Below are 138,106 nucleotides of genomic sequence, written 5' to 3' on the forward strand. Positions count from 1 at the left end.
GCGCGGCTTCCCCTTGCGGGTATGCTCGGCCTCGGGCTTCTCGCAGGGTCTCCATTAGGTGTTCCACGGGGCGGCTTCCCTCCTCCGGCTGGGGGGAAGGAACGCCGAATAGCAGATCTGCGGGTAAATGAGACTCACGGCCGAACATCATTAAAAACGGGGTTTGTCCCGTCGACGTGTGTACGGTGGTGGCGTAGGCGAAAAGGGCGTAGGGGAGGTGTTCGTCCCAATCCCGTTGATTTGCGGCCGCCATACGTTTGAGTTTCCCCTCTAGGGTCTGATTCATGCGCTCTACCATACCGTTCGCTTGGGGGTGGTACGCTGTGGTTCGGTCCTTCTGGATTCCGAATTCTCGGCACAGTGCCTGGAACAGCTCGGCCTCGAACTCGCTACCCTGGTCGGTGAGAACTCGTTCTGGGATCCCGTGCTTAAGTACATAATGCTCCACGAATGCCCGGGCCACCACCAGGGCCGTTTTATCAGGGATGGCCACTGCCACGGGGTAGCGGGTGAAATACTCTACTGCGACTAGGATATACCGGTTGCCTCGATGGGACTGCGGGAATGGCCCTTGTAGGTCGATCCCGACCAGCTGGTTCGTGCGGCTGACGCGGAACGGCCTTAGGGGTACCTGATATCGTGCCGGCTTCGGCCCGCACTGCTGACAGGCGCGGCAGCCCTGTACCCAGGCGGCCACGTCTTGTGCCAGTTTGGGCCAGAGATACTGGCGACGCAGGGTCTCTCGAGTGCGTCGTTCCCCATTGTGGCCCCCGAGTGGGTGGTCATGCACCAGCCGTAGCAGCTGGGGTCGCACCTGGGCAGGGACACAGATGCACCCCGGCTGGCCGGCCTCGGTTAACTCCCGTACCACCCCGTTCTGCACACACAACCGGCCATACAAACCGCTCCAGGGTCCTGGTAGGGCGTTCTTTTTCTCCCGTAGTGCCACCTCCACCGCCGCCAGATCCGGATCCCGCTGCTGGGTCTGTCTCAGCTGCTCGTTGTTCAGGCCCGGGAAGGCGCAGCCGACGTCCTCCTGGATCCGTCCGATCGGGGCGGGGTGATCCACCGGGTCCCGAGCCGTGGGTCCCGCGCTTGCCGGGCGGTCGACGGGATCCTCGGTGCCACCTGTGAGGGTCTCTGTGGCGCACACTGCACTCTCTGTCGCTGGGGGGGGGTCAGTGGCCGCGGCCTCTCGGGGGTCCGTTGCCTGCCGGCAGCGTCCCCCCGTGAAACACGGGCAGGCCTCCTCCGCCCTTGTCTCGGCGTACACCGTGGACCGCCTCGACAAGGCGTCCGCGTTTGCATGTGTCCAGCCAGCCCGATACTCGATTTGCAGGTTGTACTCCTGCAACTGCGCCAACCACCGGGCCATCTGCCCCCGCGGCTCCTTGAATGTAAGAAGAAACTGCAGAGCATAATGGTCAGTGCGTACGCGAAATTTCCTGCCGTACAAATACGGCCGGAACTGCTTACATGCGAAAATCACGGCGTATAACTCTTGGCGGGTCATGCAATAATTCAGTTCGGCCCCACTCAAGGTCCGGCTGGCGTACGCGATGACTCGTTCCGTCCCATCCTGTACCTGTGACAACACCGTGCCCAGCCCGCTGCTGCAGGCGTCGGTGTCCAAAATAAAATCAGTGGTAAAATCGGGGAAAGCGAGGGTGGGGGCGTGGGTGAGGTGGTCTTTGAGAGTAGTGAAGGCCATCTGGCAGGCCCCCGTCCACTGATGGGGGTGCTTAGGGGAGGTGAGTTGGGTGAGGGGGCGTGCAATCTCGCTGAATCCCTTTACAAATCGACAATAATAGGTGGCGAGCCCCAAAAATGATCTGATCTCCATCAGATTTCTTGGCCACGGCCACTCCACTACGGCGCGTACCTTCTCCGGATCGGTGTGCACGCCTGCCTCGCTGACGCGATGCCCGAGGTACCCCACTTCGCGTTGTGCGATGTAATACTTACGTGGATTGAGCTTGAGATTAGCCGCTCGCAGTCGCTGGAATACCTCTCGTAACCTGGACCAATGCTCAGGCAAAGATCTACTGAACACTATCACATCGTCCAAGTAAATCAGGCACTGTTCCCATTGCAAGCCCCGCATCACCAACTCCATCAGCCGCTGGAACGTCGCGGGCGCATTGGTGAGTCCGAACGGGAGTACTCGAAACTCGAATAGTCCCATCGGGGTGGTGAATGCGGTTTTTGGCCGATCCTCCTCCGCCATCTCCACCTGCCAGTACCCAGACGCAAGATCGAGGGTGGAAAAATATCGCGCTCCGGCGAGGCTGTCAAAAGTGTCGTCGATGGGGAAGGCGTCGCCGAGCGTGACTGCGTTCAGTTTACGGTAATCGACGCAGAACCGGGTTGACCCATCCTTTTTCGTTACTAGTACCACCGGGGCTGACCATGGGCTCGCCGAGGGCTGAATTATGTTATCGCAAAGCATGTCCCCAACCGCCTCTTTGATCTGGGTGCGTTCGGGTGCGCCCACTCAGTATGCAGGGAGTTTGATGGGTCGGGCTGCACCGGTGTCAATTTGGTGCTTAACAAGGTCGGTCCGACCCACGTCCAAGTCGTGTTCACTGAACACGTCGGCATACTCCTGCAGTAACTCGCGCAGCCGATCGGCCTCTCCCTTAGGTAAATCCGCCCATGGTACATGTAACGTGTCGAGCAGGGGGACGACCTCGGTTCGGGGAGTCGGGACGACTCGCCAGGCCAGGTCCTGGTCCCCCTCAGAACGACCGGGGTCCTCAGCCCAGAGTGCGAACACCGATTCGTCAGAGTGGCGTGCGTGCAGGGGGTGTACGGTGGCGATCGGGGTGCGCCGTCGCAGTATCGCTGGGGTACTGTGAGGGTTAAACATCCGCATAAACAATCAGTCCCCATCTGCGTTTACCAACGTGGCGGATCCCACGACCCCATACCGTTTTGCCAACTCCGGGTGAGGAGTTAGCATTACCTCCCCTGATGGTCGGAGCGCGGGGTCGGTGGGGGATGTTGCTACCGGCACCAGCATCTCGGTGAGCGGCCCGATGGTGACTGCCATCGCCAGGATAGCGGCCACAGGTGTGAAGCGGGGGCGCGTCGGTTCTCGTCCCAGGAACGGTATCCGCTCGCCGTTGCTCTCCATGGTGGCGCATCGCTGGCGGGGTTACACGTTGAGTCCCAGCTGTTCTAGGAGGTCGGTACCTGCGATACACTCGTGACACAACGCACTCGACACGTAGAACTCCTGGGTGCACACCTGACTGCCTATGCGGACCTCTAGGGTGGCTCTCCCCAGCAACCCCATTCCGGCTCCGCTCACCATGTGCAGCGCGCGGTCCGGTGCCTGCAGGTGACGCACGTCGACCCCGATCGCACTGCAGTGCACTGCGCTCACGAGCGAGTCCACCGCCCCCGTGTCCAGCAGGATTCGGGTACGCATTCCGTTTTCCTCCCCTTCCACCAGCGACGTGGCCCCCGTGATCCCCGCCACCAGCTGCCACAGCCAGTCGCCAGGAGCCACCGTTTCCGTGGGTGTTGTTGCTGGAACCTGTGTGGAGATCACTCGCTCGCCATTATTCTCATTATCGTCTATTTGTATTGGGACCGCGTCGATTGCACCCCTAGTTGGTCCGCTCTTTAGGGGGCGTTGGAGTTTAACCCCCGCGTCTGCCTAGCTCGGGTGAGTTCAGGACAGTCCTTCACTAGATGCCCTCGGCGATTGCACATATAACATGTCCAGGGAGGGGGGGCGGCTCCGTAGTGGGCCCCTTGCCCGCTCCCTTTCCCAGTTTGTCGCTGCCTGGACTCCACCTCTAGTTGGGTTACCCTTCCCGTTAGCCCTCCCACCTTGGAGCGCAGCTCCCCGATCTCGGACTGGATTCGCTTCCTCGAGTATATCTCCTATGCCAGTCTGTAGCCCGGCTACCCACCCCGGGGTTGTCTCGCTGGGTTTCTGGGGCTCCCTTGTCCGTCCCTTTACTGCAATGGCGAGCTCCTCCTCCTCGTCGGAGAGTAGGCTCGCTATGGCGCACTCCCGTCCCCTACCTCGAGGCTGCGCGCGCTTACCCGGGAGTTTCTCGCATTTGCGTGCGCTCGACGAGGGTGTTAAAGGAGAGGCATGCACCGTCTACATTTGGCTGCCACCATGGGGTGCGTGCCAAATATCGCTGGATTTTACCGACGGCGAGGCTCTCAATTATCTTTGCCTCGTACTCCGGGTACACGAGCTGGGTCAGCGTGCGTACGTCTTCGGCGTAATCTCGCAGATCCTCACCAGGTTGGCGGCGGCGTGCCTCTAAGGCTGCCTGCGCCTCCTCTTCGTCATTGGTGTCGAAGCGCCGTTCGAGTTGGCACATTAATTCTTCCCACTGAGTTTGTGCGCTTGCGTGCAAAGCTTCCACAAAGTCAGCTGCCCGCCCATCTAAATGTAGCTCTAACTGTTGCAACGCCTCCTCATCTGACCACCCATTAACCTTTTTAGCCCCCCTGATGCTGCGGGCAAACGATTTCCATGATGGAATTCCTTTGCCCGTAAATGTGCATTTGATTTTAATCTGGGTTGGGGGGCCTCTTTCCCTTGGGGGTGCGGGGGATCGTCCCGTTTCTGACACCACTTTGTCGGGGTTGCTGGCCCCCGAGATCCCTCCCTCAATAATGCTAACGGCCGGGCTAACATCATCACTCGCCCCCCCGCTGCTAGGCGAACCGCTGCTGGGTTCCTCGCCCATGGTGTGGGAGCCGTCGCTCGAGGATTCCCCTCCACTGCGGGTCCGCGTAGTAGGCATGGTTAGTTACCGAGTAGTATTATGCCCCCCTTCACGCTACCACGATACCTCCCTTTCCTATTCGCGCACCTGTAACCCACACACAGCTCCACACGCGACACCCTCTCCACACCCACACACAGCTCCACACACGACACACCTCTCAACGAGATCACACGAGGCCACGATCAGCTATGAATGATTTATTGTTTGCTACCTGGGAATTGATGTTAAATCAGTATGAATCGACAAGGCTGGCCTATTCTACTACCCCTGGACCTATTCCCTATTTATCGGCTATGATCCTAATTCACCTTCTTACTCACTGTTAGGTGCCCACGGCGGTCCGTTGATCCCGTGCTCGCAGCATACCTCGATGCGTCTCACGTACGTCCGGGTCGCTGGGCTGGAGAGCGTCTTGTCGCCTGGTGCTGGATTAAGAGACAGATCTCTCCTTTGCGCCCCCTTTTTATCCTTCCCACATCAAAGGGATGCGGCTCCGAGCGTGGTGGTGGCCCCCTTCCAGTTTTTCTTTAACAATGGGCGCGCGCCCGTCAGCGCGAGTGCGGCGGTTCCGGGCGCCCTTGCTATGCTAATCAGATGCGCTGCGTGTGTGGCCTTAATTCTAATTAATCCCTTTCTCATGCATGGCGCCTTGGTCATGCACATTATGCAGCGGCGTCCATCACAACGGCCTGCTGGGGAAGTTAAGCGCGGAGCCTCCACATGTCTCCACCACCTGCCCCATCAATTGCGCATTGTGTGCCTGAGTTGCCTCTCTGATTATTTGCAATTCCAGCCCTATCCTTTAACTTCCCTAACAATGGCACCTACACACTCGAGCCCGCTTTGGCACGCTAAACTATGCCGCCCCATCCCTCCTCTGCCTGTCTCGTCGACCCATGGGGGTGTGTGTGGAAGGATGCGTTTCAACCGCGGTGGCCGAATGCCCTTCGCCGCGACCATACCATCTTAAGGCCGGTCGCAGCGCCGCGGTGCAAAGTAGCGTCGGGGGAGGTCGTCCAATTCCCTGGTCGCCGGAAACCGTGAAAGTTAATCCCGATAAGGGCTTCTCGGATAAAAACCGGTCGGCCAGGTGACCTCCCCTCGGAGCTCTATGGGGGGGGGGGGAAATGCGTGCGGGTGTGTTCATGTGAGGTGAGGTGAGGGGGACGCGGGGTCGGCTCCGTCGCTTGGTGGTGGCGAGGTTGTAGATGGGTTGCCTGCTGAACGGCTTCATGGCGGCGGCATCACAGAATGCATGCTATTGGTCTCCGCTCGTCACGTGAACATTTGCTCGTTTTGTGAACAAATTGGTTTAAATTGATATTGCTCGTAATAGCGAATTTTCGTAGAAAAGATGCGCGTTAAGTGGGACACACCTGGAGTCACAATTAAAGGTCGTGATTCAACTCAAGTGATAGTTTTGTCTTGTTTGCACTCTCTCATATATTATTTTTTTAATTTTACCGCGTGTATTGTCTTTGGAGTTTAGCCCATTGCACTATGATCTCCATTGACCCCGGTGCAACCATGGGAAACACCAGAATGAGATCGGTGGCTTAACTGACTTTGGCTCACCTGGCTAAAACGGAGTACAGGTGTGGTAGGGCTGCACACATCATCATTGTCAATTTTGCCTGAATTGGTCCTGAAGATCTCCTTGGTCGACTCATCCTTACATGAGTATGTATGGTGCATTGTGTGAAATCAATACTGGGAAAAAGAAAGATAGTCAGGTGTCGGGCTGGTCAAACTTCTCATCCTTCTTGCCACACTAGCTTTAACAAATGCTCAGAGTTAAGATTTGTTCCAGCAGTTGCTAAGCCAACAGGGGGAATATTGTCTATACAGGTGAAGTGTTGAACGGAGACACACACTTCTTCTTGGAGGCAACACGTTTATTACAACACCCCAATAGGGTAACTTCATAAACGTCACAACAGGTTCCACATCTAGGCGATAACTACACGATTAACTAGACCACAACGGGGTAACTACATAACCGGGTCAGTAACACACTGCCTGACCCACGATGCCGAGCGTAACATCGAAGACCGAAGACTGAAGAGACGTAGCACTGACGGGTTCCATTCCAACAGAGATCCTCGATCGCTCTCGGGACTTCCCTTTTATGCACCCGAGCGTGGCCTCGCTCCGCCCTCGGCCACGCCGCCTTCTAGATCCTACGAGAAGGCTCTGGGCCATATTACGTGTCCCTCGAGCCCCCTTTTGGGCCACTTTGCTACCCTGCCCCGGCCACGTGCCCTCTCAGGTTCACACAGAGTATCACATCCTCACTTGCTCTCTCTCCGACCCTCACCAGAACTATGCCCCCTAGTGCCCGCTTCCATGCCATATCCACTCTGGTGCCAGAGAGAGACTCAAGACGTACAGTTCCACGCTTGTGACAGTAGCTGACGCTAACCACCATAGTGACTCAATATAAGTCGCTACACAGGTTATCTTATTCCGTGCATAACTATACTGTAGTACATGAACACAGTGCATATTTAGTAATGCCAGGGCAGTGTGTTTGTAAACTAAGAAGGGACTCAAATGTTCGGCCAAAGTACAGCAGTCACTTGGGTTTTTACTGAAACTTTAGTTCAAATGAGTTATTATTTATGCAAGGCCAACATTTCATGGGGAGATAATCGTCCAGCAGTGGATAGACCAACGGTTGTAAGTTGAGAACTGTAATTATTATGTTTTGCTTGCCATAGATACATTTCAAAAACCTTAATTATACAGTGCAAATGGTCATGACCCTGTTGAACATTATTACGATGCTGGCCCAAGCATGCTGAGGTCAACACGTGGCTGGATACCAGATGTTTCATCACACGTACTATGCTGAATCTGTCATTCCAGGGCTATCTTATCACTGCATTAGCTAACATTTCAACTGTAAACTAGCCCAAAAATGATTGCGGCTCCCACTTGCCAACACCAGTGGCAAATTTCCAGAGATATACATTACAGGTGCAAACAGTCTGAGATTTGACTGGTTGGCACAATGGTCAGGGATTCACAATTGGAAGGTCGTGAGCTCACATTATTGTTGTTAAGACGACTGATTCACGTGGGTGAATCAAATTGCTAAGATATGCTATGGGTTCAGTTATTTGGCAATACTCAGTTGGAAGCAGTGCCACAAGCATAAATTATCCCTACCCGAAAACCCCAACACGTGCGTCAACAACATTGTGGCCTTGAAACGAACCCGTATATAATGGGAAACGTTTCGGGCAATGACCCTTCTTCACATCGCATGGGTCAGAGAGGCAGAACAAAGGCCCATTGCCCAAAACGTTGCCTATTTGATACTTTTTAAGGCAATGGGCGCCATATTGGAGAGATGTTAACTACCTCGCCTGGTGTACATGAGGTTGTGGGTTTATTTGGAGTTTGCATTTTCTCCCTATGTTCGCATGGATTTTTCTCCAGGACCTCCGGTTTTTCCCTCCACATTTATAATAATGCGTTTAGAATATTCGGTGGCTAAAAATTTCCACGTGATAAGCCACTTCGTTGACCTCTAGTATGTGGCCAGGTCGCTTCTGAAAAAGAGCTACATAGCTCTGTGGACCTTACCTGGTTAAAAAAAAAAGTTCGAGAGTAAATAGTTCAATAGTTATTGAGGAATGTGTTATTTATGTTTCCAGTGTATTTTATAGATTATTAAACAGCCACGTTTATGCGAGTTAGGCTGATTCCATTGTGCCCATTGCTCTTGTGGACGGGTGAATGTGTCGCTACAATGTGTAACGAAAACCTAGTTTGAGATAGACTGTCAACTGGACACAAAAAAACTTTATTGTGCCAGAAGTTGTGTAAAAAAAAGTTTCACTTATATCTCTATGAACATCTGAGGAATACACAAATGCAGTACTATAATTACGGATGGTCCTTGACTTACGAACATAATTCGTTCCTGAGACCCGTCCGTAAGTAGGGACATTCCCTATTTAAATGCCCATACAGTTAGCGTTATGAAATGTGATATGGATCAACAAAAGGGAAGCATTGTTACACTCATAAATAATAATAAATTCTGTAATAAATGCTGTATAGAAAGTAAAAACATACAATAAAGTAACAAAAATAGAAAAAAATCAGTTTTATTTCCAATTACCTCGAGTTCTGACGCTGGCTTGTTTGTCTGAAGGGGCGCAATGAGTCACCATAGTTGTACACACAAGCACGTGCACACACACGACACACACTGGGCACGCGCGCCGGCACACGTCAATGACAACGATCCCCTGTATAGCCTAAACAGACTGTTGGGACAAGTGCTGTTAGCGAGAAGTGCCTATGAAGCCGGCACAACACACGAGGAGGTGGGTGGGCAGGACCACGCCCGATCGCCTTTGCCCAGTGGTGATGTTTTACACACTGGGTACTCATTTGAGCCTGAGTCGACCTCGGGGAGGCCCATGACCAGTTCAGAGCATCGTCACTGGTGTTGGTCGTGAGCTAGAATCGAACTCTGGTCGGCATCCTTGCAGCGCCTCACGGCTTTCCGAACCTCTGAGCGAAGGCTGCGGTAAGCCTCATTCTTTGACATGGGATGCTGTAGACGATGAGAGTGGGCCTGTCGCTTTTTCTCAGCCAGCCTGAACATCTCCTCTGTCAGCTAGGGTCTCTGGGGGAGGTCTGGAACGTGTACCCAATGCCACCATTGCAGCTGCATGAGCCACAGTCCTAAACCTCGCCCATTTCCCCTCGAGATCAGGAGGAGTGGGGGACGATGTCAACCCCAGCCGCAAGCGATGATGAAATAGTCGCTTGCAACATTTATCAGCTAGCTGAGACCAGGCTACTATGCGTTTGAATGGGGTCCTGGGTGTAAACCCACCACCGGAGTGGAAGAATGGCAGACGCATCTTACAAATGACATGTCGATGGTCAATGGGCAGATCAGTGCCACGGATGGTCCTGGTGTCAAGGACATGGGCCCGCATACGCTGTTTCGTCACTATGTAGTCCAGCAGATGTTCTTGCTTGGACCCGGCATGCATCCATGATGTTGTGTGGATGCGCTGATGCCGGAACGGCGTGTTGGTAATTACAAGCCCATGGGCTGCACAAAAATCTAGCATCCTCCTACCGTTGTTATTGGGCTGATCTGGCCCAGGTGCCAGCATCATGACCAACTTGGGCATTAACGTCACTCAACATAATGACTCTATCCCGTGGGGCCACTTTAGCTAGCACCTGTGACAGGAGGTCATTGAAGGCATCTGACTCATCGGCCTTGCCTGCATCCCTCTACAGATGTTCGTCTTCGGTGGGGGCATAAGTAACCACGACCACCACTCCTCGCCTCTGGTTGATGGCAAGGCGAGCCCAAAGTAGTCTGCTTCCCACACCTCATTGCCACGCTCCCACACCCCCTTCATTATTTTGTTCAGAAGAAGAGTCACTCCCTGTTGTTTGGTAGTCTCCTGCCCCGAGTAGAGGACTGTCCACCCCTCATGGTGGCTGGAGCCAGAGCCGCTCCACCGGACTTCCTGAATAACACAGAGATCCAGGCGGTACCGGTCCAGCTCCCGACAGAGGAATGGCGGCATCTCCTCCGCAGTAAGCATTCTAACATTTCACGTGGCCACCCGCAGTGGTTTTTTGCTGTTTTTGGAGGAACCCAAGGGTAAGGATTCAATCTCCTGGCTCCGCCAAATGGGGTTTGGCTTTAACACACACACACACATTCTCACGTACACACGTGTGCATGTGCGCATGTATGCAGAAACACTCCTAGTGCGAGGCTGACTCATTACATCTCACGAAGGATCGCTGCACAGAACAAATTAGTTCCGCAGTTCAGTCTGCAAGTGTGAGTTCACGTTTTAAGTCGATGTAAAAAAAACGATTTCATGGAAGCTTGTTCGTACGTGCGGGTGTTCATAAGTCTGGTGTTCGTAAGTCGAGGATTGTCGTGTATTTGCATACTTCATGGAATTGAAATAAAAATAAGAGCGTACAATTATGTTGTCGGAGGAGTGGTGGCGCACTAGTTAGCAAATTGCGCTACAATCCCCGGCGACGTGAGCTGAATTCCTGAAAAATAGTCCTAAGACTCGACGAAGCATTCCTGGTTAAACACTCTTATAATAATCATGATATATTAATGAAATTAATACAAACTGTATTTCGTAGTATTTAGTAGAGCGTTTAAAGATAAAAAAATATATATATCGCTTGTTCAAACCAACCTTGATCAAATACACCGCATTTATTTGAACAAAACAGATCTCCTTCCATATGGCTTTTGATGCAGATGCAAAGCAACAACTACAATTTCACATTCAAGTGGTTAAGATGACCAGAACCCAGTAACCATCTTTAGTTTTCAATATAGTTGTGTTGTGCATTGACAAAGCAAGCGGTATTTAAAGCAGTATTCAAATACAGCTTTCTGCCACTAAAAAACTGAATCTGTTCTTTTTGTTCTAATGGTGTTTACTGCTGTGTTTTTGTGGACATAGTTAAGTAGTAACACTGGTCCAAGGTCATTCTGAAACAGGAACTCGCATTTTAGTAATTCCTACCAACAGCGCAGAGACAAAGCAATTATCATTTGCTTTACTGGCAAATGAGGTTCCAATGGTGTAAATGCTTACCCCGAGCTCTCATACTCTGATGGTGCATTGTCTTTGAGTTGTGCGCCTTTTGGCGTCATCTGGTCCAACATCATGTGAGACTAGGCTCTAAGTAAAGCTGTCTCGGGTGTGAACCAATCAATTTCAAGGACAGTGCATACATTATCAGAGTTATGTTTTTTGTTTGCATTCCGACTGCAGGTATTGTGGTCAATGCAAACATGACTCCTTGTAAAAAAGGTGTCAGTTTTGTTGCCATATAAAAGGGTAAAAAAACAATTATCTGTTTTTTAGTTACTATGGTGGATTGATTTTGTTTTTCAAATATGTTATAAAAATGTAAATATGTTCCCTGATTTTTTAAATTTAGTTTGTTGTCTTTGGCTGCTGTTGTGGAGTGACTCATGCAGCCAGCGATGGCTGCAGGGTTTGGTGGTACATGTTGTTTATGTCGTTAATTGTGAAAATTCGGTCACAGTTCCTATGATCACTGTTACATTGCTTTTATGGCTTTATTTTCGTGATTTAGAAAAAAAAAAATTGGTTCGGCCATGTTTGCTTGTTGTAGTACGGAGTTAGAATGATGGCCTTAATCTAAGTTGTCTTGTGGTTGTTGTTTGACTTGCATCCCACTGGGAGTTTTTGCACACAGCGTTGGTGTACGGTGCTTTTTCTGCAATATTTTGCTGTCTTTTCCTGGATTTTCAGTTTGCACATAGTCACATTGTCACTTTAAGATGTTTTCTTGTTCATGTTTTTGTTTTTTGTTTGTTGCAGTTGCACCTGATCCAAGAGCCGAATGGCTCACAGGGCTATACCAAATAAATGAAACTGGAAAACTGGAAACTGGATTAGCACGGTTGGCTACGTACGGTGTGAAAGAAGTTCAACATTCATACAATTAACTGGCGATTGTTATTGTGTTAACCAATTTAGGGTGATATGATCATGGTCACCTTAATATGAATGGTAGGATGTTCATGTTTTTCCCATAATCCTCTGCAACCAAATAGTTTACGTGCAACTGCTGGATGAAAACCTGTTCCTGCCATGTTTGTGATGCAATTATTACAATACACTTCACCACACTCACTCATCAGTGCTAAATAGTGAAGGGAGAGCCAGAAGTGGTTAAGATATCGCTCGCCATTGATGTTCGCCATGGCCCGGACTCGAACCAGTATCCGATTTCGTAGTGTGCTAACTGCTGCACCACCGCTATACGTAAACATTTTTCTTGGCCATATGCTTTTTTAAAGCTACAATGCGTCTCGTTCGCATACAAGGATGGTTGTGTAATATCTACAGCAAGAGATAATCACGGTTTACTTTCCTAGATAAGGACACTCATTTACCTCGATTGCATATCACATCTGTTTTTACAATACTGTTTATGTTTGTCTTGCCAATAAGCCCCATAGTCACTCTAGAACACCTATAGTCACGTTTATGTTCATATCATCTTGTAAAACCAATGGTTCGTATTTTTGCATGCCCTGTAATGTGATGGTACACGATGTGACAGGACCTTGGGAAGAACCTGGATTCTCAAATTGAGTTGCAGGGAATACATTTAGGGTCCGATTAGACTGGATTGGAGTTCTGCAGGTCTTGTGATAGGTGTAACGGCATCTATTAGTCCACCTCACATGACAAGATTCGAATGCCTGCAGGAATTACCAGACAATGATTGCAGATGAAACATCAAACTACCTCGCTCGGAAGCTCATGTGGCATCCGCGAACCATCCCAATTTAGAACATGTGCCGCACTTTATACAAAACAACACTCGCTTCGTGTCTTCAGCGAAATTATCCAAATGCATATTACAGATGTGCCTTTGGGGACATTCAAATAATTGGGTGCGAATATCCTCAACTTCGACGGAGTTAGGGGTTTTTACGACGCAGACCTCAACGTGAAGCACGCCCAGCTCACGCCTGGTGACGCACGGCCGTTCGAACAGCGCCCGATTAACGGCCAATGCGACCGAAAGCAGTAAAGTAATCTCGTTGCCACGGCGAGGCACACACCCACCCTAACGGGTTGAATGATTTGACAACGCCGAGTGGTCACTCCCACGTCCTGCCCTCCACGAGCGACGATTCCATTGGGTCAGCTCGGGAGGCCGAGCCCTCCGAAATCGCCAGGGCACAAAACCTGCTGATGTAGTCGCGAAGCCCCCACGTGTACCTCTCACGGTCGGACTTCCCTTATCACCATCGCGCCCTCTCACATTGTGCTGCGTGCGCACGTTCAAAGAGCAGCGAGGCGAACGTCTGCAAGGAGAGGGCACGCAGTCGACGCAAACAAGTGAAAAACAAGCCCCAAATACGGCAATTTTTTCTACAAGTCAAACAGGCCTCTTTTTATCTGGACACAGATACGGGTGCGTCGTCCACTGTAAACTTGCACACTCGGTGCCTGTTTTTCAACCGTTTGGTCTCAACTGTGTGTGACCTGTGCATTGTTTTTCATGAAGTGTTTTCATGCAGTCGCGAGAGACAAGAAAAATACGTCAACAAAACCTGCAGCTCACTGCACAAAGGCCACACGATGCAGAGCCCCTGTTTAACCTCTCGCCACGGCGGCGAGATGTTAACTACCTCCCGTTGAATACAGGAGATCGTGGGTTCGATCCCGACCCTGAAGCCTGTATATTTGGACGTTGTGTGTTTTCTCCCTGATTCCTCCGGTTTTTCCCTCCACATTTATAATCAATTTGCGTTTAGAGTATGTGGCTGAGAAATATTTGCACATAAACCACGTAATTGAGCCATCAGTTGTGGTCAGGTCGCTTTTAAAAGCTGTATAGCTCAGTTGGCCTGACCTAGTAAAATAAAAGTGTTCATTATACTCTTTGGTTCTTTCGGTAAAGTCACGTAGAAAGAAAATAAATAATAGAATACGGCGTTTCGATTGCAACACAAGCAACCGTCGTCAGGTGTGAATGAATGCAGATGCATTGGATTTGTGGGGATTGACATGGTGTGTGTAATGATTTCATATAAAAAAAATCGGATTTTACTTAGAAGCATGTCATTATGTTGAACTTCTTTCTCACCGTACGTATCCAACCGTGCTAATCCGAGGTGTGGGGGAAGGACACAAACAAAACTAAGCATTCTTAGAACATCTGCCTAACATAGGGAAACAACGTAGTTTAATTCCAATTGACTCGTTTATGTACAAGTTTGTAACTTGCAAGCTACTGCTCCTGTAAAAATGAGATGTCTCCTTGGAACCAAACGGATTATCAGGTTATAGAGCAGTGAATTCAGACTTTAAAATAATATAATTTCATGTAAGAAGGCATTGATTTAACAGTTTTTAAATATTATAACAGAGCTCTTCAAACTCCATTATGTTGCAGGTTTATCTCCATTACATGATTCACTTTTGGGTTTATTGCTACAGCACATGCTTTCCATTTCATATGATTTCTTGTGAGCTTATTACAACGTTTTTAGATGTCACTAAGGTGAGCTTGTGTTAACGCCTGATTATCCTGGATGTAATCTCCACGAAAAACGTCGTGCAACAAATGTCAACATTTTGCTAATTTTTTAAATTCCTCCTCCGTCCTTTGCTGAAAAAAAAAATAAGCCGGCACATTCTCCCCAACGTGACAACTTGATTTCACTGCCTCTGTCCGGTGGCGAGGGTTATAGTTCAACATTGGCAAGAAACCTACCTAAGGTTCGATAGCAGTTGAAGGATATATTCCGATATGTGAAACAATGACCTACATTGCATACGACTTACTACTATATCTAACCCATGCTCTTTTCAACGTATCATGCTCATTATTTATTTTACAGGTCATCACAATTTTACTCTGATGTGTTGCTATGGACTGCCAAATAGCCAAATAACAAATGGATCTCTGAATAATGTTTCGTCACCCAGTCCTAAAAGTTAAATATTGATCACAGGGCAACTACATTGGAATTCGAAGTCAACTGATTTCTTGAACCATTAGACACAATATATAAACTCAGATCGCGCGTCTATATTTGATATCCTACTCACAAAAAATCACCCTGTATATTTTCAAAAGTGGAAGTCTTAGGTAACCATCTCAAAAACGATGCCATTATCTTTTGCATTCGTAATACGAAAATAACTAAAACACCTCATAATATAATTTGAAAATGATCATTTAAAATGTTGGCATTCAAGCGTTTATAGATGACACTATATATGGTGAGCAAAGTTAAACTTTTTGAAAGTGCTTGGAAATATTTAAAAATCCTTGACAAACATGCCGCCTTAAAAAATGTAGAATAAAGGGTGATCATCCACCCTGGTTTGATCTGAACATTTCTGAATGAATGAAAAATAGACATGTCGCCTGGAATAATGCTAAATCATCAAACAACCTTCCTTATTGGATTACCAGTAGAACACTAAGAAATAGATGTCCTTGCCTAGTAAGAAACGCACATTTTTCATACTGTTCTCAAACTTTTGTGTGTGTAGGGGTGTTACGGAGGGGCTGTATACATAGGATCACACGGGAAACAAACACAGTGGGCGGGGCTTCGTGAGTGCACGGGGAGGTGCTCTCAACGACGTCCGCACCGGGCAGCCTGGGGGGCTGGCCCGGAGTTGTGATCCACCGGGGCCCCACCCCTCAGCGGGGGGTTTTGGTATAAAAGGGGATGAGACGGAGAGCTCGGGGAACAATGTTAAAGCTAAACCAGTGAAGACCGAAGATCGTCTAGCTAGAGCCCTGGACTCCCCTGGGTCGCCGCCCTTGTCAGGGCCGCGCAGGACCGAGCCAGCGGCGTGGTCCTGAGAACCAGAGCTAGTGCTCTGGGACTCCGGGTACCGTAGCCCGACTTACCAGTGTCGGGCCAGACAGCCTCCCCTAGCCCGTTAGTGGAGGACTAGGAGGTAGGTCAGAGATAGCTAGCAGTGTATTCCCAGCTAGCTGGGTGAGGGGGCCGATACCCCCTCCAGTGTTGTATGTCCGCGGTTGTGACAACTGTTGCGGAATAAATACGTCTGCCTCAACCCCGGCGTCCAAGAGTCCTCAACGATATTACATCTGGTGACAGAAGTGAACGACCACGAACATGGACACGCGCCGGACAGCTCGAGCCGGGGTACCGGAGGCGGAGGACACCGCTGAAATTGTGGAGCCCGAGATGGCTGAAGAAGGCATCGAGCAGCCGGGGCCGGACGCATCCTTACCGCAGCATCGGGATGAAGGGGAGCCGTCAACAGAAGGACTGAGGCTGGCTCACGCGAGACTGGCGGAGCTGCTGTATGCTGCTGCCGCCACGCTCGAACACATCACACGGCTGGGGGCTGGTGGACCGCCACGGGGCGAGGACAGCCGACGACCGGTGCGCCTTCCCGCCATTTCAACGGAGCCCAACTTTGAATCTCCCGCCATCGCCGCAGCAGCTGCTGAGGGCGTGGCCGGCCTGAACCTCGGGTCCGACATCGGCCTCACAGGGGCTGCCGCGTCATCACCAGCGGACAGAGCGTCACCACTGGTGCGACCAGCGATGCCATCCGTCGTTCGCGCCGAAGCCCAGCCAAGTAACGGGGACAGCAGAGTGCGAGCTTCCACGGCGGCCGCTGCGCTGCACCAACGGCTACCTCCACTCAAAGAGTTTGTGGGCGAGGAGGGTGACTGGGGCGGCTTCCAGCGGCGCTTCCTCGCGCACCAGGAAATGGCGCAGTGGTCGGATGCCGAGGCTCTGCGCGCTGCCAGCGCTCCTCGACAGCGACGCCCTCGCCGCTCTTACATCGGCGCCGAAGGACAAACGCTCCACGCTACAGATGGCGCTGCAGTTGCTGGCTGCGGTCTACGGACCATCGTCGGAATGCAGGCAGCTCTTTCATGATCGCCAGAGGGGTGCAAAGAAGTCGCCCCTGGCGTACCGTACGAGTCTCCTGGCGCTGGCGAAGACGGCCTTCCCACGAATGGACGACGAAGGCGCGATGGTAACGGAAAAGATCCTCCTGCTGGCGGACGACCTGGACATCGCCGTCGTTGCACAGGATGACACAGAAATGGGTTCCCTCCAGGCAACGCGGCTCCTCCACGCCAACCTACTGTCGCAGCGACAGAAGGCCAGCAGGGCAGCGGCCGGGCGTACTGTGGCTGCAGCCACCCTCCAGGCGGAAGAAGTTTGCGCCATCGACCATCGACTGCAGCAGAGGGCGGGAGTACGGGCGGGCCGGGACGGATCGAGCTGCTCCGACCATCCGTCATCGCCGCCTGCGCTCCCGCGCTGTTACAACTGCGGCATCCGGGGCCATGTCGCCTCGGGGTGCCGCTCTCCTCGGCAGCGCGGGACGACGCCTCGACAGGACGCCGGCCCTCCTCCCAAGCTCCATCAACATAACCCGGCGAGTCGCGGCACCCCTCATGTTTGGCCCACGCACACACCCGTCACACACTCGCACACCACAACAGACGGGGGGCCGACATTGCGCACTGTCGCGCCAACACGCACCACTATGGGGACTCAGATCGAACCCAGGCAGTGGTCCGTGTTGGCCCATCGCGTTGTGGCTGCATCGTCGGGGTCGTCAGCCGTGGTGGGGCACATTGACGGGGTTGAGGTGCGCATCCTGGTCGATACAGGAGCATCGGCGACCATCATTTCGGAACTAATTTACAATATTCTCCCTGTCCAGAGCCGTCCTTTACTTCCGGTTAACGTCCCATTCTATGCTGCTAACGGGGGCTCACTTGGCATCATTGGACAGATTCGAGCACAAATTTGTATCGGTAATATCAAATTGTCCGGCCCGATTTTTGTTTCCTCCTCGCTGGCGGTTCCGTGCCTGCTGGGGACGGACTTCTTGGGCAAAATGCCGATTCGTATTTTAATAGACCAGGGCTGCATTGAGCTCCCGTCGGGACGACGCATGGCGTTTCTGCCGTCCCCCACTGCGGCTCGGACGGCGTTCGCGACGGTACCGGCGTTTGTCGTTAAAACGGTTCGCGTACCGCCGGGGGCACAAATGTTGGTGCCTCTCAAACTTCGTCGGCCCTTCGCTAAAGGCATTGGGGACCAGGGAATTCTGCTGGGGCCATCTAGGGCCGGGGTTAGCGGACCTCATTTAATTCCGGCCCAGACCATCGTCAAAGGGGACGGGGACCCTTTCATCGCGGTCCTCAATGTGGGGTCGCAGACACTGGTGGTTCCTCAAGGGACCGTGCTTGCTCACGCAACGCCGGTGCCCTGTGAGGAACCTGTCGCGAATCACGTAGGCACTGTCCCTCTGCCGCATCCACATTCGGACACCGATGAAGGGTGGCTCGAGGCGCTTTGTGCGGGATCGACGGACCTGTCGGATTTAGAGCGTCAAAAGCTTAGGACACTGCTGCGTGAATTTTCCGACGTTTTCAGTCAGAACAAATTCGATTTGGGCTGTACCCATCTGCTGCGTCACCATATTGATACAGGTGACAGCGCGCCAATACGCCAAAATCCTTTTCGGTTAAGTCCCGCCGAAAAGGACCATGTCAAATGGGCTGTTGATGACATGTTAGCCGCCGACATCATTTCTCCCTCTACCAGCCCGTGGGGAGCGCCGATCGTCCTGGTTAAGAAACAGGATGGCTCGTTTGCGGTTTTGCGTCGATTTTCGCCGCCTCAACAAAATTTCTGTTGCCGACGCATACCCGCTTCCCACGGATTGACGAATCGCTGGACGCCTTGGCGGGAGCGCGATTCTTCTCCACATTGGATTTGCTTTCGGGATTCTGGCAGCTTCCTCTGGACGATGATTCTAAGCCTAAAACTGCATTCCGTACACCGCACGGCCTCTTCCAATTCAACCGGTTGCTGATGGGACTCCACTCGGCGCCGGCGACTTTCCAGCGATTGATGGAATTGGTTTTGGCTGGATTGCAATGGGACTCGTGCTTAATTTATTTGGATGACGTTATCGTCTTTAGCAGAACATTTGACGAGCATCTCCAGAGGTTGCGGGCGGTTTTCCTCAAAATGCGGGCTGTTAATTTGAAATTTAAACCCCAAAAATGTCATCTGTTACGCGAATCTGTGTGTTATTTGGGACACATCGTTGGACGCTCAGGTATTGCTACCGATCCCGCCAAAACGCAGTGCGTCAGCTCCTGGCCGACTCCCACCTCTGTGGGAGAGGTCATGAGTTTCATTGGATTCGCGTCGTATTACCGACGCTTTGTCGCGGATTTTGCGATAATTGCAAAGCCCCTACACGCTTTGACGTCAAAGGGGGTCCGCTTTCATTGGGGACAGGAGGAGGAGGCTGCTTTCCGCTCCCTTCGGGACGCTCTGGTTAAAGCTCCTCCCTTGGTTTACCCCGATTTTTCTAAACCCTTTGTGCTCGACACCGATGCGAGCAACACAGGTATTGGGGGCGTGCTTTCCCAGGTGGTTGACGGCGTAGAACGGGTAGTCGCGTACGGTAGTCGGGTGTTGTCTCCAGCGGAGCAAAGATATTGTGTCACCCGTCGGGAACTGTTGGCAATTGTCTATTTCATCCAACAGTACCGCCCATATCTGTACGGTCAGCGTTTCACCGTCCGTACAGATCATGCGGCACTACAGTACGCCCTGCGAGTTCAACAACCATCGGGACAATTGTCTCGATGGTTGGAGGTTCTCCAGGACTTTGATTTTGAAACCACGTACCGTAAGGGCGTTCGCCACACCAATGCGGACGCTCTGTCGCGCATGCCAACCACCCCCGAATGCGCATGCCTCCTGGGGTCGGGTCGTTGCAGGCATCCGGGTGAAATATCTGTTCCGGTCTTGGCGGCCGCCGACGACGCAGCGTCAATGACGAATTCGATCGCACAACAGGGATCAGATTCCCTGTTGGGGTTGCCTGTCACTGAATGGGGGCGCCTACAGATGGAGGATACCTCCCTCCTCGCGTTGCGTCGTCGCGTCGGGGATGCTGGGTGGGGGAGGGGTGATGCCGACGCATGGGAAATGGTCACGGGTCTGCTGATGCATTGGGACGGGAAATCCTATCGACACCGGCTGGTGGTCCCTTCTGGGTTACGGGGTAAGGTGGTGTGGGCCGCTCATGAGCGCCTCCTCCACCTGGGGACCCAAAAGACCCTCGCCTTGCTCCAGCTTGATTTTTTTTGGCCGGGCATGACAAGGGATGTCGCAGATCTGTTGGGGTCATGCCCTCGGTGTGCGCAACGGAAACCACCAGCACGAGAGTCTAACCCACCTTTGCAGTCTATCAGAGTCTCCAGAGTCAACGAACTTGTCGCGCTGGATATTCTGGGCCCATTCCCCACCACCCCCAGGGGCAATAGATATTTGTTTACCAGGTTGGAGTACTTTACGCGCTGGCCTATGGCCTGGCCCCTGGCCAACCAGTCGGCAGCAGCCATCGTGGAGGCCTTTGTCCAGGGATACGTCCTGGACAAAGGTGCTCCGCAGCGGCTGCTGACCGACCAGGGCAAACATTTTTCCGCAAACTGCTCCAACAAGTCTGTGAGCTCCTGGGCACGAAAAAAATTCATACCTCTCCCTATCACCCGCAAACTGACGGGATGGTCGAGCGTCTGCACCGAACCATCACGTCCATGTTGTCACAGCAGGTTTCGGACTCACAGACCAATTGGGACCTGCAAATTCAAGGGGTCCTGGCAGCATACAGATTGGCCCCCCATGCGGCAACGGGATTTTCCCCCTTCTTCCTCATGTATGGCCGCGAACCTGACCCACCTGTTCGGGCCCAGCTGCAGATCCCCGCGCCGCAGGGTAAAACTAAATTGGCCGACCATGTTAAATTTAACCTTGCGAAATTAACAGAGGCACGGGATGCTGCCATGCAAAATTCCGACCTACGTCAGAAAGCTAATGAGCGGCTCAGACTGGGTCGCGCGCACGTGCTACAGTGGAAGCCGGGGGACAAGGCATGGCTGCACTGTCCCCAGGTACCACTCGCGACCTCCTCTAAACTGGTGCGGCCGTGGCGGGGCCCTGTCGAGGTGGTTGAAGTTTTGCGGCCTCAGTGCGTACGCATCAAATGGCGGAAGCGCCGGTGATTTGTGCACCCCTCCAGATTGAAACCCTTCGTTGCGGTGCGAAGTCCCACTCCACACACGCGTGGCCAAACATGTGGGGGGTCGACCGACTCAAAGGGTCCGTCTCCGCTGCTCTCGCCTGACGTGTTGCCGGCTGTCCCGCCCCCAGGTGCACCAGGAATGACGGGCTCACGCCCGACAACCCCTACGGGGGATGTCGAGGGTCTCGCGACATCGAGAGGAGACTCACTCGGCAATGGACAGTTGCCACCCGACGGCCCGCCATCCGGGGTTGCCCCGTGTGACGGGCCTGCTGCAAGGACGCGCGCAAGAATGCGCAGACTCTTGTGATGCACAAAAAGAAAAAAAAAAATATTTTTCACATGTTATGTTCACTGTGTGCTGCATCGGTGGTGTGTTCCTGGCACATTGGATTGTACGTATGTTGTGTTCACTGTGTGTTGTGTGTGTCCTGGGGTTCCCTGCAAATTGTATATACGTTGGTTTTACGGAATTCGTATTTATTCGGGGGGGGGGGGGTGCGTCGGGTATTTTACCTTCTTGCTTTTCTGGTTCTTGTTGTTGTTCTCGTTCGCGTTATGGTTGAAAAAAATTGTGAGGCACACGCGGGATCGAGGGGTAAATAAACTTGTATTGTCGTTTGTTGCAGCCGGGACGGCTGCGAGCTGTACAGGGAGGGGTGATGTAGGGGTGTTACGGAGGGGCTGTATACATAGGATCACACGGGAAACAAACACAGTGGGCGGGGCTTCGTGAGTGCACGGGGAGGTGCTCTCAACGACGTCCGCACCGGGCAGCCTGGGGGGCTGGCCCGGAGTTGTGATCCCCCGGGGCCCCACCCCTCAGCGGGGGGTTTTGGTATAAAAGAGGATGAGCCGGAAAGCTCGGGGAACAATGTTAAAGCTAAACCAGTGAAGATCGAAGATCGTCTAGCTAGAGCCCTGGACTCCCCTGGGTCGCCAGTCTGGTCCCGAGAACCAGAGCTAGTGCTCTGGGACTCCGGGTACCGTAGCCCGACTTACCAGTGTCGGGCCAGACAGCCTCCCCTAGCCCGTTAGTGGAGGACTAGGAGGTAGGTCAGAGATAGCTAGCAGTGTATTCCCAGCTAGTCGGGTGAGGGGGCCGATACCCCCTCCAGTGTTGTATGTCCGCGGTTGTGACAACTGTTGCGGAATAAATACGTGTGCCTCAACCCCGGCGTCCAAGAGTCCTCAACGATATTACATGTGTATGAACATTATGGGATTTTTTGTGACTTTCCCCCGTATCCAGATAATACGATGATAATTGTGCACAGTCATGTGCATTCCCTACAGATGACACTTTCATTTTGGTGACACGTGCGTTTTTTGTCATATCATGTTTTTAATATTTATTTTAGACTTTTATTAAAATCACACGTCACAGTTTGTATATATGCTTTCGCATCGTATGTACCCGACCATGTTAATCAGAGGTGCGAGGGAAGGACAACACACTAAACACAAAAAGCAGTTATAAAGAAATTAGTTTTCAATTTAGATTATTTAAAAGTGCATAGCTCCAGTGGCTTCCTAGTTTCGGAAGAAAGAGCGTTCCAGACGGCCGCAGAAGTACATTCGAAAGGGCGCGATCAAGTGGCCACCTTTGTTCGATGGCGAGCCAAAAGCCGCTGTGAGGATGACCGGAGGGCGCGTGATGGTTTATGCTCCTTGATGAGATCAGCAAGGATGGGTGGTGGAATGGGGATGTGAGTACAGGCTGAGAGTGCTTTAGAGAAAAACATCCTCATTCCCCTCCCGTTAGTGGCTGGGTTTACGCATTCTCGGTGCAGGACCACGCTTCCTTGATGTGCTGGATAACTGATCACTCAGTGTGCAATTGCTTTAGAAGAAGTCACGTACGGTTATCATTGTAATCGCTAAAGTTTGCTGAGTCGCAGTCGGCACAATCGTGTGTGTAATGCCACGTAAGAATGTGTTCTTGTTGATAATTATTTCCCACGTACTCTTGTTGTTACGGGCTATAACATGCGCTTGGCGATTTTAAACAGAGTGAAACACGAGTTGTGCTTAGGTGCAATGTTGTTTGTCCAGTTAACACAAATCGACTCTGACGGAGTCACTATTCCCCCTACATAGAAATGTGGAATTCCCATTTAGCAATCTATGCTGAACATGGGAGGTGAGTACACCTCTCCTCCACGGTGACTTTGTATCGAGTCGTCAACTCGCAATTGGAATTGCTTACGTACAAATCCTCAGTTGCGTCGATACATTCACGACTGCTTTGTGGGAAGCCAATCGTGGCGGCGCTACGGAGAGAGGAGCGCTCGCAATGAGGACACTTCGGCGCTTGCTCGGAGCCACCGGTGGCGTTGGGCTCCAGCACGTCGCGCATTTAAGCGGCGGGGACACTGATCATTTCATTTTAAATTATTGGCCAGTGGTTGACTCAGTCTCCTCCATGGTCAATAAAATGAGGACCACTTGGTGGAAAAGGCCAAGATTGGTTGTCCTAAATACGATTTGATTTCTGAGTCGACCTCCGACCAGAATTGAACTCGTATCCTTGAGCCATCCAGCGCTCCACAGCATCACCTGGCCAGTGAGTATTATAATCCAGATAATACGATGAACGTGACCCTCGTGTTTATGTTGTACGCATTGTGGAGTCATAACGGCTGATGTTCTTTCAGGATTGGGTGTTTCATCGTCCCCGGGCACGAGTGCCCTTGGGAGCTTCACCTTTCTTGGGAGCTTCGCTGTCATGGTGTGGGGAGGCCTTCATTCAGCAGCGGCTTGACCATCGCTAGTCACCAGACGTCTATTTGTGATGGGTAGAACTTAGAATAATGATGCCATGGCAATGCAGGAATTAAATCATTAAGACAGGATCAATAAGTAAACACCCGCGTATTAAGCAATCATGTTCTAAGTGTAATCAAGAATGCAAAACTTAAGCTGGCGACAAACATATACATTTTAAGATGAATAAAAATCCATGGCAACGCCCCGTTTCCTCTGTTGTTATGGAAATAGCAACAGTAACAAGGGTGGATCCAGTTTTGATATCCAGTCATGACCATTTTCTGATGCAGAATTCACTATTGTCCAGGACTTTCTAAAAGGGTTGCAACGCACTCGAGTGCGCATCACTATTTGTGAACGCATGTAGATTGTGCATCCTTGCATGGTCGACTGAAGTCAATCGTGCCCGTTGATGAGAGTGAACTTTGCTATTCATGAACTGAGAATGTGCCAACTGATAAGGGGAGAAGCCATTGCGTAAAAGTCCTGAAACCGTAATGGTGTTAACCCCTTACGGAAACTTGTGCTCTGTTGAAAGAAAGTTTTCTGGAATCACACCACCATTAATTTGAATGAACACGAGTGAAGTGTGTCATGGCCTTAAACGTGGCAAATGAATGGCCTTGACAAGGAAAATGTGTCCTTTGGGAAAGTCCTAAATCCCTTTTCGTCATCGGCCTTTGCACAATGCTGTCATCCAGCGGTGCCACACACACACACACACGCGAGAGTGCAGGGGACAGGGCAAAGGGCAGAGTTTATGCTGCTCTACCCACGTGGTAACCGGGCGACGTCTGGGACGGTGTGGTCTCGGCTTCGAGTAGAGAGAGGGAAAGTGAACTCGTGTTAGATGGCCTATCATTCCATCGGGGTTGATACGCTATCACCTGGGAAAACATCCATAGTGGTCGTCATGTGGATATTCTGCCCCCGCCATGGGAATGTGGAATGTTCACCACTGGCTCAGGGCCGTCAATGGAGTTAATCGCTATTTCACATTTGCGCAGGGGCACTTTAACTGTAGATCAAATTATATTAGTGTATAGACAAAACATGAAATTAAGAATGAGTTGGGAGTTTGTCCATAATAAAAAAAAAGTTGGAAATGTTGTTGCTCGATTTTAACCGGTGATAAAGCAATGTCTAGTTCATACCTCGTAAATCTAAATCGTGTCCAAGAGACATTCTGAATCATCTGTGTAAGTAAACTGACCCCTAGATCCAAAGGTAAAACCTCTCATTGGTCACAAGATTTCCATTAGATTAGCACGGTTGGCTTTGTACGGTGCGAAATACGTTCAAATTACATACCAGGAAAATCAGACTCTGCAGTAGTTCTACATTGGAAATACCATTTCCTCTTCAGCGTGCCCCCCAAAGCACGATGAAAACACAATCCTACTCAGAGTGATTCGCTGCTCAAATGAGCATTAAGGCGGTGCTCATCTCCTATTCGCAGCACTGAGACAGATGTTGAAATTCCACATTCCTATGGCTCGGTTGATCAGACTGTGTCGTCTCATCGTCAGTGGTGTGTTCAACAAACACAGAGCAAGTCACAACGACACACTCACCCGCTTACCATACTGCAGGTGACAACCACACACTCCCCCACTCACCACACTGCAGGTGACTACAACACACTCACCCACTCACCACACTGCAGGTGACAACCACACACTCACCCACTCACCATACTGCAGGTCACACCAACACACTCACCCACTCACCACACTGCAGGTGACAACCACACACTCACCCACTTACCATACTGCAGGTCACACCAACACACTCACCCACTCACCACACTGCAGGTGACAACCACACACTCACCCACTCACCACACTGCAGGTGACAACCACACACCCACCCACACTCACCACACTGCAGGTGACAACCACGCACTCATCCACTCACCACACTGCAGGTGACAACCACACACTCACCCACTCACCACACTGCAGATGACAACCACACACTCACCCACTCACCACACTGCAGGTGACAACCACACACTCATCCACTCACCACACTGCAGGTGACAACCACACACTCACCCACTCACCACACTGCAGGTGACAACCACACACCCACCCACACTCACCACACTGCAGGTGACAACCACGCACTCATCCACTCACCACACTGCAGGTGACAACCACACACTCATCCACTCACCACACTGCAGGTGACAACCACACACCCACCCACACTCACCACACTGCAGGTCACAACAACACACTCACCCACTCACCACACTGCAGGTCACAACCACACACTCACCCACTCACCACATTGCAGATGACAACCACACACTCACCCACTTACCACACTGCAGGTGAGAATCACACACTCACCCACTCACCACACTGCATGTGACAACCACACACTCACCCACTCACCACACTGCAGGTCACACCAACACACTCACCCACTCCCATCTCAGCAGGTGACAACCACACACTCACCACACTGCAGGTGTCAACACCACACTCACCCCCTCACCACACTGCAGGTGACAACCACCCACTCACCACACTGCAGGTGACAACAACACACTCACCCACTCACCACACTGCAGGTGACAACAACACAACTCACCCACACACTCACCACACTGCAGGTGACAACCACACACTCACCCACTTACCACACTGCAGGTGACAACCACCCACTCACCCACTCACCACACTGCAGGTGACAACCACCCACTCACCCACTCACCACACTGCAGGTGACAAGCACACACTCACCCACTTACCACACTGCAGGTGACAACCACCCACTCACCCACTCACTACACCAAAGGTGACAACAACACACTCACCCCCTCACCACACTGCAGGTCACACCAACACACTCACTCACTCACCACACTGCAGGTGACAACCACCCACTCACCCACTCACCACACTGCAGGTGACAACCACCCACTCACCCACTCACCACACTGCAGGCCACAACAACTCACCCACAACACTTCTCTTAGATTTGAGTTTTTTGCAGCCTTGCTTAACATTTTCTGTTGTTTTACTGCCTTGCCCAATGCTTGGTATATTTGGTGTGCTTATGCAATGTGAACTCATGTACTTGATCTATTTTACGTATTTATTTTGTGATTTGCTTACCGTTCCTATACTTTACACTCCGGTCGTTGTTTGTGTTTTGCATTTTTCTAACTTTCTGACCCAGTGCCCCTACTGGAGATTTGTAAAAAAAAAAGAAGAATAATAGAGCTTCACAGCTCATCGGATTCCTCCAGGATAAATAAACATTCTGATGACTTAAAAACAACTCTCTCGACTGCTCCACTTTGGAATTCCCTCTCGCCATCGTCGTCCCGTATCGCTTCCTCCCGAAGCCCCCGATGGAATGAAGAGGGTCGCCCACTTGGAGGAGGCGCGTTTTTGCTGTCCACTCTCGCGTCGTATTCGTCTGCTGGCCGCTTGACGCTCAGGCCCAGCGGTGCTGAGCCAACTGCGTTTTAGTAAAGAAAGCGAAGGATACAATAAAATAACCCCCACCTCGAATAATCGCGTCGGCGGTGCAAACCGCACGTGGCGTGTCCCCTCGCCTGACCCAAGCGCCAGTGAAGCAACGCAGCTGATTGGCCTCTGTGCGCTTTAAAACGGGCTGGGGGAGGCGACGGGGAAGCCACCACCACCAACACCACCACCACCACGGCCACCACGACGAACTTCACTCACACCAGCAGCGAGCAGCAGCAGTCGTAGTGAGTGGCCGTGTCAGCGAGCGGCGCGCCCTCTACCGCCAGCGTGAGCGGCTGTCACCGAGAGCCACCGCCTCTCAGCGCTGAGATTCCTCAACAGCTGAGCGCAGCAGCAGCAGCGGTAGCGGCAGGTGAGTGGAGTTGAGTGTGTGGGTCTTGTTGGCGGAGGGGGGGGGGGATCTCGTCTCAGTCGGTCAACCCCACGGCTGCACCCGGCGGGGTCGGTCCCGTGACCTCCTGGCTGCGAGCCTTCAACACTTCGCGTGGCCTCGAAGCGCACGTGGCCTGGTACAAGAGCCGCGGTGACGTCACTGCCACTTGGCGATTGTTGGTGTGTGAGCGTGAGATGCGCGCGTGTGCGTGAGTGATGGCGATGTGAGTGGTCAGTGAGTTATGATGTGTCTGTGTGAGTGTACGATCGTGTGTGTGCGTGAGTGATCATATGTACGTGTGTGTGAGTTATGATGTGTCCGTGTGAGTGTGTGATCACGTGTATGTGTGTGAGTTATGATGTATGAGTGACCATATGTTAGTGTGCGAGTTATGGTGTGTGATATATAGTGTGCATGTATGAGTGATGATGTGAATGTATACGTGATCATATGCACGTGTGTGTGAGTTTTGATGTGTACGTTATCGTATCTGTGTGGTGGGTAAATTGAGTGGTCATGTTGTTCTATGTGACTGGTCTTTTCTTTGTGTTGCCATGTGTATGGTCTTGTGTAGATGTGATCATGTGTATGTGTAATCATGTGGTTATATAATAGAAATCGTGTATGTGTGGACTCTATATTTATGTACGCATCCATGATTATGTAATTGTGTTAAGTCGTGTATATGTTCGTTTATGATGTATACGTGTGCGTGATCATGAATGCAGTTGTGTATGTATGATTGTGGGCATATGTGTGTGTACAGCACTTGCCCTAACAGTGGCAAAGGCTATATGGGTGATCTTTGTCGTTGCGTGTATGTATGATGTTTCCCCAAGATGCCGTGGCAATATGTGTATGACTATGTAACGTGTATGTCTCTGGATATTAATAGCCGGGTTCGTGGTGTCTGTGACTGCATGTGTACGAATTATGATATGCGCGCGTGACATCTCTACTATATATTTGACCGTGTGGTCATGTGCGGCGAGGCAGCGTAGTGTTTAGCGCACCGTGCTTCGGAATCCGCCAACCCGAGTTCGATTCCCGCTCACGACCATTAACAACGGCAAATATCTGAACCGGCGTTCCCCCTACCCCATAGGTAGACTTAGCCTTAAATGAGTACCTGGTGGGGTATGTATAACATCAGCACTTGGGAGACAAAGGCGACCAGGGCGTGATGTTATGCATGCATGTTGTTGAACTTATTTCTGAACTGGCCACCCACCTCTTCGCCTTGCGGGCCTTAATAGGTGCTCGCAGACAACACTTGCCCCAGCAGTCTAATAAAGGCTACATGTGGAATTTTTGTCTTTTGCCTTGTGACCATATGTCCGAGTGTGTGTGTCCCTGTGTATGCACGTGATGGTATGTGTGTGACTTTCCCATATCCAGATAATACAATGATAATTTTGCACAATCACGTACATTTCTTTCATTTTGGTGACACGTGCGTTTTTTTTTTGTCACGACAAGTGGCTTTTTGAAACATAAATTTTATTAGACTTTTATTAACATCAAACATCACGGGATGGGTGGTGGAATGGGGATGTGAGTACAGGCTGAGAGTGCTTTAGAGAAAAACATCCTCATTCCCCTCCCGTCAGCGGCTGCGTTTACGCATTCTCGGTGCAGGACCACTCTTCCTTGATGTGCTGGATAACTGATCACTCAGTGTGTAATTGAAGTTGGAAGCAGTCACGTACGGTTCTCATTACAATCGTTAAAAGTTCGCTGAGTAGCAACAGGCACAGTCGTGTGTTTAATACCACGTAAGAATGTGTTCTTGTTGATAATTATCTCCCACGTACTCTTGGCGATTTGAAACAGAGTGAAACATGAGTTGTGCTTATAGGTGCAATGTTTGTCCAGTTACTACAAATCTGCTCCGACGTAGTCACTATTCCCCCTCCATACAAATGTGGAATCCCCATTTAGCAATCAATGCTGAATATGGGAGGTGAGCACACCTCTCCCACATGATGACTTTGTATCGAGTCGTCCACTCACAATTGGAATTGCTTACGTACAAATCCTCAGTTGCGTCGATACATTCACGACTACTTTGTGGGAAGCCAATCGTGGCGGCGCTCCGGAGAGAGGAGCGCTCGCAATGAGGAAACTTCGGCGCTTGCTCGGAGCCACCGGTGGCGTTGGGCACCAGCATGTCGCGCATTTAAGCGGCGGGGACACTGACCATTTAATAAAAAAAATTACTGGCCAAGGGTTGACTCAGTTTCCTCCATGGGCAGTAAAATGAGTACCACTTGGTGAAAAAAACATCAAGATTGCTTGTTCTAAATACGAAGCTATTGACCCGAACGATTTGATTTTCTGAGTCGACCTCCGACCAGAATTTGAACTCGCATCCTGTAGCCGCCCGGCGCTCCACAGCATCACCTGGCTAGCTGATGCACCGTATTCTCCAGATCATAAGGTGCTCCGGAAACCAAACTTGTGTGGTCACGTGCAAAACACACACCTGCCCAAGTATAAGACGCACCCCAAATGTTTACTTTAAAATACAAGGGAAGGAAGTGAGTTTTATAATCCAGGCAATAAGATGAACATGGCCCTCGTGTTAATGTTGTACGCTCTGTGGAGTCTTGACCATTGATGTTTTGCCATCGTCCTCAGGAACGAGTGTCCTTGGGAGCTTCGCTGTTCTTGGAATCTTCGCCGATCACTCTGCCAGTCTCAAGATGGTTGGATTCAAGCCGACCGATGTGCAACCCACCCTGGGTGTCAAGTTCCTGAGTGCTGGCACGGCAGCGTGCGTGGCGGACATGATCACCTTCCCTCTGGACACAGCCAAAGTTCGCCTCCAGGTAAGGGCTACATCTGGGACGTGAACGTGTTCTCCATTTACGCGAAAACACAGTGAATAAATCAGAACTCCGTTCTGTCTCGACACATCTCCATATATATAAAAGGCAAAGTTGTGATTGTGTGTGTGTGGTCAAAATGTTTAGCGTACTTCCCAACATGCAACAAACTTGAAATTTGCCATGTGGGTACTTTCCAGACTGTACACCATGTAATAAAAAAACACTTTTTTGGGGGTGGGGGAGCTCAATAATGCATTTATTTTTAGCACGGCAATTGAGCTGTGACGTCAAATCTGTCACGTGACCCGCGCATGTGGAAGCGTAACTCATTGTAGTGTAATGGTTAGCGCGCTGCGCTACGAGCCCGGCGACCCGAGTTCGATTCCCGCTCACGGCCACCACCGGTGACGATTATTTTAACCGGTCCTGGGCCTCCCCGAGGTCGACTCAGCCTCACTGGGGAGACAAAGGCGGCCGGGCATGGTGAATCCAAGTCCCCCGGGCAAAGCCGGGTAGTAAAGCTAGTCAATAATAAATCGGCTATTAGTTCAATCGCCCAATGGCTTTCCAGGCCAACATTATCGAGCAGCACCCGTCTAGGCGACCAAACTCTGGACCGGTATCGGCCATCCGGGTCTCATCAGCTGTCCGGTTTGTGAAACAAACACTGCTGGATCACCAGATGCCATTGGCGAGAGAATGTGGGAGCCCGTTTAACGCAAATAAAGCAGTTTCCGTACACAAAGTCGTTGTGCGTCTCACATGCTTTCTGCACACATGGGCGTGGAGCTTCCCTCTCGAGCCTCGTTTACACTTGCGTCACATGCACTCCGCAACTCAAATATTAACTCTTCCCACAAAGTGCAGCTGTTGTTCCACAAGTGTTGTTAAATGTCCAGTGTGAGAGATGGACCAACATCAATACCTTTTTTTGGTAGTTTTTAATCATTTGGAGCTTTTGTGGCAAACAGTTTCTCGAATAATCATACTACATGTACTATTAAAATAATCTATGCCTCGAGTTTCCTGGCTGGCTGCTTGCTGGGCTTCTCTCCACCCCCACGGTAACTCTGTTGGTAGTGGCTACTGCGGGCTATTGCCACCGAAAGTAGTTGGGTAACTGGCTAAACAAGATTTTCCATGTGGCAAATAAACATTGAGTTCATATTCTTTGGGTCACGTAGATAGGTTCAAAGAAAATTACAGAAAATAACAAAAAACTACGTTTCCATCGCAACACCAGCGTTCGTCATCAGGAACGTCGTAGTTTTTTCTTTGAACCTATCTACGTGACTTTACCGAAAGACCCAAAGTATAGGAATTCCTGCAGTCACGAAAGCTTTTAGTCAACATTTAAACACTGAGTTACATTGAAACGGCTGAATAAGTTTGGCGAAAACAAAAAAGCTCTTTTTTAATTTTGTGCTCCTATTTATGTAATTCTTTCGCCAGAATATTCTTTACATTCTAGAGAATATAAAAAAAAACATCACAATACAGTACATATTATCCTGGCATTTTTTACAGTACTTAAAATAATATTAATTTCAGTGCTCTGACTACAGGAATGTGAGTTTTAATTTTCTGTTGCAGACCAACGGGTTCTCCACCAATGTGATGCAAATTTAATAAAAATAATAATAACATTTTAATATTGTTTTCGTTTCATCGATGAGTTGATTTCCTGGTTTGGCTTGGCACTGAAAACAGCATCGTCTTGACGAGCTATTTACAGCTCGTCCGATGTTTACCATCTCGTGTGATTCACATGTCAGACGTGGCAGGAGTAATACAACGATGCACGCACAATGTTGTATGTGAGCAGGAAGGTAAGAGGTGTTTTGCTTCAGTGGTGAAGTGTAATAAACTGGGTACGGCCAACAATATTGTTCCAGGAAGTTTTTGAGGCAGGAAGAAAGAGTCTACGTTAGAAGTGAGTGAAATCTTACCGAGCTGCAGTCGTTTGAGTGTAAGAAAACTACAAAAGGATGTGGAGTTATTTCTTGCGCAGAATAGGGTAAACAACTTGCAAGTTGGAGCGGAAGAGTGGCTGTAAAGTTCTGTTGGCTGAATAAGAACGAGGAGGTTGTGTTGGGTGCAGAATGGAGGAGGCTAGGTCATTGGCACTCCAGGGTGAGAATCGGATTGTCAAGGCCACGTTGTGTGAAATTGTGCGATGCTGTTCATAGTGAACCTTGGGATCTCAATGGGGCTTTCCCATAAACAAGTGTGATTTTTCGATTGAGTTTCAAGATCTGATGGAATCTAGGAAAGAGTGGAGAGCAGTTGTGGCATGAAACGTTATATTTGTTTGAGAGCAAGACATACATTATATATAATAAACCAATAATTGTAACGATATGATTTATTTGCCCAGTTAAGCCTCGCCGGGTTTTCAGGACTCAATTTCAGGAGAGTCCCATACTGCGACAGTTGGCCAATTCCTTTAATGAATGTTTTGCAAATGTGGGAGAAAACCGGAATGCCCGGAGACAACCCGCCACACAATGAGGAAACTATGCTGAATGGTCCGCACAGACCGCTTAACTGCTCATTTCCATGTGCTGCCATATCCTCGCCACTGCACAGCCTAGTCGGTTTGAGAGTTTCACGCAAATAGGGGCGTGATCCACCAACCCCTGCTTCCAAAAAGTTCCGAATCTGTGGCGTGCAGCACCATGCCTGGCTAGGTACTGCGCAGAGCTCAGGAGTGGCTTTGGCGCACATGCACTGTACCGCGAGCTTTCAGATGCGCTTCTGCAGCCCGTCTGGAATGCTCTTTCTTCCGATATTCGGAAGCGACCGGAGCTGTCCACTTTCAAATCATCATCTAGATTGAAAATAATTTCTCTATCACTGCTTTTGTGTGTGTTTAATTTCTTGTCCTTCACCCGCACCTCCGATGAGTGTGGTTGGCTACACACGGTGCGAAATTAAGTGACGTGCAAAAGACCGCCCGTGTGTCGTTACCCCCCCGCACCCCGATAGATCCAGGGGGAGACGCCCTGTGGCAGTGCGTTGGCGCCGGGAGTCGTGCGGCAGAGGGGCCTGGTGGGCACCATCGCCTCCATGGTGCGCACGGAGGGCCCCCGCAGCCTCTACAATGGGCTGGTGGCTGGCCTGCAGCGCCAGATGTGCTTCGCGTCCATCCGCATCGGCCTCTACGACACCGTCAAGGACTTCTACACCAGGGGGGGAGAACGTGAGCGGGCACAGCGCACACACTCACAAAGACAAAGATCCTCCGTGTAGCCTTAACAGACTGTTGGGGCAAGTTCTGTTAGCAAGCACTTATGGCACACGAGGGGGTGGGTGGCCAGCACCACGCCCGGCCGCCTTTGTATCCCTAGTGCCAATGTTTACATACTGTACCAGGTACTCATTTGAGGCTGAGTTGACCTAGGGGAGGCCCAGGACCGGTTCAGCTAATCGTCACTGGTGTTGGGCGTTAGCGGGAATCGAATCCGGGTTGCCAGGTTCGTAGCGCAGCGCCACTTGGGGCAGGCACCATTAGCGAGTGCCTATTAAGGTCAGCATGGCGCACGAAGAGGGAGTTGTGGCGAGCACCATACCTGGCCGTCTTTGTTTCCCGGTCATCTTCAAGCCCTCGTACACCACATTTGACCTACCTCTTCTCGAGCCTGTGGCGCACCCATTTATTCTCCTCTCCAGTCAATCTCGGAGTTTGCGGTGCCTGGGAATATTGCTCCATCACTCAGCCAATTTACCAGTCACTTGTCATTACAGGATATGGCAGAATGAAGGCGAGGCACAATGGCATCATTGAGACTGGCTGCAATGACCTCTTGACCTTGATCTCGAGTCGTAACGAAGGCTGTCCCCGTGTGCTGCAGAGGCGGGCATGATGACCAAGATCCTGGCCGGTTGCACAACAGGCGCCTTGGCCGTAGCCATCGCGCAGCCCACGGACGTGGTCAAGGTTCGCTTCCAGGCCCAGCGGAGCGAGCTCGGCATGCCGCGCCGCTACACGAGCGCCTTCACCGCCTACCGCACCATCGGCCGAGAGGAAGGCGTCCGGGGCCTGTGGAAAGGTGCGTGCGTGGCTGCTGCTGCTGCTGTTGCAGGGTGCTGTTGTCACGTGGGGCCCAGCTCACAATGAGAATGTATTTACACTGGAAGAATCCTATGAGCTATAAAGCTCTTTTTCACAGATGTCCAATAAAAAAACTAAACTATTTATTTTTTACCAGGTAAGGCCCACTGAGCTATGTAGCTCTTTTTCAGAAGTGATCTGGCCACAAATGATAGCTCAACGAAAGTGGCTAATCACGTGAAAATTTGTAGCAGCCAAATACTCTAAACGAATGTTTGTAAATGTGGAGGGAAAAATCTGAGAATACAGAGAAAAATCCACACGACCACGGGGAGAACATGCAAACTACAAATATACAGGAGTCAGGGTAGGGATTGAATCCACAGCCTCTTGTATACCAGGTGAGGTAGTAGGGGCGGTCAGAACGTTACAACAAACAGTAGAAAAACACATAGGGGTGTAAAGTATGTGAAAGCGAAATAATTTGCTTAAAAATAATATACAATTTTTTTTATCTTACCAGGTAAAGCCCACTGAGCTAGTAGCTGCTTTTTCAGAAGCAACCAGTGGTGACCAGTGGGGGCTCGTCATTCCCGGGGCCCTTGTGCCGCCAACACTCACTCGTGTCAAGTCAAATAACAATACCGACCTTCTCATTGTGAAGTTTGTGCACTGAATTGTCGATGTGAAGGAAACTACACTATTCTCATGTCAAACAAAATGAGGAAAGATTTTTGTTTCAGTTCACTCTCGGAAAAAAACTAATGTTTCTGCTTGAGTAATTAGCGGGATGTCGTTGGTCAAAGTTCTAAATATGTGGATGACATCGATACCCAACAGTCTACTCATGCAAGCAATGTCACGAGGTTCTTAAAACAATGTTTTAAGCAGATGACACGGATAAGATGTTCCCCTACTACTTCCCGTCCCCGTCCTTAAAACCTTAATCACGCTCTCAGTTCACCATCCTAACCTCGCTCCTCCCTTTCCCTATCATCACCCTTCCTTGCCTTCCCTTCCCCTCTCCAACACTCAAATCCAATTTCCCCATCAGCCTATAACTAATGGACCATTTATAATTCTTGTAAAGCGCTTTTACAAAAGCTTCATATAAATCCCGGATAAGATAATGCACCCACAGCATTTCCTAATTGTGTGGGAATTAAATGGTCCCTGTGTGCGCACAGAAATAAAGCCTTGACTATTAAAAGGTTATACTATTAAAACTTACAAATAAAAAATTCAGGGAAATCAATTAACCTGGATGTAGCCTTGTAGGCAGGAACGAGGTGGGGAATTGAGGGATGAGGTGGTCAGTTGACGCAAGCCATGGCCCTGTGCACAGCGACGAACTCCCGCTAAGGGGCCGTCCATAAATGACGTCACGCACCTGGGGGGGGGGGGGGGTCAGACATTTGTGATGATGTGTGACGATGGGGGGGGGTTGAGAAATGTGACGTCACATCAAAATGCGCAACTTTAAATAAATCTAGACAACACGTTCTACTTAATAAATGTTTTCTCCTACAACATTAAAGTGCAGCGCCACATTAAATACGCGATTTGAAGCATGTTTTTTTTTGGGGGGGGGGTAGAGCTTTGTGACGTCATATTTGAGGGGGGGTCTGACTTTTTGTGACGCCGTGTGACGAAAGGGGGGGGATCAAAAATCGTCCAAAATCGTGTGACGTCATTTATGGACGGCCCCTAATGTACTTGTGACTGCTGTGACAGGCACCCTGCCGAACATCACGCGGAACGCCATCGTGAACTGCGGCGAGCTGGTGACGTACGACATCATCAAGGAGACCCTCCTCAAGCACAATCTGCTGACGGGTAGGTAACACGTGGGGTAACGCCCGCCCGCGGGGATATATTCACGTGGGCGGTTTGTGATATGAGAAATAAGATGGTGAGGTGTGGTCTATGCCCGACACAGATTGAGGGGAGCCTTCATCCAGCATTGGATTGACCAAGGGCCACGAACGATCAATATGTAATATACATTGCTCTCTATAATACTTGGATGGTATATGTGCAAAAAATGTCGCGAGCTTATTTGGCGAATTCATTAATTAAACATACTCTAGCTCGTTTGCATCCATGTCGAGCTTCTTTCGCACCGTACGTATCCAGCCGTGCTAATCGGCGGTGCGTGGGAAGGACAAAAGAGCTGCCCTAAAGAGATTAGTTTTCAATTTCGAAGTCTATGATGGATAATCAAAAATGTAACGTTTGTTTTAAATTAGGTCCGGTCCCAGTTGATTCAAATCACTGAGAGCTTCGTGAATTGATTTATGCAGTACCCTCGAGCCAATGGGTATGGGAACCCGACGAGCCAGATTTTAGGGTTTACTGTACGAAGAGACAAGTGTTGCCGTCCCACCCAAATAAAATAACCAATTTAGATCATAACCACAGGATATACTTGTGTATTATGAATAGCAAGTCGCGTGCCAAAACGTGTTGCTGAATATTGATGTGAAATAGCAGTAACATACATCCTATATTTCAAAAAATGTGTTTGAAGCTGCATTAATGTCGTACTTTTAAAATGTAACTTTTCTATCAGCCACTTTTACGAGATTCGTGTACATCGCTTGCGAAAACATCACGAGTCTTCGTACGATGCCACTCTTAAAATCAAACATATTTTGACCAAAACAAGTGTGCCTTTAGGTCAATTTTTCTCTCTCTCTCTCGATATCACCGAATCGAGGTTTTAGCTGCCGTCTGAGGGTGCTTTACTTGGAAATTCTCCAAGCAGTTAAAATCAACCCTCCCCCCCCCCTCAAAATCGGAATGCCAAAACTTGTGCCTTGCAGACAACCTGCCGTGCCACCTCGTCGCGGCGTTCGGCGCTGGCTTCTGCGCCACCGTGGTGGCGTCGCCCGTGGACGTGGTGAAGACGCGCTACATGAACTCCAAGCCCGGGCAGTACCGCAGCGCCATGAACTGCGCGCTGTGCCTCATCTCCATGGAGGGGCCCACGGCCTTCTACAAAGGGTAGGTGATTATGTAGGGGTACATGACATTCGACTAAGGGTAGGTGATTATGTAGGGGTACATGGCATTCTACTAAGAGTAGGTGATTATGTCGGGCTACATGACATTCTACTAAGGGTAGGTGATTATGTAGGGGTACATGGTATTCTACTAAGGGTAGGTGATTATGGAGGGCTACATGACATTATAATTAGGGTGGGTTTTTATGTAGGGGTACATGGCATTCTACTAAGGGTAGGTGATGATTTAGGGGAATGTGACCTTATAATTAGGGTAGGTGATTTTTTGGGGTACATAGCGAAAGTCTCTGTGTCTTCATGCGCAAGCAAGCAATGTGGCCGTGCTAAACTCCTTAGCCAGCCCTGAGACAGTGGCTGTAAATTCCTCCTTCCCATGACTGAGGCCAATCACTGCACAGGATGGCCACTGTTGACGTTTAAAAATTGGTTCTTACATTCTCAACACCTATAGATGCTCGGCTCAATCCACTCATGACCAGTACTTCAACTCGCATATTTAAGAACGAAACAGGAGGACTTCTTCACAACTCTGGTTGTCGCCTGATGAGGCTGGTTGCTGTAATCACCAGCGGAACGTCGCACTTGAATTGTAAATGTTGTGGGTTTACTCTCAACACACCGGTGCGCTGAAGTAATACCAAATTGGCACGTTTTGTTTACGTGACAAACCTTACTGATTGGCTGTGTCGGGTGGTGGTGGGTTTAACAACGCATTTATATTTACGCAATCTAACCCAAAAACACCTTTATTATGGATATTGGCTGTGAAATCTTACGTGTTAAAAACTATATTTCTCATTGCGAGTCACGCTCTTTGGCGACAGCTCTGCCCAATCAGATACTATAACACGTGTACGAAACACAGGATGCAATCCAGATGTAGTCGGCTCAGTCTCCACGCATGGCAGTTGAAAAAATGGTGCAGGCTTATTGAATTCCCCACAATGCCTCTGTCCACCCAGCAGTGTTAATTGGTGCACCAGTTAGTCGATTGGCAGCTCACGTGTGGTAGGGCAAATTGTATGTACTCCCACCTCTTCGAAGATGTCTGGCCAGCGTGGAAGAGTAGGCCAAAACACCCTTTAGACGGGCTCTCTAGAGCCAGCAGTAACGTGAGCGAGCGATTTTAGGGCGGCACCTTTATCTTCATGGTGTTCTGTCCCAGTGCCACACCGATGTGTGCGCACTATATTTGATAAAAGTGTGACGACGTGTGTTTGATTAATTGCTCTGTACATGCAAATATAATATCCAGTCAGTTTAGTCAGGCGTGGTGTAAATGCATCTTTCAGTAGCGTGCCTGACATTGTGGTAAACGCCAGTGTTACGGCTGATCAGAAAAACAAATATTCATGGAATGCACCTGTGAGCGCCTTCAGGGTTGGGGGGGGGGTGAGCAGTGTCGAGTCATGCAGCTGATTTTTTTTATATTGAACGATATTAATAGCGTCAGAATGACGCTATTAATTCAGTACACGTACTGTATAAGTAATCGATAACTTTGTTAGAAGCAAGTGGTCAATTCACCTTCAACTAGAAGTCACTAATCCAGTTGGCATCGTTAATGTTTCATTGACCAGTGCTGCCCAACGATTTCGGCATCGGATTAGGCGAGACGGATTTTGTGCTAACAGCTGAGCATTAAAGACCGTGAGTAAAATTCCACATTTGAAATTACCCACGATTAAAACGGATTTTGTCTGAACCTAAAACATTTTTAATGGATCACTTCTAAAAGCAATTTCAGCTGGCTCTCGCAGGTTCATAAAGTTGGTCTCATTAGTGTGAACCAAAGTGTCTGTCTCCAGGTGCCTACGAGTGTTGAGCGATGCTCATCTTCACTAGTGGCTCAACACCCGTGGAAAAAATTGCACATTTCGGTAGTGAAGGCCCATGAATCAATAATACAACCACAAAGTGGCACCAAACTAAAACTAAACTGAGACTACACCATTTTTAATTTACCAGGTAAGCCCCCCTGAGCTATGTAGCTTTTTTCAGAAGTGACCTGGCCACAACTGATAGCTCAATTTAGTGGCTTATCACGTGGAAATGTATAGCAGCCAAATACTCTAAACGCGTGATGTTGATTCTAAATGTGTAGAGAAAAACCAGAGGACCCGGATAAAAATCCACGTGACCACAGGGAGAGAAAGAGAACATGAAAACTCCAAACATGCAGTTGCCAGGGTCGGGATCGAGTCCACAACCTCCTGTATACCAGGCGAGGTAGTTAACATCTCGCCACCGTGGCACGCATATTTTTATTGACCCCAAAGATATCTTTAGTTGAGACAATCTCTGAAAGACCTTTGAATGCGCAACTTTGGGATCATTAGTGGCCCGTTCTGCCATGACAGGACTGTAGCCCAGGCTGAAGCTGCATAATGTGTACGTATGTACTTTGAACTTCTTTCGCACGGTATGCAGCCAACCGTATGCTAACCGGAGTCGTGCTCGCTCTGCCCTCCCCGCAGCTTCATCCCCTCGTTCCTGCGCCTCGGCTCCTGGAACATCGTGATGTTCGTGACGTTCGAGCAACTCAAGCGGGGGATGATGCTCGCCAAGCAGTCGTGGGAGAACCCCATGTACAGCAGCGCCGACTAGCCGACTCAGCGGCGAGCCCCTCCCGCCCGCCCCGAGCCCGCCACCCCCCGTACGGATTGTTTTGGCTCGTCGGGGCCGTCGCACGCAACACCCGAGCGGCCCACCGAGCGGCCCACCGATGCTCCGCTTCCCACCACCGATGCTCCGCTTCCCGTCCCGTCTGCGAAATTCCAGCATGACGCGGTGAAATCTGCGAAGCTAACAACCGAGCGCTGCCGCGAGCGCGCGGCCCTCTGTGGAGTTTATTAGAAGTATAAACGCAGCGTGTTTGCGAAAAGCACTGCAGATGAACGAAACGGACAGAACCGCTCGCCCTGCAAACGAGGACAATTAAGTAGCACCCCCCATGTGTTCTTAGGACCATGTGGGATGGTGAAGTGGATTGTGCAAATGTACACATTCCTGAATCCTATTTTAATTGGCTCCTTGGTATACTCGTCGATGCCCTTGATGGCCACGTGCTGTGGTGTTACTAACACCCCACCCGCGGGGAAGTTGACATCATCCTTGCGATGCTCTCCACCCCACGCTCCACGCACTGCACGAAGAAACACAAGCCCTTAATGACCAATTGCACACTGTAGTCATTAAAGCCCGAAAGCTACGGAGGGGGGGGGGGGTCATCTGTCAGCAACAAAGATGGTGTTCATTGTGGTAGCACAGACTGTCGGAGATTGTCAGGCAAAGGAGCCAAAGGTGCCTTCCTGCGTGTCGCGCATCATACGGGGTTGACGTGTGGAACTTCTGATCACAGGAGGGATCCACAGTGGAACATTGCTTATTCTGGGACCTTTGTGCTGATAGCGACAATTGGGATGGTACAATGTTGAGGATTTTTTTATGAGAATACTGCAATTGATTAACATGTGACATATAGCAATATGTTGTGGTTCGATCAACGAACCAGCAATTTAAATCTAGTCGTCTTACAGTTTGAGCCATACGCGTGAATGTACGCCTCTTGATTTGAGATGTATATAATTTTGGAGAGCATATCCAAAGGGAAGAGACTCCTATGTTTAAAACTGTATTTATAAAGGAAGTAGGCACTGACGACGTTTCATCGCATCAATGCCATTTTCTGCTATGACTTTTTGACCTTGACCGAGATGTAGGCAATAATTTGATTGTTTTACTTTTACAATTATTTGAGAATGCCGTGCCTCTCTTATCACAGGCATAGTGACAGCTTCACTGCCAGTGCAGTGTTATGCTATAAATGATCAAAAGGGAAACAGTCATCATCAATATTTACTATTTATAGTTTCGGCCATGAAACATTACATTTACGGCATATGTTGCCATAAGAACCTCCACAGCCTAGGAGGATAACAATATTCAGATTTTTACCTCGTTTTACAAATTATTTTACACTTTAGGGCCGTAGGAATACACTGTATTAATGGACACTTTGATTGCGTGGCTTTGGCACAAGGAGGCGAAGCCGGCACAAGTCAAGTTCACTCTCTTAGTGGCTGCTTGTAAAGCTCAGGTATCGGGGCACTGGGCTGGCTCAGCTTTGTCTCAATCGGCGGGGCATTAATGGGGAAACGTGTCGCTCGAAAAAAATGGGTTGGACATAGTGGAGCAATGAGCTGGGTTCGTTGTCAAGTATGTTAATGGACAACAAATAGATGTTACACAGAGCACTTTTCTAGATGTTGTGTTGGTGGCTCAGGGAGTGAAGAGTCTCGTCAGTCGTGAGCCAGCACTGAGATCTTGGGTGGAAATCTGGGTGGCCACCAGAATTGACCGCGAGGATCAGACCGTGTTCTCACCTGCGGTGAGTTTGTGTTCTCGGCGCTGCACAAAAAAAAATTATTATCGAGCGTCACTGTAATTAGCCGAGCACATTCAGCTAAAATGTGCAGATATAAACATATCAGAGTTGGCATGGTGAACACACACTTCACGCAGCATTACCGTGTGCCTCTTGCGTTGGGTCAGAGAAACCTAATCGACGTGACCAGATGGAGCGTCCATTCCCTCGTGTCACGTGATGGGAGGTTATTTTACCTCATGAATTTTAATTGCACAGTAATTTCTGACATAGAAAGCACTTTTTAAAATGAATTTGTAGAAAGTTAATACGATATATATTTCAGAAATGCAGCACAATAGTTAAATAGTTTTTTGTGTGACTTTCGATGGCCCTTGCGCAATGGTCGTGGGGTGGTGGCTGACAGGGCACCGCGTCTAACTGAACGCTGCTGCTGATGCTGGAAGCCTCATTGGCAGCGTGCTTGGCTTCTGGGCTCGTGTGCACAGCACTGTTGTACGTATGTACGTACGCTGAATTTCTTTAAAGACAAAAAGTAGTTTATAAGAAATATTTTTTAACCTAGATTTTAAAGTGCACAGCTCCAGTGGCTTCCTAATATCGGAAGGGAGAACGTTCCAGACGGACCGCAGAAGCGCATCTGAAAGTGCGCAATGCGGTGACCGTCTTTGTTCGATGGGCAGCCAAGTCGCTGCAAGGATAACCGGACTTCACGTGATGGTTTATGCTCCTTTGATGAGATCAGCAAGGTATTTTGGTTCATTGTGGCAATCACTTCTATATGTAATGAGTGCGACCTTATAATGTATTCGTTCGGTAACCAGAAGCCAATGGCGGCTTGGTGAGCACTGGACGGATCTTACAGTACCCGTCACAAGTGCCAAAGAGTCTTGTACATGCTGATGGTTTGAGTAATGCTGTGGGTCATGTCCAGAGTGTACCACCCGCTCGATAACAGACGTTAAAGACCTCGTGAAATAGTTGATAATTGAAGGTAATTTTGTACTTGGTGCTATGCCATGATTACCAATTCTCGACCTTGCGTAACCATGTACCGATACCTCACAAATGAAATGTCTGATCTTGATGATCTTTACCACGGTCAAAATGAAGACAGATCAACATGAGAATACACGCACTCTATTGAGCTGCCATCGGGTTTCCTGAGCATGTGCTTCTGAAAAACGAACAAGGTATTTAAATATCATAACGAGAATTGTTTAACATGCGTTCATATTTAAACTGAAGACCTTGCCTGCAAATTACACATCTACTGACATATTCTACCACCATAACATTAAAATCAAATAAAATCAATGTCTATTTTAAACATGTTGAATGTGTAATCTTCAACAGTGGGGGCATATTTATGTTTTATGTGCACCAGCTGATAATTACCTTGGGCAATTTTAATTTAAAAAGTAATTACAATGGATTTCAACATGTTGTGTATCTGACACTTTTTTTGCAAAATTTACTAAAATTATTATTCATGCATTAGGTGTAAACATCGTTTCCATAAAGTATTTATTCAAATATTGTAAATCAGTTGATACAAACATTAGCATTCAAAGTGAATGTTTTTTTTTAGACAAGGAGGGCTGCGCGTGAATATTGTTCACCTTCGACTGAGTACAATCAGGTGCCATTACTCGTGGAAAACCGCCTGGCATATATATAGCATTTCAATTTTATATATATCATGTGGCTGTAAAATGTGTGCATTAGTTGGCAGATGTTGTGTTTGCGATATTTAAAAAATAATCTTGGACAGATATGTAATTTGCATCAGAGAAAGTGTGTTGTGTCAACCCATGTACAGCTTCACATATCAGTCACGTGATTGACCCACCAGTCACATGACATGCTTTAAAATAAGCAACCTTAATTATAAGAACATTTGACTGTTGTACTCTCGATTTTAATGAGAACAGGCTCTTAATGATTACTTGCAGTATTGATGCAATTTGAGGTTTCTCTCTTGATGTAGAGAGTTTTAATTTGTGAATTAGGGGAAATTCATAGTTGAGATCAGTTTAACACGTAGGCCACAATTCTGGCTAATCGCCTGATGAGGCTGGTTGTAATCACCGGCGAAACGTCATACTCGAATTGTAAATGTTGTGCTGAAGTAGTAACTAATTGGCACGTTATGTTTACGTGACAAACCTTACTAATTGGCTGTGTCGGGTGGTGACTGGTTTAAGGACAAATTTAATTTAAAAAAATAGGTTTTACCCTTTATGGAAATAAAATATGTTGAAATGCTCTGAGATAGGTGCATTGTCTTTGTGCTGTTCGCCTTTTGGCATTCTCTGGCCTTGACACTGGTAAGACTATGCCATAAAGGAGGCTGTCTCTCTGGTGTGGGCAAATCAGTTTCAAGGGCAATGCATATATGATCAGAGCCACGTGTTTGTTTGCATGTTCACCACAAGTACCGTGTGTGGTTAATGCAGACACGATTCCTTGCAAAAGGGTTCTATTTGGTGTTTGAACATATTAACACCTGTTTTATTACCAGAAAGGGTAAAACTTATTTTTCATACTGGTAAAAAGGTCCCATGATACATTTATACGTAGACGATCTAACCCAAGCAAACTTTGATTATGGATTATTGTTGAGGTGTTTACAGGGAGTTACATGAAGGAGTGGTGCAGTAGTTAGCACACTGCACTATGAATGTGGTGATCCGAGTTCAATTTTCAGCCACGGATAACATCAGCAGAGTAATATCTGAACCAGTCCTGCCTTTTGAAGATCTAGACTTTTTGTTCACTGAGGTATTTTTAAAAAAATTTAGGTTTTCTCCAAACCAAAAAATATATGGCCACCACCATGTGCCTTCGTTAACTCAGAGAAATGTCCTCATCACTTTCCTGCACATTTAAAGCAAATATTAAATAAAAAAACGTAATAAATGTTGCTTATTTTTGAAATCTGCCCGCGAAGAGGCATGCCAATAAATATATTTGTTTTATAACGTGGCTTGTGTTGCTGTATTAGCACAGTTGGCTACGTAAGGGCGCAAAATAAGTTCAACATACATACATTAAGAAAGTTGTGCTCACATTCCATGGTGCATGGAACGTATCTATTTCTCACAAAGTTCATACACAAAATCTTAAATTTAGAACTTTCGTGACTGCAGGAATTATTATTTGGTTCTTTCGGTTAAGTCACGTCTAAAGATAAAATAATAAATTAAATTAAATAATAGAATACGACGTTTCGATTGCAACACAAGCAATCATCATCAGGTATAATGAAATAGCGACATAATATCTAACCAGAAAACTATAGACAGACATATTAGCAGACAGATATCACAAGATACATATGTATGTAGATATCACAAGATACATATGTATGTATCTTGTGATATCTGTCTGCTAATATGTCTGTCTATAGTTTTCTGGTTAGATATTATGTCGCTATTTCATTATACCTGATGATGATTGCTTGTGTTGCAATCGAAACGTCGTATTCTATTATTTAATTTAATTTATTATTTTATCTTTAGACTTCATACACAAAACTTGGAGGCCACCAGATTACCAATGAGGGCCATATATTATTAGCAGAAAGGCAATTATACTTGTCACAGATGAAGCAATGTTATTTTATGACATTTTAGGTGAAAAAAAAATGTACATTGGAAAGTTTAAAGTGATCAGCAGCGGTATCTTTGTTGTTATATTTTGCATGGAAAGTTGAAATTAAGGTAGTTGGCCAACACCATCTAAACGTACATTCACGCCTTCTGGGACTGTCCCACCATCAGGACATTCGATGATAAAACAACCGATCTCTCTATGATGTCTGGCACCAAGATACTACCTAGCATTGAATCCTCCCTCTTGGGCCTTAAACCCCAAGGTATCACCAGACACCAACACCCTTCTTTATGAGCACCCTCATTCACCCTCTGGCATAACTCCCTATTCGTCCTAGCAGCTTTAGAACACTGGAGTCTGAAACTGAGGAAGAGGTAAGGTGAGTTCACCCAGATCTGGGGCCCCCTCGTGAATGCCACTCCAGAGACCCCGAGTTTACGTGATTGAACTTGAAAAGAGACTGACCCCCCCGCCTTCCCTGAAGAAAAGGGATCTGACATACCACGTAACAATACCGTCCTAGACGTCGGCGTTGGTTGTCTGTCCGAGCTGGCGCCTCTCAACTGTCACAAAAGTTGTACACCACCCCAACCCCAGTGTTTTGATCAATAAAATTAAATTACTAAAATAAAAAGGTAGCTGGCCAAGTTACCATTGTTAATACCTGCAATAGACAGTAGTCAGGCCTGACAAATATGGATGGACAGGTTTGTTTACTGTTAGAATAACACTATGTATAATGACAAGGTTTTTTGAAATTAATGTATTTATACTTTAAGAGCTTCACTTCCGATCAATAGGAATTGTGGCACAAGTCAACGCTCTACTCGTGTGGCCTAAACTCACGTTCCTGAAGGCCACCGTGTGGCTGCTTTCCTGTAATGGAACCAGTGGTCGCAAACGGGTTTTGATTCCTTACCCGTACCCGGCCGCACCAGGGTCGGAAACAGGTACCCGTACCCGGCCGGGTACGGGTAGCCGGGTATCGGGTAGGGTACGGGTATCGGGTACCCGGTTGCGACCTCTGAATGGAACACATCATATGTAACTTCACGCCGCAGTGGGGCTGGCGATATAATGGGTATCTGCTTCTGAAATTTAATGCCTTAAAATATTTCTCATCGGGCCACATGAGCCTTCTTTTCCTAATTACAAAGGGCAAATGAGTGCATAGAACCACGTGACCATAAAATGGTAGGGCCTGATGAAAAACTTCAACTGTCTGTAGCTTATAGTATCATGGAGAAAAGAGTTATGTTTTGGTACGATGTATATGGTTTAAAATTAAATAATTTAAAATGATTGAATAATTCCCTTAAAACGTCATTTTATGACACATCTCAAATTAACATATAGTCCTCAAGGCCAGGTCTCATCAGGGATGCAACTGGCTTGATGACAGAAAAACAGAGACCAAAACCTGCTTTAGGTCATACGACAGCATTTAAGCAATATGGCTGTATCCCGGGCCTTTACAGCACAATTTCTCATACTTGATACTGAGCATGCATATGCTGCACGTGGAAGTCTTACTGACTTACACCAAATTGACTTTCACTTATTAGAATTAATTATATATGGCTTGTCCACGTGCAAAGTCATTCTCTAGATATGATTATCTTTGGACAAAAATAATGTTGCCAACATAAACAGTAAGCAATGAAATTGCTTCAATCACGAATACACTTAGAGCCCTGTCTTTATCTTCAAACCTACGATATCAAAAGAACTAGTCTGTTCCCCTGTAACGCATGTTTTCATAATCCAAATTGGATATATGGAAAACATTTTTTATAACACCAATGCGAATTGGATATAATTGAGTGACCGGAACTACATCACGCGAGTAGGAATAAGCGGTTGTACGGCTGCCTCGGCGTCACATCGCACAAGGCAGGATGCTGCTGGATGCTTCTAGATGCTACCCACGCACCTCAGTCTTTGTTTAGTCTGCGTACGCATCTCGTGTGTTATCGCAGACTGTGCTTTACCCTACATTATATATTATAATGCGATTTTTCCATAACGTGGTGTTCTTCAAGAGTGCAACTACTGCGTTATAGAACTGTCTGTACACTTTGTAATGAACACTCACATATTCAACTATACAATGCTTGCTTTTTCAAATAATGCAGATTATTTCCTTGGCAATTCTCACATTCATGATACATATGTAGGAGTATTGTGAGCAACCATAAGGAGGAAAACAGAGGGATGTGCGAAGCGGGTTGTTAGCAAAGATGATGTCATGTCACGGGTGGTGTAATAGGTACCTTCGGGAACAAAGGCTGGTCCGAGCTAGGGGGAGGAGCCGCCAAAGGGGTACTTAAGGGGGACCCCGTGACAAAGGCGTGGTCGTTGTGGGGAGCCAGGGCAAGGATCGGCTGCAAGAGGTCTCTCCCTGCTCGTCGCCGGATGGTGTTGGCTGAACCCCTGTCCCGGGCAGACGAGTGGGAGAGCCAAGGGGATAGCCGAAGTAGGGTTCTGAGTATTCAGTGAGGACCGGCTGAGAGAGGGTTTCTCTCTCCTCGTCGCCGAGCGGTGTTGGATGAACCCCTGCTCCGGCCAGACGAATGAGAGAGCCCCAAAAGGATAGCCGAGAGTAGGAGATAGTTTTCGGGGTCCGGGGTAAGGAACAAGATAGAGAGCACCTACCTCTGGTATGAGCTTAAGAGTGTTGAGAGTAACAGTGTTAATGAAAGGCAACAGCCCTTATAGTATTCCTCATCTACGCGTGGTTTTACTGCACAACACATGCATGCATCAAATATTTATTGAGAATAGATCGATTTCTATTGTTGCGAATGTCTGTGTAGTGACGTAAATGGAGTCACAATGGTGTTTAGCGCCAGAAGACTGGAACTGTACGTCTCGAGTCTCTCTGGCACCAGAATAATTGATTCTTAAATGAAATCACGACCCCAAATTGTGACCAGGGGCAGTGCATGAATTGTGACATGCCTGTCGCAGTATTTAGACCCATGACAATAAAACACATTTTAACTCAAATATTAACAAATCTGCAGTCTGAATGTGGTTGTCGAGAGTCAGGGTTGGCGAAGACAATTATGCATGTCATAGCAACAGTAACAATGGCTGCAGAAAACACACAGCACATTGTGTCCAGTACGTGACATGTTGAATCAGTTGTGGAAATCCATTATCAATGGACGCATATGTTTACAATTAACTCCTCTCGTCTGGTTGGTTGGCACTAATGACTGAGTATTTCGACTCACAACCAGAAGGTTGCAAGTTCATATGAAGGTTTCATTCGATGTTTTAAATGAACAAATGCGTGGTACTAGATCATTATAATTAAAACATTGGTAATGTTTTATTTTAATAATTTAGCACATCACAAGACTGGGAAATGCTTATTTATAAGTATATTTGGAGAGAAAAAATCTCATGTTGAAAATGTCATTAGAACGCGACGTACACCATGGTTTTCACGAGGAATTAACAGATTCTGGGTTTGATGCAGTAATATCTTACAGGTAGTTGTACCGTGGATTTTCACTGACAGGGTAGAGTTACGCAATGTGTGCAATTATGTACAGCACGACAACCTGCCCATCGCTTCATGGGACTTCTAAAATGTGGACATTTAATGAGGCAGCAAATAGAAAACATATTGAGGAACTGCACGACAGACAATTGCACAATTTGATCCCCGCATGAATGGCTGCTTTGTGAAAAAATAAGTCATGTTTTTGAAAACCATAGTTTATATTGCAAGCCATTCAAGATCAAATACAATTTCTTATTAACTCAAGTTTGTTTAACCAGGTGAGAATTATTAAGAGACAAGGGAATTTATTATATTTGCAAATGATCTGGGTCGTGAATAATGTAGATAAAATACATTTTCAGTAGCTCTGTCAACTGAAAACTGATATCAGCCTTTTTTTTCACCAATTATGCACTGATTGTCATTGATGTATGGTATAACTCCTGAAGCGTTTCCCCTAAATCAGCCTTGGGAATGACCCAGGTACTAAACGTTCTACATTACCTCAATGGCGATTGGTCTGTATGGGGTGTCGGGGTGGTGCCCCACCTAAAAATTGCACTTAAAATATTTTTAAAAATAAAAGAAAATATAAAAATGACACTGGAAACAAAGTGTTCAAAGGTTAAGCGTTTTTTTTCAAATCAATTCCACTGAATCTATATGGAAGAGACAATATTAATCTGAGGGGCGGTATCTCTCCCAGATTTGCAGTCATGGGAACATAAGAATAGCTGGGATTACGGAGTCGAAGCCACCATTCCGAGAATATTGTATGACCGCAATTTTCACCGACCCAAATATCTTACTTGCCCTTTTATCATGGAAACCGAAGGCAGTGACGTGGGACAAGAGGTGCTGGCCCAGGAGATTTCTGGAAGCGTGGCGGACACAAGAACTACGAAACATGCATTTTGGTGTCTTAGCACCCAAGTGGTGCTTAACAGCTTACTTGGAAATATTATGAATGCTCCTCTAAATAAATACAAATTTTGATACAAATTATTTTCCAATAGCATATAACTCAAATGTAGTGCAAAACACTAGAGTAGTTTCACACAGTTAATTTTTTCACTATTGTTTATTATCATTTGTTCGTACATATTGTTTGCATTGTAATGTTTGTGCATTTTGCATTGAGTCTGCAAATATTCTTTCACCAAGTGATTCTCTTATTTATAGATCTCAAACACATCCTTTGTTCTGGCACCAGAGATTTACTGCATGGGAGGCATGGTAGATAAAAAGAAAGGATCGACTACCATAGAAAGTTGTACCATGGGGAATCGCAAGGCCTGGGAGTTGAGAAACACTGGTTTAGAAGATCTGTGTGCCAGTTGATTATTACAGGAGGTAGGGCAGGATGGCCCGGCGATGCTGCGGGTAGTCTGGGAAACGGCTGAGGTACGACTCGTGCATGAGGCGTCCCTCCAAGGACTGGCTGACGATGAGGTAGAAGAGGACCACCCACCACGTGCGGTGGACGCCGCCCAGCACCACCGCGATCGCCACGTAGACCAGGATCTCGGACAGGTAGTGGGGGCACGAGACAAGCTCGAACCAGTCTCCATGTGGAACCACGTACCTCGTGTGAACCACGCGCCCTGGTAAAACGGCCATCGCACGTTCATGTGTGGACTTGTATAGCATCAGCACAACGTACAATCGTTGGGATTTTTAGGATGTCTAAAGGCAATTGCATGTCATGTTGTACAGCAGACGAGAGGATTGAGACAACTGAATATGGAGGACAAATAAAGGAGGCATATATAATACAGATGGGTTAGTGAGAATCTGAAATTAACCATTATGATTTTGAGGGGGGAAACATATGCAGCAGGGTACCACAAATGAAGACATCGTCACAGGCAATGCCTTTTGATGCCACCATAGTCACAGGTCAGGAGAGTTGTACTGTATATAACATCGTGGCTGACAAATGCATTGTCATTGAATGTGCATTATCTGGCACAAATACATGCCTTATGATGTTCAAACACCAAATAGACAAATACTACGAAGGCATTAAGTCTGCATAAACCACACATTACTTGGCATTGTATTTATCATTCAATATCTTGATAATGGCAAAAGGGTCCCATAGATATTCATTGTGTCGCAAGATCCACTGCTATATACTGTGCTGCCTTGAGCAATGTGGCCTTCCATTGAGCCAATACAATGTATTTTACAGTATTCCCTCATTAATTGCAAGGGATACGTTCCAGAGATGCTTGTGAATTGTACATTTCGCGGAGAATGACATTCGCCTAAAAAAACTATTTTTTTTATGAATTACCTTAAATAAATACATCAATTATTAAATACATTACAATTATCTCATCACTTTATCTGTCATCAATGTATATTATCACTTTCTCTTATTTCATCACTTTCTTTCTCTCTCTCAATGCAGTCGTTTAGAGTTCCAGATGTGATTTGCGGGTAGCCAAAATCATGAATAGCAAGTTCGTGAATAACGAGGGAACACTGTACAAAATTTCCTTGCCAATAACCAAATATCATCCTAAGTGCGCCCAATCTCGTCAGATCTCAAAAGCTATCAGGGTTGGTCTGGTTGACACCTGAATGGAAGACTCTTGGGAAATACCAGGCATTGCAGGTTTGGGCTGCAAGGTGGCCAGATCACAGTAAATCAACGGAATTTTGAATCTTTGTGAAGCTTTGACACATATACGTCGATTTTCCTACAGGCACTCTGAATCATTAACGGAATTGAAAAAATATTCCAAAAGCATCATCCACATGAAAAATGAGTTTTCAACAGTCTTTCCTGACAATCAACAATGGGCATTACTGTAATTTTCGAAGGGAATGCTTGCAGTTGCACTCCAGGAAGTTATACTTACAATTAGCACGGCTGGCTAGGTACCGTGCGAAAGAAGTTCAACATACATACGTACCAGCTTTGTCCTTTCGCAGATTGGCCAAGATGATGTGGCTCCGATGGTGGTGGAGCGTGGCCCAGGCAAACATGACAGAGCCAGCCACGTGGTACCATCTCCACTGGGCCAGCAACTGCCACACACTCAACTCTTGACAACACATTGTTGGCACATTAGTATTGTAGTACAGCATTGATTGGTCTTCATTTCAGGGTTGGTACAAGATAGTAACATCTTGTCTTTAGTCGTCTGCCTATTGGCAGATCTTTGGGAAAAAAGTAGGAACACATGTAAATTAACACGGTATGATCCAGTCATTGTCTCCATGCTCAAATGAGGAATAGACCAGACTTGAGAGATGCTGCAGGAAAGGTGAAGTCTAGTGTAAAAGTTAAACGAATAAACTAATTGTTAAAAAGTCTATATCATTTAACAAATAGCTCATTAACAAAGTGAGTTCAAGAGCATGTAATTTTCAACAAGTATATAAAAATGAAAACAGTATAGACATTTTATTCGTGCTGCAAATAACTTAGTGTAGGCATCCTGAGTGTTAAACATGTTGCAGAATTTCCTCTTCACCAAAATAGTTTCCGACCTTTTCCTCCCATGCTTGGGCCTTCACACAACAACGTGAAGGCGATCATCACGTAGTAGAGCATACCGTATCCATATTGGACTGCATGCATTATTGCGTTGGAATACACGCTGAGACACAGGCACTCGGCCAGTCGCCTCGCTACTTGCAGTACCATAAGGGCTTGGGCAAGCACAACCGACAGCCCCATGCCTGCAACAAAAAGACACAGAGGCCGTCGGACTTAAAACCACTGCGGGATGTAGAAGATACGAAATAACACAATGAGTGGCAAGTCTCAACTGAACTATTTTTTTTTATTTTACCAGGTAAACCCCACTGAGCTATGTAGTTGTTTTTCAGAAGCGAACTGGGCACAAATGATAGCTCAACAAAGTGGGTTATCATGTGGACATTTACAGCAGCCAAATATTCTAAATGCACGCCAATTCTAAATGTGGAGGGAACAACTGGAGGATCCGGAGAAAAGTCCACGCGACCACGGGGAGAGAGAACATGCAAACTCCAAATATACAGGCATCAGAGTCAGGATGGAACTTACGACATTCTGCATATCAGGCGAGGTAGTTAACATCTCGCCACGGCAGTGCCTGTCAGTTACATATCACAACTATGATAGTGTGCTCAGATTTATTTTGTTTCAGCATCTTAAACTAGGTTCTCTCCCCGAGAAAAAAAACAAACAAAAGGCTGCCATTACTAGGTAGATGTGATTTTGTTTTGTAGGTGTGCTCACCATGGGGAAAATTGTTTGTGGGGCTGCCAAAGGCAACCAGGAGAGACTCGAGCCAGCCAGGAAACGGGGAGCCCAGCAGCAGCGCACGGAGAGTCAGCGAGAAGAGTGTCACGTGCGAGACGACAGCCACCACGTAGAAATGCATGAACCACCTGGTAGTGCATTACGGCCAATGCAAGCAGCATTAGTGTCATCACTGGTAACAATGCTGCCCTGGCTGAAATTGGCCTGAAAGTACAATGTTTGCAAATCACCTATTACATCTCATTTGAACTATTAGTGAGCTATTGGTTGAACAAGAGGTGTTTTAATTGGGGAAACAAATGAATTAACAAATTAATGAGTGGATGAGGAAGTGCAAGGAATGGACGGACGGACAGATGATGTTCGGTGCTGCGCACGCACCGCTTTGGCACATCCAGGGCGCGCATCCACGTGGCGCGCTGCCCGCCCTTATTCTTGCCGTAGCGGATCAAATCCTCGAGCAGCGCGGGCGGATCCCTCACGCACACGTGCACGGCGAAGGCAATGACAAAGCCCATGCCAATGACGGCCCAAATGATCTCCAACAGGCTCGGGGCAGCGAGTAGAGCCATTGTCACAAGGCTGGCAGAAGCTGTGAACCCAAACATGCACGAGCAACGCAAAAGTGTAAACATGTGTGGAGCTGGGACGATGAGTTGATTAAGTTGGTAATTGACTAACATTGAAATCGACTACTTTTGTTGTTGTTTATTCTTTAGACTCCTTTGCAAATGGTGGGTGCCCCCATATTGTGCTTGCCCGAAGGCAAGAAAACCCCTACAAGCCATTCCCAGCGTAACACAGATGATCAGAACCAGAATTTCTATTTATCATGGAGAAATCTGATGAGCAATGAAGCTCTTTTTCTCAGATGTCCAGTCAGGGCACCTGAGAACGTTAAACAATACAAAAAAAGATAAGCGTAGAAAGTAAGCAAATAATACAAAATAAATATACATACAGTATATTAGTTAAAATTGCACAAGTATAACAATTCCCAAGCTTGGGCAAGGCAGTCAAAACAACAACAAAAACAGAGCCAGACCACACCAAGACAAGATAGTCCCTCAATAAAATTGCACAATAAAATGTATCATAATGCTGATGACATTACCAAGCCCTGCCCATCACCTGTCATGAAGCAGCACGTGCGAGTGGCGAAACCATTTTTCTCCCAACTATGTTCATGTTTTCTGAGTAGTCATTAAATAAAACCGATAATTAGTTACTTAATCAGATATCCCATATCTAGACATGTCAGTCAAAGCGAATATAGTAGTTGTTTACTAAAGCATCTTCAATAGTGATGAATTTGAATGAATACGGACGATTCCAGATGTGTCATGGATGAATAAACACAGTAGGTGAACTGGATGTTCAAACAGGTCCAGAGTTTTGCTTGTGCTGCAAACATTCACTGATAAAATTAGGTACTCCCTGTGCTGCTGACGGGATGTATAAAATAAAGTTATTTATATAAAGGGATATATACGTGAAGGAGGGATATTGTCTGCTTATTTAGACGAGGAGGCGGTGCCCTGGGTGAGCAATTAAAGGGCTAAACCACACCGCATAACCTATGTGAGACTTGCGATATGGTTGCAAACCACATTAAATCTCGGACAGAGGGCACTCTAACTCTTTGGTTCTTTCAGTAAAGTCACGTAGGTATAAAATAAAATAAATCACGTTTCGGGCACAACACAAGCGTCCGTCATCAAGTGGGGACAATCACAGAAAGAAACAATTGCTGAAGTAGGCAAAATAGCTGCTTGTAACAAGGGATTATATAGATGAGGGAGGGGGGAGGAGCCAAGGATGACAGACACTTGCGTTGCGCCCGAAACGTCGTGATTTTATTTATTTTATATTTTATACCTACGTGACTTTACCGAAAAAACCAAAGAGTATGGATCCTTGCAGTCACAAAAAACTTCAAATCTAGAAAGAGGGCACTCTTGCATACAAACACAACTTCATGCCTGTAAAAATGCACCATGGAAATTTACAAAAAAAAGCTTCCACTGGGACCACAGAGCGCGTATCGTATAAGACGCCTGTTTGGAGCACATTAGAGGGGGGGGGGGGCTATGCCCCAGAACATTGGTCAATAGCTGACATTTACCAGGGGAAATGTGTATCTGTGGAAGCTCATTGGTTTTATTACATTAATGTGCGGCCCTATTTTAAACGCTTGGAATTCGGGGCTGTCCCCAACTGCCTTGGGAAGTCTCTAGATCCGCCAACAACCTAGCACCATAAATCAGTGTTCCCAATTACCACTAAATACAGCACGTAATCAACGTATAAAATAGATGGTTGGGTTAGACTAAGTTGCCATTTCTGGAAAATGCCTGAATTGGCTGTGTCGGGTGGAGGGGTTTAGGACACAAAGTTTACTAATGCGATCAATTGGACTCAAAAGTCACGTCAATACACTTTTGCTTCAAACTCCGCATCTTTATTTAGACCGCAGGAGGAATCCGATGAGCTATGCAGCTCTTTTCATAGATGTCGTCCAGTATGGGTGAGTCAACGAATTACAACAGCAAAAATACAATAAAACACGATAGTAGTGCAAATTGAGGAAAAGGTAAGTCACAAAATATGTATATATCTGTATGTACTGTATATGTCTAATTTATCAAGCTTGGGAAAGGCATCAAAAACGACAAAAGTCTCAGACCACACCACGACAACACCACACAGCAGTAGTCCCTCAATACAATTGTAGTGACATCGGGGATGTCACTGTATGGTGCTGGCCCGAGAGGGCCGGGCATGCGAAATACCGTCATCGCGTACACCCCGTAGGCGGGTATAGTACCAATATTAATTTTAGAACCAGCCCTAGCGGGGTTTTGTGAGCGCTGGGATAGTGTGGGCACCACGCATAGCGTGCAGTGCGGGCTCTCACAAGGGGAAGGGGGAGAGTGTCAGCCCAGGGGCAGGGTTGTCCTGGGCCATGGCACTCTGGTTGACCCCGTAGACACGTGATCCGGAGTGTCCACAGAGAGGCCCCTAGGTGGGGCGGCTAGGGGGCGATCACGTGTCCGGGGAGAGCTCTCAAGAGGGGATCGAGAGGGAGCTGGAACGCTCGAGAAGGCGGGCGGGGCCAAGGGCGGGGCCAAGGGCAGAGCGGCCCCGACCCAGGGGGATACAGGGACCGGGGTCGCTGCATTTGATTATCTGGAACCTCTACGTCCTACAAGCTGGAAACTCTACGCCTACAAGCTGGAAGCTCTACAGGCATCAACACGTGGCCGGGACCCGAGTGAGGGTCAGACCCTTCGTAGCTGTAACTCCTACATATAGAGCCCGAGGCGTAGCTAGGATATTTTGTGCCCGGGGACGAACTATAAAATTGGCGCCCCCCCCCCCGCCCCCCCGTTTAATCACATTTTCCTACTACATCGAATAAGGAATAACAATTTAAATTTGAATGAAACATTGTATTTAAAGAAGCAAATTTATAGAAATTATATTACATGGCTCACTCAGTCACTGTCGTAGACTGGTTGACATAGTCTACAAAAGATACATTTTTCTTGATTTCACTGTCGCAAACTGGTCAATCACGTAATCAAAATCTGTTTTTTTCCAATGTTTCTCTTTCAACGCTAAGAAGAGCAAGATCGCTGAGACGATCTTGTCCCATTGAAGCATGCAAATGCGACAAAATAAGTTTCAATTTGCTGAACGACCGCTCACAGCTTGCAATTGAAACTGCTATTGTTAATAACATTTGCAGTGAAATTCGCAAATTCGGAAATATGTCGTCTCCATAAAACACAATAAAACTATGAAGATCCAAAGGAGTTTCTGGTAGAACTTCATTCCGGTTACTGAGCAGCATTTTGCAATCTCCAATTTCTGTGAAAAGTTCGTGGCCATTGATGTCGGTGTCATAGAAATTTCCAAAATCTGTGCAATTTCGACGAATTGCATCGACATCTGTGTTGGATAGAAGAGTTTTGACGTCCAGCAGAAATCCAAATTTTGTGTTCAGGTCTTTTAGTCGTAAAAACCGTGTTGACATCTCCTGTTGAAGTCGATAAAATACGCTCTTCATAATGCGCACAATTTATTCTTCTGCTGAAAGTCCTGCATCTCTTGCCAGTTCTCCTGGCATCTTCCGACGTCGCCTAATTCTTCTGTCCACATCGATCCCCCAGGCTGTGCATCTTGTTTTGGCGTTTACTACAGCAACTTGGCTCAAATCATCACGAAGCTTGACAAATTCATGCTCCAAAGATTTAAGATCAGTTGCTTCCTTGAAATTCATAGTAGGATCCTGTAAGCACTTCTGAACACGATCAATTTGTCCAAGAATGACATTCCAGAAATGTAATAAAACTATGAAGTAAAAATTTAATACGCATGCCTGTAACAGTTCTGCATCACTTCTGGTTTCAGGCGTCATAGTTACGTCCTCTGATACTGGTAGGAACGAAGTGGACCAGCCTACAACAGATTATATCGTCCGTCCGTTTGTCCGCCTGTCCGTCCGTCCGTCCGTGTAGCAACATCGCCCCCTACTCCAAACACTTGGCATGACCCTACAAAAACCTTTAGACTCAGTGACGCTTTCCTGGCTAAACAAGTGTAACATTCCCTTATAATTCCCTCAGATAGCTTTTAATTAAACCATTTAAATTAATGAGGCTTTCCTGGCTAAGCAAGTGTAACATTCCCTTATAATTCCCTGAGATAGCTTTTAATTAAAACTTAAAATTAAAGTTTACTCACAGCCGCCTAAAGCGTATAGCTATGCCTAAAGCTTAGAACTAGGCCTCAAACTCTCCCTTCGTATCGTACCCCCGCGTGTGTGAAAGGGAGTTAATGTTTAACAATGTTACATTCCCTGATGTTTTTAAATAGAAACATTTACATTTAAAGCGTTGACATAAATAATTAAAACATTTAAATTAAAAATTAACCCACAGTGGCCTAAAGCCTACAGCTAGGCCTAAAGCCTAGAACTCGGCCTCAAACTCTCCCTTCGTATCGTCCGATTACGTGTAGCAACATCGCCCCCTACTGCAAACACTTGGCAGGACCCTAGAAAAACCTTTATACTCAAGTGGGGCTTTCCTGGCAAAACAAGTGTAATAATACATTATGTTTATATTCTTTGGTTATTCGTTCCTACCAGCCCACCCCGCAGGGTCCTGTTAATTTGTCTAGCAGCCCTACTAGTTCATCCAGTCCTTCATAGATAGCTTTAACAGCTTCTGATCGTGCACTCCAGCGTCTTTCAGGCCGTCGTAGTTTCCGCCACCAAAAAACAGGCCAGTGACTAAGGCTGAAAGACTGTGCCTGTCTGTTGTTTGGGACGTTCTTCCATGTAAGTTCTTAATAGGCGCGCGTACCAAAATGTAATTACATGACGTGTAGGCTGTGTGTGGCGGGATATATAAACTTTTAGGTTGAGGTATAGATTTGTGCAGTAGTTTCAGGCTGCCGCGCCCGCCGCAATAAGTTATAATGTAACATTGTAAGCCTCATTTTGGCGCCCCTTTACCTTGGCGCCCGGGGACACATGTACCTCCCTGCCCCCCCCCCCAGCTACGCCTCTGTATAGAGCAGTTAGCTGGGTGGCCACCACCCTAGGCTTGTATCCGGTGAAAGGGCAGTTACCCCTTTGTGTTACGTGTTGATGTTACAAATAAATGTGTTGCCTCTAAAGAACGTCTGCGACTCAGTTGGACTCACTACACAATGGCACTTGAACACTGAACTTTCGATACAGTTAAGGGGCCTTTTTTGGCAAAAATCTTGTCACCCAAAGCGACATCACAATTAATACATACCCGTAAACATAATACATACGGGTAAACATTATACTACATACCCGTAAAAATTATACTAAACATTACATACCCATATTCTTGGTTCTTTCGGTAAAGTCACGTAGAAGGGAAATAATAAAAATATAAAACAATAAAAAAAATTATCACGTTTCGACTGCAACACAAGCAATCATCATCAGGTGTGAAATCAACAGCAATCATCATCAGGTGTTGATTTCACACCTGATGATGATTGCTTGTGTTGCAGTCGAAACGTCGTGAGAATGTTTTATTGTTTTCTTATTGTATTATTTCCCTTCTACGTGAATGTACCTAAAGAACCAATAATATGAATCCCTGCAGTCACAGAAGCTTTAAATCAAACATTATAATACATGTACATACTTGATTTGAAGCTTTCGTGACAGCAAGAATTACTCTTTCGTTCTTTCGATAAAGTCAAGTAGAACGAAAGTAAAATTAATAGAATACGACGTTTCAATTGCAACACAATCTTTGTAAGAACGTAATCAACCAGGTAGGGTGTTGACTGTTGTGTTAGCCGACTCTCTGTGTTGTATGGCATTACATTTCTAAGTTTACTATGTTTTTTCATTCATTCTTACCCGATGACGGTTGCTTGTGTTGCAATCGAAACGTCGTATTCTAGTGTTTAATTTATTTCCTTTCTACGTGACTTTACCGAAAGAACCAAAGAGTAATTCTAATACCCGTAAACATAACAAAAAGACAATTATATAGAGAAAACAATTGCAGTACTTTACAGATGTTTATGAAAGCAAGTTGTGGCTGTGAGTTAGTTGTAAACCACGGTATCGTTCGCGAAAGTCTACGCGTTAAATGGAATTACTTGTTGTGTAATGAATTGGAAATAGGTAATTGTGAGCACAACGCTGTCGCCCGCTCGCAGGTAAAAACCTCTGCTCTGACAAGACCACCCCGCCACCCTGCAGATCGATTCCCTGCAGTATAAATCGTCATATTTAGATTCTCTCACACCACTCCGCAACGCCCTGGGGCGTAGTGGGTTGGAATCGATAAGGAATCGCCTTTATTTAAATGATACAACACGCCAGCATCCGCGTCGGATCGGCTACAAAGTGTAATCGAATTTATCGACGACGGTTTGTTTCGAATTTCGATTCCATAACCGGAAGCTCGTGTTGCCGTGGCAACGCGGGGGTGGGGGGGGAGGTCACGTGGTGCTGCTGGCTCCGTGGGTCAGGTAACCGCGGGCTCCTCATTCACTCCTCATTCATATTCTTAGGTTTTTTCATCGCTCCTCATTCGTTCTTCGTTCATTCATCACTCATAGTGTGCGATGAACCGTGCGCCAAACGTCGCATCAGCTGCTCTTGGCCTCCAGCGTCTCGAGTGATGTGTTTGATCCACGGGGGGCGGAGGGCGGCGACGCCATTCCTCTGAGTGATCGCAGTTCCCGCTTCGAAACGTTGACCGCCGACTGAAAGTGCGCAAATTTGCTCGAGTTTTGCGCAGCAACTCGTCATCATCATCGCTTATGCGCTATCCACTGCTGGGCGAAGTCCTCGCCAAGCCGCCACAGCCACATCTCAAGCGAGCGGTCCGTACACGGGGGGCACTCTCGGCCAAATGGCGTGATGATGAGTAATGAGTTGCTGCGTGACTGCCCTGGACCTCATTCAAACCCAACAAGCCATGAAATAAAACATCGGGAAAGCGGCGGCGGCTTGGGGAGGCCTCAATCCAGCAGATGATGCAGCATGGCTCATGACAACGACGAAGCCGGCTGATTAGCGCTCGCGTTGACGCTACCACTGCTGTTGTGGATGCTGTTGTGTTAAAGTGCAGGCATCGTCCGTGCCACGTTGCGGGAATGAACGTCTGACAAGAAGACACTTGACGAGCGGCGCGGACATCCGAGCTCTCTGTGTGTGTTGTGGCCTCGGTAACCTTCGTGTTGTGTTGGGTCCCGAGTGGGGTTTGCGGGGAGCCGTGGGTCTTGATTGGGGGGGGGGGGCGCAATACCAAAACGGCTGAGAACCTCCGTACAGCATTGCGGTGATGAATGCGTTAACTCGTGCGAAAACACGTCTAGGTGGGTTCAAAGTCGAAGCCTGTGCCCCAGTCTTGCATGGAAACCGAGGCGAAGCCTCAAGATGCAGAGGAGCGGGTCATGAGGGCAGCTTTGAAGATTATTCGGATAAACCACTGCGAGTGGCTTCGTTCATTCTGCCAGTATGACTCGTCTCGATGACATCTATCACTCAGTACTGTACTGTGCAAATGACCCAGCCCAGTGCGTGTTGTGTGTGTCTAGGTGATTCACCGCTCCAATTTCGCTTTCCAAGCTCAGCCTCGGACATTAACACTTAATCTCTAGGAGTCCTAAGTGGACCTTAGTCTGGCACGACGAGCCTTCGGGCATTAACATTGACGGCTTAATCATCCTATGCGTGCCTTAGTGTGGATTTATGAGTCTCCAGCAGGAACACAGCACCTTAATAATCCGAAGCAGCTGCAGTCAAAACCTTTGAACAAGAAAGAAAAGTCGTCACAGGAAACATCGCGAGTAGGAACGAGAGCCAATGTTCGAGAATAACGATTGTGTGGCAGGCGAAGAAGGGAACAGGTCTCGGATGGTTACCACGACGTTCTCGCAATGACGCAGTTCTTATATTCGGGAACGCTTTTCGCACAACGCGGCACGCGCCAGTTATAACGTGGAATGTGCCCGTTATAACGCGGAATGCACCTCGATATAACGTGGAACGCGGCCATTATGACGTGGAACTCGCCCATTATGACGTGAACGCGCCCGTTGTAGCGCGGTTTCTGAGCGGTCGACGATGAACTATTTGAGTTGAGCGGCTGAGAGGTATGGGAATTCTGAGTATATGCACGGGATGATACAGTACACGGTGGCGAACTGTCATCTCTGTTCTTTATCTGACCATGGGATGACTGCAGGCTGATTTTAAAGTGCAAATGTGATTCAAATTAGCTTTACTATTTATGTATGTCTTGTAATGTATACAGGCAGTCCCCGGGTTACGGAAGGGTTAGGTTCCCGAGAACGATCCATCACCCAAATTTTGATGTATTTTGAAACCTAAACAATTTCCCCCCAAAATCAAGAATAAATCCCATAGCCGTAAATAGTTGTGCCTCCCCTACCCGATTACTCGTTCGTTTTCTCTCAGTGCTGTATCGTGCTGTCGTCCGTTTTCCATCGCTACCTTGTATCGTATCGCTGTACGTATGCTCTGCACTTCCTATGATTCTTTTATTTCATTGAATATCTACCCTAACACCATAATGAAACTAATGGAACATATACTGTATCCAATTGTTTATGAAACCACGAAACATGTTAATATTAATTGCTAACAGAAAGTCACTTCTGAATGCTCATTTACCGTGCATTAGGCTAGGCCTAGACTTCTCCGATCGCTATTGGCGGAGACCATAAGGAATCGAAGTGTAATTGTGTTAAAGTACATACAGTAATAGCTCATGAAATCTACTAAAAATGAAGAAAACTAGCAACAGAAACATGGGGGAAAAAAGAGTTCTAAGCATAGAAAACAAACAATTATGCTATACAACAAAATAATTACGTAACACTACTAAAAATTCCATTCACCTAAATCCTCGTGAAGCTCGGGCTTAGTGAAGGCAACGTTTAGGTGGAGCGAGGCGTAAGGCGGGGCTTACGCTTCGCACGACGGTATTCATCCTCAACCTCACCGCGCTGCACTATTTACGCTTACGTAACTAATGCAAACATTTCTGTATCTTGAATTTTTTTACATGATTTATAGGAGCATTTCCGTAAAGTCGGATTTCCATAAGTCGGGACTTACGCAACCCGGGGACTTACTGTCCATAGTAATTCCTCGTTTAACGGCACTTTTTAGGAATGCATCTACCACGTTAAACGAGGAATTACTGTACAGTTTTCACAATTGCGTTCAAAATATGTGCGCTATTTTGTCTTGCGACGCAGTTGCATTTAGTTGATTTAAAAATAGAGATTGTATCTGTGCATGCTATTAATATTCACTTAATTTGCAGGGTTGCAGACTCGCATTTTTACTTGTCGCCAGGCAAGATGCTGTGGCGATTGTGGCTGTTCCTCTATGGAGGATTCCTGCGTGGGTGGATTAAGTGGGTTTTCCGCCAGCTCAGCGGCCGCTGTGAGCTGCAGAGGATCTGCTACCGGCACAAGACTGGGGCGACACGAGCCCTTGCAATCGGTACAAACAGCCAATGTGAAATGCTCTTGCTTGAGTGGGGCCTCAGTGTCTGAAGAGTTATTATTATCATAATCTTAATTTGCATCATAAGCCACGCTAGATCCGAAGTTATTCGTAAAGTTGTTGACTTTAGAATAAGTTGTGAGTAAACATCTCCTTAGAAAATTGCGTTGGCAAAATAAAGGTTTAAATATAAATGGAGAACATTAGATTTGAAGCTTTCGTGACTGCAGGAATTACTCTTTGGTTCTTTCAGTAAGTCACTTAGAAAATAAAATGAAATTATAATAGAATACGACGTTTCGGTTGCAACACAAGCAACCACCCTCTCCCCCCCTCTCTCTATTTAAGGCCTCAGCACAGAGTCGTTGTCCTTATGTTTGTCTTGGTGTGTGTCCGATGTTGTTGCCGTGTCTGTTTTATCTTGGTGTGTGTCTCGCTCGGTGTGTCTTTGTGTGTGTCTCTCTGCATGTTGTCTGCCTATGTTTCCGTGTCTGTATTTCCTTGGTGTGCGTCACACCCGGTGTGTCTTTGTGTGTGTCTCTCTCTGCATGTGTGTCTGCCTGTGTTGTTTCCGTGTCTGTGTTTTATCATTCATTCTTACCTGATGATGGTTGCTTGTGTTGCAACCGAAACTTCGTATTCTATTATTATTTTATTTTATACATGACTTTACTGAAAGAACCAAAGAGGAGAACATATTCTTTGGTTCTTTCGGTAAAGTCACATAGGAAAAAAAAATGTTTTTAATAAAAAACAACAAGTCACGACGTTTCGATCGCAACACAAGCGGGCGTCATTAGGCAGAGAGAATGATGACGACCGCTTGTGTTGCGATCGTGTCGCCCCATCAGGCGGAGAGAATGATGACAACTGCTTGTGTTGTGATCGAAATGTCATGAGTTTTTGGTTTTTATATTTATATTTTATTGTTTTCTATGTAAGTGACTTTACCGAAAGAACCAAAGAATATGAATTCCTGCAGTCACGAAAGTTTTAAGTCAAAATAAATTAAGAAATTATTTCCCAACTGAGAGTGCAAATACCATTATTAAAACAGAGTTCAGTAAGTTGGTCAACAGTGACCACACTAAAGACCATCGTGGAATGGGATTTCACCTTATTTTACATAACAGCTATGGAGGGGCATATTTTGGCTGGTATATTAGAATTAGTTTATGGTGTCATGTTATGGGATTATCTCTCCTGAAGATGTCACTTTTGCAATAAGAGAAAGTATGCTCTCAGCATATCTCATCTTGGTAACATAGTTGTACGTATAGTACGTTCTAGAAAATGTAATGGAATCTTAAATGATACTGCCTGAAGTCTAGTTTTACAGGCATTGTGAAGTTTCGTGTTATTATTTTTGATTTGGAAAGTAAGTATAGAATTATGCAGTGATTGATCTCTGGTGAAGTGCACTCATGGGGCCCCTTGTGTTTTTAAATTATTCACAATACAGAACATGCATTGCTTTTATTGCTTGCATGGTACTAGCAATTTAGCAATCAATGCAGCACTTGGTCCAAGCTTTTGTAACATCTGCTTTGTAATAAAACTACATTTGATTCTTGCATAATAGAGGCATTGTTTTTTTTAACTAAAGTAGTGCATTTTATTTGATGCTTTAGTTTGGCAGCTTTCATTTGCAAAGATGTCTTGATAGTGTCATAAATATGCATTTCATTTTATATTTTGCTGGCTTGGCTCATAATTAAAATGAGGTGTCACTGAGTGCAGCTTTATATTCATCAAACATAAAGCAGGTCCCTTTATATTCTGCAATACCTCTCCTCTATTAATATGACTGTGCATAACATACATTGGCACCACATTAAGTGTGGTTTTTGACCATTGTTTTCTGTCTCTTGCAGAATATTCGTTGACTGCTTCTAAGAATGTGGTAAGCTGTTACAATCATTTAGAAAATATGACATTGCGAGATAACTGTTCCCTTCATTTTCACTGCATAACTCTGCATGCGGTCATCTTCATGAAGCATTGTATTAAGATTGCCACCACAACTATTTCTACAATAGAAATTCAGCAGTAATATTTACACTCACACCTACAACCACTGCCATAACTAGGCATGCCCATCCGTCATCACATTCACTTTACATCTTTAGGTAACTTAACCTTCACAACCAGCCACCATTGTCTTCCCACTGTTGATGTTGACTACTGTATACTGCAACAGTTTTACATTTTAGGCTCAGGCAACCGAAATTAGACCCAAGGCAGGTGCTCCTATTTCTAAGTCAATATTTGTGTAGTTATTTAATAGTTTAATGTAATTCATTTAAAAGGTTGTTCAAATTTCTATGTTGTCAGAAAATATTAAATGGCTAATACTTTCTGCATGTTTATAAATCCAGATCAAAATGTATGTATGTATGTTTAACTTTTTTGACACCGTACATAGCCAACCGTACTAATCGGAGGTGCGGGGGAAGGACAGCACACCAATATACCTCAAGAAGAACATTTTGATTTATTACATAGTTCCAGCTTTGATATATGGAACAGAAACATTGAAACTTACAAAGAAGTGGCTTATCATTTGGAAATTTATAGCAGCGAATTACTCTAAAACGCATGTTGATTCTAAATGTGGAGGGAAAAACTGGAGGACCTGGAGAAAAATCCACATGACCATGGGGGGAGAGAGAGAAAATGCAAACTCCAAATATACAGCAGCATGGGGTCACGGTCGGGATCGCACTTACGACCTCCTGCATACCAAGCGAGGAAGTTAACATTTTGCCACCGCGGTGGGATGATTACCAATGAACAAGACTGGTGACAGAATGACAACTAAAAGAGTGAATACACGCGAGAGGACAACTACTGTGGAGATGGATTTATGAGATAGGTGTGCTGCAGTGAGCTGGGTTGTAGAATCGCAGACGTATGGTGGATAATGATGGCATGGGAAGGCCTTGATTCAGCAGTGGAGAATGGTTTTAGTAACGCTTGTGCTTATGTTCCAAAGGTGCTTTGCTCGGCCGTGAAGGTCAGTGAACCTGAAGTGGAGAAAACAGCAGAGGAGATAATGCACGTGAAAAAAATCAACCCATCTACGAATCCCACGTGCGTTTCATTTAAAGTGATTATCCTTTACATTTATATTAGCTCATAATCTTTCGGTATATTTGTGCATTTTACGGCAAAGTGTCTCACACTATAATCTTAAGGCTTAATAGGTACTAATTCCAGGAATCCCACGCGATACAAAAAGGATGTGTTACCTCGCTCAATTACTGAAAGAGAACTCTAATTTCCCATTGAGATAATGTTAAAGTCGAGGGGTTGAACCAAATACATGTATAAGCAGAACTCCATTCTCTGTCTCCACACACAAGCCCACCAGCATTCCAGACCAACATTAATTAGCATTTTTCCAATCACAATTTATCCCATCAGGATTGTTAGACAAATTCCGCTGGATTACCAGACTCCATTTCCAAGAGCGCTGCCTATAAAATATGGCACTTTATTTAATCCAAGATGCAAAAAATTGGTCCAGAGTTTACTTGGACAAATGCAGCTTGATAATGTTGGTCTCGAAGGCAGGTGGGCTGATTTACTGAAGGTAATTTTAATTTGTGTGAAAACTAAGTAGAGACCTTGTGCTTTTACTTGCTTTTACCTATTATTCTCCATAGCAACGTATAATGTATTTGTGCACAGTATTCATTAGAACAGTTGTATATTTTACAACAAATCTAAGCCCTCCACCAACCCATGCCTCCAAGGCACTGAATTATAGGCATCCTTCATGCATGGTTATTGCCAAGTGTGACATCACTAACTGGGTTAGATAAGGTATGAGACGCTGCTCATCTGTATTGCCCGCTTGCCTAGATGTATCCGCTCCAAGGGGGCTTACCTTATCCAGGCATATTACTAAATGCTAAAACATAGAAATTTCGATTTAAAGCTTTCGTGACTGCAGGGATTCATCTTCTTGGTTCTTTCGGTAAAGTCACGTAGAAGGTTGGATGTCTTTGTATTGACAGGCTAGATGTCCTACTAACTCAGTCACCGATGCAGTGACATACTTGGCAAGTCACCGATGCAGTGGCAGCGACGTGCTAATCTCGCACAATACAATAGCCACTTCCACAGCCTCAGGGAGACCATCTCTAGCCCAGCCCTCTTACCCTGAGGCTGCACCCATCTCAGGCCTATATAAGACCTTGTTTCAGTAGCTTTCTTTCTCTCGCCTGAAAATGATTGCTTGTGTTGCGATCGAAACGTCATGTTCTAATATTTTTCTATCTGCGTGATTTTACTGAAAGACCCAAAGAGTAGGTATTACCCTTGCCTGCGCTGTGAAGCGCACGTGGCTTAATGCCTACAATTATTCGAGGTGTAACACGTGTAGAAATTATGATGCTTAAACTCTGTTTACCTATTTACTTACAACAATGTTCAAAGGGAAATGTACAGCCCTGCAATGTCTTGCTCACGCCACTGCTGGCAAACGGGCCTCCAGAAGAGAGCTCTACAGCGCCTCTAGGGGGTATTTTCCTACTTTACCACACTGACCAGACATCTCGGAAGAGAGGGGAGTACCCACACTTAATTCAACCACACGTGACCTGCTGATGAACTAAATGTGGTACAGAGGGTCCCCGATATATGTTGGGGACCCCCTGTATACTCATTTACTCTATACTGTTTGGTGGGTGGAGGTAGGAGGGATTTGTGCGAAATCCTACCCAGGATCTACCCAGGATCTCAGCAGTGCCATCACTGCTTGGCCACCTCCGATTTAGGCAAATACAAAAATTGCATTTGTGGAACGCTCATTACAAACATGGTGTATTTAAAATGCATGCACACAGAACATTCATTGGTCTGCTTTCATATAGGTTTAATGTGCTTATAAATAGGGGGGGAAACCCATCACCTGCTGCCATCATGTGTATTATTCTATTGGTATGAAACTGTGCTACAGGTTTGCACCAGTACTGCAGGCCTGTCTGCTGCAAATCTCAGGGTATCACGCACTCACAAAGGAGGTGGAAGAGATACGGAAGGAGCGATATGACTCGGAAAATAAAACGCATGAAGAGGCCCTATTAAAGGTAATTTACAAACAGTTTATGATTCTATTTCTCACGTCTCCATTGTGAATTGGTGTATTTCAATGGACTCTTTCACAGTTCTGTGTAGAGTCAACCACATGAATCGTTCTAGATTTTCTATGGTATCAGCTTCCTTGGTTTAGTTTTTTTATTTCATTGGTATGGAATTTTAATACTTTATTTATACCCCACATCCAATATAGTTGCTGAAGTTAAAATGTTGATGTCCTTGATTCTATCTCAAAATCACAATAATGCTGGTTTAGTGCTCTGAAATACATATTGTCCACTGTGGCTCATAGCCATCTTTATGGAATACAATTGATAAATCTTACGGAGCCTTGGATAATAGCCTAAAGCTTACGATGAAAACCGAGCGAAACAGGAATCTCATCACCAACTTTTTTTTTTATCATTTGTGGGTGGCACGAGTTAAGTGGTTGAGCAGCAATGGCTTAATTTGTTGTCCCTCTTTCTGCTGTGCCAATGCAGCTCTGGGCCCTCCTTATGCCGGAGGTGACACTAAAGGCACGCATCACGAAGCAGTGGGGGGACATTGGCTTCCAGGGGGACGACCCAAGCACCGACTTCCGAGGCATGGGCATGCTGGGCCTCCTTAATCTCCTGTGAGCTTGTCACAATCATCGCAGTCTGAAATTGGTTCACGCTTTGTCAGCTAAAAATATTTTTGTAAAACGTTGCTCTTGTTGCGTGGGCGTGTGGGCATTTGAAACATTCCTGGGAACCTTGACCAATTTGATTTGATCGTCGTTGCGACATGCGGCTGAATACTCATACACCTTGTTTTTAAAAACAATTAATTAAAAGTGTTGCTCAAAATAGCAGTCCTCCTTGGCTCAGCTTGGCCACTTTTCACTCAATATTAATTTAATTGAGTACACCTATATATGTGACTGTAAGCTGCCATTAAGTGTTAAACAATCAATGTAAGTGAACAGGTCTCTCAAGCAAGCAGTACCTTTCTGTTTGTGGGGTCTAACGTTTCATCTTGACCTTGTGAAAGTGAAAAAAATATTCTTGCAGTTGTGTGCGCTGTACAATTTTATCACAGTGGCTGCCAAACCACTGTTATTACGTTACCAATTTCTAGGAACCGCGTTTTTTTTTGGAACATTGCTTTCCAGATAACACGAGGGACAAAGCCACTTGTTACAATTGACTTGGCACTTGTGTATTCCACTTTTACAAAAATGTCCCAGCAGATGGCAGTAGCTTATAAAGAATTGTGTACATGTGAATCGGCATACTGCTTTTTCTTGAGTCCTGTTGTCCATAATAGAGGTTTTTGGGTTAGATTGCGTCAATATAAATGCATCATTAAACACGCCACTACCCAACAGCCAATTAGTAAGGTTTGTCATGTAAACAGAACATGCCAATTCGTTACTAGTTTAGCACAGTGGTGTGTTGGAGAGTAAACCCACAATATTTACCATTTGAGTATGACGTTTCGCCAGTATTACAAACAGCCTTATCAGGCGACAGCCAGAATTCTGGAGAAATCCTCCTGTTTCGATCTTAAATAGCTAGCTCTTGTCAATAGCAATAATTATTGGAATGCATATTCCTTTCGTAGTGTCAAAAAGACAAGGCTTAAGATTATTTGCAGTTGGAACAATTAAACATAAATAAAATATGAGAAATAGGCAGACTTAAGTATAATTTGTGCAAGTACAGGATTTTTATGCGGGTTCGGTTTGTGCCATTTTGCATATATACGGCCAACCTATTTCTTCCCAAAATTCGCGATATGTGGTTTGAATTCGCTCAAATGTGGTTGTGATGTCAGACATGGGACGACATTGTGTGTACTGCATGTGCTACTCGACAGGCAGATTTTTTTCGTACGGTTTCGCTTTGTGCGCCCTTTTGGAATGCATCTTCCGCATAAAGCGAGGGAAACCTGTGCCCCCATAAAAACAGTAAATAGCCATAGTCAGAGGGGAGCTCTGAATGATATCGGGTGTAAGCTATTGACAAAAGCTAGATTTAAACGAAAGCAAGGAGCCATGAGCATGGATGGCAAAATAGCCTTTCCTGTCTGGAGAAGCAGGAGAGGGAATTATATATCTGGAGAATGGGAGGGAGTTTCGATTTAAAGCTTTTGTGACTGCAGGGATTCATCTTCTTGGTTCTTTCGGTAAAGTCACGTAGAAGGGAAGTAATAAAATAATAAAAATAAAACATGATAAAATATTTCTCACGACGTTTCGGCTACAACGCAAGCAGCCGTCTTCAGGTGAAGAATGAAACACTGCCAAGCTTGGAGCGTATATATAAGCTGGGTTGGAGGTGGAAGAAGAGCGCCTTGACAAAATAATTTGTATATCAAGAGGAATTTAGAATATTTATGGGAAATGCGTAGGAGGTGGGCGGGGGGGGTTTCAAATTCATATTATGCCCATGCATTATGCAGGATTAGCAGCATCAAAGGGAGGAGGTAGGGGGTAGCATTAACAAAGGGAGGGAATGTTAATAGTATGTAGAAGCAACGAAACATGTCAATGGGAGAGCGGTGTAAGGAGACCCGCAGCGGAGCAAATAATGCATTCCCTGTGGAGAATACAAGTCAATGCCAGTGAGTGGACTGCGGTCTGAAAGTCACCGTAAACGTGAACAACAATCAGTTTAGATCCGAAATGGTTTATTACGTCCTTCCAATGATTGCTGAGCCAGAATCCATCTTCTCGGTTGAAATTGTCTCCGTGTTTGTATATGTGGATCGCTTCATGAACGAATCTCATGGTAGCCAGATGGCTTGCAGATAACCTCTGTCTTGGAGAAGTCAATGTCATGTGAGCCCACTGAATTGTAACAGTGATCTGCCACGGCTGAGGTGTTGTCCTACCGTGTTTCAGGTCTGCTTTATGTTCACGGATGCGGTCCGAGACATGTCGTTTGGTTTCTCCAATGTAGCTGTTACCACAGAGGCAACTTAGTTTGTAGACGCCAGGGTACTGTATGTCTGGAACCACGTCTTTTACAGACGGGACCAGATCACGGATTTTATGTACCGTGTTGAATCGGACCTGGATCTTGTGTTTAATCAGGATTTTGGAGATCTTTTTTGTGACCCCAGCAATGTAGGGTAAGGTGATGGTTTTGAAAGGCTCCTCAACAGGATCCTTCTTGATGGTTGGAGTGATGGCTTTGCGGATTGTGTAGTCTGAGTAACCATTAGCCTTAAGAGCTTGGCGTACGTGTTTGAGTTCGCTGGCAATGTGTTCCTGGTCGGAGATGCATTGGGCTCTATGGTATAGAGTCTTGATGAGGGAGTTCTTCTGGGATGGATGGTGGTGGGAATCCGGTTTTAGCTAAGCATCCGTATGGGTGGCTTTCCTGTAGACAGAATGGTTCATTGAACCATCAGGTCTCCTTTTAATTAGGACATCCAAAAAGGGTAGCTTGCCATCTTTTTCGACTTCCATAGTGAATCTGATGGCTGGGTGTATGGAATTGATGTGGTCGAGGAATTGGTCTAGAGCAGGCCGGCCATGTGGCCAGATGACAAAAGTGTTATCTACGTACCTCTTCCATAAGGTCGGGCGTAGAGTGGCAGTCTGGATGGCGTCAGTCTCAAATTTCTCCATGAAAACGTTGGCTACAACTGGAGATAGGGGGAGCCCATTGGGGTGCCCTCAGTTTGTTTGTAGAAAGTTCCATTCCAGGTGAAGTATGTATTGGTTAAGCAGTGTCTCACCAGGGGGGGGTACCCCAGTATTCAGTCCTTGATGAACCAAGTTTTCAATGATTGCGATGGTGTCAGGTACAGGATTTTTGGTGAATAAAGAAACCACATCAAAACTGACAAGCAGGTCGTCTGGGGACAGGGACATTCCCTTGATTGTCGATACCAGGTCAGTGGAGTTTAGTACCGCAGAGGTGGTTTTTCCAGTGAAAGGCCGCAGGATTTCAGACAAAAAACGAGCCAGTTTGTATGTGGGGGAGTTGATAGTTGATACCAAAAGAACCAAGAAAATGGGAGGGAGATTAGTAAGATAATAGATAAGATAGCCGGCCATTCACTTTTTGATAGAATAAACACATAATCTTGTTGATTCCCTCCATTGTTGACCACGAAGACATTGGTACCTCTTCAACAAAAATTATATTGGAAAGGAAAATTAACTCAGATGTTATTTGAACCCATGAAGGTCGGATTTTGTCGTGAGAAAATTCAACAATTGGAAACCCATTTCTCTTCAGCCCCTTTTACAGCTGCTGTACAGCCAGCTCGTGTAAGAGTCCCCCTTTGGATCTGCTGCTATTCATACATCGGTCATTGTACCGTGATGCTTCCACTGTCGTGTGTAATTGGTGACATTGGACGTTCCATCATGTGTCATTGCATGTGCAGCGTGACGTGTGTCAATCAAGGCGTCGTGCTTCTCCCTGGCCAGCGGCTCATGCACGCACGCTCAGTCTGAGACATCGTTCAGTCAGGGTTTTAGCACGGCTAAGCTGAAGTTACAATTAATTATGATAACTTGTAGCATTTCAAACTGTTGAGTGGCACAGCTACGTGTATATTGTTCAATGGTAAAATTTGCTTTGATATTTAATGTCTTGGAGGAATTGACGCTCAAAACGTTCTTTGGCAAAATCTGGGATGGTTATGTTTTTTAATGTCAATTTATGGAAAACGCTCTAATTCTGTTAGAGGGTGAATGGTTTCTCCCTTCGTAAAACGGTGTTAATTGTTCGTTGCAGCTTGTTCTGTATGGATAGTAATTTTGCACTATCTTACTATGATGTGACTGAAAACTTAAAGGTAATTTTTGGAACATGTGTGGTTGGCTTGAGTAATATAATTTTGACAATATCACACCTGATATTACCATCTCACTTATAGAACGCTATAATATTTCATTAAATGTTTCAACAATGGATGATCTAGCTCACATTTGGCTAGTCTGAACAAAATCTCAAACTTTGACATGAAACAATGTTGCATGTGATATTGTATTGTTTCTTGGACATGTGAAGCCCAGATAAGCTAGATGAACATTCCACATATCATTAACAACCCTACATTTTTACTTGAAATGGCATTGAAATTTGACCTTTTATATCAGTAGAGAACTTCTGCATCGGATGAAGGGACAAGAGTGGTGCCAACATTCTTTAACGATTTTATTTGAGGAAATATTTTATTCTCGACTGCATGATCAAGACATTTTTCAAGTCAGATCAGTTGTGATGTTTATCGAAGTTGCCTTGGAGGTATAAAACGAATGCATTAAGATCAGGAACAACAACAGGGAATTCTATTATTGTCTTGAGATTGTCAATTTTTTCATCAAGTATATCAAGAATGTCCCTAATGTGTTAATGAGTTCATGTTGATTGTGATTTATCTAAGTCCTATTTAAAAGGTGTAAGAGGAGGATGTGTGTGGGTTTCAGAGGTTTATGATTAGTGCAATTTAAGGAAGATGTAATACAAATAATTAATTGCGCTAATTTGCACGGTTGGCTACGTACGGTGCGAAAGAAGTTAAACATACATATATGTAGTGGAGTAACGCGTTGGGGGTTTTGCAAACAATGTGCATGCACGTGTGAGCCGCGGACAGTGAATTCACGCCAGGACAAACAGGTGCGGTGTGAAAGCAATACAGAGAGAGACGACCAATTAGATTGCATAGCGGTGATTGGCTGGCTGCAAATGCAGACACGGTGTAGGCGCCTCGGAGTCTGCAGATTGAAGCGATAGCAGCGGACGCCACGTACGAGAGGCGATGGGAGGACGCCAGCTTAATTAGGGCGTTTAATGAGGAGCAGGATTAATACGGAACATGTGAGGAAGGAGGGTGAGTTGGTTGGAGCAAAGAGAAGAGCGAACACGAGAGAAGTCCAGTGCCCCGCTCTCCACACCTCGTCCTCTCCAGCGGTGATGGCTGAACCCCCACTGGAGGCAAGGGCGAGGTTGGAGAGGCGAGGGTAGAAAGGCTATCAGTAGAGAAGCTAGCGGGATCCTAAGTGTGAGTGCGCGAAGACTAGCAGTAGAGAAGCTAGCAGAGTATATAGCGGAAGGCGAGCAGGAGAGAAGCTAGCAGAGTATATCGTGAGAGGCTAGCAGCAGATAAGGTATCGGAGTATATAGCGAGAGGCTAGCAGTAGAGAAGCTAGCACAGTATATAGCGGAAGGCTAGCAGGAGAGAAACTAGCAGAGTATATCACGAGAGGCTAGCAGCAGAGAAGCTAGCGGAGTATATAGCGAGAGGCTAGTAGTAGAGAAGCTAGCGGAGTATATAGCGAGAGGCTAGCAGTGGAGAAGCTAGCAGAGTATATAGGGAGAGGCTAGCAGCAGAGACGCTAGCAGAGTGTATAGTAATAACAGTGGAGGGGCTAGCAGAGTGTACGGTGGGAAGCTACCAGAGTGTGCAGTGATAGGCTAGCAGTGGAGAGGCTAGCAGAGTGAGAGAGACAGGCGAGCAGCGGAGAGGCTAGCAGAGAGAGACAGGCTAGCAGAGTGTGAGACAGCAGGCTAGCAGCGGAGAGGCAGGCTAGCAGCGGAGAGGCTACGAGAGTAAGAGAGAGAGCAGGCTAGCAGTGGAGAGGCAGGGAGAGAGCGAAGCGAACGGAGCAAAGCAGGCGAGCAGCGCAAGCGGGAGAGTTGCGTCAGGAGTTACGTGGTGTTGAACGCGAGGAGTTCTATTCGAATAAAAGTGACAGGAGAAAAAAATAAGTTGTCAGCGTGAAATAACACCACTACATATATTCAGATATACTAAACTAAATGATAATTTTTTTACCAGTTAAGGCCCACATTCATAGGCAGTGTTTCCTGATCTGTCAGGCAAGAATTTGAAGCTTCATTCATGAGAAACAAGTAAACCCGTAAAAACAAAGTTTTTCACTATAAATCCTTTATATGCGTGGCGGCTAGAGTCCTCTCGTCCTCTGGCTTGAGATGGCTGCCACCTATGGGTCAGATGATTGTCTGCCACCATTAAGCAATTGGTAATTAAATATTTAATTTGTTTTCCCTAAACAGTGTAAAATTTTTGAATTTTTTTTTCACGAAAATTAATTGGCACACACAACGAGTCTGTGTGGAAAATGTCAGCTCGATTGGATCACGGGAAGTGGGTTAAAAAACGAGCGAAAGATTTGCACGGTCCTAAGCAAGCAAGCGAACTTAATATAAAGGATTTAAAAATATATTCGCCTGTGGAGGACGCGGGGATTGATCCCGCGACCTTTGGCATAGGAAGCGAGGGCGCTACCAACTGCGCTACTCCGCCACGGCCTGTGGAGGGGTTACGTTCTGGGCTCTTACACTGTGACGTTCAGCCAAAGCCACGAATGAGTTCTATTTGAATATATGTAAAATATTTTTTTTTTGCCTAAAAAGTGCAAAATTTTTGGAATTTTTTTTCACGAACATTAATTGTCACGCACAACGAGTCTGTGTGGAAAATGTCAACTCGATTGGATCACGGGAAGTGGGTTAAAAAACGACCAAAAGATTTACACGGTCGTAAGCAAGCAAGCAAGCACGCAAGCACGCAAGCAAGCAAGCGAACTTAATATAAAGGATTTAAAAAGACTTAAAAATCATGGTCAGCCACACCGTCATAGTGCTGGCATACACACAGTGTTGCTCTGGAGGTTGGGAGATTGATGATCGATGTCCAGTCACCGCGTTAATGGCATTTGTCGTGATTTCTCGCGTAACAAAGTGAGCCGTATCAATGCTGCCACCTCCCACTCTAGTACCGGAGTGACATAGTTGCATGACCATATAAGTCTCATGAGAGTAACGAGAATAAGTTATTTTTTTAAAACACTCTTTAATGAAATGTACCATACTAGTAATGGAAGAACTCCATGACTCCAGTAAGTGGCCCCGAGGCTTGCCATAACGTAAGGGGCCATGGTGATTTACAGCCAACGTTAGTTGAGCGTGGACAATTAGACCGAAGCCGAAATATAACATATAAAAAAGATTCATCTTCTTGGTTCTTTCGGTAAAGTCACGTAGAATGGAAATAATAAAATAATAAAAATTAAACATAATAAAATAAATTCTCACGACGTTTCGGCCACAACGCAAGCAGCCGTCCTTAGGTGGAGAACAGGTCTGTCGAGTAGACAGCGTCTGAATGACAAGCCCCAGGCTTGGAGCGACTATTTAAGCTGGGATGGAGGGGCGAAGAGCGCTTTGACAAAATAATTTGCATATCAAGAGGAATTTAGGGAAATGCAGATATGCGATTAGTACTATTTGTGAAATGCGTAGGAGGTTTGGAGAGGGGTTTAAAGTCACTATGCCCGTGCATTATGCAGGATTAGCAGCATCAAAGGGAGGGGCTAGGGGTAACATTAATAAAGGGAAGGAGTGTTAATAGTATGTAGCTTCAGTAACTAAACCACCACGTAAACAACTAAAGTATAAACTACATAGTATCATCAGTATACTAAATATACTCTACAATAAGCTGAGTTACTAACAGTAAGTAATACATTACAATTCTATGTCGCAAAAAATATAATATGCTTCCAGCTAAACTTTATTCTGTTACATCACACGAGTCTACACCGTATTATATACTGCCATAGACAAACCCAACATTAAATTATATACTGTATTGCTATACACCACCTTATACATTGTAATATTACACTATGTATTATTCTACCCACCCTAATGTATATCACACTGCTGTATATTCACTATACAATTACGATACTATATATTACTTTGTACATTGTTATTAAGCATTACAATTTTATTCTATTTATTATTATACACTGTACCATTGACCGTCGTGTGAGAGATACAAAGAGGAAGCAACAAAATATGTCAATGGGAGAGTAGGGAGCGGAGACTTGCAGCGGAGCAAAGAATCCATTCCCTGCGGAGAATACAAGATATATAGTCAATTCCAGTGAGTGGAACGCGGTCTGAAAGTCACCGTAAACGTGAACACAATCAGTTAAGAAATGGTTTATTACGTCCTTCCAATGATTGCTGAGCCAGAATCCATCTTCTCAGTCAAGAGGAATTGAGCATATTTATGGGAAATGCAGATATGCGATTAGTACTACTTGTGAAATAATTGGAACAACATTTTCATCCTGCATTGTTTGGACATTTTATGCATGTTGAACTTCTTTCGCACCGTACATAGCCAGCCGCGCTAATCGGAGTTGCGATGTTACTGAAGATCTTATAGTAATCACAAACCACAGTGTTCATTTAAAATGAAATTGTAGTTTTTCATTGAATACAGTTTTGATACCTTAGTGATACACCGCTACATCATTGGTGGTGTGGCTCCACCTAAATCAATTTATGTCCGATTTAACTTTGTAATAATTCTGTCATTGTATTATTTTAGGTACTTTGCAGAGGAACACACGACTGCAGCAAGACAAGTGCTGTCACATTCCCATCATCCTAAATATGGGTAAGGCATATTCTACAGTGTTACACATCCAATTTATCTACTTATGCTGTTTCTGTCTTAACTCATCATAACGGAATTATTATCATGGTACCATTTTCGTATGTCACATTTGAACTCGTGGGATAACATCAGACATTTTTATTGACGATATTTTTTGCTACATACTCTTATTTATCTGTGCACATACTTACATAATTTTACAGGAGGAATGCATACCTTGCTAGAGTGTAATTGTGTGCATTTCTAAAATAATTACTATTTTGGCTTTGGACACAATGAGAAATCGGAGCAGAGTGTTAATTTACTCAGATTATAAATGCCGTGGCTTTGCTCTCCAACACACCATTGTGCTGTACTAGTAACGAATTGACATGTTCTGTTTACGTGACAAACCTTACTAATTGGCTGTGTTGGGTGGTGGCGGGTTTAACGACACATTTATATATTTACACGATCCAACCAAAAAAAACTGTATTGTGGAGTGCCTGTAGCATAGGCATTTTATTCATTGAAAATTCATGGAGTCATTCAAACTCACATAAACCAAAGCCTTCACAAAAAAATACATGCAGAGGTTGCAAAAAACACTTTGGTGGGATGCTTTGAAGTATAAAGCTGCGGTTCACATGGGACCAACTGGAGGATGGATGGAGCACTTGCATGTGGTGATTTGTTAACTACCTTGCCTGGTATACAGCAGGTCATCGGTTCGATCTCAATCCTGATGCCTGTATATTTGGAGTTGGCATGTTCTCCCCGTGGTCGTGTGGATTTTTTTCCGGGTCCTCTGGTTTTTCCCTCCACATTCAGTATTTGGCTGCTATACATTTCCACATGATAAGCCTCTTCGTTGGCCACTATTGGCTTATGATAAGCTATTTAATTTGTGGCCAGGTCGCTTCAGAAAAAACAGCTATATAGCTCAGTGGGCCTTATCTGGTAAAATAAAAATACAAATAAAATAAAAAATATATATTCTTCTAAAGAAGAATGAATATCAAACACACTTAGAAAACTAGTCTACAAGTAGTAATAGTAGAATCAAGGAGCTAATTTCTAAACAAAGGAGTGAGAGAAATGGTACATTTAAAACAAATGTATAGATTTATCATCGCAAAATAAAAGATCTTTCAGGGATTGTAAATGGATGGATGGATGGCTGGCAGCATTGGTGCAGTCACCCAGCATGCTTGCTTGTGTGCAAAATGGTGTTGTTGAATATTTTTTTTTATATAAAGAATTAAACCTGTGGAAACTTTTTTTTAGCCAAGACTGTACAGCGCATGACAAGCCAGTGCACTATGCATCGTAAACGTTTTGTACACCAGTTTAGAGTAGGATGTCTCGTGCCTGTTTTAGCACCTGCACACTGTTGCAGACATCATGGTTTTAGCAAATGGCACAGCAAATATATAGCTTCGTATGATGTATTGTATTGTACATGTGTGTGTGTATATCACAAATATGTATTCAAACATTCTGGTATGTTCCTGCAGTTGTTGCAGTGGTATTTTATATGCATAGATTGTCTTTATTTAAATCTACTTAAACTATATTTTACTTCTTGATTTGAAGCTTTCGTGACTCAGGAATCCATACTCTTTGGTTCTTTTGGTAAAGTCACGTAGGTAGAAAAATAAAATAAAACAGAAAATAATATATCACGACGTTTCGATCGCAACACAAGCGGTCGTCCTCAGGCGGAAAAAAATAATAATGCAGCAGTGTAACTGCTGAACCAGCGAGAGAGCTGTTACAACAAGGTTATATATTTGGTAATGGGCAAGCAAGCGGGGTCTGAGCTGGAAAGGAATTCCATCCCCGGACGCAAACACGTCAGTTGTGTTAATTAGTAAGTTAATGTCATGTCTATGTGTAACACAAGCTGCAGTGCTGCCAACTGCGCTGGGAGGCAAGCACGTCCACGCAAGATAATCACTGCAACGGTGGTCGCGCAAGTGAGATACACAGCCCATCACACAGCCAGAGAACCATCGAGGCTAAGGGAGCAGAGGTGGCCATATTCGTGAGACCCCAGCCCGTTAATGCAGAGGCACCTAACAGGGCAATTCAACTCAGAGAGTCGGAGATAACAGTCAGACGGCAGAGAAGAATGGAAGCACCAGAGCAAGTTACGACTTTTCTTGGTTAATAATGTCCTTCCAATGATTGCTCAGCTTATACCCATCTTCTCGGTTTAATTTGTATCTGTGTTTATATATCTGGATGGCTTCATGTACAAATCTTTGATGGTAGCCTGAAGGTTTTCAGAGATGGAATTCCATCTCTAGTCCCGCCCACTTCAAACATATATAACCTTTGGCTGCAGTAGCTCTACCTTTGGCTGCAGTAGCTCTCTTGCTATATTTCTTCCTGCCTCAGCAGTCCGCTTGCTGTATTTTTTCACCTTAAGACAATTGCTTGTGTTGCGATCGAAACGTCGTGATTTTTTTTCATTTTATTATTTTTATAGCTATGTGACTTGATCGAAAGACCCAAAGAACATGGATTATCTTACATTACCCCAAACTAAAATATATTTGTAGAGCCCGAGCGATGCCAGATGTTTGGGTCCGATGCCGATATCGATTTTTGAGAGTCCTAGGCCACCGATTGCCGATATATCGACCGATTTTATGTAAAAAAATTATTATCCATTTGAAAAACTTTTTTGATTAAACTTTCAATATTTTAGACCATTTAACTTAAAGTATCCTATCTTGATTTGAAGCTTTCATGACTGCGGGAATTCATACTCTTTGGTTCTTTCGGTAAAATCACATATTAAGGACTTTTTCCTATCGCCGTGAATGGTCGCTTTACTCTTGAGAAATTAGCCGATGTTCTGTTGCTCAGTTTTAACAAACTTAACCATTAAGGGTTATTTGTACAGATCAATGAGTAGGACATCTCGAGGAGTACTGTGTTGACAATTCCGAGCATAAGTGTTCACATATTAGAGTGCCAAAATTCTATTCTAAGCTATGAAGGTAAATTAATTTACATTATTTAGAATGGCAAGTCCCTTTGTGTGAATTAGTTCAACGTTTTAATTTGAAGAACAATACATTATAATCAGAGTATTTTTTTATCCTGGAGAAATCTGATGAGCTATGAAGCTCTTTTTCACAAATGTCCAGTAGGGGCACAGGGTCAAAAAGTTCCAACAACAAAAGTTACCACGAGCAGAAAGACATCCAGCACAGCTCATAATGTGTCGCTCTACTCACGATCTTATAATAAGTTATTTTAGTTTCGCTGTTGGAGCCTTGGGCATTAACTATGAATTGTAACCATCTTACATATGCTCTGGTGTGATCTAAGCAACTTTTAGCAAGGCAAAGTACTTAAATGCAGAATGTTTAATTTTTCTTGATTGATGTTTTCTTTTCTTAAGCTAATATTTCCACGTGCTGGTGGCTTTCTGCCCAACGAGTCTCACGCTAATTTCTTCCTGCGCGTCACCACTAAGCAGTGCTGTCACAATAAATGCTCCACTTTTTGCCATTGTTCACAGTGGGAATGTTAAAATCACCATGATAAATGTTTTCATGTGACAGCAGGTCAACAGCTCCCATTTGATTTCAGGGTTATCTTTGTAGAAAATGTGGGGATGAAGATCGGGATATGTATGTAACAATAACGTCAGCATCTGCGTATAATTATCTCTGTGGGATAAACTAAAAAGGAAACTGTACACTTACATTTATAACAGAGTAAACTTTTCTGGGATTGCTGAAAATACTTGTTTATACATGCACATTCACATTATACTAAGTGTACTTTAAAAGGCCAGGCTGACTGAACGTGATATTTCAACAACTGTCTCAACTGAACAATTATTTTCTACCCCCACCCGCAAAGGATAATGTTAATTTGGCTCTTTTCGGATTGGGTTATGGTTTCAATGTTAATGCAAACCACATCCTCGTGACAAACACTTCACTTTATTTCGTGTATTATCCCAGTGTCACAATCGCACTGCCTTTTTGTTAATGTGTTTCAATAGACTTAATAGAAAATCACATGCTTGAGAGAAATTGTGCAAATACTGTTTTGCTTGACATGTTAGTGTTTTATGTATTTTTGTCCCTAAAATATTGACGTATATAAATAATGAAGTATTCTCTATCACGTTTTTCATCCGTGCCATGACCATGGCGCAGGGGTGGTTTGTGTTACGACATCCCAGCCACCTTGGAATGAACTGGAATGTTTTTCTAATGCGTTCATGTTGCACCCACAATTGATTACGCAAGCTCTTGACTCCCCCCCCTCCCCCCAACAAAGCAGTAATGTCAGCATTTTAAAGTGAGGATCCAAAACTATCACTTACTGGCGCTATCTATTTATGAGTAAGATTGTTTAACACTTAGGTTTTCACGAATAACATTATCCAAAATAGAGTTTTTTTGGGGTTAGATCGCGTAAATGAAAATGTGTTGTTAAACCCGCCACCAGACGAGACAGCCAGTTAGTAATGTTTGTCACTTAAACAAAACATCCCAATTAGTTTCTACTTCAGACTGGAAACTGAAAGACTTCTTATCGATTCTGGAAAATTCTGGCAAATCGCCTGATGAAGCTGGTTGTAATCACCAGTGAAACGTCATACTCAAATTGTAAATGTGGGTTTCTTCACCAACACACCGGTGTGCTGAAGTAGTAACTAATTGGCATGTTTTTTTTACACGTGACAACCCCTACTAATTGGTTGTGGTGGGTTTAACGACACGTGTTCTTGATCTAACCCAAAAAAAACCTTTATTATCGACTATTTGTTAGATATTTTAATTGTTTCATTGGTCATGTGATCAGGTCGCCTAACCAGGCTATCAATTCCACTTGGCTTGCTGCCATGTAATGCAAATAGCGTGCACGTGATGGACAGAACCGGAATTGACCTCACAAAGGAAGGAGAGTAGTTCAGCACACACCGGTGTAAACTCACAACATTTACAATTTTGGGTTTACTCTCCAACACGTCGGGTTTAACAACACATTTATGTTTATGCGGTCTAACCCAAAAAACCTCTTATGGATGAGTAAGATTGAAAATTATTGTAAAAAATAGGGTGTCATGCTAATTTCTCACATTAACATCACTAGACCCAGCCACTCCTTTATAACACTTGGGCTACACCCATTTAAAACCTTTAAAACAGTCTGCATCAGCAGTAGGCCATGCTTTACCACCTGATGACGGACGCTTGTGTTGCGCCCGAAACGTCGTGATTATATTTAGTTGTTTTCATTTATTTTATTTTTTACCTACATGACTTTACCGAAAAAACCAAAGAGTATGAATCCTTGCAGTCACGAAAGCTTCAAATCTAGAATGTCATTAGCTTTTTTAAAATTGACATCCAAATGGAGCTGGGATATCTGTTTATTTGAGATATCAATAAGTCCACCGATTATCTGTTTAATTAGTCAAATAATTGGTCAACATGAAAATATTTGGAAAAAAGTAACCTGTTGACTTCTTGAAAAGTAGTCCTCATTATGATGTCCCTGGAGGGATTAAGGGCTCATTTGACTCCTGACCAGGATTTGAACCTGCAGTTACAGTGAGGGAAAGAAGTATTTGATCCCCTGCTGACTTTGTACGTTTGCCCACTGACAAAGAAATGATCAGTCTATAAATTTACTGGTAGGTTTATTTGAACAGTGAGAGACAGAATAACAACAAGAAAATCCAGAAAAACGCATGTCAAAAATGTTATAAATTGATTTGCATTTTAATGAGGGAAATAAGTATTTGACCCCTCTGCAAAACATGTCTTAGTACTTGGTGGCAAAACCCTTGTTGGCAATCACAGAGGTCAGACGTTTCTTGTAGTTGGCCATCAGGTTTGCACACATCTCAGGAGGGATTTTGACCCACTCCTCTTTGCAGATCTTCTCAAAGTCATTAAGGTTTCGAGGCTGACGTTTGGCAACTCGAACCTTCAGCTCCCTCCACAGACTTTCTATGGGATTAAGGTCTGGAGACTGGCTAGGCCACTCCAGGACCTTAATGTGCTTCTTCTTGAGCCACTCCTTTGTTGCCTTGGCCGTGTGTTTGGGGTCATTGTCATGCTGGAATACCCATCCACGACCCATTTTCAATGCCCTGGCTGAGGGAAGGAGGTTCTCACCCAAGATTTGACGGTACATGGCCCCGTCCATCGTCCCTTTGATGCGGTGAAGTTGTCCTGTCCCCTTAGCAGAAAAATACCCCCAAAGCATAATGTTTCCACCTTCATGTTTGACGGTGGGGATGGTGTTCTTGGGGTCATAGGCAGCATTCCTCCTCCAAACACGGCGAGTTGAGTTGATGCCAAAAAGCTCCATTTTGGTCTCATCTGACCACAACACTTTCACCCAGTTGTCCTCTGAATCATTCAGATGTTCATTGGCAAACTTCAGACGGGCATGTATATGTGCTCTTTTGAGCAGGGGGACCTTGCGGGCGCTGCAGGATTTCAGTCCTTCACGGCGTAGTGTGTTACCAACTGTTTTTTTGGTGACTATGGTCCCAGCTGCCTTGAGAACATTTGTAGTGGTGATACGCGCCGGGTGTATACGTCGTGTGCCAGCGCGTATGTACGGGTGTGTGTGTGGTGACGCGCGCTGACGGGGAGGAGCAGGCGTCAGTGCGCGGGTGGGGGTAGTGCTGCTGATTGGCTGTGTGCCGGTGACGCGCCCAGAGGGAGTGATCGGGTAGCAGTGCGGTGTGATTGGTCGGGGAGTGGAAACACGCGCTGAGCGGAACCGGATCGTAGAGATAGCGCGTGGGGATTGGGTAACTGAGGAGCGGTGCCGACGTTGAGGTCCGCATCCGCTCCGTCTCCCGGGAAGAAGAGGTATATAAGGTGATGCACAGAGGAGCAGGGGGCAGAAGTGGAACCATCTAAGAATGAAGACGAAGGTGCAGAGATAGAGCCCGGAGAGGAGAGTAATGGAGAGTAGAGGAGAGTAAGGTATAAGTGTGTAGCCAGAGAGAGAGAACGGTCTACACGAGCTGAGTAATGTATAGTGTGTAGCCAGAGAGAGAGAACGGTCTACACGAGCTGAGTAATGTATAGTGTGTAGCCAGAGAGAGAGAACGGTCTACACGAGCTGAGTAATGTATAGTGTGTAGCCAGAGAGAGAGAACGGTCTACACGAGCTGAGTGATGTATAGTGTGTAGCCAGAGAGAGAGAAAGGTCTACACGAGCCGAGTATGCATACGGTGTAGCCAGAGAGAGAGAAAGGTCTACACGAGCCGAGTATGCATACGGTGTAGCCAGAGAGAGAGAGATGCAAAGTCTACACGAGGCGAGTGGAGAGTGTAGCAGAGGCGCAGAGTCTACACGAGACGAGAGAAGAGTGTAGCCGAGGCGCGGAGTCTACACGAGGCACAGAGAGCCAGCAGCACAGAATCTAAGAGAATCAAGAGAAGCGTAGGGTGGAGAGAAGAGGTCACGAGTTGTACCGTTGTATGGTGACCGCATTGTGAAGAAGAGAGGCCACGCGTTGTATCGTTACAAGTCAAGATTTAATAAAAGAAGTGTGTTCCCGTCAAGGAGTTTCCTGCCGTCATTTTCCAATACTTCACATTGACAAGATCCTCCCGTGTAGTTCTGGGCTGATTCCTCACCGTTCTCATGATCATTGCAACTCGACGAGGTGAGATCTTGCATGGAGCCCCAGGCCGAGGGAGATTGACAGTTCTTTTGTATTTCTTCCATTTGCGAATAATCGCACCAACTGTTGTCACCTTCTCACCAAACTGCTTGGCGATGGTCTTGTAGCCCATTCCAGCCTTGTGTAGGTCTACAATCTTGTCCCTGACATCCTTGGAGAGCTCTTTGGTCTTGGACATGGTGAAGAGTTTGGAATCTGATTGATTGATTGCTTCTGTGAACAGGTGTCTTTTATACAGGTAATAAGCTGAGATTAGGAGCACTCCCTTTAAGAGTGTGCTCCTAATCTCAGCTCGTTACCTGTATAAAAGACACCTGGGAGCCAGAAATCTTTCTGATTGAGAGGTGGTCAAATACCTCATTAAAATGCAAATCAATTTATAACATTTTTGACTTGCGTTTTTCTGGATTTTGTTGTTATTCTGTCTCTCACTGTTCAAATAAACCTACCATTAAAATTATAGACTGATCATTTCTTTGTCAGTGGGCAAACGTACAAAATCAGCAGGGGATCAAATACTTTTTTCCCTCACTGTATGTCAAGTGCTTTGTCACAACACAACGTGACTAGATTACCAGTTTTTAAAGTACTTTCTTCACTAAAAAGTGATAAATTCACTTTTTATTTGGTAAGTTAGTGATAATTAGCTGACTATTAGTATCTGATACTGATCACTTTTCCGAATGACTCTTCCGTTGGCCATTTGGATACAGTAATTTTGAGATTGGATGCAAGCATGGCCGAATTGTGTCAGATACAACCACTCACCCGTAATTTCATAATGTAAATAGCCCAAGTCCGTGAATTTGCTCATCACTGAAATGAAATTATATTTCATTTGTCCTCAAATGATGCCCATTCTGGATCAATGCATCGCAGGAGCAATTGTGTACACAAATCAATCTGTGGACAAGTTGTACTTCATTGATTATAATCGGTGGGGTGTGACCCAATCAGAAAATGTCTCACAAGAAGACGCATTGGGTACAATAAAACACCGAACAATTATTGGCTTATAATTGTTTGCATAAAGAGTAATCAACGTTTTATTGTGTGGTACCTCCATATTAGCACCATGGCCGACTTGTGAAACATGTAAATGTAAGCATGCAATCGGATTTATATGCATGCATAATACATTTGTGAGCCTGTACAAAACATATGCATGGTGTATGTGATTTGTATTATCCACTGCAGTTAATGTCCTTAAAAATCTATGATGTAATGTACGGCATTGATAAAGCAATGACTGAACTGCAAATGTTCTTCTGACAATCGGTTGGCTGTGCGGCACACAATGATTTACTGTCACCAATAAGATTTGAATGTAGTGGGACTGGCAAACTCCCTTATATCCTTCAGGTTTTTCGCAATAATGTGATGCCACATTGTGCAGTACGATATATGGTCCACGATAATTGTATAGCATGTTCTGCAAAATATCGTATCTTGATCACCAACGCCGATGCTATTTATTTAATACTTTGTTTGCTAAATCATAAGATAACAAACTATAATTAAAGTTCTAAGTCGTAAGTTTACCCATTAAGTTGTTAGGCCTTTGCGCTAATTCTTGGGTTAAGGTATATAGTATGTAATTAGTTAATTTAATTATTCAACTTTGTATTTTGTTACTTACTACAAGTTATAGCTTGTAAAGATGCAATGATTTAAATACTTAAGTCAGGCTTAAAGTGACCTGCAGTTGAATACCTTTTAAGTAAGCATTCTTTATACCAGAAGTGCAGCACAGCACAAAACAATATAATACAAATGCGAGAAACAATTGCAAATGTATGGAAAACTGATGATTGTCATTTTGTGAAATTGATATGAACGTGTCCTGAAAAATTATATTGCGACCAATGCACTATACATGTGAGTGTAATTGCGTGTCGCCATTTGCATGCGCTTGTGTCCATATGTTCTTATGCGTGTTACAACCTTGCATCCTCCATTATGTTTTGCTTATTTTTGTCAGTCTGCACCTCTATTGAAATGTACTCCTGTTACATAACTAAATTAATGAGTGATCACGTGAATATACATTGGTTGGCAGTTTTGTTGTGAATTATTTTCCAAGCACATTGTTGGTAACGTGTTACCATCGGCACATTACCAATGGCAAGTGTTGGTAATGTCCTTATAATTACTCCATATTCGGTGTGTAATCAAATAATATAATCAGATGCCCTGCTTTTATCGTTTTTTTCGATTAGTCTCTTGTTAAATTGCAAAACGTTAACGGAGTAATTGTGGTGTCATCAACTGGGGTCAAATTGAGGACAGCAGCGATCTTTGCACATCGTTAATGACCAAATTCATGATTGTTGCATTACTCCCAAACCCCACGGCTAATAAATATTTGCTGTAACTTATTTTTTTAAAACCATCCCAACACTGTCCATGCATGCACATACATTTCTACAACCTTTGGCTAAAATATTTCTGCCCTTCTGTGTTAGAATTGTCAAACAGCCCTTTTGATACTCTCTGGTTCTTTCGGTAAAGTCATGTAGATCGAACAAATAATTAAAGAACACGACGTTAAGGTCGCAACAAAGCGTCCGTCATCAGCTGAGAAAGAATGATCTGTTGTGGCTTTATATAGGCACTGGAAGGGGGGGGGGTGTAGAGTCGTGGCTGCAGGAGTTCATGGGGGGGGGGGGGGTTCAAATCCGCTTTGTGTTCGCGAACCTGGTCTGAGACATTTCGCTTCATTTCACCAATGTAACTGCTGCCGCAGACACAATTCAGCTTATAGACACCAGGACATTGCATGTCTGGAAATCACATCCTTCACCGATGGGATCAAATCACGGATTTTGTGTACTGTATTGAACCAAACTTTGATCTTGTGTTTGTTCAAGGTTTTGGAAATCCTTTTGGTGACCCCTGCTATGTATGGCAAGGTGATGGTTTTGATTGGGTCCTCAGATGGTTCTTTACCCATGGTTGAGGATGCAGCTTTGCGGATTGTGCGGTCAGAATATCCATTCCTCCTGAGAGCCTGGCGTACGTGCAGAGGAATGGATATTCTGACCGCACAATCCGCAAAGCTGCATCCCCAACCATGGGTAGAGAGAGAACCATCTACGTGACTTTACCGATAGAACCAAAGAGTATGGATTCCTGCAGTCACGAAAGCTTCAAATCAAGATCAGCCCTTTTGATTTTGACCATAACCCTTACTCAATCAAAATGTGCGCAACAGATTTGCAGCCTATTGTGGTGTTTGACTGACAATTGATTGTATTGTTGGTTAGTTAAAATGTGTGACTTTTATTGTGGAGGTATGGATACTACATACTTTAATGTAGTATAAACCTTGCTTTAAAACCAATTCAAGACTACAGTCAATTGTAATGAGCTCGTCTTCTCAAGGGAAGCATTTGGAGAAAATATGGTGCCTGTATGGTGTAGATGGGTATCATTTATGATTTTAAGAAGTATGATCCAGTTATTGTATCAAACAAAAGGTAACTTCAGAAGTAAAATACAAACTTTAAAATGTTACACTGAAATGAAAAGCATTAATGGTAATTTTTATAGTAATGCAAAAGGATATTACTGCTGTTTTTTGCAGTCCAATATTTTTTCCACATTTTTGTTAATGTATTTCATTTATTTTATGTGTATTGCTGGCCTACCTGTCATACAGGGAGGCAAGGGAAAGACAGCTCAGGTAAACTTACCATGTTTAATGTATCATACACAAATACACCAAGTGATGACATGGCTTATTGTGTCGTTAGCATTACCCATGATTTCTTGTACGTCATGCACATGTGATGTATCCACTGGGCAATGTCTAGGAAGCAATACTTTTTTATTCAAATACCATATCAGAAGCCCTTTTTACATTTTTATGACAATAGCTATCCAGAATGTCTTTGCAATATGTGTAAATCATTCCTACTATCAGAAATGCTGATTGTGTTTAGACAAAATGCAATAACAGCAGGGCATGGCATGTTAGCATGTGAAGGAACTGCATTAACATTGGAAGATTGACTGTCCTTCCTTTGAGCTTTGTAAGAATCTGCACAACCTGGTTGTTAAGTCATCATTCAGTCTTGTTCCTTGGAGTCAATGTTTGATTCTCCAAGGGACATTTCCAAAGGACATACTCTGCCTTAGATTTGACCTCAAAGATCATGTAACATCAATTGTTAGGATAAGCCATTGCACTTGTATTACAGCCTGTTATCTACTTTGGAAATTGCCTGTGGCTAACAAAAAGGTACTCATGTAACAACAGCATCTGAGTCTCAGATACCCCTACTGGTATCTCCTGCTTAAATATTTAATTGATGCAAGTCAATCTGCAAAGCCAAGTAAAGAATGTGGTTTTCAGGTGTCTGCTCTTTAAATAGTCAGAATATTACATGTGTCACGTTTTTGAGATGTTTTGGAATTTTGGGCAGTATTCCTATTTCCTGGCTGCAGACACTTTGCCATGTACATTTTACAACATGAACAAACAATATTAGTGGTCCGTAGTACAGATGTTTAGGATTACCTTCAGAGCGTATCAGACTATCTTCAGGTCGATGCTTGACCAGTGGCATTGACCTACGTGACATTGACAAAGTGATCGTCATGGGTGGGCCCATGCAAGGAATATATGGTGGATTGTAAGCACCATTGCTTGTCATTGAAAATGAGCATGCACATTCTGTCATTGCCCCGCACCTCTGATTAGCGCTGGTTGGCTACGTATGGTGCGAAAGAAGTTCAGCATACATATGTAGTATCAATGGAGTGGGAGACAAGGTTCTTCAGGAGGCACCTTCTTTATTCACACTTTCAGGTTCACAGGTTTGCCCTCGCTTCTCCCAAGTCATATAGCTAACCTTGACCCAACCCTGACCGTGTTACACTGACGGCATCGACTGAGACAGCCAACAACTATCCGGCCGCGCAATGTCTAGCGAAGACGGCAGCGACGTAGGCGGCGAAGACGACAGCAACGACGAGACTAGTCCACTTCCCAGAACCGGCAGCCACGAGCTTCCGCTCTCCGCTGCTTTTATCCTACTCCACGTGGCTTGGCTCTGCCCTGGCCGTGCCTCCCTTCTCGAACCCATTAGCGGCTTCCAAGGGCTTCCAGACGAGGTTTCTGTGACCCTTGCACCAATTCCTCCGCCCTGCTGACACACCCGCATAAGTGCTCACTGGCGTGTGTATTGCTTGTCCACCGCAGTTATTGCTGGACAGCAGATGGCGCTATTACACTACATCATCATCCTCCTCCCGTTAGAAAAAAACAGCCGTCCAGGCTGATATCCAGCAACGGCAAGCTGGCAGACAGGCAGAGCAACCCCCAACCTCAAGGAACACCATCAACACAACTTAATAAAAAAATAATTTTTACCACAAGCCAACCCCTCGAAAAAAAAAGAAAACCCTTTGGTCGCGACGTTTCCTGCGACCGCACAGCACAACCGCGACGCCCCCCCCCCCCCCCCCCCCCCCACGAACGGACAGCACACAACACAGACTACACAATTTCCCCGGACGTAACTCGCGTGAGCCGGTCCTTAACACCGGTCACCCCTGTCATTGGCAGGGTCTTGCGTCTTGGGATTCCTAGGAACGGGAACAACAATGGCCTAAAGGGCGCGGCCTCTTCCCGGTCCCCCCCCCCCCCTGGATCCAGTCCCCGACATGTCGCACATGGTGGTCTCGGTAAATGTCAGAGACTCGGATCCGGCGGAGCTTGGGACGACGTTGCCGGCGGATCGGAGGACGTCAGTGGCACTGCCGGCGCCCCCCTGACACCCCGGTACTATATGGCAATGTGGCCCGACCGACCACACTTGAAACATTCGGCCGTGGGACCCCAGGGCGGAGGAGGCTACCCCGGTTGCCATTCTACCCGCGGGGACCTTCTCCCGCGCGTCCCCCGGCCACCAACCACAGCCATCATGTCCTCCATCTGCCATGGCCCAGTCTCCACTTTTGGCCAATGCTGGTGGACCTCGTAGACTTTAATTTATTGGGCTACCTTTAGGGACGAGATCCCCGCGTTATCGGCGAAGGGCAGGGCGATCTCCAACTCCCGCGCCAGCGCCCTCAGCCTTTCCGCCGCCAGGGAGTCGAACGCCCCCTCACCCATGTGAGGGTATGCTTTCCGTCCCAGCGCCCGCAGCGCCTCCCGGAGAGCGTATGGCGTCCTCGGCCTCCCCTCACTTCCTCTGGAGGAACCTTGTGTGGGCGTCTTGCGGCAGGCCACAAATGGCCCCTTGCAGCATCGCCGACATTGGTACCTCTCCCGCACAGTTGCGCGCTCGCCTCAAAATGGCACCCGCCGGCGACGCCAGGCCCTCCACGTGCAAAATGGCACCCACCATATGCACGGTCTCCGTTCCGGGCTCCTCCGCTCCCGCTCTGACGAAAGCTCCAGCCGGGGTTTCCCCGTGACTCCTCTCCACATCAGCTGATGTGTAGTCGCTTTCCCTTTGATGCGTAGCCGCTCTCCCGCTGATGCGTATCCGCTTTCCCGAAGATGCGCCGCTCTCCCGCTGCTGCCCACGGGCTTTGTAACCGGGTCCCGGGGCTTCCCGGAGGGACGAATGCTCTGCCGCTCCCATCTTCCGATGACACCACAGGTGGGCTTTTCGATACCCCACTTCTGACACCAGTTGTAGTGTCAACGGAGCAGGAGACAAGGGACTTCAGGAGGCACCTTTATTTACACTTTCAGGTTCCCATATTTGCCCTCACTTTCCCCAAGTAGTATAGCCTAACCTTGACACAACCCTGACTGTGTAACACTGATGGCATTGACCGAGACAGCTAAAAACAATCCGGCCGTGCAATATTTAGTGAAGACGGCAGCAACGAAGGCGGCGAAGATGACAGCAACGACGAGATGAGTCCACTTCCCAGAACCGGCAGCCATGCGCTTCCGCTGTCCGCTTTTACCCTCCTCGGCGCGGCCTGGCTCTGCCCTGGCCGCGCCTCCCTTCGTGAACCGACTAGCGGATTCCAGGAGCTTCCAGACGGGGTCTCTGTGTCCCTTGCCCCAGTTCCTCTGCCCTACGGACACATCCGCGTAAGTGCTCACCGGCGTGTGTAATGCTCGTCCACCCCACCGAAGTTGCCGTTGCTGGACGACAGATGGCGCTATTACGCTACACATACTTAGTTTGACTGCTTCATCGAGTTCAGCATTTCATCATGGCCAATGCTGTCTGCCACCACACCTTGCCATACCTTGATTCCTTCCACTAGATCCAGTAGTTATTAAGTTGATGCACGAAATGGTTATTCATACTACAGTGTTCCCTGGTTATTTGCGAAGGAGACGTTCCGGAGATGCTCGTGAATAGCGCATTTCGTGGATAATGATATTAAATAAATACATAAATATGCTTTTGAATGCATTCAAATGATCATAATACAAAAATTGTTATAATAAACATGAAGAAAAAAATATTAGTGTATTAAATAATAGTTTATAAAATTTACTTATCTTAAATTATGATGATGCTATGCATCATCGCTATCTCCTAATTTTATCTCATCACTCTACCTGACCACTTTCTCGCATGACATTCTTTAACCTCCCTTTATCTCATCACTTTCTCTCGATGCAGTCATATAGAGTTCTGCTGAAAGCCAAAATCATGGATAATAACAAGGGAATACTGTCGTTGGTATTTACACTTTTATATGCCATGTAGAGAACACGTGCTGCATGACAAAATAGACATTTATAATCCAAATATGTGGGTTTTCACTAAAAGTTTTAGTGTAAACACTATGAGTCATTGGTAACTGGGCTGAGACCAGCAACTTCCAACACTTGAGTATATAGTTCAACCACAGGTGGCTGAAACCTGGCTCTCTTTTTACACGCTTTTATTTAACTCACTCTGTCTGTTGTTGTCGTATCAAATCTTGTAACTCAATTTTAACCCACTTGCCAATATGGTATTGACTGCAAACTTGGTATACTTATGTCATACTGATGACAATACTATATTCTATCATAAAAAAAACATTTTAAACCATCTTTTTTATATGTTATGTTTCGCCTTGGGTCTAATTGTCCACGCTCAACTCACGTTGGCTGTAAATCGCCACTGTCCCTTACGTTATGGCAAGCCTCGGGGCCACTTCCTGGAGTCGTGGAGTTCTGCCATTACTCGTACGGTACATTTAATTAAAGCGTGTATTTACACGTTTTTTTAAATATTAGTTATTTGTATTTTATATTATCTATCATATATAATTAATCCATTCTAAACTCTCACAGGGCAGTACATCACCCTGTTAGAGAATAGTCTGTGGAAGAAAATATAGGTCTGCTTCTGAAACCTGTTTATTTGACTTCGTTAGAAAATTATGTAATGCTTGTTTCAACATTGAATTGGTGGCTCTTGGTTTACCTTGATAGACGAAAAAATGTGAAGGTCTTCAATCTTAAATAAATATGTAATTAGCTGTTTGGATTGGGTTGGCCCTTCTATATCTGCTCATTGTTGAGACCATTTCCAATTATCACATCGTGTCTTCTTTTGGTAAAGGCAGTGCTCATTTATTGTGAGATGCTTGCATAATCTTGTACTGTGTGCAGAACACTTTTGTAGAGGCTAATTCAGTTGCACACAGTGCCCTTAAACCTTAGTCTCATCATAGGTAGCAGTATGCAATTATACACCTTGGTTGTTGTACATCTTCCAGTGGCAGCAATTATTTCCCGATGGTTGTCACGTGGAAAGGCGTCATCGTTCTAGTTTCTCGCTTGACTATTTAACTAAGTATGTGAAACTACATTTACATGTTTTGATTGCAGAAAATATTATTGCATGGTTCAAATTTTAACAATCTTAGCTAAAACTAACACCATTGGGGTTTTCGGCTTTTATTTATAAGTCAAACATTTCTAAAATAATAATGCGACAATTGTTCTTGTTTACCTCTGGCATAACCGGGTATAGTATCGATAACATGTACAGTGAGGGAAAAATTTATTTGATCCCCTGCTGATTTTGTACATTTGCCCACTGACAAAGAAATGATCAGTCTATAATTTTAATGGTAGGTTTATTTGAACAGTGAGAGACATAATAACAACAAAAAAATCCAGAAAAACGCATGTAAAAAATGTTAGAAATTGATTTTCATTTTAATGAGGGAAATAAGTATTTGACCCTCTCTCAATCAGAAAGATTTTTGCCTCCCAGGTGTCTTTTATACAGGTGAAGTATTGGAAAATGACGGCAGGAAACTCCTTGATGGGAACACACTTCTTTTATTAAATCTTGACTTGTAACGATACAACGCGTGGCCTCTCTTCTTCACAATGCGGTCACCATACAACGGTACAACTCGTGACCTCTTCTCTCCGCCCTACGCTTCTCTTGACTCTCGTAGATTCTGTGCTGCTGGCTCTCTGTGCCTCGTGTAGACTCCGCGCCTCGGCTACACTCTTCTCTCGTCTCGTGTAGACTCTGCGCCTCTGCTACACTCTTCACTCGTCGCGTGTAGACCTTACGCCTCGGCTACACTCTCTACTCGTCTCGTGTAGACCTTACATCTCTCTCTGGCTACACCGTATGCATACTCGGCTCGTGTAGACCTTTCTCTCTCTCTGGCTACACCGTATGCATACTCGGCTCGTGTAGACCTTTCTCTCTCTCTGGCTACACACTATACATCGCTCAGCTCGTGTAGACCTTTCTCTCTCTCTGGCTACACACTTATACCTTACTCTCCTCTACTCTCCATTACTCTCCATTACTCTCCTCTCCGGGCTCTATCTCTGCACCTTCGTCTTCATTCTTAGATGGTTCCACTTCTCCTCTCTACTCCTCTGTGCATCATCTTATATATCTCTTCCTCCCGGGAGACGGAGCGGATGCGGACCTCAACGTCGGCACCGCTCCTCAGTTACCCAATCACCACGCGCTATCTCTCCGATCCGTTTCCGCCCAGCGCGTGTTTCCACTCCTCGACCAATCACACCGCGCTGCCATCCGATCACTCCCTCTCAGCGCGTCACCGGCACACAGCCAATCAGCAGCACTACCCCCACCCGCGCACTGACGCCTGCTCCTCCCCGTCAGCGCGCGTCACCACACACACACGTACATACGCGCTGGCACATGACGTACACACCCAGCGCGTATCACCACTACATCACCCCCTCCCACATAGCTCGCAGCCGGCCCGGCTGCTAACAACAACCAACCGCTACGATAAGATGACAACCAACCAAAAAAAACCCCGTAACCCCCCAGTGTGCCCCGTAACATAACAACAAGAACAACAACAACAAGAACAACTATGTACAAATTGACAATGAACACGAAAAGTCAACAACAACACAATACAAGCAAATTCCAGAAAACGAACGCGCCCCGCGCCCCTGCGACTACACGCAGTGACGAGGCGCACCAACAGCCCCGACTCCTCACGAGGCGGGTCGCGCAAAGTAGCACGACTTGGCGCGAGTCCGTCTGGCTGGTCCGTCGTATGGGGCGGGACACTGACGACCGTCCGACGGTTCCGGCTGCTCCAGACGGCGCGGAACGGGCCTGAAAGGGCCGGCCCCGCCGCGGAGATCCGGCCGCCGGTGGTCGGCAGCTGTCAGATCCGAGACACCTGGGAGCAGATCAGGCGAAAATACGCGTGGATCAGGCAGAGACATTTCCCCCTGTGGGTCGCCGGTCACGTCACACGCTCGGCCATGACGACACAAGGGGAGGCCATATGGAGGCGAGAACGGTTTCAGTCGGGAGGGGTGAACGTACCAACGGCGCTTTCCCCACTTTATCTGAACGCACTGGGGTCGTGCAACGCGCACGACCTCCACGGGTCCCCTCCACGGTCTCAACAATTTAGGCGACGTAGCCAAGGGTGCCTGAGGGCAATGCAGCCAGGCCCTGTCACCTGGTTTCCAATCGTGCCCGGACACCTTCCGTGCCCGCAACCGTTCATTAGCAATTTGGCGAGCCCGCGAATTAAGCCGTGCGGCCTCCCTCGCCTCTGTCAGCTTGTGAATATTAAACTTAATATGTTCTGCCAATTTAGAATTAGTTCGTGGAGCGGACAGGCCAAGTTGCGTTTCCATTGGCGGGTCAGCTTCCCGACCGTACATCAAATAGAATGGGGAAAACCCCGTAGCTGCATGGGGGGCCATTCTATACGCGGCAAGGACTCCCGGGACCTGCAGGTCCCAATCTACATGTGCCTCGCACACCTGCTGGCACAGCATGGAAGTCAAAGTTTTGTGGAGTCTCTCCACCATCCCGTCTGTCTGCGGGTGGTACGGGGAGGTACGCACCTTCTTGGTACCCAACAGATCGCACACCTCTTGCAACAATTTACTCGAAAATTTTTTACCTTGGTCGGTCAGCAGGCGTTCGGGAGCCCCCTTGTCCAGGACATAGCCCTGGACGAAGGCGTCCGTCACAGCCGCTGCCGACTGGTTAGCGAGAGGCCACGCCATAGGCCATCGGGTAAAGTATTCGACCCCCACTAACAAATATTTATTCCCTCTCGGCGTGACTGGGAAGGGCCCCAAAATATCGAGTGCAACGAGCTCGTTAGTACGCGAGACCTGAATAGATTGCAGCGGTGGATTAGCTGCCACGGGCGGTGGTTTACGCCTGGCGCACTCAACGCACCCCTTCAGAATATTTACCACATCACTTCCCATTCCCGGCCAGTAATAGTCACGCTGAAGCAGGGCAAGCGTCTTGTTAACTCCCAAGTGCAAGAGGCGTTCGTGTGCCGCCAAGACAACCCTCCCCCTTACAGCGGAAGGCACCACGAGTGCGTTCCGCCGGGACAAACTGTCCCATCTCAATAACATGCCCTGCTCAAGTACATAGGAGCCGGTACGCTCCTGGTCCCCCTCGGGACCCCCAACCTTGCGGCGCAATGCTAGCAGCGAGCTGTCCGCCATCTGGAGACGGCCCCATTCGCTGAGCGACAACGAGAGCAGCGAGTCCCGACCCTGAGAGGCAGTGGAATCATCCACGATCGGTGCGCCCGCTGTCGCAGCCAGTGCCCCCATCTCCCCTGCAAGCGTCGGTTTACAGCGCGCCGATCCCGACAAACACGCGGATTCATCACAAGGCAACAACCGCGACAAGCAATCGGCATTTGTGTGTCGCAACCCCTTACGGTACGTAGTCGTAAACTGATAGTCCTGGAGGACTTCCAACCAACGCGACAACTGGCCCGAGGGTTGGGCGACCCTCAATGAATACTGTAGCGCCGCGTGGTCCGTTCGGACCGTAAAGTGACGACCATAGAGATATGGCCTAAACTGCTGCACAAAAAAGACAATGGCAAGCAGCTCGCGACGGGTGACGCAGTAGCGCTGCTCCGCCGGAGACAACACCCTACTACCGTAGGCGACAACTCTTTCGACACCCCCAACGACTTGGGATAGCACCCCCCCAATGCCCGTGTTGCTAGCATCCGTGTCCAGCAAAAAGGGACTCGCAAAATCGGGATAACACAAGGGTGGGGCACCCACCAAGGCGTCCCGGAGGGAGCGAAACGCGGCCTCCTCCTCCGGTCCCCATTTGAACTTCACTCCCTTCGCCGTTAGAGCGTGCAAGGGTTTTGCAATAGTGGCGAAGTGCTCAACGAACCGCCGATAATAAGAAGCAAACCCGATGAAACTACGCACGTCGGAAACGGACGTAGGTGTCGGCCACGAACCGACACAATCCGTCTTCGCGGGATCGGTGGAGATCCCCGAAGAATCGACAATGTGACCCAAGTATCTAACCGACTTCCGAAGGAGGTGACATTTGGCTGGTTTAAATTTCAGCTTAGCCGATCGCATTCGCAAGAACACCCCTCTCAATCGCTGGAGGTGTTCTTCAAACGTTTTACTGAAAACAATGACATCGTCCATATAAATCAAGCATGTATCCCACTGCAAGCCCGACAAAACCAACTCCATAAGTCGCTGAAACGTCGCTGGAGAGGAGTGAAGTCCCATGGGTAACCGGTTAAACTGGAACAGCCCCCCTGGAGTCCGAAATGCTGTCTTAGGTTTCGACTCTTCGTCGAGCGGCAACTGCCAAAACCCCGATAACAAATCAAGAGTCGAAAAATATCGCGCACCAGACAATGCATCGAGGGACTCATCCATCCTGGGGAGCGGATACGCGTCAGCCACAGAGATCTTATTCAGGCGACGGAAATCAACGCAGAATCGCAGGGACCCGTCCTGCTTCTTAACCAGCACAATAGGCGCTCCCCACGGGCTAGAGGAGGGCGAAATAATATCGGCTTCTAGCATTTCGTTAACAGCCGACTGAACATGTTCCTTCTCCACGGGACTCAGTCGGAAGGGATTTAGCTTGACCGGCGCCGCATCGCCCGTTTCAATGTGGTGGTGCAACAAATCCGTGCACCCAATGTCATACTCATGTTTACTGAACACATCAGAGAATTCTATGAGCAACTCGCGCAGCGCACCCAACTGCGCCGCCGACAAATCGTCCGAGGCGGCGCATAGCGAATGGACCCACTCAAGGTCTTCCCTTGGCTCAACGTTCCGCGCGGGGCTCGAGCCCACCTGCGCAACCAACCCATCATCCACAGGGACCCGCGCCGCGTGAGCCAGCACGGTGCCCTGTGGAATGACAGCTGGCCGCGACCCCGCGTTCAAAACCATCACAAACGGATCCCTGTCAGCCCGCACCAAAGTGTGAGCCACCGATAAATCAAGACCCCCGACAGCCTTGTTAGAAGGACCCAAAAGCATACTTTGTTCCGAAGCCTCCCTCACCCATGGTTTCCGCAACCGGAGGGGAATCAACATCTGTGAACCCGGGGGCACATGCACGGTCTGTGTCGCCACCGCTTGTATCGTAGCGCACGCCGTCCGAATGTCAGTAGGGCTCGTCAAAAATGCAATCCGGCGACCCGATGGCAGTTCAATGCATCGTTGATCGATAAGAATTTTAATGGGCATTTTAGCCAAAAAATCAGTGCCCAAAAGACACGGAACCGCCAAAGAAGACGAAACGAAAACGGGTCCCGACAATTTGATATTTCCAATGCAAATGGACGCCCTAATCTGACCGATAATGCCCAACGATCCCCCATTAGCGGCGTAAAATGGCACATCCACTGGAAGCAGCGGACGACATTGGACTGGGAGAATATCATAAATGAGGTCCGATATAATAGTTGCCGATGCCCCCGTGTCCACTAACACCCTAATCTCGACCCCATCAATAGATCCCGTAACAACGGACGAACCCGCCGAAGCAGCCACAATTCTATGCCCCAATTCCGCCCATTCAATGTCTCCCTGGTCCCGGCCGAACCCCCCTCGCCGAACCGAATCCCCGAACCTTAACCGGCCCTCCTCCGCCGCAACGCGGCGTCCCATGTGTGCCGAATAAACAGGCCGAGCGTGTGAGGTGCCGCGACTTGCCGGGGATTGTAGAGATGACTTGGGATCTCGGTCGTCGTCCAGCCGAGCACCCATGGCGCGCTGACGCGGAGCGCGGCACCCGGACGCCACGTGGCCCCGGAGGCCGCAGTTATAGCACGTGACGAGGGTCGGAGTAGATCTTGGTTGCTCCGACTTTCGGCCCGATCGCAGAGGCGACCGAGCCCCCGGCCTCCAGTCCCCTGGTCGTCCCGTGGCGAACGCCTCCTCTCGTGGGCTGACGACTTGGGGTTCGGTGACCACCGAACCCGGAGCTGCGACGACAGCAGCGTTGCAACCAACTCCTTGTTTCCGTTGTAGGGCCTCGTGCGCTTGAATACTCGTGGCGACTCTCAAAGAAGAAATATCAATCTCGTCAGCTGTGTTGATAGGGACCCCCAGGTCCTGCGCCAACTTAAGCAGCTGCTCCAAAACCATCGCGTCTTGGCCCTCCTCGTCCATCCGAGGGAACGCAGCATCAGCAAGAGCCAGCAACGCCGTGCGATAGGCCAGCGCGGTCTCCGTGGCCGCTTTCCGTCTTGCGTAGAAATGATGGCGGCACGCCGAGGGAGGTCCGTAGACCCTGGCCAACAAACCCAGCGCATCCTTCAGCGTGGAGCGGTCCGACTTCCGTGCAGACCTGAAGGCCGCGAGCGCGTCGTCGTCCAGCAGGGCAGGCAACGCCCGCAGCGCCGTAGCATCGGACCACGCTGACATCTCTTGATGCGCCAAAAACCTCCGCTGAAATTTGCCCCAGTCTCCGCCTTCCGCCTTGAAGGCTGACAACGTGGGCAGACGCTGCTGAAAAATGAAGTCATCCGCCTCGTGGTTCCTCTCCGCCTCTCCGTCGGTGTGTAAGATGGCGGCTCCAGCGGCAGACGTAAAATGGCGGACCCCCTCGCACGCTGATGACGTCGATGCGCGCGCTTGGGAACCCACCACCACGTGGCGCTCGCTGTTCCCGCCAAAAGTAGGCCCAGGCGCAATGGCGGGAATCCCCCATTCGTTTTGGCGGGAATCTGCGGGGCGACCTTGTAAAATGTCCCCCACCGTCCCCGCTCCTCCCGACGAGCTGATCTCCGCCAAGATGGACGCGGCGGCGAGCAGCAGCTCCGCCAGTCGGGAGTGCGCCTCACGAAGCACGGCCTCGGTCCCCGGTCGCTCGGCCGGCGCCGTCGACGGATCCTGTAGCGTGGGCAAGTCTTCCTCCTCGCCCCCCGCCACCAGCGGCCCCGAGTCGTCCAGGTTTTCCTCGCGGTCAATCCCTTGGTTCCTACGGGTCTTCCTTGTCTCCATGCTTGGAAGCCCGTTTCACTTCTGACGCCAGATGAAGTATTGGAAAATGACGGCAGGAAACTCCTTGACGGGAACACACTTCTTTTATTAAATCTTGACTTGTAACGATACAACGCGTGGCCTCTCTTCTTCACAATGCGGTCACCATACAACGGTACAACTCGTGACCTCTTCTCTCCGCCCTACGCTTCTCTTGACTCTCGTAGATTCTGTGCTGCTGGCTCTCTGTGCCTCGTGTAGACTCCGCGCCTCGGCTACACTCTTCTCTCGTCTCGTGTAGACTCTGCGCCTCTGCTACACTCTTCACTCGTCGCGTGTAGACCTTACGCCTCGGCTACACTCTCTACTCGTCTCGTATAGACCTTACATCTCTCTCTGGCTACACCGTATGCATACTCGGCTCGTGTAGACCTTTCTCTCTCTCTGGCTACACCGTATGCATACTCGGCTCGTGTAGACCTTTCTCTCTCTCTGGCTACACACTATACATCGCTCAGCTCGTGTAGACCTTTCTCTCTCTCTGGCTACACACTTATACCTTACTCTCCTCTACTCTCCATTACTCTCCATTACTCTCCTCTCCGGGCTCTATCTCTGCACCTTCGTCTTCATTCTTAGATGGTTCCACTTCTCCTCTCTACTCCTCTGTGCATCATCTTATATATCTCTTCCTCCCGGGAGACGGAGCGGATGCGGACCTCAACGTCGGCACCGCTCCTCAGTTACCCAATCACCACGCGCTATCTCTCCGATCCGTTTCCGCCCAGCGCGTGTTTCCACTCCTCGACCAATCACACCGCGCTGCCACCCGATCACTCCCTCTCAGCGCGTCACCGGCACACAGCCAATCAGCAGCACTACCCCCACCCGCGCACTGACGCCTGCTCCTCCCCGTCAGCGCGCGTCACCACACACACACGTACATACGCGCTGGCACATGACGTACACACCCAGCGCGTATCACCACTACACAGGTAACGAGCTGAGATTAGGAGCACACTCTTAACGGGAGTGCTCATAATCTCAGCTTGTTACCTGTATAAAAGACACCTGTTGACAGAAGCAATCAATCAGATTCCAAACTCTCCACCATGGCCAAGACCAAAGAGCTCTCCAAGGATGTCAGGGACAAGATTGTAGACCTCCACAAGGCTGGAATGGGCTACAAGACCATCGCCAAGCAGCTTGGTGAGAAGGTGACAACAGTTGGTGCGATTATTCGCAAATGGAAGAAACACAAAAGAACTGTCAATTTCCCTCGGCCTGGGGCTCCATGCAAGATCTCACCTCGTGGAGTTGCAATGATCATGAGAACGTTGAGGAATCAGCCCAGAACTACACGGGAGGATCTTGTCAATGATCTCAAGGCAGCTGGGACCATAGTCACCAAGAAAACAGTTGGTAACACACTACGCCGTGAAGGACTGAAATCCTGCAGCGCCTGCTCAAGAAAGCACATACACATGCCCGTCAGAAGTTTGCCAATGAACATCTGAATGATTCAGAGGATAACTGGGTGAAAGTGTTGTGGTCAGATGAGACCAAAATGGAGCTCTTTGGCATCAACTCAACTTGCCGTGTTTGGAGGAGGAGGAATGCTGCCTATGACCCCAAGAATACCATCCCCACCGTCAAACATGGAGGTAGAAACATTATGCTTTGGGGGTGTTTTTCTACTAAGGGGACAGGACAACTTCACCGCATCAAAGGGACGATGCACGGGGCCATGTACTGTCAAATCTTGGGTGAGAACCTCCTTCCCTCAGCCAGGGCATTGAAAATGGGTCGTGGATGGGTATTCCAGCATGACAATGACCCAAACCACACGGCCAAGGCAACAAAGGAGTGGCTCAAGAAGAAGCACATTAAGGTCCTGGAGTGGCCTAGCCAGTCTCCAGACCTTAATCCCATAGAAAATCTATGGAGGGAGCGGAAGGTTCGAGTTGCCAAACGTCAGCCTCGAAACCTTAATGACTTGGAGAAGATCTGCAAAGAGGAGTGGGACAAAATCCCTCCTGAGATGTGTGCAAACCTGGTGGCCAACTACAAGAAACGTCTGACCTCTGTGATTGCCAACAAGGGTTTTGCCACCAAGTACTAAGTCATGTTTTGCAGAGGGGTCAAATACTTATTTCCCTCATTAAAATGCAAATCAATTCATAACATTTTTGACATGCGTTTTTCTGGATTTTCTTGTTGTTATTCTGTCTCTCACTGTTCAAATAAACCTGCCATTAAAATTATAGACTGATAATTTTTTTGTCAGTTGGCAAACGTACAAAATCAGCAGGGGATCAAATACTTTTTTCCCTCACTGTATCTGGGAACAGCATCGGGGTACGAGCTCAAGTCACTGTTTTTAAACAGCCCTCGCACATTCAAATGTTCCCCACCGTCAAGCATTCTCTATCCACTGCTGCATGTTACCATCCCTATGTAGGCTAGTAATAATAAAAGACAACTTGCTTCGCATTATTTTGCAAATGGACTATAGTACTGGGTGCCACCCGGGAGGTTGTGGAGGCCACCTTTAAAGTGTTATTTCCCTGCGCTCCCAGCCTCAAGTTTCATCACTACACGCACGGAATGCCAAGAAGTGTCTTTTTGTTTAGCTGATTGACCCCTTAATGTGTGTTCCACTTGCATGAATTTGACAATATAAATGTATTAACTGGAAAAGGCTAGCTTGGACTATTTTTTTAATAAATAATATTTTCTGTCAGTTGGGAAGAATATTCACACGCTGCTAGGGATAGTCTGCTGTTTTTTAAGTTCTGAGGAAAGAAAATAATAAAAAATATAATTTGTAAGTAGTTATAGTTGAATAAATCGTACAAAGTCCTTTAGTGCCGAGTGCAATGCTCAATCTGTTGAAATCTGATTGAAATGTGTAATTGTAGAAATGGGATAGATGAAAATGGAAAATCTGCACGGGAATTTGTTTGTGAATATTTGTTTATTGTGAACATGCCATTTTCAGCTAATAATTTTTATTGAGGTAGAACATTTACAGAAAAATTTGTTGGAGAGGTAAAGGTAAATATATTAACCCGCTCGGATTTGCCGATGACATAGTCGTTATAACAATTGTTGGACATTAATGAGAGGAAATGATCGGGGAATTTGACAAAGTCAGACTAAAGATAAATATAAGCAAAATAAAATTTGAGTACAAAAAGTTATCTGAACAAAATTAAACATGTGGTGGAGAGTAACACAACATCTCGTCTCTCATGACGATGAACTTGAAGAGCAGTGATTAATTGATATATTTTGAAAATGTCCTAAATTTAAATTAAAAAAAATTGCCCTGCTTAAATATGTATTCGGTACTGCCATAAATCCATTCCACTGAATGGAATTGAATAGGGTGTAACTGTACAGTAATCCCTCTCTCTTCGCGAGGGTCACATTGAAGACAAAGGAGGTGATGTCGAGGAATCTAGTAGGGATGACTCCTCGGGAGATGCAGGCCTTAACAACTTCGCACAGTTGTTGTCATGTTAGCACTCTGGGGAGGGCTAGCCGCAACCCTTTCCTTGATTGGCTACACGCTCTCTTTTTTTAATGGACCTCGCAGCCAAATCGTTGATACTAAAATATACAAACGAAGTCGACTGTAAGTACGTATGAAGTAAAAATGCACAATAGCGAGTTCAGAGCGGGATTACTGCGAGCTGGAGGACTATGCGGGTAGCCGAGGGGGCATGCCTCTCTTCGTAGCAGACCGTTTCAAATGTAGTAACATTTTGTGCGCACCTCCCCGATGTCGGTGATCTGGCAATACGTACAGTCGCGAATACTGGAGTTCGGTGGGGCACAAATAGGGAATTAGTACATACTTAGTAACTCGTGAATATGTGAAACCCGCGAATCCAGAACTGTATATGTATGCATAATCTATCACGTATAGCATTTGTTCTGATCATCCTATGGATGCGCTGGTTTCCATTGTGGAATATGGAATTCTCACCACTTGGGCTGCCAGTGGATGTTAGCACCACCACATTGCTCGTTACATTGGGGGAGATCCTTTTACCATTACTGAAAACTGTTCTTCTAGGTATGCATGCCATATACAAACATTGCTGGCGTTTCTCAAGAGTTTATAAATATACAGTCGTAATTCATCACTGCACACGCATCTGCTATCTCGCTTCCATTTTTCCTTGTAATGTGTGTAACTCGTATTAGCAGTGAGATCAGCATACTTACCTGCGAGCACGAATATACTCCAGCGATTAATTCAGAACCAAAGTGTAACCCTGATGAAACAAGAATATGCTTTATTTACCCTTTCCAGCAATGATTCAGATGTTCAAACGTTCAATGGTCCCATGAATAAAGTAACCCCGTGCAAATATTGCCAATGAGGTCGCACATTGAACGTTGTGTTCCGATCCTCGAATTTTGTACGCACTCTTAATCAAGTGCAACGCTACTGGAAATGAAGTCGAGACAAGGATTGCGGCAACCGATCGCACTGACACAATGATGGCGCGCACAGTTTTACAAGAACTAATGAATTTACTTTTTCGATTACCCTGCAAACTATTTGTTGTAGCTAACAAATGTTATTGCTTGGGCAGAATGTCAGGTTTGTTTGTAATTATTTTCGCCTTCTAGATAGATGGGCTGCTTAATAACCAGGTGAAAGATTTTTGACATTTCGCGTATCTTTTGCATAGGAGATGTATGTATGTTGAAATTATTTCGCACCGTACGTAGCCAGCCGTGCTTATCGGAGGTGCAGGATATGCAAATTAAATGCAAGGCCGTTGTAAAAAACAATACATGTTACATATTTTGAAAAAGGAGCAACACGTTTTTTTTTATTTTGATGTCACTGAATTTTATACCAGGCTACGAATATGCGTGAGTTTGTGTACATTTGGGCTGCGATCTGAATGGTTTGCATTAATATGGGGTTAAAGCCATTGTCTTGATTAAAGTGATGTGTGTGTGTTTTATCCCAAAGTATACCACTCAACAAATATGTCCTTTTCTCCCACCGTTCTCCATATACATTTGCCCGCACTTGAGTGTGTCAGATTAATCCAAGGAATGATTAGGCATAACTTAGTTGAAGTTATGCACCTCCCCGCCGTCTCTTGCCGGTCTGAATCTCATAGGTCATTGGGCAACTGCATCTGTAGTTATGCAGCGGTGTAGCATTCAATGCAGTTGTATTGTGCCTGAGACTAAATTTCAAGGCGTTTTTCTCGTCACTCTGAAGGATTCCACCCGCTGCAGCAAAAAGCTTTGAGGAGAGAGACCACGACTAATGATCTGCAGTCAAAACGAATGTCTGGGGCCATTGGGCAGTGCCGTGCTGAAGACACTCCGTAGTGCTGAGCCGAGTTCAAGATTGTCATCTAGAAACAAATGCAACCGGAAAATTGGTGGTATTGAAAGTCAATAGTTTTGCACGCTTGTTTATTGCAAAAGGCTTTAAGCCATGCGAACAAAAATACCTTGTAGGGTTTTTGTTGTTGTAATAAAGAGCAATGTTGCCATCGTGTCGTACTGTTATGTTGGATTCATTTATCTGTACGGCACAGATTGCCACCTTCCCTGCAGGGTGTTCTGTGTAAGCGTGCAAAATGTCAATAATTATAGATAACCCACTGGGCCGCTGGTGCTTTATGATTACCCAAAGCAATAGCAGGCGCACTCAATCTAGCAGATCTCATTGTCCTCAGTGGGAAACTTCAATTGGAGATGTATTTATGTTAAGTTTTTGGAACGTTGCAGGCTGGCTTTATGTTCAGGAGTACACAGACCTAGAGCACACAGACCCGATTGATGTTGGATTGCAGCAGCAGGTGAGAAAGCAGTGTGTTTATTCTATGTGACTTGTGTGTACCGCCGCATTTTGGCAAAAATGAGAAGCATTTGAATTAATCGCGAAACAAAACAAGCGCTTGATTGCTTTATTTTTTTCTTCCCTGTGATGAATTTTCATCTCACGCGCCAGAGGGTCGGTTGTCATGAAACCCTGATTGATCTGCGTACACGGGTGTCACAGCTGAGAGGCGCTGCTCACAAGGGGAATGTGACTCATTTTGACCTACGTCACAATGTCATCGGGTCGCGTTGTACAAATACTGGTGTGGTATATTTCAAGGCTTGCGCCAAATGCTCCATGGTCCAAGCCCCCTGCCGCATTCATAACATCTAAAAGTTAATATAATTTAGTTTTGGACAGGAATCTCAATGCAACATTACATTTATCTTTTTTTTATATACCGTTCGGTTTTTTTCCTCTTTCTCACGTTGTTGTTTGTAGTGGCTCCGTAGAAATTGTAAATGTTTGAGGGGATGAAGGGTGACAATCTTACCCTAGCCACCCAACCAGCTCGATTCTTCTGGGCACCATATTGCTGAAGGCATATTTATTTATTTTGTCAATTCTTTGCTCGGTGAAAGCCTCTTTCCAAGCTGTGTCAGTTGTAGAGCTGCTTAGCCATTTTTCATCATGCTGCTCAAGTGAGGCTGGTGAATGGGAGTAAGGGATCCAGGACTGATTGATATGCCATTTGGCGCTGGTGTTTACAATGGCCAAAAATCTAAACCAGGTTGCCTGGTTTGTAGGGCAGTTCGTTAACCACTGTGCCATCACTCCAAGCATTGGGGAGTGTGCAATTGGTAATTATATTTATTTTTACAAATGTGAGCAGAATTACAGCACTTTAAAAAAATAGTATTTGAATATACAGTAGAACCTCGGAGATCGAATGCACCAGAACTCGAACAAATCGGTATTCGAACAATATTTCCGAACATATTCTTAGGTTTTTTCGGTAAAGTCACGTAGGTACCTACGTGACTTTACCGAAAAAACCTAAGAATTTTATGGTTGCTTTACATGATAACAAGTCACCTGTTCTGTTCATGTAATACTTTAAAAATCAGCGAAAGGGTTATATAACTAAAATGTATTATGAAACGAAACGCTAAAAACGTATGCATATATAAATACATAGTTTAGTCCTTATTCAGTGTCTACTCGGCGCTTCTTGGCTTGTCTCTTGTATTCATTAAATGGATCATCTCTCGTCACTGTCCAGCAATTGTCTGCAAGCATTGATGGGCTCCATTTGCCCTGAGAGCGTTTCTCCATTGTTGCAATGTCCTGGTGAAATCACTCGCCATGCTCGTCACTCACTTCTTCGCAGTTCGGTGGGAAAACATCTAGATGAGAGTGCAAAAAATTTATATTTAGTGACATGTTGCAACCAAGCTTTTTGTATGCCTGGAGGTTTTTCACCAACTCCCTGTAGTGTCCTGCCTTTATGTTTCTGAGAAAATTTGTTGCCACTACCTGTGGAAGGCTTTCCATGCCGTCTTTTCCTTGCCACGCAGTGCACCATCCAATGCATCCTCTCGAATAAGTTCACGAATCTGAGGACCAACAAAGACACCTTCCTTTATCTTAGCTTCACTTAACCTTGGAAATTTTCTATGGAGGTACTTGAAAGCTGCTCGTGTTTTGTCCATGGCTTTGACAAAGTTCTTCACCAGACTAAGCTTGTTGTGTAGGGGTGATAACAAAATCTTCCTTGATTCAACAAGTGGTGGATGCTGAACATTTCTCATCCCAGGCTCCATTGACTGTCGGAGTGGCCAATCTATTTTGATGTAGTGAGAATCTCTCGTACCTTGTGTATCCAGCCTGCAGACCAAGCAAGAGAGCAACAACCTTCAAATCGCCATAAAGCTGCCACTGATGTTGGTCATAGTTTATGCACCTCAAAAGTAGTTTCATGTTGTCATAGGTTTCTTTCATATGGACCGCATAACCAACTGGAATTACTGGCAAAACATTTACATTATGCAGCAAAACAGCATTAAGACTCATCTTCGATGAATCAATGAACAGTCTCCACTCATCTGGATCATGAACGATGTTGAGGGCTGCCATCAGACCATCGATGTTGTAGGCTACAAGATCACCTTCCATGAAGAAGAATGGGACAAGATCCTTTTGATGGTCATGGAATATGGAAACCCTAGCATCACCTGCCAGGAGATTCTGCTGCAACAGTCTGGAGCCCAACAGCTCTGCCTTACTCTTGAGTAGTTCCAAATCCTTGACAAGGTCTTTCAGTTCACCTTGTGTAATGAGGAGTGGTTCAGAGGAAGACGATGGGAGAAAATCTGGATCACGTGACCTTGATGGTTCAGGACCATAAGTTTCATCCTTTTCCTCGTCTGACTCAAGTGAGAATGATTCTGGTGCATCAGGAACCGGTAGTCCTTCTCCGTGGGGTACTGGGCATATAGCTGATGGAATGTTTGGATAATGGACAGTCCACTTGGTATTCTTTGACACACCTTTCCCAACTGGAGGCGCCATGCAAAAGTAACAATTGCTGATATGATCTGTTGGCTCTCTCCAAATCATTGGCACTACAAAAGGCATAGATTTCCTTTTCCTGTTCAACCACTGGCGAAGATTTGTTGCACAAGTGTTGCAGCATATGTATGGGGCCCACATCTTGTCCAGATTTCGAATTTTGCAGCCAAAATAGAGGTGATAGGCTTTCTTAACCATAGTGCTTATACTGCGCTTTTGTGATGCAAAAATCACTTCACCACAAACATAGCAGAAGTTATCTGCTTTGTTCACACAAGTACGAGGCATCTCGGCTCACTTTGGCTAAACATAAATGCGTCCCTTTTCAAAATCAAACACTGACAAATAAGAGAGCACGACACTGCATGATTTCTCGAGCTGATGTAGGACAATTTGTTCAGCAGAGGGATGTAAGCCTAGTTATGATTGCATCATCCATGACTTCGAGGAATAACATGATGCAATTCATGTCATGTATGACACAATACCAGGTTCAGATTGCATAATTCATTGTTTTGCTCAAAAAGCAAGTACTGTCATATATTTTTTCATAGATCCAGTCAAATATGTATTTTAGTCATTTCTGGTTTAAATTGAGATCCCTTTATAACTCACTTATCTTCAGCCATTCCCAAGTCAAGGGTCGTATATACTGACCCAGTAGCATATCTTTAAAACTACAGCCAATCAACAATTTTAAGCATAAATTTCATTCTCAGTGACCCAGAATTAGTCAAGTTGCACTTCATTTATTTTCGGAAACATTTTGGCTGTAATTACCCATTGTACATCAAGCAGTTTATGATTTTACAATTTAGTTATAACTGTTTTTGGTCCCAACACTTCATGGAAGGGTCTTACCTACAACATCTCATATTTCTCATGGGACTTTCAGAAGTTTATGCTGATCCATTGGGCTCCTTGTGTAACCCAATGCTAATGAGATGCATTCATTTGCATTTTCCAAATAAACCTATTTTCTGTATTATATAGTTTTGGCACTTGGATAAAATAATGTTAACAAAGTAGCCCATGTCAAGAGTAAATTTGCATATGTTCAGCGTATTAGGTTGTGCACAATTCACATTGACATAGTATACCTGCAGAGAAAGATTGATAGTGTCGTCTTTGTGTTCATTTTCAGTAAACTCTTTAAGAGCTTGCGTTGAAGTCCCCTACCCAGGTTAAGGTTCAAGCTCAGGCATTTTTACAAATGTTGTCAGTCCTCTGTTACAGCATGCGCACTATTTCACATGAACACATCAGGGAGTGAAAGAAGAAAGACTGGCCTTCATTCAGGGGTCTTTTTGAATTGTCCATTCAGTTTCCTGAATAAACTGAAAACTGTTCTACGGGGGTTTTTGTTGCTATTAAAGCTCAATGTTTCACCTAAATGTTTTTTTCGTCAGTACACCTTCGTGTATCCCTCAAATATTTACAAAGTTCAAATGTCAGCTTGCAAAGGAAATAATGTGGCATACCATGTGTATATTTTTCCATAAGACATTTACAAGGAAGATTGCAGAAATATCATGAAATGTTTTTCAAATGAATAGACAAGAAAGTGACTGAATTACTCATATTTTCTGTAATTCAAATGTTAGGTCACAAATTCTGGTTTGCACATCATTGCATTGACCCCATTTTAATTTTATTAACACTCCCAATACATTTCGATTTAAAGCTTTCGTGACTGCAGGGATTCATCTTCTTGGTTCTTTCGGTAAAGTCACGTAGAAGGGAAGTAAGAAAATAATAAAAATAAAACAATCAAATAATTCTCACGACGTTTCGGTCACAACGCAAGCAGCCGTCCTCAGGTGAAAACCAGGTCTGTCGAGGCGACAGCGTCTGAATGAAACAGCACCATGCTTGGAGCATATATTTAAGCTGGGTTGGAAGGGGGGGAAAAGGGAGCCTTGACAAAAAAATAATTCTGGGTTGGAAGGGGGGGGAAAGGGAGCCTTGACAAAAGAATTCTGTCGAGGCGACAGCGTCTGAATGAAACAGCACCATGCTTGGAGCATATATTTAAGCTGGGTTGGAAGGGGGGGAAAAGGGAGCCTTGACAAAAAAATAATTATTTTATTACTTCCCTTCTACGTGACTTTATCGAAAGAACCAAGAAGATGACTTCTAATACATTTAAGAATAAAAAATGATTGTGCACGTGGCCTACAGCACCCGGCAAGCCCTGGTAGCCAGCCCATTTCAATACGAAGCGGCCTCAGTCCTGCTTAGCATCCAGAAGCGGGCATGTTAAGGGTGATTGGATATCAGTAAAGCCCCCAAACAACCTGCTAATGGAATACATATCTCGGTCTTTGTCTCGCAACCCCCCGGTGTCATTATGTACATTATGACATAAATGCAGTCCTCCACCACCTCATGGTCGCTGCCTACTTAGCGCGTGTAAAGCCAGGGGTCCATTGAAAAATTGTTCACCTCCCCTCCCACCCCGCTGTGCAATGGTGCTTGTCATAATTGCCTCGGATGTGTCGAGCATTGATGCCCTCCTCAGTGTGTGACATTTTATTCTGATACACCCACTCTGTAATTGAGCACGTACGACTTTCGTGATGTCATACTAAAAATGCATTGAACCTTCAACTTTTTACAATGCAATTTCCAGTCCAGTATTTTATTGCAATGTTGTCTATTTATTTTAGTTGTGATTGTTTTCGTACCTATTTATTTCATCGATGAACCTTTTCAGATTTTGTTGTGTGTTTTATAATTGCATTGCTTGTTTCACTACACTCAAATAATTGCTTACAGTATGTTGTTTTGTACACTAGCTTCCCATGGCAAAAAGCTGCAGTGTGGACTGATAATTATAATTGTCCATCTTACTTTAAAATGTATTTTTAGAACATGTCTTCCAAAAACGTTATAGTTATATTATTATTTGCATTGGTCAATACTGCTACAAATTAGGCCGAACTGTTTGCAAAGGCATTGTGCCTATGCCATTATGGTTAACTTTTCTCATAAATGTCATCACTGACCCCCAGTTATCTGCTTGCTGCAGCTCTCTCAATTCCAATTACCTCTCAACAACTGCACTGCAATGCTACGCAGTTCTTTCAAATAGTCAGATGCCTATTGTGATTCTATTATGTCTTTTGACATTATTTTCTTAACTACCATTCCCTAACTATCTCCATGTGTAATTTGTATCCATTTTAATATATTTTTTCTGCTTCGGACCCGATGATTTACTTTAACAAGTGCATGCCCCCCCTCTTCATCGTACATCATGAGCCAAATGTGAAAACTTGTCAAACTACATTTGATGCATTGCCATGCGCGCCTGTACACGTTAGTTGGCAAGTTTCTTGTGTTATTTTCCAGTAACAATGTGTTCGACGCGTGTGTTGACTTACACACGTGTGTGCCGCTTGTTTTAGGTTTTCCTACGCCATTGTAGGGATTAACATCACGGAGCTCGCCTACACTCTGCTGTTCGCTGGCGCAATGAAAAGCCACTTCTACAACATCATTCCGGCTGCACCTCGGCTCGTCCACTTCCACCAGGCCTTCTGTAAGGATGCAGACCATTTTTAAATCCTTTATATTAAGTTCACTTGCTTGCTTGCTTGAGCGCTTACGACCGTGCAAATCTTTCGGTCGGTTTTTTAACCCACTTCCCGTGATCCAATCGAGCTGACATTTTGCACACAGACTCGTTGTGCGTGACAATTTATTTTCGTGAAAATTTTTTTCCAAAATTTTCCACTTTTTAGGAACATTTTTTTTCAAATTTCATTTAAAATACCAATGTGATAAAAATTAAACTCTTACTCAAGAAAAACAGAAATGAATAATAAAATAAAACCGATGCCACGCATATAAAGGATTTATAGTGAAAAACTTTGTTTTTACGGGTTAATTTTTGCTGAGTGGTTCACAATGTACAGACGGGCGGTCTCCGCTTTTACGACACAATGCCCTTCCAAGGAACGCTGTCGGCGGAAATAGGATTGTCAGAAATCGGACCCCGTTTTTCCATAGGCAGTAGTAACAGTACTTGCTGATGTGTTTTTACTTTTATCAGCCGTATTTCACAGGGTTTAATCCCCTGCCCTGTAGTGGCATTACCTCGGGCTTCAATATCCGTACCCCCCTCTCTCCCCATGTTGCTCATGCTTTGTACGGGGCTCTTGTATAAAAACATTGAAATAAAAAATAAAACATGGTTTAATAGGTAAAAACTCACAAAAAGACTTTAATAACAAAAGCTTCGAAAAACAAAAGCTTCACGCGAAGTCACATCGGAAAACAGACCTACTTAGGGGGCCATACATTTAGTACGTAAGCATGGAGGGGGGAGGGGGGGTTAACCCAAATGCGTACGCTTGCGTATGGGGGGTCTGCTGTCAATGTACGTACGCATAGGAGACGGGTTGGGGGGGGTGATGCCTCGATAATAATTTGTCTACATTGGCCTTCAAATGAGTTAGATCGTCCGGCGGTGGACTATCTGTTTGCTTAAACACGTTAATATTATGAACCCTTGATTGTTTCTGCGTGGATTAAGTATTGGCCATTCTATAGGATTCGGGTGGGCGGGGGGGGTTAAGCGTACGTACGCAGTTTTTGGGGGGGGGTGTAAAAAGTACGCGTGTTTGTGCAGGGAGGGGGGGAGGGGTGAAGTTTTGACAGATTTTTTGCGTACGTTCTAAATGGATGGCCCCTTAGTTCAAATGTGTTCAGAGTCATGTTGGAAGATGCAACGTAACTCAAGTTTCTGATCCATGGTAGCATATTAACGTCGTAAATGTTGGACACTTTGTCCTTGTTGGACATTTGATTGATTTTGATAATGTTGAAGTTCTGTGCAAAACTAGCTATGACTGACCAAGTCTAATTCGAGAATCTATCGAAATTGAAAGAAATCAAAATAATTTTAACCCTTCGGATAGCTACCGCCTTAGTGTTGCGTGGAAGCGAATCATGAAATAATACATAATTTAAATGCATGCCTATAAAGGGCAGCATACTTCAATAGGGATTACCGTTGGTACGGCTATTTTAATAAAAACAATAGACAGGAAGGAACATATCAAAGGGCTCGCATAATTAACATGCATAATGTACGTTGACTCAGTAATCCCCCCCCTCCCCCCACTTTGCGGAAGGAGCGCATAAGCGTGGTCACCACATCTACGCCTCTATATAAGGAACGAAACAATTAGACTTCTCCACAAATCTGCCTGTCGCCTGATGAAGCTAGTTGTAATTACTGGCGAAACGTCGTACTTAGATTGTAAATGTCGTGACTTGGCTCTCCAACACACCGGTGTGCTGTACTAGTGGCGAATTGGCACATTCTGTTTACGTGACAACCCTTACTAGTTGGCTGTGTCGGGTGGTGGCGGGTTTTAACGACACATTTATATATTTTTATATATTTTATATATCTAACCCAAAAAACCTCGTATGGATGATATTGGTCGTGAAAGCCTACGTGTTAAACCAAAAACATTCACTATGGTGAGAGTGTCACTGGATCTCAAGACTCCTGAGTTCAGTACGATCCTGCTAAGCATATTTTATCAAACTGTAAATAACTTACACTCGTGGCCGTAACATAACAGTTGAATTCTCACGGAAGTCCATTACTTACAATCGGTAATATATCTTGGAAATATATGGCAAGTGTTTTGTAACAACGACGACTGCACCAAATGTAAGCATTTTTTGTCGTACGTAGGCTGGGCAAAATTTTGTTGGGAGAGAGCTGCTCAACACAAGTTCCTTAGGCACTCATGGCAACAGTATGCACCAATGGCTGTAATGTATTGATCAGTCTTGATGATGAGACCAGTATACGGTCTTGTTTTTCTGCTGCCTAAAAAAAACCCCCACAAATATTTACTATTTTGAACTGGTGGCTATCAAGCCTCTGTGCAGAATGTGTGCGGAAACGGTAGGCAACCTGTCGTGCAAAGCATGCGGGGATCTTTGTTATGTTTTGCTGCTTGCCACCTTCATATGTCATTTGATAGACGAATGCAGTTCATTTGATCCAGAATTGACGTGTAAGCACGTTGCACTTTTTCACAGGATCACATTGTTCTGCACTCGCATGCATGAACTTCAGGCACTCTGGTTGCCTTTTCACATGCAGTAAACACAATAAATGACGCTTCAGCCGCAATAAAACATTGGCCATACATTCCAACTCGGACCCTCCAGAAAATAACCTTGAGACGCCATGAGGATTGTTTGGATAAACAAGTATATTCACGTTTTCTTTTATTCCTACAATAGCTGCAATCGCTTTCAATATTCTCATAACAGTCGTGCTTAAAATTATTCAAGCGAGCATCACTGCAAAATTGTGAACAATGAATCTGCACCATTTATATTTTTCATCTTCCATTGCAACTTGACCTTGACTGGTCCTGCAATTGTCCCGTGCGCTCGCAGGCTATCTGTTTCACGAATTTGACGCTTTCTGGCTGAAGGAAGAGCCTCGAGACATCATGGAGTTCAACCGCGTGCGGGAGTTGTTCCGGCAGCAAGTTCAGGATCAGCTGTCGAGTGACGAGGCGGTGCTCGTGCCCCGCTTTGACAGCACGCCGGCGAGTGTGCCCACGTGAGCTTGTCACGCCACGTTCGCCCCTTGCCCACAGCTGCTCTTAGAGACTGGGGTTGATGGTGTGCCTCGGGATGGGGAGCACTGGTTAGCTGTGATGCAATGTTGGGTGGTTGAATCTATTTTTTTTTGAAGATCTGAATTGTTTGATTGGCGTGTCTCATCATATTTGTGTGTTTGTCTGTAGATTTCCTCACACTTCCAATATAGCAAAAATAAAATATTCTAAAATAATGTATAGCCAACAGGTAGAAATTCCCAATACATCTTAAAATATGGGCATAGTTGAGATAAAACACACCATACAATGTAACTGCTATTGGCCAAACATCCCAATGCTGAAAAATTACCTTAAAATTACTCATTTGGGATTACACTCAGCAGTAGCATCGCCCCTAACTGAAAACAATTGACAGGACCCTCATGAGAAAGAGTGTCAAAATTCAGTTAGGCTTTCCTGGTTAAACAAGCAGAATAATAAACGATACATTTGATTTAACAGAAATGTGCTTACTGGGGGGGAAGTCCATCTAATCATGTCTTAAGAGCTATTATGATTCCAAGGTGCAGTGCACAACCGCAGTCATTTTGTTTCTTCATTGTACAATCCATGTTGAAATAGAAAAAAAATATATTTTAAAATATATTAGGCAAGTCGTGTGTCCCCTGATATTTTCACATTACATAATTAGTATAAAAAAACATCTCAATGCCCTCATTGTTCTCATTCTGTTAGAGCCTTTCACATGCTTATATGTCTGTCTGCAACTGAGTTTTGCAGTGGGAAATGCTACTCTTTCAGTTATGAGCAAAGGTTTCTCCGCATGTTTGTGAATGGATATTTGTGTGGATGTACACATTTGTGTTTTTATGGTATGTATTTGACACAAGCATAGAGTGCTTCTGATTGGTCCACAGATAATATGCTGCTTTGTTTGATTTTGAGTGCTGTCCAAGGTATGGTAGGAAATATAAATCAAGCAAGAAGGTCAGTTGGAAGATCACCCATCATTATTGTGCACATCACCACGTGTACCAGTGAGTACATCCTACCTACACGTCGGTACAAATCAACACACGGTAAAACTCAATGTTTTTGTATAACGTCAAATTTCATATCTCTGAATGGACCGTCCTTTCAGATTATTTTGCTGACTTGCCGCTTGTTTGCATGGCAGTTGTGTAAGATGTGTTCATCAAACACCCAAGTCACTATTTGCACACACAAATAATGGGCTGAAGTTCTCCGATGTGTTTCATTATTGAAAAACCAAGCACTGGAGTGTGTGTGTTCTCCAACGGATTGAGAGACAACTTCACCAATCAATAGTAATGGATTAAGATAATTAAAATATGCAGCTGTTGTATCTAAAGTAAAATGTTGACAGCCTTGAAAAGCACACTGACAAAATGCGTGCCCCTGTTTCTACTTTGAGATTTTCTTTGCCGTGTCTAATGATGTTTAATGCAGTGAAATGTGTAATTTATTGTTTTCATGTTTCCATTTTGTCACGTTATGGTTACGCATAATACAATTATTCGGTACACCTTTATTTTAATAAAGTGTCTTTTGTGCAGACTGAGAAAATGTTATTTTGCGAACCTTAAATTTGTTTATTGTAGCGAAAAAAAGACGTAAAGATATTACATATTCTGTACTCTATGCTATGCTATTGTAATGTTTTAAATCAACACCTGTCATTTTCCATTAGTCGTGACATGGTGTCTGCACCAGGATTAGTGTAACTAGTCAGGCATATAAAATAGTGAAAGCAGATAAAGATGTCACGCAGACCCAGGTGTTATTGAATGAAAGCTTAGATACCTTGTAATTATATCCACAATGCCTCCATTTCTATATTGATGTATGCAACGAGTTGAGGCAAAAACAGATCAGTTGGTGTGTAACATCACCCGTCCATCACAATGTCCCTGCAGGCAGCACAAGCTCAGACTTTTTGATGATTTGTCGAGCTTGGTTCTCCCGATGATTTAGTTCATCCATTCCAGTATGATCAGTTATCGGCTTCACCACTCGACTAATCAGATAACACAATATTTTAGAAGAACAGTCACCTCTTTTCCCATATGTGATGTGGGATGGGAGGTGATGGGCAGGGCTTGGTGACATCGGCATAAACTGTGTCACGTTGGGCATGGCTTGTAGGAGGTTTCCCGCCTTCGGGAGTCAGCATGGCTGGGTGGCTGCCTTTTTAAATTGGGCCCCCAGCAATCGAGCACAAAAAAAGTTATAAACGATACTCGGCTATAATTATTTTGTACTTCAACTCTTCTTATGCTGAGATGATGTTTAGGCTGTGCAATTGAAATGTTGGCAGCCTGCTTAGGTGCTCTTACCAGCAGTGCCCTGTTTTAGCCATCGAGATGACTTGCGGAAAGGCATAATAAAGCTTCATGCAGAGTGACAAGGCAGGCGACTTCCAATCAGCAACACACAAGCGATAACAATGCTTTCACCTGTCAAATGCAGAGAGGCTTCTGCTTAACAGTTCTTGCCCATGAGTCACCCTGTCAAAGTACAAATGACCTGCCTAACAACTGCTGTGTCGCTCATGGAAGTTTGGAAGGTGTGGTGGTGCATTAGTGGATTATTGCGTTGAGGCCACTGATGGGGAACTCGTTTTTGAGGTGTGGGCCTAATTTGCCCACAGTTCGTATATTTTGAAATTGTTTTTCACCTCCGTAATAGTCCCTGGACGTTCGTTTTAAACCCCCTTAATGAACAAAGGAACGGAATGGATGTGGCATTGTTATTACAGGTTACAATATTACAGTATCAATATTGATGAGTAAGTTAACATTGATTGAATTGCGTGTGTAAGCGATGTTTTGCAATTTGTATACGTTGTATGTAATGTATTCGTATGACTTTTGCAGCAACTATCGACCACTATAGTAACCACTTTTTTAAAAGAAAATTGTTATTGAAATCATAACCCTGAATTACTATAGGGGGCAGGGTGTGGATTGTTACATCTATGTTGGTTATATTATTTATCAAACAACTTGAGCTTAAAATCTGCATTTTGTGCCAGTGTTCTATAATGACCGTTGGTAATATTTGAAGCATTCAGTAGTTGTAAACGTTTCCTGGGTCAAGTTTTCCATTTAAATTGTGATTGTCAACTCAAACAAGCAAAAATAGTCCACAATTGCCTTTTTTTTAAGTGAAATAAATTACCGCAATCCGACAGTTAATTTCGTAATAGCTGCAGAGAAAATATATTTAAAATTACTTTTGGCATTCGAAATTTAATATTGTATGTGTCATTTGCTTAATGTAATGTTTGGGTCCTACTGAGTTTGTGGACGGCTCTTCCCTGGAATATGAAACCATACTGTGACGTTCATTTAGCAGGCCATATACTCTGCCGATGAGCGTCAGTGAAGTTGAAACTGGTCTAGGGCCTTGTCATTTTAAATATTCTACTAAAAATCATTGGTCTGGAAGGACTCATGATGAATTAAACTAAAATGTTGGACAACCGCACAGGTGGAGTGATGAGATAATAATGACAGCGTTTATAGTGCCACAGCATGGCCAGCCATTCCAAGGACACGTGCTGGAGTGAGATGGGTTGTGACATGGCAGGGCTGACAGTTGATTACAGTGCGGAGAGGCCTTTAACCAACAGTGGGAAGTCAATGTCTAATAATGGTGATATTCTTTTTTCTCATTTAAAAAAATTTGTGGTGAAGATCAGGTGCACGATTCAAGAATCTTCCAAAATGTGGTTGCATGAAAAGTTTTGCCGGTGGAGATTTTTTAACCCTTTCCCATTTTGTGACATCTGTAAGTTGCAGGGTGGGTCCTGTTCACAGCTGAATCTCGGAACACGCAAGCGGTTCAGCGTTAATTTATTTGGAGCAGCACAGTGCTGCTTTTTTAAAAGACATTGTACGCACCACAGAGAACTATAGCGGCATGACCACACTATGATAGCTGGCGCCAAACTGCCAGACACCCTCCCGCATGGCCTTTTACTTCCGATTAAATTCTGATGACGAATGTGTACGTCAAATTGATGACGTACACGTACGTCATCGGAATGGGAAAGGGTGGGTAATGCACGTATCCCCCAATGAGACTCGACCAATCAGACTCTACTCCATCTGTATGCTTATGGAACTGTTCCATGAAGACTGGTACTACTCAAGACGAGTTCCAGAGCCTGTTGACAATGCAAAACCGATGAGCCCAGTGAAAACGTGCTTCCACACTTTGTGGAAAATGTGGTTTGTAAATTTGAGGATACAGGGATGCTGCCGTGATGTAATGGTTAGCACACTGGACTTGTGATGCAGAAGTCGCCAGTCTGATCTGGCAGTTGAAAACATGGGGCACGTTTCTTGAATCCTCCCAATGCTGTCCGCTCATCAGTATAAATGGGTACACCACAGTTGATCGGTAGGTCATGGGTGGTGGGGTGAAGTGTTGGTACTCCCAACTCGGTGATGAGATGTTAACTTCCTCGCCTGGTATACAAGAGGTTGTGGGATCGATCCCAGCCCTAACGCCAGTGTAGTTGGAGTTTGCATGTTCTCCCCGTGGTCGTGTGGATTTTTCTCTGGGTTCTCCGGTTTTTCCCTCCACATTGAGAAACATGCTTTTGGAGCGTTTTAGAGTATTTGGCTGTTATACATTTTTACATAATCATCTCATTGAGCTATTATTTGTGGCCACGTCGTTTTTTTTAAAAGAGCTATATAGCTCACTGGTACTTCTCTGGTAAAAAAAAAGTTTTTAGTTTGGTTTTAACTCTTTTAAAGATGTCTGACCAGTGTGTAAAAGTAGGCCAACATACTCAAGTGGAGCTCTCTAGATCCCCCTCGATTGAAGGCTCAGCTGTGGTGTGAGCAAGCGATCATAGGGCTGTAACTTTGCTTTACGATTAAATTGATGGGCACGGGTTAGCTGGATGAACCAGCTGTAATTTTAGCAACCGTGCCCGTACGAGTCATTCCGCTTGCTGCACTTGTTTGCCTTGACTTCTGTCATAGCCGTGCCCGTACTGGCCCGTTCTGATGTGTACACTGAGGCCCAGTGGCAATCCCTGCGCAAGTGGAGAAGATTTAGACAAAACTTTCGTGACTGCAGGAATTCATATTCTTGGTTCTTTCGGTAAAGTCACGTAGCTAGAAAACAAAAATCAAAATTCAAAGCAAAAAAAACCCATGACGTTTCGATCGCGACACAAGTGGTCTTCTTCAGGTGGAGAGAAACGAGGGGTTAAGCCTCCAAATGTAGCTGCTTATAAGGGCTCCTGAGTGGGCGGGGGAAATGGGCTTGCGCGAGAGAAAGGGGGAGAGAGGGGGTGGGGCAGAGATGGGGGGGTCGAGATGGGAGGAGGGAGGAATTGCGAGCAGACAATGTGGGGGGGGAGGAATGGGGATAAAAGAGCTGCGAGAGAGACAACGGGAGATGGAGGGGGTGAGACAGAGATAGGGTGGGGGGGATAGAGATGGGAGGAGGGAGGAATTGCACCTCGGTACACCCATCAGAAAATGGGGGGGGGGGGGAGAATGGGGCAGAGACAGGGGGAGAGTGGGGCAGAGACGGGGAGAGAGGGTGTGGAGCAGAGATAGGGGGGAGGGGGAGAGATGGGAGGGGGGAATTGAGACGGGGAGAGAGAAGGTATGGAGCAGAGATAGGGGGGAGGGGTAGAGATGGGAGGAGGGAGGAATTGCACCTCGGTACACTGATCAGACAATGGGGCGGGGGAGGAATGGTGATACACAACTCCAGAGTGAGTGGGCGGAGAAAAGGGCTGCGCGAGCAGTTAATGTCTCGGACCGTGTTCGTGAACACAAGGTAGATCATTACTTTAATGCGGCTGGCTCACATGAAATTGATTTGTCTAAGACGATGGTACTTTGCAAGCCGACTGGCTATCAGCAAATATTCGTTCACGAAGCCATCCATATGTACAGATGTAATGCGAGCAAGGATTGAGGGGGGCGGAGTCTGGGTCACGTGAGGAGAGGGAGGAGTTAGGGTCACGTGGGGGAGAGGATTTAGGGAGAGAACCGGAAGGGGATTGGGGAGTTGAGACGGAGTGAAACGGGAGGAGGCCACGCTGGGCAGTACGGGGAGGGTGGCGCGATCGCCACGTGTTGGGAGACCTTGGCACCGTCAGCCAATGGTGTCAGGGCGCAGGGGGCTAGCGGGCTGTGGAAGGCTGGCTGCAGAGACGGAGCAGTAGTGGGGCTGCAGAGACGGAGCAGTAGTGGGGCTGCAGAGACGGAGCAGTAGTGGGGCTGCTGAGCGGAGCAGTAGTGGGGCTGCAGAGCGGAGCAGTAGTGTGGCTGCAGGGCGGAGCAGCAGTGTGGCTGCAGGGTGGAGCAGCAGTGTGGCTGCAGAACAGAGCAGCAGGGTGGCTGTGGAGTGATCGACGGAGGAGAAGCGGGCCTGAGCGAGGACGCCGTGGGAGCGAGATTACACGAACCCAAATAAAGGACAACGGAGATCGACACTGTGGAAGAGTCCGTTATTACACTGGTGTCAGAAGTGAAACGGCATGTCAAAACAGCTCAGAAGAAAGAACGTCCCTGCACCATCTTCTGCAGCATCTTCTGAAAACCACCTCCCTCCAGCGGTGGCGCTACCGACGATGGAGGGGGGAAGCGACGCTTGGACGTGCGACGGTCCGAGGGTGCAGGACGTTGCCGCTTCGGTGGGTCCATCCGCGCAAGTGGACGCTGATGAAGGATGGCGACAGGTGGCGGCCCAACTGGAGGCACTTAAGGCGGTGTTGACGCAGTTGTGCGACCTCGTGACGCCGGCGACGACTTCAGGGAGGCCCAGCGGGGAACAGCGGGCCGGGCCTTGCCGACGCCGTCAGCCCTCCACCACGCGGCATGAAGCCGCCATCTTGGGCGTGGCCGAGGAGGAACGGCGGGAAGCCGCCATCTTACGCCCTCCACCGCGGGGAGCCGCCATCTTGAACACGTTGCGGAGTGATGCCATCTTGTCGCTGCCGCACGAGTCACCATCGACGGAGGACGGCGGAGCAAGGACCCGCAGCCATCATTTAACAACTGTTAAAGAGTTCTCCATCGGCGGCGATTGGAGCATGTTCGCCTGCCGTTTTCAAGCAGCTGTACGATCCGCCAAATGGACGGACGCGGAGGCCCTGGAAGTCCTACCAACACTTCTCGACGACGAGTCCGTCAGGTTCTTCCGCTCCATCAAGGCCGAAAAGAGGACGCTACAGGGGGTCTTTGAGGAAATGGCGGACGCGTATGAGCCTCCGGACAATGCTCATCGTAGATTCGTACAGCGGTAATGGGCGACTGAAGAATCGCCAATGGCATTCCGAGGCGCCGTTCTGGAACTGGCTATGGCCGCATATCCTGAGACGGAGCCTGATTTGTTGGAACCCCTCATATTGGGCAAGATGCTGGAATTATCTAGAGACTTGGGGATCCCAATGTCGGTGTGCGGCCATGATAAGTTGACGTCCCGCGCTGCAGCTAACTGCTTAGATGCCCAATTTAACCTTCGACGGTGGAAACAGGTATCAGCTTGGACGGGGGGCCCCAACGTCGAAGGCGGTGCTACAGGGTGGGATCCTAAGAAGGCGGTCTACGTTCCTGACGACAAGGGTCCGCAGGAGTTGACGGCCGCCTCCGCCCGGTGGCCGGATCGAGGGGGAGCAGGGCTGGGGTCCGGGCCGCCGACGCGAGAGCGTCGGGACAGAGGGGATGCCGCGCGCCGAAACGACGTGGAGTGTTTCCGCTGCGGCCGTAAGGGCCACTTCGCCAGGGATTGTTGGGCTCACATCCCGGGGCCTCCCCAGCAGGAGGCCTCGGCCACGGACGTGACGCGAAAGGACCATCCAGGACAGGCAAGTTGGTGCGCATCAGAGACCCGGCAAGGCCTGTCACCTCATGCATCACCATCGCCGCGCGGTCCGTGTGCCGTTAACAACGGGGGGCCGCCGATAGAACCATGTCGCTCGCTGACGCAGTGGCGGAGATTGGCACGGAGGGTGGTTGCGGCCGCTCCTGGGTCGTCCACTGTGCCTGGTTCTATTCAGGGGGTCGAGGTGCGTATTTTGGTGGACTCCGGTGCGTCCGCGACCATTATCTCAGACATCATTTTCCATCTCTTGGGCATTCCGCCGGGGAGAGTGCGACCGGTTTATGACTCTTGCATAGTGGTGAACGGGGGAAGTATGGGCATTGTGGGCCAGGTGGACGCCAACATATCGATGGGGGGGTGTCAGCTTCAGGGACCGTTTTGATTTCCAGGTCCCTCGTGGTGCCCTGTTTGTTGCAGACCGATTTCCTGGCAAAAATGCCCATTCAAATAAGGGTTAATCAAAATTGCATTGAATTGCCGGGGGGTCGGAAAATTTTGTTCTTTCCGTCACCCTGGGGCCAGTCTGCCCGTCTGCCAGGTGCGCAGGCGCTGTCCGAGGTATCTGTTGACATTCCACCTGGTTCGCAGATGCTTATTCCGTTGAGATATCAGAAACCCGTGCCTGGCGTTGAGGGAGCGGCGGGGGTTTTGTTATCACCGTCTACGGCTATAACGGGCGGCTCGGCGCTAGTTGGGGCACAAACGATTGTCCGGCCGGGCCAGCCTCCGTTTTTACAAGTGCTGAATGGGAGTGCGGAGAATGTTACCGTACCGGACGGAACGGTTTTGGCTCACGCCACGACTGCGTTCACGGCCCATGACGACCGGGGCTGCCGGGACATGGTAGGGGGGGTTTCGGGCCCCACGGGCCAGGATGATCGATGGGTTACCGAGTTGTGCGGGGAGAACTCATCCCTGACCGGGGAACAACGCTCCGCGCTTCGCGCGCTGTTGCTAAGCTATTCCGACGTGTTCAGCTCGGATGATTTTTGACTTGGGACGCACCTCCTTGCTTTCCCACCACATTGATACGGGGGACGCCGCTCCGATTCGGTTGAACTCGCATCGGTTGAGCCCGACGGAGCGGGATCATGTTCGCGGCGCAGTGGAGGACATGCTGGCTGCTGACATAATATCCCCGTCTAACAGTCCATGGGGCGCGCCGGTAGTCCTTGTGAAGAAAAAGGATGGGAAACTACAATTTTGCGTCGATTTTCGCAAATTAAACAAAGTGTCCGTGGCAGACGCGTACCCCCTGCCGCGTATGAATGATTCCCTCGATGCCTTGTCCGGGGTGAAGTTTTTTTCAACGCTTGATCTCTCCTCGGGATTCTGGCAGCTTCCCCTGGATGAGTCCTCGAGGGAAAAGACGGCTTTCCGTACGCCGCAGGGCTTATTTCAGTTTAATCATCTTCCGATGGGCTTGAATGCTGCCCCCGCCACTTTTCAGCGGTTCATGGAGCTGGTGTTAACAGGTCTGCAGTGGGAGACATGTTTCATATATTTAGACGATGTCATCGTATTTAGCCGCACATTTGACGAACATTTACAGAGATTGGAAACGGTGATTGCTAGGATGCGCTCCGCCAATCTGAAATTTAAACCCAAAAAGTGTCACCTACTGCAACGATCCGTGCGTTATTTAGGACACATAGTCAGTGCGGACGGGGTGGCCACGGACCCAGAGAAGACGGCGTGCGTTCGCAACTGGCCAACCCCGGCCTCGGTTGGGGACGTACGTCGCTTCCTTGGGTTCGCCTCATACTATCGCAGGTTCGTTCCGAACTTTGCTATGATCGCTAGGGCCTTGCACCTCCTTACGGGGAAGGGTCGGAGGTTCAGTTGGGGACCGCCGGAGGAAACGGCATTTGAAGGCCTACGCGATCGTTTGGCGACGGCGCCGACATTGGACTATCCGGATTTTGATCGCCCTTTTATTCTGGATACGGACGCTAGTGACACCGGGATCGGGGCCGTTCTGTCACAGTCCAAGGGCGGCGTGGAACGCGTGGTAGCCTACGGTAGCCGCGTGCTGTCCCCGGCAGAAACCCGCTACTGCGTTACTCGCCGCGAACTATTGGCTATTGTCTATTTTCTCCGCCAATATCGGCCGTATCTATACGGCCGTTCGTTTATTGTGTGCACAAACCATGCGGCTCTGCAATATGCCCTGAGAGTTGACCAACCATCTGGCCAACTGGCACGATGGTTGGAAACCCTGCAGGAATTTTCCTTCGAAATTCAATATCGGAAGGGGTCGCGTCACGCGAACGTGGACGCGCTCTCCAGATTACCGCAGGGGTCCCCTTGCGCTTGCGCGTCGGGTACGAATAGGTGTACGCCGGTTCAGCAACCCCCTCTGCCTGTTGTGTCAGCTGTCGAGGTGCCTGAGGCTCCAGTGTGCCCAGGACCGGCCGATGGGGTTCTGAACCTGCCGCGCTCGGTATGGATTCGCGAGCAATTGCTTGATGACTCGTTGGGGGCTTTACGGAGTCGGGCTGCGAAGGGAGCGGGGGGACTGCTGTCCGGTGGGACGCCGGGGGCCGCTCTCCGGGATGGGTTGCTGATGTGGAGGGAGGGGTTGCACGATCGCTAGCGTCTGGTAGTACCGTCGTCGTTACGGTACGAATTGATTCGGACTCTGCACTGCGACACTCTATTACATCTCGGGGTGCAGAAAACTTTGTTGACGTTGCAGCGAGACTACTTCTGGCACAGCATGACGACGGATGTCGTCGGACACATTCGGGCGTGTCCGGAGTGTGCCCGGCGGAAGCCGCCTAAAAACCCATATGTGCCGCCGGTGCAGTCCATACAGGTGTCTCGGATTAACGAGTTGGTGGCGTTGGATGTTTTGGGACCCTTCCCGCCATCCGCTAGGGGCAATACATTTTTGCTGGTCGGGGTGGAATATCTTTCCCACTGGCCGATGGCTTGGCCCTTACCCGACCAGTCGGCGGCGTCTATCACGGACGCCTTCCTGTTTGGATATGTAATGGACAAAGGGGCGCCGGAAAGGCTGCTCACGGATCAGGGGCGAAATTTTTCTTCTAAATTGTTGGCGGAAGTGTGCGCTGCTCTGGGAACCAAGAAGGTTCGTACGTCTCCCTACCACCCGCAGACGGATGGCATGGTGGAACGGCTTAATCGGACGCTGTCGGCCATGCTATGTCACACGGTTAACGAGAAACAAGCTGATTGGGATTTGCATATCCCTGGGGTACTCTCCGCATATCGGATGACGCCGTATGCGTCCACAGGGTATTCTCCATTTTTTCTAATGTACGGCCGCGAGAATGTGCCGCCGGTGGACGTACAGCTGGGTACGGGGGCGAAGGGTCCTGTTAAGCCTCTCCCCGAGTACATTCAAGACACTGTTCGACACGTCACCGAGGCACGGGATGGGGCCCGATTAGCTACTGCCAAGACCCAGGCATGAAACGAACGTTGCGCCCGGCGCTGGAATGGTAAATGCCCCTGGCGAGTGGGGGACATGGCCTGGCTGCACTGCCCGCAGGTGCGGGCGGGAACCTCCCCTAAGCTGCACAAACCATGGCAGGGGCCGGTTAAGCTTATTGAGGTTCCTAACCCGCAGTCCGCGCGTGTTCGGTTCGGATCGCGGCGCTGGTACGTCCATATGTCTCGGTTGAAGCCCTACGTGGCCCCGCTGACGGATGCGTCATCTCCTGATGTTGCCTTGCCGGTGTCTGTTGCATCCGACGCACCTCTGCCTTTGCCTGTTGACCCTGCAAGCGCGCCTGTCGTGCCTTCTACAGACGACCGACCGTGACACAGGCGGATGCAGCGAATCCTGCTCTGGGTGGGCCTACCACGGCGACGGGGACACTTGACCCCGCTGCCTTTCCAACCCCACCACAGACACGGTTGTGGGAGACCCCGGACTCGGGTCTCTCTGGGGAACGGGACCTTGGCGCTGACAGGCCTCCAACAGCGGCGGGCGGTTCTAATCCCGTCGCGTTCTCGGTCTGTGGGGGGGCCGCCGCCCGTTCGGGACGGGCCGGCGACCCGCACGCGTTCCAAATCCCTTTCCTTTCGTTGATTGTTGTTCTTATAATCTCCATTGTTCAGTGATGCCCGATGGTTAATAAGTTGCTCGTATTATTTTATTCTGTTGCAGCCGGGGACGGCTGGGTTTTTCATCCGGGGGGGGGGTCGTGTAATGCGAGCAAGGATTGAGGGGGGCGGAGTCTGGGTCACGTGAGGAGAGGGAGGAGTTAGGGTCACGTGGGGGAGAGGATTTAGGGAGAGAACCGGAAGGGGATCGGGGAGTTGAGACGGAGTGAAACGGTAGGAGGCCACGCTGGGCAGTACGGGGAGGGTGGCGCGATTGCCACGTGTTGGGAGACCTCAGCACCGTCAGCCAATGGTGTCAGGGCGCAGGGGGCTAGCGGGCTGTGGAAGGCTGGCTGCAGAGACGGAGCAGTAGTGGGGCTGCAGAGACGGAGCAGTAGTGGGGCTGCAGAGACGGAGCAGTAGTGGGGCTGCTGAGCGGAGCAGTAGTGGGGCTGCAGAGCGGAGCAGTAGTGTGGCTGCAGGGCGGAGCAGCAGTGTGGCTGCAGGGCGGAGCAGCAGTGTGGCTGCAGAACGGAGCAGCAGGGTGGCTGTGGAGTGATCGATGGAGGAGAAGCGGGCCTAAGCGAGATTACACGAACCCAAATAAAGGACAACGGAGATCGACACTGTGGAAGAGTCCTTTATTACACAGACATAAACACAATTTCAACCGAGACGACGGTTTTAAACTCAGCAATCATTGGAAAGATGTCATCAACCACTTTGGGCCATGATTTGAATTTGTGATTCCTTGTCAACCTCTACCGTCAGAAGTGTGGATGGGCGAAGCGAGGTGCAATTCCCCCCCCCCCTTCCATCTCTACCCTCCTATCTCTGCTCCACCCCCTCTCTCTCCCCCTGTCTCTCGCGCAGCCCATTTCCCGCGCCTACTCACTCTGGAGCCCTAATAAGCAGCTACATTTGCAGGCTTGCCCCCTCTTTTCTTTCCACCTGAAGAACGCTTGTGTTGCTATCGAAATGTTGTGGGTTTTTTTATTTTTGTTTTCTATCTACGTGACTTTACAGAAAGAACCAAGAATATGAATTCCTGCAGTCACGAAAGTTTTAAGTTTATATTTAACCGCCTCTACGGGGAGGGTTTCCATATAACCATAAGATAGATCTTTTAACAAACTCCGAGACAAGAAAGCTCACCTGATCGAGTCACTCACATTTCTAAATAGATGTCGCGACAAGGTAATACCGACTTCATTCACACTGACCTCTGCTGCTGTCACATCTTCCAATGCCAAGCGAATTTTGTTTAGAGTTAGCTTGGCCCTTATCTCTGAGATAATTAGACTGCTCTACACTGAAGTGGATCATGCAGACAAGACACTCTTGAATTTACACTTAACATTGACACAAAAAATATCTACATCTGATTGGGAACATGTAGATAACATGACTGCTTCATAAGCCGCTACAATGTCAGCTAAATGTAAATGTAATGCGAGAATAAACGGGGTGGTTGCTGGCCTCCGCGCCAATCACATGGCCCGGAGCATTGGGGGGCGGAGCCTGGTCGGCGGAGCGTGTGGGAGGAGCCACTGCTCACCTCGGCTCCAATGGGAGACGAGGTGAACGGGGTGAGGAGACGGGGGCAGTACGGGAAGGAGGAGTCAGGGTCACGTGATGGGAAGGATATAGGGAGAGAGCCGGAAGAGATCGGGGAATTGGAACGGAGCGAGAATAGGGGAAGCCACGCTGGGCAGTGCGGGAAATGGCGCCATCTGCCACGTGGGGGAGATGGTGCCATCTGCCACGTGGTGTGCGTGGGGTAGACGGGGCTAGCGGTGTGTGAGGGGCTAGCAGAGTGTGCGGTGCACACGTGGCTAGTGAGTGACTAGCGGAGTGTGCGGGGCACACGTGGCTAGTGAGTGACTAGCGGAGTGTGCGGGGTACACAGAGCGAGCGGTGTGGCTAGCGGCGTGTGCGGGGCACACGGAGAGAGCGCAGCGGCCACCAGCGAGTGCGGGCCACACGGAGTGTGCGCGGGGCGCGCGGCGGAGGCGGTGCGGGTCCGGCCGAGGACCGGCGGGGTGGGATACGAAGAACCTAAATAAACGACAACGGAGACCAAGAAAGCCTGACAGAGTAGTTTATTACATAAAGATAATCTGATTTCCAAATTCAAACTCCATTCCAAGAAGAAACCAGATCCACACGTAAAAAAGGTAGACCTTGACAAGGTTATCAATGTTAGTAATAGCCCAATCTCCGATCGTCTAAAGTCGGTTTTGGCTAAAGGATGTAACTTTGCAGTCACCCCCAAACACATACCAGTTGACATTATTGCTCAAGTGGACACATCGCTGCAGATGTGACAAGATCTGAAATCGCTGCAACCCTCAAAAGCGCTAAGATACCAGTCAGCAACATCAGTAAGGAGGAGCGCTTTGGATTATTTCAATTAAAAAAGGGAAGATATCGTCATCCTCTCAGCCAACAAGGGTAATGCCACAGTCATGGACAAAAACGTGTACAATAACAAAATTCAGGACCTACTTAATGATGGTAGCTACACCAAGATTGAAAGAGATCCTATCAACTGCCTCGTTACAAAAACGAACAGTATCATCACTGATTCAGCTTAATACAGGTAGGAACAATGTTCCACACTGCCCACCAGGGATTTTTTGTCTGTCTGACTGTCCGTCGTGCATAAATAAATATATAATACAAACAGCTCTTTGATTGGTGGAGACCTACTTCCGGGTACGGAGAGGGGAGGGACCTAAGGGAAGGGGGGTCAGGGGAGGGGCCTAAGGATATGGGGGGGGGGGGTGGTCAGGGGAGGGGCCTAAGGGAGGGGGGATCAGCGGAGGGGCCTGAGGGAGGGGGGTAAGGGGAGGTGCCTAAGCAAGGGGGAGGGGCCGATAGTTAAGGGGGTTGAGGATGTCGGGGAGGGTGGGCGGAAGGTAAACGCCCACTCATCCAACTGCCCGCCCCCTGAACGCCGAGCTGAATGTGTGTGTGAGTCTGACAGTGTGAGAGTGTGTGTGTGAGTCTGAGTCTGAAAGTGTGAGAGTGAGTGTGTGTGAGAGTGAGTGAATGTGTGTGTGAGTCTGTGAGATTGAGTGTATGTGTGAGTCTGAGTGTGAGAGTGAGTGTATGTGTGTGTGAGTCTGAGAGTGTGAGAGTGAGTGTGTGTGAGTCTGAGAGTGTGAGGGTGAGTGCGTGTGTCTGAGAGTGTGAGGGTGAGTGAGTGTGAGTCTGAGAGTGTGAGAGAGTGAGAGAGTGTGAGTCTGAGAGTGTGAGGGTGAGTGTGTGTGTGAGTCTGAGTGTGAGATTGAATGTATGTGTGTGTGAGTCTGAGTGTGTGTGTGTGAGAGTGAGTGTATGTGTGTCTGAGAGTGTGAGAGTGAGTGTGTGTGAGTCTCAGAGTGTGAGGGTGAGTGTGTGAGTCTGAGAGTGTGATAGTGTGTGTGTTGAGTGTGAGAGTGTGAGAGTGAGTGTGAGAGTGTGTGTGTCTGAGAGTGTGTGTGTGTGAGTCCGAAAGTGTGAAAGTGTATGTGTGTGAGAGTGAGTGTGTGTGTGTGCGAGTCTGAGAGTGTGAGAGTGAGTGTGTGTGTGTGAGTCTGAGAGTGTGAGAGTGTGTGTGTGAGAGAGTCTGAGAGTGAGGATATGTTTGTGAGTCTGAGAGTGTGAGGGTGAGTGTGTGTGTGAGTCTGAGAGTGTGGGCGTGAGTGTGTGTGTGAGTCTGAGAGTGTGAGAGTGAGTGTGTGTGTGAGTCTGAGAGTGAGTGTGAGTGTGTGTGAGTCTGAGAATTTGAGAGTGAGTGTGTGTGAGTCTGAGAGTCTGAGAATGTGAGAGTGAGTGTGTGTCTGAGAGTGTGAGGGTGAGTGAGTGAGTGTGAGTCTGAGAGTGTGAGTGTGAGTCTGAGAGTGTGAGTGTGTGTGAGAGTGTGAGGGTGAGTGTGTGTGTGAGTCTGATAGTGTGAGGATGTGTGTATGTGTGTGAGAGAGAGTATGTGTGTGAATCTGAAAGTGTGTGTGTGTGAGTCTGAGAGTGTGAGAGTGTGTCTGAGAGTGAGTGTATGTGGGTTCGATTCCCGCTCACGGCTAACACCAGTGACGATTATCTGAACCGGTCCTGGGCCTCCCCTAGGTCGACTCAGTCTTAAATGAGTACCTGGTGCGGTGTGTAAACATCGCCACTGGGGAGACAAAGGCGGTCGGGCGTGGTGCTGGCCACCCACCCCCTCGTTCGTGTACCGTTCCGGCCTTCATAGGTGCTCGCTAACAGCACTTGCCCCTACATTCTGTTAAGGCTATACGGGGGATCTTTGTATGTGTGTGTGAGTCTGAGAGTGTGAGGGTGAGTGTGTGAGAGAGTCTGAGAGTGTGAGAGTGAGTGTATGTGTGTGCGAGTCTGAGAGTGTGTGTGTGAGTCTTAAAGTGTGAGAGTGTGTGTGTGTGTGTGAGAGTGAGTGTGTGTGTGAGAGTCTGAGAGTGTGAGATGTGAGTGTGTGTGTGAGATGTGAGTGTGTGTGTGTCTGAGAGTGAGTGTGTGTGTGAGTCTGAGAGTGTGAGTGTGTGTGTCAGAGTGTAAGAGTGAGTGTGTTTGTGTGAGTCTCAGAGTGTGAGCATGAGTGTGTGTGTGAGTCTGAGAGTGTGAGAGTGTGTGAATGTGAGTCTGAGAGTATGAGAGTGTGTGTGTGTGAGTCTGAGAGTGAGTGTATGTGTGTGCGAGTCTGAGAGTGTGTGTGTGTGTGAGTCTGAAAGTGTGAGTGTGGGTGTGTGCGAGTCTGAGAGTCAGAGTGAGTGTGTGTGTGTAAGTCTGAGAGTGTGCGAGTGAGTGTCTATGTGAGTGTGAGAGTGTGTGTGTGTGAGAGTGAGTGTGTGTGTGTGAGAGTGAGTGTGTGTGTGTGAGTCTGAGAGTCTGAGATGTGAGTGTGTGTGTGAGTCTGAGAGTGTGAGATGTGAGTGTGTGTGTGTGTCTGAGAGTGAGTGTGTGTGAGTGTGTGAGTGTGTGTGAGTGTGTTTGTGTGTCTGAGAGTGTAAGCGTGAGTGTGTTTGTGTGAGTCTCAGAGTGTGAGCGTGAGTGTGTGTGTGAGTCTGAGAGTGTGAGAGTGTGTGAATGTGAGTCTGAGAGTGAGTGTGTGTGTGTGAGTCTGAGAGTGAGTATGTGTGTGCGAGTCTGAAAGTGTGTGTGTGTGAGTGTGGGCGTGTGCGAGTCTGAGAGTGTGAGAGTGAGTGTGTGCGTCTGAGAGTGAGTGTATGTGTGTGCGAGTCTGAGTGTGTGTGTGAGTCTAAAAGTGCGTGTGTGTGAGTGTTGGTGTGTGCGAGTCTGAGAGTGTCAGAGTGAGTGTGTGTAAGTCTGAGAGTGTGCGAGTGAGTGTCTATGTGAGAGTGAGTGTGTGTGTGAGTCTGAGAGTGTGAGTCTGAGAGTGTGAGAGTGAGTCTGAGAGTGAGTGTATGTGTGTGAGTCTGAGAATGTGAGAGTGATTGTGTGTGTGAGTCTGAGAGTGTGAGAGTGAGTGTGTGTGTGTGAGTCTGATAGTGTGAGAGTGAGTGTATGTGTGTGTTAGTCTGAGAGTGTGAGAGTGAGTGTATGTGTGTGTGAGTCTGAGAGTGAGTGTGTGTGAGTCTGAGAGTGTGAGAGTGAGTGTGTGTGAGTCTTAGAGTGTGAGAGTGAGTGTGTGAGAGTGAGTGTGTGAGAGTGAGTGTGTGAGTCTGAGAGTGTGAGATGTGAGTCTGAGAGTGAGTGGTTGTGTGAGAGTGAGTGTGTGTGTGAGTTTCAGAGTGTGAGATTGAGTGTATGTGTGCGTGAGTCTTAGTTACCTAGAGTGTTATACAGGTGTAATAAATGACTCCTTCACAAACTGTCGCTCTCCGTTGGTCCTTTTTTGGGTTCCTTCCGCTCACCCGCTGGTCCTCGCTCCGACCCTCGCCGTCTCCTTCGCCGTGCGCCCCGCGCACGCTCCGTGTGGTTCTCGCCACGCCGTCTCCGTCGGCCCCTCCGTTTGCTCTCTCCTCACCCGCCCCTGGCCACACCACCCTTCGGGTACCCCGCACACTCCGCTGGCTCTCTCTATCTGGCCTGGCCGCACCCCGCGCACGCTGGACCGCAGTGCGCCTATTACCCCCGACCACGTGGCAATCGTTCCACTTCTCCTTCCACCGCCAGCGTGGCTCCCTCCGTGGTTCACTTTCTTCTCTCCTCCTTCTTCCCTTCCGGCTCTCCCTATATCCCCCTCTCTCACGTGACCCAAACTCCACCTTCTATCCTGCCTGCGCCTCCGCCCCCCCATTCACCCCGCTCCCATTGGAGCGAGGTGAGCAGTGGCTCCTCCCACACGCTCCGCCTCCCAATACCCCGGCGCGTGTGAGCGGCGCAGAGGCCAGCAAGCACCCTGTTCTTGCTCACATTACACAGGTAGGAACAACAGGTTCCACACTGCCCACCAGGGATTTTGTGTCTGTCTGTCTGTCGTGCATATCCGGAATTCCGTCCACCCATGCACCTCCCCACCGAACACCAAGCTACGCCGCGATTGGTTGACGATGTCGGGGAGAGTGGGGGGGAAGGGTCAACATGCCCACTCATCCAACTGCCCCCCCCCCCGAACGCCGCGCTGTCCAACCAAGTTCCTACCTGCCCATTCCGAAGGAACGTGTTTAACTGAAAAGACCAAAATGTTTTCCCTAAATCCTTCTGCTGTTAAACCACCCAGACTGGCTTACCAAAATCCATAAAGAAGGTACACCCCATCATCCCGTCGTCTCCACCATTGGCTCACCCACCTACAAACTGGCCCGATATCTGTCTGAGACCTTGCAGCCATTCACTGGTAAGACCACTTCTGTTCTTAACTCAGCTCACCTGGTATCGTCAATTAAAGACATCTCACTGTCCCCAGGTGATTTGCTCGTTAATTTCGATGTAGTTTCTCTGTTCACCAAAGTTCATGTGCCCGATACCATTGCAATAATTGAAGATTTGGTCCAACAAGGACTGAATGCTGATGTATCATCCCTGGTGAGACACTGCCTCACCAATACATACTTCACTTGAAATGGAACATTCTACAAACAAACTGACGGCACCCCATTGGGTTGTTCCTTATCTCCGGTTGTGGCCAAAATTTTCACGTAAAAATTTGAGACGGACGCCATCCAGGCATCCACTCTACGCCCCTCTGTTTGGAAGAGGTGCGTGGATGACACGTTTGACATCTGGCCACATGGCCGACCGGCTCTGAAACAATTTCTCAACCACATCAATTCCATTCACCCAGCAATAAAATTCACCATGGTAGAAAATGATGGCATGCTACCCTTCTTGGATGTCTTAATCAAAAGGAGAACAGCTGGCTCAATGATCCACTGTCTACAGGAAAGTAACCCATACTGACTCCTACCTAAAACCTAATTCCCACCACGATCCATCCCAGAATAATTCCCTCATCAAAACGCTACACCCTAGAGCTCAATGTATATCCGACCATGAACACCTGACCAGTGAACTCAAACAGGTACACCGTGCTCTCAAGGCGAATGGATACTCTGACTACACAATCCACAAAACCATCAACCCAACCGTGAGGAAGGAGGCATCTGAAGATTCAATCAAAACCGTCACCTTACCTTACATAGCAGGGATAACCGAAAATATTTCCAAGATCCAGGTCCGATTTAACACTGCACAAAATTCGTGACCTGATCCCATCTGTGAAAGACAAGATTCCTGACATGCAATATGCCGGCGTCTAAAAACTAAGCTGTACCCGCGGCAGCAGTTACATTGGGGAAACCAAATGACATGTCTCGGACCGTGTTCGTGAACACAAGGCAGATCTGAAATACGGCAGGACCAATACTTCTGCCGTATCTGATCATTACTTTAATGCGGCTTGCTCACATGAAATTGATTTATATAAGACGATGGTACTTTGCAAGCCAACTGGCTATCAATAAAGATTCATTCACGAAGCCATCCATATATACAGGTACAATTCAACCGAGACGACGGTTTTAAACTCAATAATCATTGGAAAGATGTCATTAACCACTTTTGGTCATTTTAATTTGTGTTTCCTTGTCAACCTCTACCATCAGCAGTGTGGATGGGCGTAGTGAGGTGCAATCCCCCCCTCCCATCTCTACCCCTCCCCCCTATCTCTGCCCCACCCCCTCTCTCTCCCCCTGTCTCTGCCCCATTCTTTCCCCCTCCCCATTTTCTGATGGGTTTACCGAAGTGCAATTCCTCCCTCCTCCCATCTCTACCCCCCTCCTATCTCTGCCCCACTCCCTCTCTCTCCCCCGGTCTTTCGCGCAGCCCATTTCCCCTGCCCACTGGAGCCCTAATAAGCAGCTACATTTGGAGGCTTGTCTTCTCTTTTCTCTCAACCTGAAGAAGACCGCTTGTGTTACGATCGAAACGTCGCGGGTTATTTGCTTTTAATTTAGATTTTTGTTTTCTATCCACGTGACTTTACCGAAAGAACCAAGAATATAAGTGGAGAAGACTTCATTAATAGAAAATCGAATTTTGCTCTCCTGTATGTCTATAAAAACATAGGTTTTTCAACGAATGTATGTCATGTACAAAATAAAAAAACGTTCAAATGTATAATGTTGATTTTGTATTTATTGATTTTAATTCTTTACCAATTTAATTATATATTTAAACAATGTAATGTTTTTCTTCTATCAACAATTTTTATATAGAATTTATAAACTGGCACCATGGTACCAGGAACCCTTAAAAATTATGTGAAGCTCGCATTTCTATCCTGGTTAAATAAAGATCATATCATCAGCCATGGTCAGTCCACTGCTGGATGAAGACCTCCCCAAACCGCTGGCACCTCAAGAACAAATTACAAACAAATGCAATTGCCAGAACTCTTCAGGAATCTGTTTGAAGATTAATTGGAAATGAAGTTTGCATTGAAGTGTAACCATTGCGGTTGTTATATGCCTAAGCCTCGGTTTGTCACTTATTGAGGTGCAAATATAACCAGGACATATGACGGGCATTAGAATATCTGTCAATACCGAAAATGGCAGAGCTACACGTTAATGTGTTGCCGAGTGGCGTGTGATTATAATTATTAGGCAACCGACAAATTGGGACATCTTAACTTCCTGGGAAGGCTTGTAGACAGCTGTTCTCTGAACAAGAGGACGATCCTGATGAAGCCAGGACAGATGGCAACCATATAGATGCCTGCGAGCAAAAGATGCTCCGTACAAGAAAATAACAGGTTTTACCCTTTCTGCAATAAAACAGGTGTTAAGATGTTCAAATACCAAATGGAAGTTTTTTTCGAGGAATCATATCTGCATTAATCACACGTACTTGTGGTAAGCATGCAAAAAAAACCATACTCCGATAATTATATATGCATTGTCTTTGAAACTGATTGGTCTACACCAGAAAAGCCTTCTTTAGGACCTAGTCTCACCAGGGTCCAAAACATGCTCCGTACATTGTA

General features: G+C 46.7%; 3 protein-coding genes across 8 annotated transcripts; 2 read left to right on the plus strand and 1 right to left on the minus strand.

Moving 5' to 3' along the window:
• Positions 1-30,647: 30,647 nt before the first annotated feature.
• Positions 30,648-45,242, plus strand: LOC144936100 (dicarboxylate carrier UCP2-like). Its single transcript, XM_078862947.1, has 6 exons — positions 30,648-30,897; positions 33,886-34,099; positions 34,752-34,949; positions 36,686-36,787; positions 37,777-37,957; positions 40,455-45,242. Exons 1-6 carry the CDS (start codon positions 30,772-30,774, stop codon positions 40,582-40,584), a joined length of 951 nt encoding a protein of 316 aa, XP_078719073.1. The 5' UTR covers positions 30,648-30,771; the 3' UTR covers positions 40,585-45,242.
• A 4,135-nt stretch (positions 45,243-49,377) lies between these two features.
• Positions 49,378-60,518, minus strand: SRD5A3 (steroid 5 alpha-reductase 3). Of its 3 annotated transcripts, none has more exons than XM_078862948.1 (6): positions 54,892-54,929; positions 54,142-54,352; positions 53,737-53,888; positions 53,001-53,192; positions 52,421-52,552; positions 49,378-51,100 (listed from the first exon to the last, which is right to left on the minus strand). In XM_078862948.1, exons 1-6 carry the CDS (start codon positions 54,896-54,898, stop codon positions 50,841-50,843), a joined length of 954 nt encoding a protein of 317 aa, XP_078719074.1. In that variant the 5' UTR covers positions 54,899-54,929; the 3' UTR covers positions 49,378-50,840. The 3 variants fall into 3 exon arrangements, with proteins under 3 accessions (XP_078719074.1, XP_078719076.1, XP_078719075.1); XM_078862950.1 differs by lacking the exon at positions 54,892-54,929 and adding an exon at positions 56,678-57,112 and having other exon boundaries at positions 49,379-51,100; XM_078862949.1 differs by lacking the exon at positions 54,892-54,929 and adding an exon at positions 60,179-60,518 and having other exon boundaries at positions 49,380-51,100.
• A 207-nt stretch (positions 60,519-60,725) lies between these two features.
• Positions 60,726-118,281, plus strand: LOC144936103 (ELMO domain-containing protein 1-like). Of its 4 annotated transcripts, none has more exons than XM_078862951.1 (10): positions 60,726-60,798; positions 63,630-63,811; positions 65,689-65,717; positions 66,810-66,907; positions 68,781-68,910; positions 69,403-69,536; positions 78,281-78,349; positions 89,683-89,706; positions 113,509-113,642; positions 116,534-118,281. In XM_078862951.1, the coding sequence occupies exons 2-10, from the start codon at positions 63,667-63,669 to the stop codon at positions 116,704-116,706; spliced, it is 936 nt and encodes a 311-aa protein (XP_078719077.1). In that variant the 5' UTR covers positions 60,726-60,798; positions 63,630-63,666; the 3' UTR covers positions 116,707-118,281. The 4 variants fall into 4 exon arrangements, with proteins under 4 accessions (XP_078719077.1, XP_078719080.1, XP_078719079.1 ...); XM_078862953.1 differs by having other exon boundaries at positions 60,747-60,798; positions 63,662-63,811; XM_078862952.1 differs by lacking the exon at positions 60,726-60,798 and adding an exon at positions 61,079-61,155.
• Positions 118,282-138,106: the final 19,825 nt, after the last annotated feature.

Source organism: Lampetra fluviatilis, chromosome 15, assembly GCF_964198595.1.
Source record: "Lampetra fluviatilis chromosome 15, kcLamFluv1.1, whole genome shotgun sequence".
NCBI classification, from domain to species: Eukaryota; Metazoa; Chordata; class Hyperoartia; order Petromyzontiformes; family Petromyzontidae; genus Lampetra; species Lampetra fluviatilis.

What these genes read in the sequence shown, in the direction of transcription:
- LOC144936100 (XM_078862947.1), top strand. Translation starts at nt 30,772, where the DNA reads ATGGTTGGATTCAAGCCGACCGATGTGCAACCCACCCTGGGTGTCAAG. An exon ending in CAGCCAAAGTTCGCCTCCAG is followed by an intron (nt 30,898 to 33,885) that starts GTAAGGGCTACA and finishes GCACCCCGATAG; the next exon opens with ATCCAGGGGGAGACGCCCTG. An exon ending in CCCACGGCCTTCTACAAAGG is followed by an intron (nt 37,958 to 40,454) that starts GTAGGTGATTAT and finishes CCCTCCCCGCAG; the next exon opens with CTTCATCCCCTCGTTCCTGC.
- SRD5A3 (XM_078862948.1), bottom strand. An exon ending in CCCAAGCATGGGAGGAAAAG is followed by an intron (nt 52,553 to 53,000) that starts GTCGGAAACTAT and finishes TGTGTTGTCAAG; the next exon opens with AGTTGAGTGTGTGGCAGTTG. An exon ending in TCTGCGAAAGGACAAAGCTG is followed by an intron (nt 51,101 to 52,420) that starts GTACGTATGTAT and finishes CCGTTTTACCAG; the next exon opens with GGCGCGTGGTTCACACGAGG.
- LOC144936103 (XM_078862951.1), top strand. Translation starts at nt 63,667, where the DNA reads ATGCTGTGGCGATTGTGGCTGTTCCTCTATGGAGGATTCCTGCGTGGG. An exon ending in CTGGGCCTCCTTAATCTCCT is followed by an intron (nt 69,537 to 78,280) that starts GTGAGCTTGTCA and finishes GTATTATTTTAG; the next exon opens with GTACTTTGCAGAGGAACACA. An exon ending in CCACTTCCACCAGGCCTTCT is followed by an intron (nt 113,643 to 116,533) that starts GTAAGGATGCAG and finishes GTGCGCTCGCAG; the next exon opens with GCTATCTGTTTCACGAATTT.